Raw genomic sequence first — 127,175 nt, 5'->3', positions numbered from 1 at the left:
ACCAGAAGAAGAGCAGAGGAGCAACACAGCAGGCAACAGGGACAGGTACGTTAAAAAAAAATTAAATGTTTATTCCCCCCCCATCCCTCACCCCGCCCACCCCTCCCCTTGAGATTTGCGGCAGCCACCTTTCATATTCTATCACTTCAAATAACAACAACCACAAAGAGACTCAATCTATTATATACTCTTGATGATGGAACTCTTATCAGTCTATTCAGGACACTTATGGACAGTTTTACTGTCTATACTCCAGCTGACCACCGATCTGAAGCTCGTTGCCATGACAGGTCCCCGCAATGTGCAGTTTATCCTGGTTGTGGGTCTTCGCAGATCTGCCCTTTCTCGAGCTGGGCTTTGTTGGAGTGTTCAACAGTATGGTGTCGCTCTTGCCCTCCGTTGCTTGTACTTTGTATCAGTCCTAGTCCTTTGGTTTCACACTTTGTTGGTGTGTGGGGAGGCGGTTCATTTGGTGTCTCTGGTGTTGCCACAAGTTCCTGCACCTGCTGAATGAGGTAGTACCTGAATAGGCTCCATATGTCTCTGGGTCAAGATGCCCGGGGAAGTAGTTCTCCATATGTCTCAAGCTGCTCATTGCAAGAGGTCATGTGTTGTAGTCATTGTTTTGAGCTTTTAGCAGCATCTCTGTCTCTTTCGACAGGCTAACTGGCGCTTGGTGAAGACCAATGTTAATGCTAGAAGTTTCTTTCTTCTGGGTTGTGTTGATGCATTTAATCCAGCCTGGTAGCTTCACTTGGGGGTCAAGTGGGATTTTGCATGTTAACATTTGCTTTAAGGAGTTTATTATGTCATTCCAATAGGCCATTACCCGCGGACAAGACCATACTGGATGCAGGAATCCCACCTCAGGTGCTCTGCAGTGCACGCACTCAGTGTTGGCCCATAGTCTGAAGCAATGTAAAGAATTTTAGGGTGTAAAATGCTCTGGTCAGGAACATAAAATTTATAATTCTCAATTTGCTGCAAGCCGTTATGCTAATTTGGAGCACAATTTCTGTGTGCGCTGGGTAATTCTCGGACTGATTTTGGCTTCCCATCCTGTTCCAGACGTGTTCTGCCCTAGGCAGAGCCTGGAGCGCCGCTCGGTGGAGTCTCAAGACTAGATGATCAGTGACAGTGTTTGTGACTAAAGTATCTAGTGCTGCTATTGATATTGGCTCATCGGGCAACCAGTTGCTCAGCAGTTTGTAGGTCCTTCTTGGTCTATAATAAAGGAATGTGTCCCGGCGAACATGAGCCAGACATCCTTCAGAAGTCCTCCAGCATAGGAAATGTTCAGTTTTGATATGTCTCCCTGTCTCATGACACCTAGTGAGGCTAATTGCACTGTGCCTTAGGTTCTTGTATGGCTGGTAGCAGCAAGCAGTCATGCATCAGAAGTTCGGGGGAGTACACAACATTACACACTGTCTTCTTACAATGCCTTCCCATGCCCTGATAGTGCAAGCCACTGTGGAGGTTTTATCGCAAAACTGTGTATTCAGCTTGTCTACCAGAGAGGTGATGGGAATGGGGCACATGCTGTCTGAGTCTTTCGCCACATGTGCCATGTGTGGGTCAGGATAGTGCTAATAATGCACAAAGAGGGCCTGTGCACTGAGGTAAAATAAATCAGGATCTAGTACTTCAAAGCCCACCATATGATATGGCAATATAAGTATGTCCCATGCTACACTCGCCTCCTTACCTGCCCATACTAGGTAAGTGAATTGTGTCTTTATTGTGCAGGAGAATGTTTTGTTGAGGTTTAGTGGGACGTTGCAGAAAAGATACATCAAACGTGCATTGATTATTATGAGCACGCAGGTGCGAGATTTACAATCTCTTATGTGATGGATATTTTTAAGCTGACTGAGACACCAAGGGAGTTAGCAATAATAAACCAATTCAAGTTTCGTGAAGCCCATTTTGCTGCACAATAAGGACCAGGAATCATGGTCTGAAGTTAAGCCATTTTATTACCAATTAATAATCAGTCCAGTATATATGCATGTCAGGAGAATATTAAGATTACATCTGGCAAGCTAAAGTATCACAATAGGTTCATTCTGAGTACAATAAGATACAAAATAATCACAGCAATACAGAGGCTGAGAATTAGAAATAGGCGTTGCTTAAAGAAACTCAGATTCATTCGCCAAAATATAACTAAGTTCTAAAGTCATGTAATCAAGATTCCAAGTTTACGATAAGGATGGTTTATAGACTGGGATCTCAAGGAAATTCAGAAATGCGAGGAGGTGTTAGCATAGTCAAGACTCCAATAGAAGTCTTATAGAAATGGAATCAGTGTTTAGCATGAAGCTTCACACTTGCTAGAATAAATGAAGCAGATAAGTCTGTACCCCTCAAATTCTAAGAGAACTTGCTCTATCTTCTAACAAAGTGAACATTAGTTAAAACCAATAAAACTTCAACAACAATCATATCTCTTCCCACCCCACCAGGAACCAATCATTTCACTTCTTGTGGCAGGCATTTGCAACACCACCTGAATCTCCCATCCGATAAAAGTTGGTCAGTTACTGCAACCTTCAGCATCCCTCGTTCCTGATACACAATGAATAGGAGGCTTCATCTGCTCATTAGGTCTTCACGTTTCTTGCCAAGATTTCTCTTCTCAGGCCTTACTATCAATAAACTAATACATACAACAATTCTTCTTTCTCTCATGAATGAAATTATGAGGATGCACCTACAAAAGAAAGAGCACTCTAACCAAGCAAAATACATTTTAAAATTAAGGCTTTTAGTCAGGCTAACTTTAACTAAGTATTTAATGTGCATTTCAAATATATGATTATACATGCACATGTACATTTAAAAATAACTACAGAACACTTAAAGTGTAAATAAGAACATGAATAATTAATACATGAAAGCAATTTAACCCTTTAGCTGCTGGGCCTCCCCTCCCCCCACCCAGTGCTGAGCCCTTTTTTTGGCTATTTGGGATAGTTTGCGCTTAGGCCTTCATAACTTTTTTTCCACATAAGCTATCCACACCAAATTTGCATCCTTTTTTCCAACATCTTAGGCGTTCTAAAGGTACCCAGAGTCTGTGGGTTCCCCTGGAGGAGACCAAGATATTAGCTAAAATACAGCTAAAATTTTGTTTTTTTCAGAAAAATTGAAAAAGGGCTGCAGAAGAAAGCATGTGTTTCCCCGCCCTGAAAATGGCATCAACAAAAAGTTTGCAGTGTTAAAATTACCATCTTCACAGCTTCCAGGCACATACAGACTTGAATCAGAAAACCACACTTTTCAACACAATTTTGTCATTTTACTGGGACATACTCTATTTTTACAATTTTTTGTGCTTTCAGCCTCCTTCCACTTAGTGACAGAAATGGGTGTGCAATCAATACTGGATCCTGGACAGGTAAACATTTCTGAAAAGTAGACAAAATCCTAAATTCAGCAAGAGGTCATTTTTGTAGATCCTTCAAGGTTTTCCTACATAAAGTAACAGCTAAAATAAAATAAAATATTAAATTGAGGGCAAAAAAAGAGCCATTTCTGTCCACGTTTTCGTCTATAACTTTTTCCATCTTATGGCAGATTTTTGAAAGCAATATATCATTATGTCTACTGGACTCTTTTGGTTGCGGGAATATATAGGGCTTGTAGGTTCATCAAAAACCCTAGGTACCCAGAGCCAATAACTCTTCCCTCACAATGGGTTTTGAAGACCGGGTATGCAGCAATTAATTTGGTGAAATACAAAGAGTCAAAATAGGTATCAAGGAAACCTTTGTATTTCCAAAATGGGCACAAGATAAGGTGTTGAGAAGCAGTGGTTATTTGCACATCTCTGAATTCCGGGGTCCCCATACTAGCATGTGAATTACTGGGCATTTCTCAAATAGACTTCTTTTTTACACAGTGTCTTACATTTGGAAGGAAAACAGTGTAGAGAAAGACAAGGGGCAATAACACTTGTTCTTCTATTCTGTGTTCCCCCAAGTCTCCCGATAAAAATGGTACTTCACTTGTGTCGGTAGGCCTACTGCCAGTGACAGCAAACGCAACATGGACACATCACATTTTTACATTGAAATCTGACGTGTTTTTTGGAAAATGCATAGCTGTGGAATTTGGCCCCTAGCTCAGCTGGTACCTAGAGAAACCTACCAAATCTGTGCATCTTTGAAAACTAGAGACCTAGGGGAGTCCAGAATGGGGTGACTTGTGGGGCTCTCACCAGGTTATGCTACCCTGAATCCTTTGCAAACCTTAAAATCGGGCAAAAAACACTTTTCCACCTAATTTCGGTGCTGAAAAGTTCTGCAATCTGAGAGGAGCCACAAACGTCCTTCCACCCAGCATTCCCCCAAGTCTCCCGATAAAAATGGTACCTCACTTGTGTGGGTAGGCCTAGTGCCCGCAACAGGAAACACCCCAAAATGCAACATGGACCAAATTTGTGCCCTTTTTTCCAACACCCTAGGGATTCTGAAGGTACCCAGAGTTTGTGGGTTCCCCTTGAGGAGACCAATAAATTATCAAAAATACAGCAAAAAGTTTATTTTTTTCAGAGTAATGGGAAAAAGGGCTGCAGAAGAAAGCATGTGTTTTCCCCCCTGAAAATTACATCAACAAAGGGTTTGCGGTGCTAAAATCACCAATTTCCCAGCTTTCAGGAACAGGTAGACTTGAATCAGAAAACCACAAATTTCAACACACTTTTGGCATTTTACTGGGACATACCCTATTTTTTTTCTATTTTTTGTGCTTTCATTCTCCTTCCAGTTAGTGACAGAAATGGGCATTAAACCAATGCTGGATCACAGACAGCTTAACATTTCTGAAAAGTAGACAACATTCTGAATTCAGCAACGGGTCATTTGTGCAGATCCTTCAAGGTGTTCCTACAGAAAGTAACAGCTAAAATAAAAAAATATTGAAATTGGGGTGAAAACAAGAGCCATTTCTGTCCACGTTCTCTGGTATAACTTTTTCCATCTATGGCAGCTTTTTGAAAGCAATATATCGTTACGTCTGTTGGACTCTTTTTGTTGTAGGGATATATAGGGCTTGTAGGCTCATCAAATACCCTAGGTACCAAGAACTGATAAATGAGCTGTCCAGGAGTGAACATTTTAACAATGATTTTATTAATCAATAATGTACTGATCATTGATAAACTAATCTGTGAAAAACGGGTGACTTTTGTAAATGGTCAGCATAATTCATTTTGTTTTCTACTTAGACTAATTCTAGAAAATTCGCAGTTATTTTCCATTGCTCAATGCTTACTTTAAAAGAGTGTGATTAATAGCTTATGGACGTGTAAGCAGCTACCCCTAGTGTGTTCCTTGTGTTATGTCTTAGAAGGTCAGATTTATTAGGTCATTACTCAAGTTTTACTGTTTTATTGTTTAAAATTGTCACTAACGTGGTTTCTTCCTCGAGGATGGAAGTAGATGTTACTTTGTGAGACATTTTTTCCTGAGCTGTGAAGTTTTGATGAGATGGAACAATGGCGCTACAGACGAGACGGAAGAGAAGAAGAAATTGTTATAATTGTGTTTAGTAAATGATGTCGTCAAGGAACTTTTAGTTTTCTAACAGTAGTTTTATTGGCTGAATGTGCAACACCCGGTGTACTGACCAATCGTGAGCTTTGCAAAGATTAATATAATGTTCTGTCACCTATTCTTGGGGTTCTTCTTGTTCATATTCTTGGTTGGTTGGTTCGTGAGGATTGAGGGAGTTCTTAGTGGAGGTTCTTCTTGGGGAAGAGTTGTATTAGTGATGTGGGTTTAACTGTCGATTTAGACCAGACCCTATGAGACTTTCCTGATGGTGTCCCCTTGCTGAAGTAGACTGCATGTTGTTGTTCTATGGGTAATGTATGAAATTGTATTGTTATATGTGTCTTTAGTTTTACAGGTACCAGCTGCAACTCATAAATTAATGCATAATGATAATATTTTTACTTAACCCGAGCTAGTATGTGTTTTCTAAATTCTTTTTACATGAAGCCCAACATGTTAATGCTAATAAGGGGTTAGTGAGGAAATATGACTTCACATGCTCATGATATATATTGACATTCTTTGATATTTTGCTCAAACGTATACCATTTAATTGTTGCAAATTTTGATGTTATTAAGTTGTGTTATAATACTTGAGATAATTAGCTTTCTTGTCTTGATTAAACTCATATATATAGGATGTTCTAATCAGCCATTGATGATTCTATATGCTATTCATTTATGTTTAAGAGTTATTTGCGTGACCTTAGCATTGTTAATATAGGGAAATACATTTATAATCCTTCTTAATAAACTGGTGTGGTTATTGCTTAGTGATTAGATTATTGATTTCTTAGTTTTGGTGTTTATTAAGACATACGTCCTTGACGTCCCCTCAAATCAATGTTGTGTCGATCCATTGGCCTAAGGCATGAAATCCACTATTTAGTTTGAGGTAATAGCTAGGATTTCTTGGTGCTGAAGCAGCTGCACCTTGCAATGGGTTTTTATTGAGACCGGGTATACAGCAATTCCTTTGGTGAAATATAAAGAGTCAAAAATAGGTATCAAGGAAACCTTTGTATTTCCAAAATGGGCACAATATAAGGTGTTGAGAAGCAGTGGTTATTTGCACATCTCTGAGTCTCCATACTAGCATGTGAATTACAGGGCATTTCTCAAATAGACTACCTTTTTACACACTGTCTTAGAATTTGGAATGAAAACATGTAGAGAAAGACAAGGGCCAATAACACTTCTTCTATTCTGTGTTCCCCCAAGTTTCCAGATAAAAATGCTACCTCACTTGTGTGGGTAGGCCTACTGCCCGCGACAGGAGACGAAACATGGACATATCACATTTTTACATTGAAATCTGACGTGTTTTTTGGAAAGTGCCTAGCTGTGGACTTTGGCCTCTAGCTCAGCCGGCCCCTAGGGAAACCTACCAAACCTGTGCATGAAACCTACAGACCTAGGGGAGTCTAGGATGGGGTGACTTGTGGGGCTTTCACCAGGTTCTGTGTCACAGAATCCCTTGCAAACCTTTGGCAAACAAAACCCACTTTTCCCTCCGATTTGAGTGCTGAAAAGTTCTGGAATCTGAGAGGAGCCACAAATGTCCTTCCACCCAGCATTCCTCCAAGTCTTCTGATAAAAATGGTACCTCACTTGTGTGCGTAGGCCCTATGCCCGCAACAGGAAATGCCCCAAAATACAACGTGGACACATCACATTTTCTCAAAGAAAACTGAAAAAAAGTGCCTAGCTGTGGTCATTGGCCCCTAGCTCAGCGGACACCTAGGGAAACCTATACATTTTTAAAAACTAGACATCTAGGGGAATTCACAATGGGGCTCTCACCATGTTCTGTTACTCAGAATCCTTTGCAAACCTCAACATTTGGCAAAAAAAAACACTTTTTCCTCACATTTCGGTGAAAGTTCTGGAATCTGAGAGGAGCCAAACATTTCCTTCCACCCAGCATTCCCCCAAGTCTCCAGATAAAAATGGTACCTCACTTGTGTGGGTAGGCCTAGTCCCTGTGTCAGGGATAGATCACACAACGGTCAATGTTAGTCCTTACATGAGGGCAACTGTTGACCCTGGGGTGATCCATTCCTGACGCAGGCACTAGGTACAGGCACTCAAATGGGGCAGCGTTTTTATCAGGACAGGTGGGGAAACACTGGGTGGTAGGAATTTTGTGGATCCCAGCATATTCCTGTAGTTTGTGTGACAGAAATGAAAGAAAAAATGAGTTTTTATTCAACATTTCACCTTGCAGGGTAATTCCTGGTGGGAAAACTTTGGGGAATCCACACAAGTCAGTCTAGTTTCCAGAAATGTCTGGGTTTGGTAGGTTTCCCTATAAGACCGCCAAGCCCGGGACCAAAAACACAGGTGCCTGCATTACAAAACGAGGTTGTTTTGTGATAGATAATTTTGATGTCTCCACAATATGATTTGTGTGGTAGGATTTGGGCCTGAACTAAATTGGGGAGCTCCCAAGAGAGCACTCTCTTTGTGCTTGCTGCCACATGCACCTGCTCTCTGGGTAGGGCTAACCCGCTATTGTCCCGCTGCACAGACTGTGCTTGCAAAGGGACAGCAGGACTGTCCTCATCACCTCCCTCAGAATCACTGGAAGAGGAGTTCTCTGAAAAATAACTCCCAGAGTCTGCACCATTGTCCCATCCCTCAAATGCTATCTCAGTATCTGCTGTCTCTGATCCTACGTCAGAGCTGTCCCCTATAACCTGAGTTAGGGCTTGAGCAGCAGTCATCCAACGAGACGGCATCTCAGTCACAAAATTGCTGGTAGGTGTGTGTGTGATGCGTGCAACAGCAAAGGCCAGTCACCTTACCTTCCCTTCTTCCCTCTATCAGCATGTTCTCTCAAGACACTCAAAAACACAAAAAGACACACTATTACTTCACCTTGTCGCATACCAATTATCACAGTCTTTAGTGCCTCTGGTGCCCAGTCGAACCATCATTATTGGTGCTCCCACTCCCATAACCTCTGCCTCAAATTCCCTCACTACCACCCAGCAAAAGTGCCTTTCATCTCTCCATAGCCCCCCTCACACATACATTTCATTTGTATTATAGCGCAGGTAATGACTGGCTTTACTAATCCACCCAGTTATTTACATAAAAAAACAGATTTGATCTTTGCAGTAGGCAGATAAACCTTCTGCACTACTTTATTGCATCAAAACTGCCACTAGACAAAGTCAGATCCTATTGTAGCAGAAACATAATCACAAGAGTTATTTTACTTTTATATTGTTGCCTAAAAGCTACAGTTGAAATGTGTCAGTTGAATTATGTGCATTGCTTTGAAGATACAAGCTGAAACTGCAAGAGAACTGGTGGCAAATACACACACACACACACATACATATATATATTTATAAATATATATATATATACATATATATATACACACATAAATATGTATAAAAACAAGGGCCTTTCAGAGTTAGAGTGATGCATAAATTATGCAAAACACAAGAGAGAACTTTGGGTAGTTCCCAAATTTAGGTGGAGCACAGCTCCAGTAAGGAACACTCTGCAACACCAGTGACACTCTAGATTTGCTCATCTCAAATGTCTGTTTATCCTTTGCTAGATATGTGATCTGTACATTCTGTTCAAGGCTGTGAGTATAGAACAGGATATCCTAGTGCTTTCATTGTCCATTTGTAGATAGTTCCTGAATCCCATACATTTCATTGCATTAGTGCTGTGCCTCTAACACAGTGTGCTTTTGATTATATAAACGGTGCCCTGCCCTTTACAGGTTAGAGGAGCACTCTGTCCATGATCATCCTGGAACTAATACTGTGTTCGATATGCAGCTCTGCTGACATTGACCTTTCATCTAGCAGAGAAGGATTGCCAACTTCACTGTAGACTGGCTCCTTGGCCCAGGTATCCAGATATGGGGGACTCAAGATAGCCTTCAAGATATAGCAGAGGGTACACCCACAATGCTTTCAGAGTGTAGGTAGTGATTGGTAGGAATATATAGAAGTAGGATTGTCAAGGTTGGATTATTTATTTTGTTCAACATGTTGGTAATGGTGATTACAATGCTTTGTTTCATTTGACAAATAATTGCAGCTCATTCTTTCTACGCAAGAATATGATTATATCAATAAATATCTTTCTTGTGTTTACCCTGGGCATTCATAAGTACGAAAGGGTTAAGATCTGTTTTCACAACTTCCTTGGGAGTCAGAGTGGTCATGATCAAGGTTGCCAAAATCATCTGCTACCCTGGGAGGATTAGGGGTTCGGGTAAGGCACTGTGAGCTACCTAGGAATTGGGTCTACATTTCCTAATTGTGTAGATGGACTCAGTAACTACATCCTGAAGTTCTGTTGTCTTAATAGGCAGTCATGTTACTAGTGGGAACCATATAACATGGCACCACTAGGTCTAGGTCAGGTACTTATCTAAATGGTTCCTGAGTAGTTCTTGTGTTTGCCCAAGGTCCCCTATTCACCTTTAAAAGAAAGATGCCCGTGGTATTAGGGATTAATCCTCCTCAGAATTATAGGAAGTACCTATTTTTGACTGTAGGTTGTTCAAGCTTAAAATGACACCCCACCGTAGTATTTTCCTCTCTGAACTGTATTCATTAAAATGGTGTAAGTCATTGATATTACTGCTAATTGCAGACATGCTGTCACAAAACATTTAATATTACATGGACTACCTGTTGGGGGTGGAGATGTTACCTTTGTGGTTGAGTTTCACAAAGCATGTAAAACTAAAGTAATTCACTCATGGGTCACTTTTCCTGAAGTGGATGCTAATACACATACATTTCATAATTATACTGAAGCAGCCATACCGGGCCTATGCAGCCCTTATAATGATTTAGAAATAGCATTAACATATCAGGAACATCAAAATTGGTTCCAAGGTGCCCTTCCATATGTATTACAAAATATTAGACTGTGTCCCCTCAGCAATGATGGGACAACATGGACAGTCTTAGCCAGTTACACACCATACCCAATCTTAGCACTAAATGTAGATGATTTACGAACTCTATACATAGGTCTATTTAGACTATATAGATGTTTAACATAGTTTGTTATGGATACAATGACAACAGCCCCAGCAAGGGTTGTTTAAGCTATCTAGCCACAGTTAGCTGTGCCTGAGGTTAGTCCGGTAACTATTAATGCAATTATAGATAAAATACCCACCAGATGAGAGGAGGGTCCGTTCTTCATCGTACAACAAAATAAGCCAACTAGAAGCAGTGTTTCCGCATATGGGACCCCAAGACAAACAAAGAAGTCTCACCAAGTGCTTACCACTTGAAATGGTTCCATTTATCGATGACTGCACTACCTGGGGCACAGTCTTTCCTGCAATATATGCCATAAAACATGGTACACCATCACTTGCTGTTTTGCCTACAATGCTAAATTGGATTCAAAATGAATACAGAGCAGCCCCTGCCCTCTATTTTAAGATGAAATTCATTGGCACTGTTGCTACCATCTCCTTAATTATATTAAGTAATATTAAAGGGAAAGCAGCAGCGTTGGCGATATGGCAAAGCCTCATTCTATTGAGAACGCTCCTTGTGAACAAGACGTAGTCAGTAACACTGCTAGACAGCACAGCAGAGGTCACAATAGTTCAACAAAATCTTCAAGAGTTTCTGGATGCAAAAGCAACTAATGGCTTAATTGACGTTGAAACCCCAGATCTGTGAGATAGCTAAGTAGACAGATTGTACAAATTGAATATACAAATTGAGGGTGACATAGTGCATATTATTAAAGTAATATTCTGGGAAAATGTAACACTTCGCTATGACATTCTCTTGGCTGAGGTCGATTGGGTGCCGGAGTTTGTTGGAACAGTCCCATAAGAAGAAGATGTAATACTACCGTCTTTTTCTATTCTTGTCCCTGAAGAGGTTAAACAATCGTATGCCACAGAACGGGCTCCTGCACAAGCCCCACATTGTACCCAAATCATGTCAGCTGGGAGAAGGGTTTACTTAATACCATTATACCCATAACGTGCAGCCCGCAAGTACAACCACAATATACCATAAAACATGAAGCAAAAGCTTCAGTGAGGGAAATACTCTCACAAGTAGAGCACCAGGGAGTGATCTAACCCTGTGTATCTCCTATGAGCAGCCCTTTTTTCCAGGAGATAAACCAGATCATTCCTACACCACAGTATTATATTTCAGACATTTAAAGAGTCGTACACGCACATTTGCAACTCAAAACTCACACAATGCAGCTTTAATGAACAGTGATCTAAAAGCATTCTCCTTGCTAGGCTCATAGCATTGATTCTGTCGCCTCCCTCCAGTGTATGAGAATAGTCTTGGACTGTTTGTTGTCCGAGTAATGTCAATTCTACATGATATTGACCCAAAAGTGTTGTCCTATGTTGATGATATGTACATCTCATGGATGATGACTTAAATACACACTTAGCTAGAGTAGATCACATTGTCTTGGCATTTGTTGAGCATGGCTATACATTTAACATAAAAAAAGAAAAACTGCTTTTCTCAGTGCCCTATTTTTAGTATACAAATTATCAAATTAAAGCAAAAGCCTTGCACCACATTTCTTAGAGAAACATGCTCTCTTACAAGTTCCAAACAACATTAAAAAGTAATACCCTGTTTAATTTTCTCAACTTTGGTAGAACAGATATACCAGATTATGTACAACTCATAAAACCATTTTCTTCCCCCTGATTTCTCCAGCACACATTAGACATCAGAACTTACACAAATTCTTAGGTCACTACAGACTGACATGCTTGCATCTAGACACTTATTCATCTGTCAATAAAACAACTTGGTGATCCATTTAACCCCTTCGCTGCCAGGCCTTTCCCCCCTCCTGTGCCGAGCCTTTTTTTGGCTATTTGGGGCAGTTCGCGCTTAGGCCCTCATAACTTTTTGTTCACATAAGCTACCCACGCCAAATTTGCGTCCTTTTTTCCAACATCCTAGGGATTCTAGAGGTACCCAGACTTTGTGATTTCCCCAGAAGGAGGCCAAGAAATTAGCCAAAATACAGTGAAAAGTTCGTTTTTTTCAAACTAATTGGAAAAAGGGGCTGCAAATGAAGGCTTGTGCCTGAAAACGGCATCAACAAAGGGTTTGCGGTGCTAAAATCACCAGCTTCCCAGCTTTCAGGAACAGGCAGACTTGAATCAGAAAACCCAATTTTTCAACACAATTTTGGCATTTTACTGGGACGTACCCCATTTTTATGATTTTTTGTGCTTTCAGCCTCCTTCCAGTCAGTGACAGAAATGGGCATGAAACCAATGCTGGATCTCAGAAACCGCAACATTTCTGAAAAGTAGACAAAATTCTGAATCCAGCAAGGGGTGATTTGTGTAGATCCTACAAGGGTTTCCTACAGAAAATAACAACTGAAAAAACAAATGGAAATTGAGGTGAAAAAATCTGCAATTTTTCTCTACGTTTTACTCTGTAACTTTTTCCTGCAATGTCAGATTTTTTAAAGCAATATACCGTTGCGTCTGATGGATTCTTCTGGTTGTGGGGATATATTGGGCTTCCTTGGGGTTCATCAAGAACTCTAGGTACCCAGAGCCAATAAATGACCTGCACCCTGCAGTGGGTTTTCATTCTATACCGGGTATACAGCAATTAATTTGATGAAATATAAAGAGTAAAAAATAGCTATCAAGAAAACCTTTGTAATTCCAAAATGGGCACAGGATAAAGTGTTGAGGAGCAGTGGTTATTTGCACATCTCTGAATTCCGGGGTGCCCATACTAGCATGTGAATTACAGGGCATTTCTCAAATAGACGTCTTATTTACACACTCTCTTATATTTGGAAGGAAAAAATGTAGAGAAAGACTAGGGGCAATAACACTTGTTTTGCTATTCTATGTTCCCCCAAGTCTCCCGATAAAAATGATACCTCACTTGTGTGGGTAGGCCTAGCGCCCGCGACAGGAAATGGCCCAAAACACAACGTGGACACATCCCATTTTTTTACAGAAAACAGAGGTGTTTTTTGCCAAGTGCCTACCTGTAGATTTTGGCCCCTAGCACAGCCGGCACCTAGGGAAACCTACCAAACCTGTGCATTTTTGAAAACTAGAGACCTAGGGGAATCCAAGATGGGGTGACTTGTGGGGCTCTGACCAGGTTCTGTTACCCAGAATCCTTTGCAAACCTAAAAATTTGGTTAAAAAACACATTTTCCTCACATTTTGGTGACAGAAAGTTCTGGAATCAGAGAGGAGCCACAAATTTCCTTCCATCCAGTGTTCCCCCAAGTCTCCCGATAAAAATGATACCTCACTTGTGTGGGTAGACCTAGCGCCCGTGACAGGAAATGCCCCAAAACGCAACGTGGACACATCACATTTTTTGAAAGAAAACAGAGGTGTTTTTTGCAAAGTGCCTACCTGTAGATTTTGGCCTCTAGCTCAGCCGGCACCTAGGGAAACCTACCAAACCTGTGCATTTATGAAAACTAGAGACCTAGGGGAATCCAAGATGGGGTGACTTGTGGGGCTCTGACCAGGTTCTATTACCCAGAATCCTTTGCAAACCTCAAAATTTGGCTAAAAAAACAAATTTTCCTCACATTTCGGTGACAGAAAGTTCTGGAATCTGAGAGAAGCCACACATTTCCTTCCACCCAGCGTTCCCCCAAGTCTCCCGATAAAAATGATACCTCACTTCTGTGGGTAGGCCTAGAGCCCGCGACAGGAAATGCCCCAAAACGCAACGTGGACACATCACATTTTTTTACAGAAAACAGAGATGTTTTATGCCAAGTGCCTACCTGTAGATTTTGGCCCCTAGCTCAGCCGACACCTAGGGAAACCTACCAAACCTGCGCATTTTTGAAAACTAGAGACCTAGGGGAATCCAAGATGGGGTGACTTGTGGGGCTCTGACCAGGTTCTGTTTCCCAGAATCCTTTGCAAACCTCAAAATTTGGCTAAAAAAACACATTTTCCTCACATTTTCGGTGACAGAAAGTTCTGGAATCTGAGAGGAGCCACAAATCTCCTTCCACCCAGCGTTCCCCCAAGTCTCCCGATACAAATGGTACCTCACTTGTGCGGGTAGGCCTAGCGCCCACGAAAGAAAATGGCCCAAAACACAACTTGGACACATCCCATTTTTTTTACAGAAAACAGAGGTGTTTTTTGCAAAGTGCCTACCTGTAGATTTTGGCCCCTAGCTCAGCCGGCACCTAGGGACCCCTACCAGATCTGTGCATTTTTGAAAACTAGATACCTAGGGGAATCCAAGATGGGGTGACTTGTGGGTCTCTGACCAGGTTCTGCTACCCAGAATCCTTTGCAAACCTCAAAATTTGGCTAAAAACACAAATTTTCCTCACATTTCGGTGACAGAAAGTTCTGGAATCTGAGAGGAGCCACAAATTTCCTTCCACCCAGCGTTCCCCCAAGTCTCCCGATAAAAATGGTACCTCACTTGTGTGGGTAGGCCTAGCGCCCACGAAAGGAAATGGACCAAAACACAACGTGGACACATCCCATTTTTTTTACAGAAAACAGAGGTGTTTTTTGCCAAGTGCCTACCTGTAGATTTTGGCCCCAAGCTCAGCCGGTACCTAGGGAAACCTACCAAACCTGTGCATTTTTGAAAACTAGAGACCTAGGGGAATCCAAGATGGGGTGACTTGTGGGGCTCTGACCAGGTTCTGGTATGCCGAATCCTTTGCAAACCTCAAAATTTGGCTAAAAAACACATTTTCCTCACATTTAGGTGACAGAAAGTTCTGGAATCTGAGTGGAGCCACAAATTTGCTTTCACCCAGCGTTCCCCCAAGTCTCCCGATAAAAATGGTACCTCACTTGTGTGGGTGGGCATAGCCCACGAAAGGAAATGGCCCAAAACACAACATGGACACATCACTTTTTTCACAGAAAACAGTGCCTACCTGTGGATTTTGGCCTCTAGCTCAGCCGGCACCTAGGGAAACCTAGCAAACCAGCACATTTCTGAAAACTTGATACCTAGGGGAATCCAAGATGGGGTGACTTGTGAGGCTCTGACCAGGTTCTGTTACCCAGAATCCTTTGCAAACCTCAAAATTTGGCCAAAAAAACACTTTTTCCTCTCATTTCGGTGACAGAAAGTTCTGGAATCTGAGAGGAGCCCCAAATGTCCTTCCACCCAGCGTTCCCCCAAGTCTCCTGATAAAAATGGTACCTCACTTGTGTGGGTGGGCATAGCGCCCACGAAAGGAAAGGGCCCAAAACACAACGTGGACACATCACATTTTTTCACAGAAAACAGAGGTGTTTTTTGCTAAGTGTCTACCTGTGGATTTTGGCCTCTAGCTCAGCCGGCCCCAGGGGGGCAGAAATGGCCTAAAATAAATTTGCCCCCCCCCCCCCCCGGAGCGACCCTTGCCTACGGGGTCGCTCCACTTGCGTGATGGCGCAAAAAAAAAAAAAGATCCCCAGCGCCTAGAGGTTTCTGCACCCCGGGGGCAGATCGCCTAACAACAATAGGGGGGGCAGAAATGGCCTAAAATAAATTTGCCCCATCACCCCCTCCCCCCCCGGGAGCGGCCCTTGCCTACGGGGTCGCTCCCCTTGCGTGACGGCGCACAATAAAAGATCCCTGGTGCCTAGTGGTTTCTGCCCCCCTTGGGGGCAGATTGACTTAAAATCTGCCAATCTGCCCCCAAAGCGGGCAGAAACGGCCTAAATACAATTTGCCCCTCCAGGGGAGCGACCCTTGCCTAAGGGGTCGCTCCCCATCTCTAAAAAAACAAACAAAACAAAACAAAAAAAAAAACAATTGCCCTGGCGCCTAGAGGTTTCTGCCCCCCCCGGGGGCAGATCGGCTAATAACAATAGGCCGATCTGCCCCCAGGGGGGGCAGAAATGGCCTAAAATAAATTTGCCCCCCCACGCCCCCCAGGGAGCGACCCTTGCCTACAAGGTCGCTCCCCTTGCGTGACAGCGCAAAAAAAAGATCCCTGGTGCCTAGTGGTTTCTGCCCCCCTTGGGGGCAGATTGACCTAAAATCGGCCGATCTGCCCCCAAAGCAGGCAGAAATGGCCTAAATACAATTTGCCCCTTCAGGGGAGCGACCCTTGCCTAAGGAGACGCTCCCCATCTGTAAAACAACAGCAACAAAAAAAAACCCCGGCGCCTAGTGGTTTCTGCCGCCCTTTGGGGCAGATCGGCGTAATTAAAATAGGCTGATCTGCCCCCATGGGGGCCAGAAATGGCCTAAAATAAATTTGCCCCTCAGGGGAACTACCCTTGCCTAAGGGTTCGCTCCCCTTACGTGAAAAACGAACAAAACAAAAAAACTCCCTGGTGTCTAGTGGTTTCTGCCCCCCTTGGGGTCAGATTGGCCTCATAAAAATAGGCCAATCTCCCCCCAAAGGGGGCAGAAAGGGCCTAAATATAATTTGCCCCATAGGGGAGCGACCCTTGCCTAAGGGGTCGCTCCCTTATGCCAGTTTCATTTTGCAAAAAGACATCCCTGGTGTCTAGTGGGCGTTTTGACAGCCGGATTGCTTTACAATCCGGCTGCCAAAACGCAGAGAGAGACTTCAAAGGGAAGGAAAATACATTTCCTTCCCTTTGAAGCCTCTCTGCCTCCTCCACGTCTCTGCCTCCTCCGCGTTGCATTTCTCTTCCGATCATTGCGCTGCATAGCGATTCCTTTTGCTAGCATCCCCGGGATGGGTGATCGTGTCATACCCAGACAGGCCCGCAGGCTAGAATTAATAGTAGCTGCTCATGAGGGTGTAGCATCTGCTCATCTAAGTGTGGCAGCCACCGTTTCTCTACTGCAGAAGTGCTTTTGGTGGCAAGGTCTGTACAAAGAAGCAAATATATATATATGTCCTGAACTGTGCCATTTGTAAACAAATTAAAAGTTCCACCATTGCTCGCCTACCACAGACACCCCTCTAAGTTTCAATTAACCTGCTTAAATGTGTGTATCTTGATCATTGCGAACCTCTAAATTCAGATGGTGAATTGAAATTTGTTCTACTTGCTGTACAATCTTGCTCTAGATTTCTACGGGTGCGACCACAGCGATGGGCTGATGCTCAAATTGTTATTAGAGATTTGCATGTCTTAGTGGGGAAATATGCAGTAGCTGCATTCCACTCGGACCAGAGCCCTGCTTTTGCCCCTAAGGTTTACAAGGATAGTATGGGAACCCTGGGTGTTGCTGTGCACTATTCCCTCCCATTTCATCCTGTTGAAAATTTGATTGTAGAGTGGAAGAACAGTGACTTAAAACAAATTCTTAACAACTAGAATATTAGGTTCAGTTTGTAGTTGGATCCATCACTTGTGTGGAGTCCAGAGAGAATTAAATAATGTGCCAAGACAATCTTTTGATGGCCAGACGCCCTACGAGGTCCTCTTTGGCATCCAGATGTACGTTCCAGATCTCGACAATCCTGGTGCAGTATTGGCAGACATGCCTTTTGACATAAATGAACATTTTTCTTTCTTTACTACAGGAACTACAAGACTTATGAGATAAGCACACAAGTGAACTTTCCAAGCATTCTGCCACTGAAAGAATAAAGGAGAAAACAGCATCTTCAGGCTGGATTCCAAGCTGGAGATCTAGTTTAAGAGAAAACTGCAGTGAAGAAAAATTTGGCCCATCATACCGTGCACTGGTGCCATTCCTCGGGATTCAAGGTACCAGAACTGTGATTTTGCCACTGCTTCCTTGTTGTCAAGACAAAAGATTTGTCTCAGTTGATCAAGTAAAATTGCATCATGTGGCCCATTCTACACAGGAAGCTATAAGGACTCCTGGTCAGCTTGCTGACTCCTTTCACTACCCTACAGGAAATAACGCTACAAATATTGAAAAATACTAGTTTACCTTCAGTTGGGGAAGGCAGAGAATTAACTCTTGTTGATTACTGTTACCGCTGCAAACACTAGACGTACATTAGATGTTAGTCTACAGTTTTCTACTGATACTCCGAACAACAGAGTTGTTTATGATGAACCACTTCTGGCGGTGTCTAGCAGTTTTGTTTCACCGACTGAGGCCCCTGTATTTACACAGACTGCCTCTAGTTTTTCGTTGACCACTTTTTTTCTGATTCCTCGCATAGTTCACTACATGGTGAACATGATTGTCTTTGCTAGTTGAAAACACATTTATCTGATCCCTCCATGGTCCTATACTTAGATTACCATTTAATTGCTTTCTCTAATCATTTAAATTGGATTTGTGACTGTTTTATTCTTGCTTATAAATGGACACTATCTCCCAGAATGCTCTGCTGTAGAACTGGTAGCTGAGGTGTTGAAACCTCATTCATCTTCATCTAAAGTGCAAAGAGACCTGTCCGTTGTGAACATTTCTGCTTTTCCAGCCCCTGATGGAATTGTTTGGGATAAAGTCCCATATGATATTTTTGGTCCTGCAGCAACTTTGCAGATTCCTTATATATTTAAGGTGCCATGGATGATGTGATTACCCCAGGTTTTATTTCTGATGATAGGAACATTAAGACTGTCACATCTATGCTGTCTGAGCTTAAATATTATTCCCTATTTGAAAGTGAGGACTTGTTCATGAATCCTGCTAATTATGGTGAAATGTATTGTTACCATCACTATACCTCTCACTACTTACATAGAACTAGTACTCCAAGTAAAGTTTTCAATTGCACACAATGGGAATAATGCCCACCTTCATAACTGGGTAGCTTCAAAACACATATTTGGAATATTTCTCTGGTCATAATACCTTAGATCCAGTGCCTTACTTTTATAAACTAACCCCTTCACAAGCAAAGACATATATACTGACCTAGACAAAAGTAATCATTCAGACTCATTTTTTCCTATCTGGCAGTAAAAAGCTATGACTATTGAAAGGAAACCATTGATTTAAAATGAGTTTGTGGAAAATAAAATTGACAAGTGCAGGGCAGAGATACCTTATTTAGAGTTTGTTTGATTCCAATATGGATGATTTTCCTGCACAAAACAGTGCAGCAAAATACTTGATTGTGTCTAGCTAAAATTAAAGAAATGCATTTGCCTATCATTCCCTCTATTGCTTGTTTTGATAATTGGCAACAGTTTGTAAATTAACAGAACAGCTGAATAATACGGTACAGAATGATTCATACAACTCTACACTTTTAGGTCCAAATGGGTGGTTAATGTGGCCAGTAGACACAAATGGTTGCAATGCACATTTTTTAAACTCCTCAAAGGGTTTTCAAAGCTGCTTACATCCAGTACATCAAGCTGCTGCTCAAATAAGGAAAATTGATCCGGCCAATTTGGAAAAAGCATTGCCTGTTTTTGATAATGGAATGAATCCATTGTCAAATCCTTTTAAACTCTGAATAACATTGTATCATCTGCAATTGATAGCACACAAAATTACATGTCTTTCTTAGAATAAGCTTAGCTCGATTATGCAGTTGAGCTGGACACTACAGGTTTTAAAATCAAACTGCATGCCCTGGAAGCAACTGAACACAACAACATTGTTTTGCCTTTCAATTTAACACACAGACAACAACTAATGGTGAAGAAAGACACCACTTATACAATGTTAAATATCGAACAATTAGAAAAGCTGGCTATTACAGTACCTAAGATGCCATCAGCAGTGTGGTTAATTCATGGGGCAATCCCATTGCTGATTTCAACGTTTCAATTCACATCTTGTTTGAAACATTTTCAAGTAGGCAGATATGAAGCTCTGGGGGAGAGTTTCATCCACAAGTTGTGAAACTTGCCCTTCGATTACAAATGTGTGAGTGGGAAGAAAGAAGTGTTTCTTAGCAGAAACAAATATGAATCTTCTCTCATTGACTTGTATACAGGTGACAGTGCATTGGGACTGTAATGCATGAGTGGCCTATTTGGCATGTTACTTGATGGATTCATCCAGAGTTTTGATTACTTTCAAATGGAAGTTATTTGATGTTCAATGATCAAGGCTGTTGTTGAATGAGAGCAGGTTTCGTATGTGTGGTTTTGGTCTCTCAAATAGTGACATGTTGTAATAGTGTGCTCTTCCTATCCATGCACATGATTAGAGAAGTTAGCCTATGGCTTTCGTCTGACATTGGGTTTCTAGTTGGCAGAGGTATGCACCCTGTCCAAGCCGGAACCACAGTTGTAGTCAGGGTAACTTAGATACACACTATAATTAACCTGTGCTCACACTCTGGTAGCTTGGCACAAAGTTTTCATGATTAACTTAAGAGGCAATGAGTAAAGTATTTATGCAACACTTCAAACAGTAAAACAGTGAAAATATCGCACAAAAATATACCTCACCTGTTTAGGAAAATAGATTCTATTTTTATTAACAGAACAAGACCTAAATAACAAAATCAATAAGGTAGAAGTTGAGATACGTATTTTTAAAGATTAAAATGCAATATAGTGATTAGAAGTATAAATCGCCAACCAGAGGCTTATGGTAGAGGTAGACTGGGTTAAATCCAACAGTCCATGCCGGCCATGATGGATGACGGGTCAGACACAGTCCCAGGCCAGTCCCGCTGAAGATTTACCTTCTCAATTCTCAATTCAAGCTTTATTTCGGCACATGTATCATAGAAGCAACAAATACAGAAACAAGAACGTATGTAAAAAAGGGAATAATAAATAATCACAGTAAAAATGGTGGGATCTTCAAGCTAAAAAACATTTCACGTTTTCAATATCCAGAATGTAGAAATCCCACCCAAAAGTCTATAGCGGGAATAAGTATTGCTGGTTCACTTATCATTTTGAGAGTCTATACTAGGTGATGGACCAAAATTAGATTCTCAAACAAAGAACACAAGATAAGACTTGGGAAAATACATATAAAAGTTCTCAGAACCTATGAGTCTCCTCTCAATGTTAAAAGGTTTAATATAATAAAAGCATGTATTCAAATCTAGAAATTAAAATAATAGCAATCGAAAACGCATTCGCTAACCCTTAAGTACATATTATATCAATTTATGAAACCTGCTCTATGCTGCCAGATAGCTGCTAAAAACTTTGCCACAGCACACGCCACCAGCCCATGGGTATTTGTACTACAAATCCTAAGGGCTGAATGGTGGTCTCTGATTCCCAATGTCTTACAAAGGGGTCTTATCCAAGTAAAATAGAAGGTGACTAATAGTTTCTCTAGTGTTACATGCCATCGGGCAAGAATGTGACGAGCTAGTAGATTGCTTCCATCTAGTGGTAAGATCATGCACTGGTAAAGATCCCAGTCTAAGTCTTAGATAAAGTGCATGCACCACTGGGTGTGTAATAGTGTCTACAAAATGCTCAAACTCATAGTGACACTTGAAAGATAAGAAGCTGTCTGTCATACTACTCGACGGGACAGCTGCTAGAGTTAACATGTGTACATTTTCCCAGTATGCGTCTTTCAACATCTGGGACGCATTTTTTGGAAGGTGCAATGGGTCCGCCCAGTATGACCCCAGCCCGAGTTTTAAAAAACCCTTTTGACATACTTGCACCAAGGGATTTTATCAACCTGAGGATCTCGTAAAAGCGCTGTTAACCAGGTCCTATAAGGATCTAAAGCTACTGAGGACCAAATCCAAATCCAATATTGGAGCGGTCGCTAAGCTGAAAGATCCATTATTGAGTGCAGATTTAGGTCCATTGGGATGGGCAAGGTTGGAGAACTAGATGGAACCTTTAACAGGGCTTTAATAAAAAGATTTTCAGCTCTTCCTATATCATGGAGCTTAACATGCCCCCAGAGCTCGGCGCCATATAGAATGCTTGCTCTAGCTTGCAATTTATAAATATCCATTGCAGGTGTGATGGAAAAGGCGGACGTTTTAGCCGCAAATCTCAAAATGCCTCCTGTCTTTTGTTTCAGGGACATAACGAATTTTGACAGGTGTGATGTCCAGTTTTGGGAGTTGCCTAACCTGATTCCCAAATATTCAAAATCACTGACACATTCAAGGACCTCACCATCGAGGACTATTTTTTTCTTTAGCCTACATTTTGGGTCACCAAATATCATACATTTCGTTTTGGTGCAGTTTATTTGTAGGCTGTAGTCCTTGCAAAAATCTGAGAATTTTTCCAAAAGCCAAGATAATCCAGAGGCAGTTCGGGATAAGAGCAGGGTGTCATCAGCAAACAGAAGGCATGGTGTCTTGATACCACCCAATTTCGGACCATCATTTTGGGTATCAAGCAAATATGGAATACGTGAATTTATAAAAAGCCAGAAAAGGGTTGGAGCTAACACACATCCCTGTCTAATGCCTTTCTGAAGGGGAAACTCATCAAATAGCTCTCCATCCCTTCCCCACCTTACTCTGACAAAGCTATCTGTGTACTGTTCCCTAATCAACTGTAGCAATGAACCCAGAACTTCAATTTTGGCCAAAGTCTCCCACAACTTAGGATGGGAGACAAGGTCAAAAGCAGATCTAAGATCAACAAAGGCAACAAAGAGCCTGCCACTGTCCAGGTCCGCCGCCACATTCCATTTTATTGTGAGAAAGCGAAAGACCTAGTCCATCGTAGCCGTCCCCTGCCTAAAGCCCGCCTGAAAATGACTTTAAGGCCCCATTTTCTTCGATCCAAATTCTAAGCCTTCCGAACACCTGAAAAGAAAAGATTTTTTGGAGGTTGTCTAGGAGGCTCATCGGTCTATAATTCCCTGTGGCCGATTTGTCCCCTTTTTTATAAATGGGGACAATTATTGCACCCTTACACCAATGAGGAAGGATGTTGGTCTCCAAGATAGCATTTGAAACCTTATTAATATAAGGGCCCCAAAATATTAGGTCAGACTTGTATAAATCAGATGGAATCCCGTCTAATCCCAGAGCCTTCCCTAGTTTTAGGGCCCTAACAGGTGTCCCAGTTTCTTTCATAGTGAGTAGCATCTACCCAATCAATCCCCACCACAATTTCCTCCTCTGCACCCACTATAGAATTTAAATCCTGGCTATAGAGTTTGGTAAAATAGGAGACCCAGGTGTTTGGAGGAATATGGCAATCAGGCCTAGGGCTAGAGTTTCTTCCTTCATTAGAAACTAGGGTCCATAAACGCCTTGTGTTTGAATCCCTGGCAGCTGCCAACAGTTCTTGCCATATGTCCTCTGCCCACTGCGCCTTGCTAAACTTGATTACCTCTGCGTAATCACGCCTTCCCATTATTATAGCAGGTCTATCCCATAGTTTAAGTGCTTCCAGAAGGGCACTTTTGGCTCTCCTGCAAGCATTGTTGAACCATGGATTCGATTTAACTGGTCTGAGCCTCCCCTTACCTTATTTTCTCTAATAAAAAGAGCATTCAGAGAAGCAAAAAACTTGGTGTGTTTAGCCATTGTCCTATCGGCAGGATAAGTGTTCGTAACTGCGTACCTCAAAACCAGATAAGACAGTTGGGCTTGCAATGCACCTTTGTTCTTAAAGGTCTACCATCTTAATGCATGCTGGTTACTAGCTACCTCCAGGACAGACATAGCTCTCTCAGCTTGATTTGTTGGTTCGACCTCAACAAACGACCTGTCCCAGTCCAACAAAAGGGGGAAATGATCGCTGTAGTGATGATATCCCAATTTAGCATCCTCAATTTCATGCCATATCCTGATATCAATAAGGAAATATTCGATCAAGCTACTATAGGACCCTCTAGAGAACGTAGAACATGCTGGAATGTCTGAAGGAAAACACCCGTTTCTTAGCCGTAGACCATGTGACAGCATTAACTCGATAACCTTCCGCACCCTCAGATTAGATTTGAACTTTTTTGTCAGCGTATGAAAGGATGGAATTCACCTTATTTCATCCTCTTCCTGAGCTAGCTCTGCAAAAAGTAAATTGGGCTCTAATAAAGCATTAAAATCGGCAGCTATAATAAGGAAATGTGAAGGGAGTAACTCAACTACAAGAGTTTTTAGCAAGGATATAGTTTCTGAGGTTTTATTAGGGGGACCTGGCCTACTGTAAAGATTTAAACACAAAAGTGTGGGACCCGGCTTTAATTTGATTGAAACAGACAGAATGTCAGGAGAATTAATAGTGATTTCCTTCACTTCCCTTACCTTGGCTATCTTTATCCATGTAATAAGACCCCCTCCTGCCCTCCCTGCAGATGAGGGGATGGCCTCTTTGCAAAATGATGTAAACCCTTTCCTGTGTATGTTTGTAGTGGCCCAGGTTTCCTGGAAGAGGCAAATGCTACAAGAATCAATAAGGGAGCCCCAGTCTGGATCATCAATCTTGTTCCATAAACCAGCTATATTCCAGGAAATTACAGTAGGGTGGACAGGCCTAGGATCATTGGAGACCCCCCAAATAAGACACCAAAAGCGAGGATAATACATCATCCTGTATACCTGGATTCTGTTCCAGTGTGCCAACCCTCTGGCATGACCCCTGGAAACCGTGCTCCTTGTTCTTAAATGAGTTCCCACCCTCATACAATAAATCAGTATTCCACAGAGCTAGTTCTTCTTTGAGTCAATCAGTTTCTGATGGATTTGAACCTAGTCTTTTGAATGGAGTTTTAAACCGCTTAGCCAAGGTCTCACACTCCCTCTGAGGAATATCCAAAGAAAGGGCCAATGGGATGAGAGTAGGTAGCTCAGAAAATCCCATGCTGGCCACCCCATTTCCCGTATTGGCCACTGGTTCCTTAGCAGAGATATCCCCAGAAGGACAATTTTGTTGGAGAATGATATTCGATCTATTCCATAGTGGGTTTCGTGCATCTATAGATAACAGGCCATAAACCAAGTCAGGAGTTGCTAATACTAACTCAACTGTATCCACATGGCCTGTTTTGCCCATATGATGCTTTCCCAAGGATAACATCTGAATGAATAATAGAAGCACAATTCCTGACGTGTCTAATCCAATGGATAGCCATATTTGTTAATGAAAGGCTGTCTTCATATGAGTTTGATGGTAGTTTCTGAACATTGTACATATATATATAGAATACCATATTTATGGTTATGGATTTTCCCTGTACGTTGCCTGATGGTAGTATTCCGTAGATCTCCTGTATGAGGGCTAAACTGGGGGATACAGTTACTGTAGCTGGATGCTCTAGGGATTTCTATATGACCCACAAATGGGCCTTCACTAGATGATAATTTTCCAGCCCCCAAGTCAGATTCCTTACTTTCATCCTTGGCTCTTGGTAGAGGGGATTTAAAACTTCCCCTATCCGCCGACACCACAACCCTCTTTATGGCCTCCGGGTGAAGTAAAGTAAGAGCATCAGTCAACATCCGATTAAGGACCTTTATCTCTTGCTTTAGATCTACAATTAGATTGACCACTTCTGCCTGAAAATTTTCACCCATAGGCTGACTAGCAGACATTCGTAAGTTGAAATTGGGGGGATATTTTTCTATATTTGGATTGAGGTCTTCTAGGATAGAGAAACGATTTGAACAGGCTGTGTCATGGACTGTATTGCTTCCATCAGCAACACCCATAGCTGCAGTTTGGGGAAGGTCTTTACTTGGAGCCACTTGGTCGACTACACCACCCGGCCGGTTTTAAATACCAAGTTTGGGGCAGGGTCTATGGAGCCCACTGCAGTGGGTCTTTTTGGTACTCTAGGTACAAAAAAGATGAAGAGGGGACTCTGGATTGTTCTTTGGAAACTTGCCTCTCTTTCCCATTTAGCAGTGATTCCACTTCCTCGATTAAAGTATACATTTATTATTAGCGCAATTTGTTAGTCTTTTTGGAATTTTTCAAGACTTGGGAATTTAAGATGATGTAGCTGCCACCGCAGAACTGCCTTGCGATTTGTGCTTTCCCATCTTATAGAAGTTAACGAAGGAGCTGGTAAGTATATACAAAAACAGTTGAAGAATTAAACAAGAAAGCGGCTACCTCTGGCCCAAGAGATGTAGCCTGGCCCAGGCTCTTCCGGTTTCTGACGGGCTTCTCCCGGGCGCGGCCCACGCATGTCCTGTGTTGCAGTGGGGGCACGATGCGCTATGTAGCGCTCGCGCCTAGGCTCCGCTCTCTTTGGAGGTCCGATGTATTGTGGGACGCCGAGTCCCCAGCAGGCAGCACAGGTGTGGCAAGAAAGATACCTGTGTTGCGGGGGCATGATGCTCTATGCAGCGCTAGCGCCTAGGCTCTGCCCCCTTTGGAGGTCCGATGCGTTGTGGGATGCCGAGTCCCCAGCAGGCAGCACCAGTGTGGCAAGAAAGATCCCCGCGTTGCGGGGGAATGCAATGCGCTATGTAGCGCTCGCGCCTAGGCTCCGCCTCCTTTGGAGGTCCGATGCATTGTGGGACGCCGAGTCCCCAGCAGGCAGCACATGTGTGGCAAGAAAGATCCCCCTTTTCAATAATTGGGCCAAGAGCCTCGTTCGTGGGGAAGAAGTTCGCTGGGAGCAAGGAGAGCAGCGTTGGTGGTGGTCTGTGGGCACAAAGTGTCGGCTGGCCGTCTTGGGTCGGGGGGCTGGAGATTCGCATTGTGAGTGGCCATATTTGCTGTGGGAAGAGATGAACGCACAGAACTCACACTGGTTCTTCCTGTGCGCGGCACGATTCTAGTGCGAGCAGGCCTGTTTGCAGCATGAAAAGCCCATAAGCTTGATTTCAGCAGCCAAAAAGCACTTCTAAGGGCCCAGGACTGTATAGGGGCCTCTTGGGGCTCAGGAGTTGGTTGGTTGAGGGGTTGGCCCATGTGCTGTAGCAAGTGAGTTGGAAGTCTTTTGGGTCCCTAAGACCTCAGATAACAGAAGGCAAGCACTTGGAGTCACTTTGCTGCTGGGATTTAGAGATGCAGGTCCAGTCCTTCTCACTACCAGGCCAGAAGTCAGATGGTCAGCTCAGCAAAGCAGGAGTCCAGCAGAGTATCAGCTCAGCAGAGTGGCAGATTTTGTAGCAGCACAGCAATACTTATTCCTGGAAGAGTATCCACAGATCCAGAACTATCCTTAGTTTATGGTGTCAGAGGTCCAGTACGAATAGCTAGTTGTCATTTTAAGTGGGAGGCACCTCAAAGTAACATCTTTGAAGTGCACAGAAACCCTCCCTTCCTGCCCTCGCTCCAGACTTACTACAAGTTGGTATGCAGTCCTTTGTTTAGGGCAGGACCCTGTCCATTCAGGTGTGTCATTCCCTCCCTCCCATCCTGCCCAGGATGGCCCATCTGGAGGTGAATGGTCCATAAGTCACACCTAAGCTATACTTGTGTGTGGCCGTCTAGAGGAAATGCACAAGCCCATATGTCACCCCACCCCAGGTGACTATTGGAGGCAGGCAGTAGGCATCAAACGGCCAAAGTAAGAAAATGCCAGCTTTCTAAAAGTGGCATTTGCAGAACTGCACATTATAATCTGACTTCACCATAGGATGTGATTTTAAATCATGAGTACAGTGAAACTCCAAACTTGACAAACAAATCTCTTCTAGATTGTGAAGTACATGTATAAAATGTATTAAGATAATCCCAATATTATCCTATGAGAGAGATAAGCCTTTCAGAATTGAAAATTAATTTGGGAGTTTTTCACTACCAGGACATGTAAAACGTACAAGTACATGTCCTGTCTTTTAAATACACAATACTCTGCCACATGGGTCATATAGAGCTTACCTTAAGGGTGCCACATATGTATAAAAATGGATGGTTTAGGCTTGGCAAGAAGTTTATCTTGCATCTCATATTTAATGCTTCCACCACCATGGGGAAGGTACACTTTTGTTTCAAAGAAGTTGGATCTGACTCTGTTAGCATGCTACAGACTGTTGTTTGGAGTGATACCGCCCTTCATGCAGTCTTTGTTTACTAGTGTATTTTAAGGCATACCACTTGTGTTATTCCTGATCATTGGTATTTTGGTTCTATTTTTCCTGCTCCACATGGATGTCCCACCTCGACACCAAATAGTGATGGAACTATTGCACATTCAGCTGTGACGTGAATGCATGATACAGTACTTTGGAGTGTCTTTCCTTGAGGAACTGACAAAAACTGGTTCCTGTCCTTTAGTCTGGTGTGGTTACATTGTGTGCAGCCTCTCTTCCACTGTCATAGATGCCATTTTGAGTGTACACTCAACATTTATCTTGCAACGCCATTGGTACAATCTATGGCCAAGGGATCCTGTTTAGGGCACATAACCGGTGTTGTCCCATGAGACTGCCTTTACTACAGGATGATTTATGTGAGCCATTCTTCTCATTCAATATGGATGCTACAGCTCCTAGATCCTAGTTCTTCTAATGCGGACACAATACAGTATGCCACACCTTAGGCATCGGCTGAATGTGATGTCCTTGTCTGTTTCTCTGACTTAATTGCGGAGGCCATTGTGGCTCTGTCATCTGCAGATGCAGGTTCCATTCTGGATCCCATTGACACTGAGAATATGGAAAACAACTTGGAAGCCTCCTTTGATCTTTAATTTAGCCCCTATTGGTATGAAATTGTTATTAATTCATCATATTTTTATCCATACATTTTAATTGGCATTTGTTTGCTCTGACTGTTAGGGTAAATGTTTTATTAAATGTTGTGATTAGTACTTTATTATGAAGCTTTTTCTCCTACAATCAGTGGAGGGTTTTGTGAGGCCTTTTTGGACCGACTCTGGTTCTCCATTTTAGTTTTACATTTTACACGTTTTTAGGTGACAATGGCCCTCATTCTGACCTTGGCGGGCGGCGGAGGCCGCCCGCCAAAGTCCCGCCGTCAGGTTACCGTTCCGCGGTCGAAAGACCGCGGCGGTAATTCTGACTTTCCCGCTGGGCTGGCGGGCGGTCGCCTTCAGACCGCCCGCCAGCCCAGCGGGAAAGAGGCTTCCACGATGAAGCCGGCTCGGAATCGAGCCGGCGGAGTGGAAGCTGTGCGACGGGTGCAGTTGCACCCGTCGCGTATTTCACTGTCTGCGCAGCAGACAGTGAAATACATGTAGGGGCCCTCTTACGGGGGCCCCTGCAATGCCCATGCCAGTGGCATGGGCACTGCAGGGGCCCCCAGGGGCCCCGCGACCCCCCCTACCGCCATCCAGATCCCGGCGGTCGGACCGCCGGGATCTGGATGGCGGTAGGGGGGGTCGGAATCCCCGCGGCGGTGCAGCAAGCTGCGCCGCCGTGGAGGATTCAATGGGGCGGCGGTACACTGGCGGGAGCCCGCCAGTGGTGCCGGTCCGACCGCGGCTTTACCGCCGCGGTCGGAATCCCCATTGGAGCACCGCCGGCCTGTCGGCGGTGCTCCCGCGGTCCTCCGCCCTGGCGGTCTTTGACCGCCAGGGTCAGAATGAGGGCCTTTGTCTCTTAGTTTAGCAGATAGCAGAGCGCAGTGCTCCACTTAAATTTATGACCCATGTGGATCACAGAGGTTCAGAACTGAAGCACTGAGGTATTTTACTCTTAAGTGGTTCTCAACTCAATATTGGAGCATGAGAATAAAATTATATTGCTGAATGGTTTTAAATAAGAGAAATTTAAAATGAAGTGTTTACTTAATGATTAAGTTAACTCTTTATTTTAATTTTCTACCTTTTCAAAGTGCCACATTTACTAACAGCAGGCATCTTTCTCCCAGTGGCTGATAGACAGGCTGCCATATTTATAACTGAAAAATATAGCCATTTTATATTTAAAGGGATACATTTTAAGTGCAGAAAAATGTTCCAATAAAGAGCAGAAAAATGTTCCTTATTGTGAAAATTGTTGCAGAACATTTTTTGCAATTTAAATTTCTCCCATTTAAAAAAATGGTTTTATTCTTCTGTTCTACATGTAACGGTGCCACATATGTCAAAAGGTATGTCCTGTGCCACAAGTGCATACAACACCGGCTGTCAGTTGGGATAGACACATCACACATACACACATGTTCATACATCCCCATAGACCATGTGCTCACTGACGCACATAACAACCCTATTATAGCCCCCTATTCACAGTATTTTGTTCAAACCATAGTATTGGGTTTTATGGACAGTATGTGTAAAGTCTATGAAGCTGGGCATGGCGGTGGTAACAATGTGTGAGTTACTTGGCCTTCCCTAGCGCACAATGATTTTCACTGATCAGAAGTGGCTCTCATTACAGACAAGGTTGGAGACTCCTGGTGTAGATGCACTCAGTCCCCACATCCTGAAGTTCTGTCGTCCTAAAACACAATCGTACTTCTAGTGGGAACCGTATAACAGAATTTACTTTATTTATTTCATGTTAGGCTTGAGAATTACAGCTACAGCACGTAGGTTCCTCTAGGGCTCCATTCTCCCTTCAGATTCCTATCTCTTAGCTTCCCCTAGAATCCATACAAAAGCATTCAATTACTACACTTACTCTCAGCATTCCAAACACCAGCTCGGAGATATAGAGAATGGGAACTCATGGGATACTGCAATTAGTTTGTCCAATAAAGTCACAGGGCAGAAACAATGCATGTGATGAGGTGGAGTGAGATGGCCACTCCAGGAGTCCGATAGTACACAGGGCCTCAAGTCTTGCTCTGTTTGGAGGGATGTAAGCACTTGATTGAACTTTGAAAACGTGCAAGGTCAAGTGTGAGTAGGTCACTTAGTCCTGATTTTAGCCAAGATTACTGGTACTGTAAAGTTTCTTTTTCTTTATGACTGCTGGACAACAGATATCAAAATGCAAGTGAAAAAGAGGACTTGGTGAGCTTCTAGCACTTCACATTGGTTAACCTCAGAGTTCTGGCTGCATCCAGCAGTGCACTCTAATGAGATACAGATATCTGCCACTCTTTCTCGCATGAATTGTAAGTGTTATTTCATTCAGGCAAACCATCTACAATCTCTTTGTATTTAATTCTGTATATCATAAATCAATCTTCGATTTCACAATACAAATGATTCTATATTGCCATCATCCTGCATCTCATCTAGTCGGGTTCCAATAACGTATTTAAATTATGCAAATGTAAACACAATTGTTAGCCAGACGTGATGAAAGCCATCACTAGTTTTTCCCCATGACTTTTACATGTCCATGATTTCACAACACACATTAGTTATTATTATTTTGAGTAATACAGTGATGCAGTCCAAGCCCCCAAAATATAAAAATAGACACCTTTCCTTTAATAGTTATTTCTTTCACAAACTCGAAAAAAGAATAGTCTGTGATTGAAAATTGACACACGTCAATGACAACCACAGATAAGACTTTTGTTGAAAAGCCTTAATGCCAATATTTGAGTGCAAGTTAAAGGAGTGCACACATTAAAACAAAGTGAAAACAATGGAGGCACTGTCATTTCCCCCTTGGCTGAGGTAACGCAGAAGCTTCAGGGCGCATTGTGGGGTTGCTAAATGGCAAGACAAGTCCCAAAATTGTCTTTTAATAGGAGCCAGAGAATGTTCAATGGCAAAATGCTCTTTTGTCTCTTAACTAGAAGAATTCCAAGTGGTTACGAACTATTGTTTCAATAATTTTCTTCCGTCACTTTTGTATTGTCTCAGTCAGCATGTCCAGATCTGGACATGGGAATGCTGAATTTGGGCACTCAGGCTGTCTTCCTTGTAACTTTGCTCCTGTGCATAGAATGCAGTCACGCGCGGTAGCATCAATGGAATGGTGCCAGGAGGAATTCCTTATGATGAAGAAGCAATGATCCAAAGATGTCCAATAATCACTTTGTTTGTTGCCTGTGTGGCAGGACTCAGCTTTTCAGTGAGTTACAGAAAGGGCTTTCTGTAGGATGTTTATGCAAAAAAAGTGGGCCAACAAAGCAGATTAACATGGTGTAAGCAAAATACTGATGGAACCTATCATGGGCAGCAATATTTGCTAGTGTGAAAGGTTAAAACGTCTTGTCCTGTCTTAGTGTAACTGTAACATGCTGCAGCCTTGTTTACATGCTCATGCTGACTTTGCTACTGGCTGTGTCAGTCTCTAAGACTAAGATGCTATGTGTCTCAGCACCCAAGACATGAACTTTGCAAACCAAATTTGCAGAGCAGAAACTTAACATTATCTTTACTCATGAAGGTCATCTTCTAATTCTCACAAGGTTAGCTAGGCACCTGCTTATCCTGTTGGAGAAAAGTTAGTCATGTAACTGATACTTGTAACTGCATATACCTTAAAGTATATACTTGGCTCTTGCCTTCTCCTAGGGAGCTTAATTTCATTGCCTGTATATGGGGGATCCCCTTCTTGTTAATTTCTGTAAATCACAGACTAATCATTTTTGCAATCAACATTGTAGAGACAATCAAAATGGGCAAGTGAGTTTTCAATGACATTAGTAAAGAGTTGCATGAAGGAAGGGGATTGAGAGAAAAACAAAACTTCACACCTGCAGTGTGTCCCAGTGTACGGGATTGGTCACTATTTTGTGATTGAAACATTGACCTACAAAAATATAAAACCTACAATAGCTAGTGCTAGCGCGCCTGGTCCTTAGTAAGTAAACTTACAAGGGGGCGCGTATAAGCCGATGAACCTATGGATCGCATGAAGCATCCTAGCTATGTGGTAATCGATGAACATCAATTATCAATGTAATCAATCACCAACCGCTAAGAGAATCATTAAGCGAGACAATATATCAAAATTTCATGAATAACCACAACTCAATTATATGTTTTATCAATTTTATTTCCTTATTAGTTACAATACTAGGTCATCAGGTTAGATCAAACTTTATTTAATCAGCTCAGAACTAGTTCATTAATGACCGCCAATAAAATATTCTTATCAGAACTTGAGAAAACATATGCTCGAATGCTTCAGCATAAACCAACAAGGATAACAGCATTAATAGCAAAGTTCAGCAATCAGTCCGTCAATCATTTGTCACTGTCAACGTCTCCCAAAGAATCCTACCTAACCCAAATTAGCATTTAGCATGTTGGACTTCATGCGAAAACAATTTAGAAACATGAATTTGGAAATACATCTAGCTAGTACATAACCTATAAAAACAGCACAGTTGGTACCTAGAAAGAAAGGCACAAAAGCTAATCAGTCACATTGTCATAGCTACCTATCCACGGAAAGGATCAGCAACAAAGTCAGTCTTCGTCCTCAGGTCATTAATCGATCAGCAACGCATCAGGCTCTAAAGAGCATGAGCCCAAAGACAGAATCTCGAATCGCGTCTTCTGGCTTCATCAATTCACCCCTCGCATCTCTCCTCACGTCACCCGCATCTGCCCTCGCCTCTGAAGTTTTAGCCCCTTGTCATGATTTTTTATTAGAATTTTTCAGTCCATCCCCCTAATTCCTAATTGGTCAGTCAATCAGTAGATATGACTCTAACCTATAATATTAATTTTACAAATCTATGAGTTCTAATATTTCCCCAGCCCCAATTAGTTGATTGGTTCGCTATACGATGTCCTCATCATCCGGCTCATCAGGTATCGAAAATGTTGCATCTTCTTCTCCAGTCAGTGCTTCTATTGTTCGAGTCCTGGGAAAGTACATCTCGTCTACTCTACACATAATTGTTTCAATCTGATTCCATCATCTCCTGTCCGTCGGTACATTGCAGAAAATTCTAGCTAAGCAAACTTTAACATCAGGTGGTTCAAGGTCAGTTTAGCCTCTCAACTTCTCGCCAGCATGCTCTAATAATTCAGCTTCTGCATGAGGCCTGGCTAAACTAGGCCACAACTTCGGCTAAGTTAATTCTAAAATATAATGCAAAACATAGGTTATGCATCTTAATATGACATATTACTACATTATTATTATACATTTTCATGATTTCACACATTTTTAGTTCTTTTAATACAAGTTCGTATAAGTGGCTGACATACCCCATTGGCACATTTACAAACATGCACATTAATCTTTCTCTACGATTAATTTCTCTATGAACTTTTATAAACCATAACATATAAGCATTTATTAATAAGTTTTAATTAGCAAATATGCTTCAACAGTCCCTCCTCTGATGACTAAATATGTCATAACACCATTCCTTACCAACGTTTTACAAGTCGGTTTCTGCTGTATTTTGTCTCCTTCTCAAATCTTCCCTAGAAATTCCTTCCCTGTTTTCCTCCTCTGATTATTTTTAGAGCTTTTCAGTTTTATCTTTTGACATAATTTACATGAACCCCATAATCATAATATGCAAGCAATCACAATTAATATTCCCTGTATGATTTTTAATAACACCCCATTCCAAATTTGACTAAGCCAATTTCCCACTGAAGCAAATCCTTTTCCAACCTTTTCCCAAACACATGGTTCCTTTAATTCTTTTAAATCCTTCCTTGAGTTAGTCAGGTTAGTGAGTAAGTCTATTATCTCTTTACTATTGTTAGGGATATATGAACAAAATTAATCATCTTACAGACTCCGCCGTCTTTCGATAAAAGAATGTCTAAAGCAAGCCTATTTTGAAGCGCCATAGCTCTATCCGCGGCTAATTCAGTATCTATCAGGAGTATTGCCCCTGTATAATTTGTCAGCATGTTATCCACAATAGTAGACAACTTTCGTATCTTGTTCGAATTCAGAATGACTCCCACTGAAGGAATCACTGCACCAAAGATATCTCCCACAATTGCAGAAGAGGTTTCCCTCCTCTGTCTCTTATAATGTAATTCAGTCAATTTCGGAAACTTCTTTAAGTCATCTATTTGATAAATCTTTAGGAAAACTATCCCCAAATAACATGTCCCATACCATCCTCTTGGAAGACGGTAATAAGCATTAAGTCCACAAATATGATAGATCCCATGAATAGCAGGGTCCTGACCATTCAGCAAAAAAGTCCACTCACTCTGAAACACAAACACATGCCTACATTCACTCGTTCCCACAAATAAAGTGTCAGTGCGTGATTTTGGACTATATATACAAAGCTTCCCTATATATAGTGCATCTAAAGCTAATTTCCCTTGTGTTTGAAAAGCAGTGTAAGCATAATCATTTTTATAAGTCCTTTTCTCTCAACCTTTTTCTAGTTTTTCTCTTAATGCTTTTCTCCTAACATCAGTATGCCCTATAAAGCTCTTTTCTAAAGGTGTAAGCAAGCATGTAAGATTATTACGATGAGCATAGGCTGTCCCACTATATCATGCTCTTTAGCTACTCTACTCAGATATCTAGTAATAGGAACAATGAAAACACCATGTCATAGTTAGAATAAAAATACTGTATATACTCTTGGTTATAGAATCTTGTTAGTAGCAAGCTACAGCTTATTCCATGTTAGCAGAAGACTATGGTACGTAACCCCTTCTTCTACTGACAAAGGAATTTGCGAACACACAAAACAATTTCTCGCATCCATTGTCTCAACATACTCACTCAATAAGCGATAAAAAACGTTAGAAAAAAGCTCTCCTTGTACATTAGTATAATCATGCAAGTATTTCTCATCTAGCTTAAACCTCTTTAAAGCTGTTAGTGTAGTAGTTTCAGGAGCAGAATTAATAGTAGTTCATTTTATATCATTAACGGACATTCCCACAATCATTATTATAAACATTATTCCACACATAACTGCCAATCCAACACTCATAGGTCTACAGTGCCTAGCAACTCTATCTTGATTATTTAGCTCAGCCATGATCTGTAAAGAATCAGAAAGTAGAAGTAACTCCTATATAAAGTGCAGTAAAATCAAAAATCAAAAATTGTTTTCTTACGGTTCAGTTTCACATCCAGGAACCCTTTTCTTTTGTCAAAATCGATTAGCAGCTTGTCACATCCGGTTTTTAATGTCAAATCAGGTTATCAATGTCTCTTTCAGTTTATTTTCCACAGTCTCTTTTAAGTTTTTCAGATTGGCTCAACAATTCAACTTCTTGTTTCCCTTCAGGTTACATCAAAGTACCGACTCGGAACCTCTCTATCAAAACAAAAAGACATAAACTCGTGTTGCCATTCATTAGTAGTTGCATATGCCCATTCAGGACATGCGTACCATCGACTTGCTATTCTCTTTCTTTTCAACCTTCGATGACCACTTAATTCTCCTTCACTCAATTCTTCTTTTCTCGTAGTATCCACTTCTTCCTCTATTGTTTCATTTATGACCAGTTCCTTTTTCTTCCCTATCTGCGATTCAGGCCAATTATCTCCTTTTCTCAATCCTTCTGTTAATATTCTTCTAAAGATTGGACTCTTCTCCTTCTCTTTCTCTGTGGTGTTTTTTCTTGATGGACCTGCAACGGGCTCAGGAGGAGTCGAATCACTTTGACTTTGATCCGTCTTAACTCTTTCCCCCTCTTGGTCTGGCACTTGCTCTGTCTGCTTTTCAGCACCGTCTGCTTCTGGGAGAACCTCTGCTGAGCTAGGCTCTCCCGCTGTCTCTGTTGAGATTGGTTCTTGCGCATCCTCCTGTAATTCTTCACTTTCGTCTCTTACACCGGTAATAGAACCATCTTCCACGAGTTCTGGTTCAACTTCAGGCTCTATTGGCTCCTTTTCTGACTCAGGTGCGGCAACCTGATTTGCTGTTGTTGGTGCTTTCAATAACTCTTCTACATGATCAGGTGGACATACCACTCTCTTAGTGTGGCTTGTGTGTATCCAGTTTGGATGTCCTGCACACTTCACAGCTGTCGTAGTTGTTAACACCCCCTGATAAGGACCCCTCCAACGTGGTTCCAAATAGGTCTTGCGAACACGCTTTCTGACAACAACCCAGTCACCAGCTCTCAGGTTGTGCCCTGGATTGTGTATGGGTGGCAGGGTGGTGGCCTGCACCTGTTGAGAGAAAGAGAAAACCACATCAGCCAGACCCTTGCAGTAGTCTAACACCATATCATCTGTAATGTTTACAAGCACATTGGCTGGAACTGCTGTTAATCTCATTGCTCTGCCCATGAGAATTTAATGGGGTGACGGCCCTGTCTTCCTGTCAGGTGTGTTTCTCATTGACATCAACACCAAAAGCAATGCATCTGGCCATTTCAGATTCGTAGCTGCACACATCTTTGCAATTCTTGATTTCAATGTACCATTCATCTGTTCCACCAGTCCTGATGCTTCAGGGCGGTAACTACAATGCAACTTTTGCTTGATGTTTAATGCTGCACATAAGAGTTTAATAACCTCGTTATTGAAGTGAGTTCCCTTATATGATTCTTAAGATATCGGAAACCCGAAATGTGGTATCAATTCTCTAAGTAACAATTTTGCTACTGTGAGACTGTCATTCCTGCTTGTGGGGTATGCTTCAATCCAGTGACTAAAAACACACACTATCACCAGCATGTACTTCAAACCTCCACACGCAGGCATCTCAATGAAATCCAGTTGCATTCTGCTGAATGAACCTCCTGCTCTTCCAATGTGGCTCAAGTTCACCACTGTCCCTTTTCCCCCGTTTAGCTGCTGACAAATTATACAGCAATGACATACTGCCTCTGCTACCTGCCTGAACTTAGGGTTAAACTAGTCGATCTTGAACAATCTAACCATGGCATCTCTCCCAATATGTGCCTGTCTGTGGTAGTATCGGGCCATTTGCAACAACAAACTATTTGGCAGGACCATTTGACCCTCCTCAGAAACCAAAATCTCAATAGGTCGTTGAACACATTTCAATTTAGCCCAGAGATGTTTTTCTTCCTTGTTAACATTACTGTGCAATGTTTTCAACTCTTGCAGAGTATCAATCACTTTCAATGCAAAACTTATACATGTGTTGTCTTCTTCTGACATCAACTCCCATTTGTCTTTGAACGATATACAGTTCAATGCGCAAAACCTTGCTCCTTGATCTGCATATCCATTTCCCAGTGAGATGTAATCCTGTGCCTTTTGATGTGCACTACATTTCACCACAGCAATTTCTTCAGGTAACTGTATCGCATACAACAACTCTTTTATCTTGTAGTCATTTCTTACTGGTGTACCAGTAGAGGTCAGAAACCCTCTTTGCGACCACAATTGACCAAAATCATGAACAATTCCAAATCCATATTGGCTGTCAGGATAGATTGTGACTCTGTCTCGCAGAAACATGGCATGCTCTAGTAAGAGCTACCAATTCTGCTACTTGCGCAGAATATACACCTCGAAGCCAGGAAGCTTCTAATGTACCTGTGATTGTGCATACAGCATGTCCTGCTCTTAATGTCCCTGTACCATCTCTGAGACATGAGCCATCAACAAAGAGAATTTGGTCATTTTCTTCCAATCGAGTATCTCTGTTATCAGGCCTTGGTTTTGTACACAGTTCAGTTACCTCACGGTAATCATGCTCGATGTCTTCCTCCTTGAGAAAGGCTTTGGCCAACTGTGGCAACAGCACGCAGACAACCTGGTAAAGCTGCTGCGACTGGGTCCAAGGTAGCTGAAAAATAGGCTACTGGTCAATAAGCACCTCCAGGGACCTGTGTCAAAACAGAGAAAGAACAAGCATCATGTTCATGATAAAACAATGTGAATGGCTTCGTGTAGTCAGGAATTCCCAATGCTGGAGCTCTGCACAAACTCTCTCTCAACTCAGTAAACGCTTTCATCTGATCTTCATCTAAAAATGTGGGATCTGTAACATTTTTGTGTGTCAGCTGCTGCAATGGTTTGGCAATCTCAGCAAAATTTGGAATCCACTGTCGACACTAACCTACCATTCCCAGAAACATTCTGACATCTCTCTGTGAAGTCGGAGGACTTCTCTGCAATATCATTGTAATCCTCTCTCTGGAAATTCTCCTTGACCCTTTCTCAATCTGGTGTCCCAAGTATTTCACTGACTTCTGACAGTACTGCAATTTCAAAGGTGACACTTTATGTCCAAATTTTCCCAAGTGATTCAACAGGGCAATCGAGTCATATTTACACTCGTCCCTTGTCTTGGACGCAATCAGCAAATCATCAATGCACTGCACCAGAGTCGATTGGTATGGTAATTCCAATGACTCCAGATTATTTTTCAGGATCTGATTGACCAGAGACGGTGACTCCATATACCCTTGTGGATGTCTGCACCAGCTGTAGACTCTGTCTAGGAATTTGACACTAAAAAGAAACTGACTGTCCTCATGAAGAGGCACAGAAAAGAAAGCTTGTGACAAATCAACCACTGTGAACCACTTAGCATCGCAAGGAATCTGAAACAGAATCACTGCTGGGTTTGGCACTACAGGACAACACTTGACCACCAGGTCATTCACTTTTTGCAAGTCCTGCACAATGCGTACTTTCCCACACGGCTTCTTTAAGCCCATTGTAGCTGAATTACATGGACTGCTCAACACTTCTTTCAAAACTCCTTGTTTCAGAAAATATCCAATTATCTGCGTCACTTTCATCAGAACATCTTGTGCCATGATGTACTGTGGAAGCTGCGGAAACACTACATTCGGCTTCAAAGTGTTCTTAATTGGTTCTACTCCCTTGATCAAACCCACTTCTTTACCTGTCAGGTCCCACACGTTCTCCTGTACTGTTCCCTGCAAGTCTGCATGCAATTCTTTCACAGTAAACATCGGGAAAAACTCAATCAACGGGTACTCTTCGTTGACGTTTTCAGTCTCAGTTTCAGGTGCCTGTTCTTCTTCAACATCACTATTAGTCTGAACCTCTCTTCCTGCAGTCGACCAACTAATTGAACATTTGGTCTTGCACAACAAGCCCCTTCCCAGTCGAGATACTGGACTTGAGTCACATACTACAAACTTATGCAGTCCCTGGAAGTTGCCAATCTCAACCTGTACTGGGTCTGTGATCGGATGTGTCAATTGTCTGTTTGCTACCCCCACAACCTGAACTGTCCTACCTGAAAGAGGTAAAGTCTGAACTTCTGCACTTCACACTGTAGAGCGTGTAGCTCCTGTGTCCACTAAGAATGTGATTTGGTTACCCATCACCTTTCCTTTCACAAAAGGTCCTCTCTGATCTACCTCTAAGGAAGCTGCAAGCATACATGGCTCTTCATTCGAACTAAAACTCATCCATTCATCATTTATTTCATTCTCACTATGTAATGGGAATTGGTGCACTGTGTCATTACTTCTAGCTTGTCTCTGACCTGTGACCTGCGGAGTAAGCATCATCCTTTGCTGTTCCATCAGGACTTGAGGTATCTGCATTTGCTTTCTAGGTACCATAGGAACCTGCTGCTGCATTGGTGGCAACTGTGTCACTTGTGCACACAGCTCTTGTACCTGCTGCATGGGTATAAAATTCTGCACTTGATTCTGCAAATTCAAATTAAGTCCTCTCATTCTAGTTACTTTTACAGTTTGAAATGTATTGACATCACCACTTTGCTGAACAACACCATCCTGCACCATTAACGGACACTCCCACTTCCAGTGTCCCACGTTTCCACACAGATGACACGGTAACATCTTTTTCATCCTTTGCACATCATTTTGAACCACTACAGTACTCAAATCTGGACCGCAATTCATATTGATTCCTCGACCCTACCTCTCATCTGAGGTTGGAACATGACAGTTCCCTGCTGCTGTGGTATCTGTTGCACTAAAGCTCCCTGCACTACTGTCTGAGCTGCCTTGATTTGCATCACCATCACCTTCTCCGTCAGCTTTTTCTGCTTCAACTCAATCTCATCACTACAGTATTTTGCATACTACAATACCTCATCAATTGGCTTTGCTTGCCAGCAAATCAAATGACTTGTAATCATCTGCCCTATTTCAGGTCTCAATCCTTCGACGAACCTGAACACAAAGAACAACATGTCTTTTGGCTCAATTGCTTCTTTACCACTGTACTCCTTGAATGCCTTCAGTAATCTCTCATAAAGGTATGTATTGACTCTTTCGCCTCCTGCACTGTTCTGTCAGTCCTCTGCCAGTCATTATTCTTAGGCGAGATTCTCGTCTTCAGGAACTCAATCACCTTATAGTAATGTTTAATCACTTCAGGTGTTGGTGCACCTGTTACTCTATTCCTTTCCGGTTCACTCGTTGGCCAATCCACTGCTCTTTTGCACTCAACCCATAAGTCAGCTGGAACCACTATTTCCAACAAGGTATTCAAATCTTCCGCAGACATTTAGAAAGCTTCACAAATCTATCTGTCTGGTTTCTCTCTCAGTTTTGGATAATCATTTGTGAATGACAGAATATCACTCCTGTGCCATGGAACATGAACAAACTGCCCTCCTGGAATTTCCCTCATCGGCAAAAATTTAACTGGATCCTTTTCTTTCTGAGCACCTTCAGACCCTTCTTGTGAATCTCATTTTCATTTATCCTTCTTTGCCCATCTGCCTTCCCACTTCTCTAATGCTCCCCAAATCTGAGCACTCTGCAATAATTCTTTAAGGTGCGCCTTCATTCCTACTGACCTCATATGCTTAAAATCCTTTGCCTCAAAGTCTAACCTGCAGCTTTGTTTCAAGTGCTTTGTTTTCTCAATTTCTATGTCATGTTTATCTGCTAGGTCTGCCAATTTCTGATGTATCTTGCCCACTTTTCTCGTGATCCTCGGACACAAGTATCTCAGCTCTTCTTCCATATAGGATTCTAACTTATTCACTCCCATCGTTCCCTCAACTAAGCTCTGTTATTTCGGTAGGCAACCTTACACAGTTTATCTGCTCTTCACCCTTGGAAGTGTTTCGAGGAGTGTTCAAACTATCCAACCATTCATTCAGTTGCTGTGCTGTCAATCCCTGTAATGAGATGTTATTCGCATTCGGCAATGGTACCTGCTGTACTACTGCACCTAGAGTCTGCGGTGTCAAAAGCTTTAGGCTCTGACTTGCACTCAGGCCATTTACCACATCTGGAAGTGCAACAAGTGGACTAAGATCCATTAACGGTCTAGATCCATCAAAGGTCTGACCCATAGATGATATCACCTGCACATGATCACTCACTCCCCTCCTCATGAGGCTCTGTGACATTTCACCCTGTTCTCCTGTAATCGTTTTCTTTTGCACAAACAATGCCACTGCTTGACCAACAGTAATCGGCAGTGATATTGCATTTGGTGCTGCTCTGACACTCGTATTTTGTGGAAAGGCTACTCCCATAGTCTGATTCATCACCAGTGTCACATCTGACTGTGTCCCTGTCATTGGTGTGAACTTCGGCAAACCCTGTTTCTGTGCCTGAGGCAACAACATTGGAGTCGGCTCATTCTGAGCTAGCATTGGCTTCAGAACCACTTGCTCCGATGGCACCACTAAGACCGAAGTTGTCTCAAGAACTGGTACATCTGGATATATCCTCTGTATCAATGGTGGGTGCAACTGCGCTTGGACCACTGAAGTAGTCACTACATTAGGAGTACTATGCACTACCCCTTGCGTCTGTCTATTATCTGTCTGCACTGGTCCCATTGTTCCTGTCACTTGTGCTCTAGCAGTCAGAACAGAACTAGTACTTGGACCCCCTTCATGCGCCGGATATGACAGAGGTCGATCCCTCAATATCTGTGTGATAAGATCCTCATCTGAATCTTCTTCGTCTACATAAGTCTTTTTCTTCTTCTTATCTCTTGAACCCTTATGACTCTTGTCATTCATCTGACTTCTCTTCCTCTGCAATTGCAAGAAACAACCTAACACCCTGTAACGTTGTCATTCTCCACTTCTTCTGTTCCCAATCCCACCTTGCTTCTGCCAAGGACTTTTCTACCTTCCTTATTCTCCTTTGGAACTTCATCTCTTGCTGCTGTCTGGCTACGAGTTCCCAAACTGCTAAAGCCTTATACTGTGCTGGTCTCGGAAGTGGCTTTGTCTCATATAATATGTCATTCGCAACTAATACAAAATTCTCAAATTAAATGTTCCATGCTCTGGAAACGCTAAAGCTCCCTGTTTCTCTGTCAACTTACACCACTGCTTTAACCAAAGATATGGTGTGACACCTCGCTCCTCCATCATAATAAATGCTGGAGATTGTTCCGGTGGGGTAGGCTCCACAACTGTCGCCTTAATGTATGAATCACCTTTCATGGCACTTCTGAACGCTTTGAAAAACTTCATCTTGCTATCTAAATTACTTTTTACTCCTTGCTATAATTCGAAGGGGGCTTTTGACATTCTAACTAGAGGCACCATATTGAAGTTAATAAATGCGATTTTGCCCCTGGCTCACATTTCAACAACAGAATTGATGACTGTGGACTTCACTCCACATCCAAACAATAAAGACAAAGAGGCAACGCTGACCTCCTGGGCCATGTCCACCATTATTGATCAAATTCTAGTACATCAAGATACGTTTAGCGCATGGGGCATCGTCCTGCAAAAACTAGAACCGCCCAGATACCCTAAACTTTTGGTACCGCAACAAAAGAAGGGGGGCTCAATCTTAAAAGGGGCCGTGGGAGTAGAAACCTCCCCAAGCAGTTGGGACCACATAACAATTGTAAAGCACCAAAGCATGCTCCATCCTGGAATGCACCAACAGATCTTCGTTGATACTTCCTCAACAGTCAAACAGACTGGAAGGCAAAATCTAAAAAACAACAATCATAAATGGTCCTGATGAAAACCAAGAATATCTCCATATTTGCTCCTGGCGCATTCACGGTTTAAAAAAATTGGTCACCGACAGGGCGGCTCTGAGTTTCCTTCAGCAGTTTGAAATCGTCATGTTGCAGGAAACATGGTGCCTGGAGCCAATACAAATTTCGGGTTTTTCTGGGTTAGACATCTCTGCCAATCAACCTCAAAAACATGGACACACCATGGGGGGCCTCACAATGTATTGCTCCACAAAAATCAACTGGGTGATCAAACAGATTGACTTGGGAATCGACTGGCTGCTACCAATACAATTGGAACACCTGGCACCACTTGGCAACAACAGAACTTTGCTATTGATTAACACATACATACACCCTAACAAAACCCAAAACAGTGGAAACATTGAAACATTGACCAGTATTTTAAAAATGCTGCAGAAACAAAACAAGGATGCAATCCTCATTTTGTCTGGCGACTTAAATTTTGATTTGAGAAAAGGCAGCACAAAATACCCTAACAGAATATGCACATATACAAAGTTTGAAACCCTGGGCTTGCGTTGCCTGACGCCTCTCCCTGAGGATGCCTCATCCGCACAAGTAACCTTTTCAAGTGGCACAAAAAAATCCAATATTGATTTACATTAATAAATGAAATCGCATTGTCACTGGTCTCAGCATATAGGATCCAACAACGCACAGAGAGCGATCAGTTTCCACAACTTATTAAGATCCAGAATGAATGGAATCGGCTCCCCACCGCCAACATCATAATTTCATCCCCAGTGACTTATGATACAAAAAAACTGAAATGGAAGGGGCCGGGACTCGACAAAGTAATGGAAGAAGTGTACCGCAGGCACAACTAAAGAGCTCAAAGAGTCGCTAAGAGAGCAGGAACTAGAAGTCCTCCCCCAAGGAGAACGAGTGATCGCTTGGACGTACTTGTGTGACTCCTTAATAAATACATTTTCCATCAAAAAACGTCTCCCAATTTCGGTCATAGAGTCAACAAATAAAGTCAAGAGTCGCACAGAAGAAAAGCTATGGTTCAACAGGACATTGCGCAATCAGAAAAATCAAGTCGCTAGAGAATTAAAAAAAGTCCTAAAGGACGTACACTGGGAGAGGAAATCTGATGACACAAGGCTTTCTGAGCTAAGAACCAAATATAAGAAAAACTGCTGGATGGCAAAACAGAGTTATCACGAGGATCTGTGGACCAAGCTGCTTATGTCCAACAAACTGAAAAATAACAAAAAGTTCTGGGAAAGAATCGACACACGAATGCAGGTATTGATGCAGCCACATGGGAAGCCCACGTACAGACAATGTTCTCACTTCAGAGCACCATGTGAAGGAGGAGGCCACACAGATAGCCAACGACTTAAGTAAGATTAATTTTGGCTTCAGAGTAACAACGCAAACAGACTCATCACCAAACGGAAACGAAGGAAAGCACGCATTAATGACCATTGACATAGAAACGCTGATAAACCTTATCAAGAAATTAAAAATGGAAGGGGCAGCTGGTCAGAACGGTATTACGAATGCCTTGTTTAGAGGAGACCCTTCATTCTGGGCTCACTATTTGGCGTTGCTTTTTAACGAGCTCCGAGGCTCAACGGGTCTTCCAGATGCATGGAAAGGCAGCATTATCCACCCTATATACAAAGCAGGTAACCCCACAAATCCTTCAAACTACAGGCTAATTGCATTGATAGTTGTGGAAGCAAAACTCTACGCATCCTGTCTACTGCAACAACTAGCAGAACGGATTCCTGACAGACAACTAATTCCACAATGCCAGACAGGTTTCAAAGCTGGTATGGGTGCTTCCACCAACCTGGCAACCCTGGCTCTTCTGGGAAACAAAGCCAGGCTTCAGAAAAAAGGTTCCTTGCATGCTTTATTGATCTAAAGGCAGCTTTTGATTGCGTACCAAGAACCCGCCTATGGGAGAAATTGAAAGGTTGTGGCCTACCATGCAGCCTTCTTGGCGCAATGATGGACTTGTACACAGGTACTTGGGCGCAAGTAAAAATCAGAGAGGGCAGCCACCTCACCAACAGAACATTAACAGCAAAAGGACTTAAACAGGGGTGTGTATTGGCACCCACGCTGTTCAACTTATATCTTGCAGACCTAGCCAAGGCTCTAGCTCCCGTAAAAAGCCATCCGCCAGTGTTGGCCAAGAACGGAATCGCATGGCTGCAGTACGCAGACGACATAGTTCTACTCAGCCAAACACCTATTGGGCTACAGCATAGTACTGATGCATTTTATACTTACATAACAATATAAGGCCTAGAATTAAATTTGAGTAAAACTAAGGTTGTCTGCCTAGTTGACAGGAAGTTTACATCTGCTTCATGGTTCATAAATGGATCCCGGGTGGAGGTTGCACCCACATATAAGTACTTGGGATTCACTATGGACCATCTCTTGTCTTTCAAGCCGCAGCTTGCTGTCGCTCAAGCAAAAGCTCTCTCATTGACCTATGGCTTTAAAGTTCTAAAACAAAAACTGAGCTGCCCCTCATACACTCACCTGCTTTCTGTCATGGCAGAGCAGCTAATGCCCACCATCACTTATGGTGCCGAAATCATGCTGGGGAAGGAGGCAGTTTTTATCAATCGAGTCCAGACGAAGGCTTATAAAACAGTCACGAGCAGTATCTCCAGCTCAGGTTCGTTTAGAATTGGGTCTGAAAAACTATGAATTTCAGAGTAGATGTGCCTTCATTAAACTATGCTGGAGGATGCGTGCAGCTGAGACTGGTACACTAAACAACCTATGTTGGATGGAAATTGAGGAGCAACAGCGTCATAATGATAAAATCACCTGGGGTCATCACTTAAATAACCTCATTTTAGCACTAGGTTTGCTAGAAGCCTGGGACCTGAACTCGGACAAAAAGGAGTTTTTTCGAAAGGCAAACGCTGTCACTAAGAATAAATCTTTAAATTCTGACAAACAAAAACTGGCAAGTAGACAGCACGCCTGGACTATAATAACATCATACAAAACTTTACGGGCACAGGAATATCTAGCAGCAACCTTCAACCAGTCGCTGAAACATCGGTTCATGCTTTCCCGCTTTGGGTTGATGGAAACGAAGGATATGGTCCCTTCATGGAAACAGCAGGACCTGACACACTCCTGTCGACTGTGTGGGCACAGTAAAGAGTCATTAGAACATATTTTTTGTGTGTGCCCGGCTTTGCAAAACCACAGGACATTTTATCTGAAAAACATTTTTAAGACACTGAACTTACGCTCATGTAGACCGGCCATTATTAGCTGGCTCAGCGGACTTTCAATCCTGTTTTCTTGTTTAGGGACCAAATTCATGGTACAGGCCCAGAAAGAATTAGTGAACAAAGTTGAAGCCGAGTGTGCAAGGGCCATCATTTTATGATTAGTAAAGCTCCGAAAGCTTTGTTCTAGCCAGAAAACAGCCCTAGGTACTATTTAAGATGCTCGATCAGCTTCCCTCATCTACTATTATAGTGTTCGTAAGGGAGCAAGAAAGTTCTAAAGTTAAGTTTAAGACAAAGTTTTGGAATCAGTGGAGAACATTTTAGTTATGCACAACTCTTTATCATGCCATGTTTAAGTTTTAAGCTTTTATGTTTTTATGGGTCTCCATTGACATAATGAGAAGGCAAAGTTTTATGTCATTATGTATTTTGGAATTGCAATGGTTTTAATTAACTGTGTCAATAAAAATAAACTTTCACTTTCACATCTTGCTATCTTTTGTGAATTCAATTCTATAAGGAAATGACTTTTACTCCCAAGATTCCTTTCACCCTCTTACTCACCCAATTGCCTCTTACGGACGCTGCCAATTCGCTCGCAACTCTTCTCACTAACCAACCTATCCCAGCGCGGCTCACTCTGACGTCACACTCACATACTTCGTCTGACAAAGTCTTGCGGCTTGTCCTCTAATCTTCGATTCACACAAACTAATGCAAATTATTGCAAACACTAACCAAAAAAAAACCAATAACCAAAACAAACCTGCTGGTTTTCTACAGGGAAGGTACACAATTGCTTCAGAGACCTTATGGATTTTTGCTAATGGCCCTTTCACTCATGCAGCTATTCCTCTTTCTCAATCTCCCACATTCGCAAGCAAAATTCGACCTGCGAATTTCACTCTCAACTGATCAATGGGGCTGTCCTGGTGCACATAGGACTCGCCAAATCTCAGTCGAAAAATTTCCCTTACCCACTTAACTCACACACCGACTTGTCGACCACGCCCGATCAACCTACTAAACCAGACAGATTACAACATGTAACTAAGTGTCTCCTACACTTGTCAATATACTCCGGAATCTTAGACCACGCAGGGTCCGTACATCACCAACAACCACGTGGTCAATTTTTTAGCACAAAGCGCCACACACATCTGAAATTCGATGACATCCCTACTCTCATACTGCGGAGTATGCACACTCCTACTAAACCTCTACTGGAGTACGCAAACTCCCTACTTCCCTCACATACATCACAATTCACCTGCGATTTGCAGAAGCCTTTGCAAGCACAACCTACCACTTTCATACTATCACAAATACGTCAGGAACATACTCAACTTTACTAACAGGATGCAGGATCTGGGAAAGTCATTTCTGGGCTTAAGCGGACATCATCTTCGCTACAATTGCCATGTGAAAGGGTCACCATATCCCCACCTTCCGAAAGTCCTTCGGGCCGCCCAACCTATGCCCCAGGGGTACCGTGAAGTATATCAAACAGGAAATTGATCAACCGGATATCCGACCGGGAAGGACTGGAGGAGAGACGAGCAGAGAGGAGAGCGGAGAAGCGAGAGGAGAGACGAGCAGAGAGGAGAGCGGAGAAGCAGGAGGAGAGATGAGCAGAGAGGAGAGTGGAGGAGGGAGAAGAGAGGCGAGCAGAGAGGAGAGTGGAGGAGCGAGAGGAGAGACGAGCAGAGAGAAGAGTGGAGGAGCGAGAGGAGAGACGAGCAGAGAGGAGAGCGGAGGAGCAGGAGGAGAAACGAATGAAGTGGGACAGGAGCCGGAGTTATTGGCAGAGGAGCATGATGAGTTAACAGCCCTCGTTGAATACGCCAACAGATCCAGCCACGTACCCCGAGGGACGTGGCTATCCCAGGTGGGTACACGCATCTCCGGCACTTGGGGATACTGGTGGGCGTAGGAAGGTGGGAGAAGGGGCTAAGAGCACAAAAGGGTGAGACTTTTGATCACTCTGGAGTGCAGCAGGATATTGAGCACAAACCACGGCTCACTTTTTCGGGAGCTAATTTTGCTTGGTGTGTATAGTACGATTCTCCACAGGCATTATCCCTCACAGTCCCTGGTTCATCTTCCCTTCCTCCCTAGTCCTTAAGTATAAACGGTCACAGATAAAAGACAACAATCCACTTACCGTGTGGTTCCGATTCTTTTTCCCTCCTCCCCCGGCGGTGTAATCACAAGGGACGAAATCATGAAGGTCACTGACCTAGAAATTAAGAAGGGAAGACGCTGTTATAGAGAGACAGACTGGGAAACAAAGATCAACTAACAAGGAGAACATTAAAGAAATAATACAAAGAAGAGAAGAAAAAAATAGTGGACAAAAGTACAATAGAAGAATGTAAATAAAAATAAAATACTCCAGAGAAATTTCAATTTAACAAAGAGGTTTGGCATCTTTCTTTTCCCGGGAACCCACCACATGCCATTTCAGAAAAACGAAATTCAAACCTCATAAAAATGAACAACTAACCCTAACTTAAACTACCACCATAACCACCAATCACCACATAACTAGTTCTCCAAGGAAACTAACCATCAAGCTGCCACCAAAAACTGCTGGCGAGCCTGGTCCTTAGTAAATAAACTTACAAGGGGACGCGTACAGGCCGATGAACCTTTTGGATCGCATGGTGTATCCTAGCTATGTAGTAATCGATGAGCATCAATTATCAGTCACCAACCACTAAGAGAATCATTAAGCACAAGACGATATATCAACATTTCATGAATAACCACAACTCAATTATACGTTTTCTCAGTTTTATTTCCCTATTAGTTACAATACTAGGTCATTAGGTTAGATCAAACTTTATCAATCAGCTCAGAACTAGTTCATTAATGACCACCAATGACATGAACTTGAGAAAACATATGCTTGAATGCTTCAGCATAAACCAACAAGGATGAATATAACAGCATTAATTGCAGAGTTCAGCAATCAGTCCGTCAATCATTTGTCACTGTCAACGTCTCCCAGAGAATCCTATCTAACCCAAATTAGTATTTAGCATGTTCGACTTCATGCAAAAACAATTTAGAAACATGAATTTGGAAAAACATCTAGCTGGTAGACAACCTATAAAAACAGCGCAGTTGGTACCTAGAAAGAAAGGCACAAAAGTTAATCAGTCACATTGTCATAGCTACCTAAGTCAGTCTTCGTCCTCAGGTCATCAATCGATCAGCAACGCATCAGGCTCTAAAGAGCATGAGCCCAATGACAGAATCTTGAATCGTGTCTTGTGGCTTCATCAATTCACCCCTCGCATCTCTTCTCACATCACCCACATCTGCCCTCGCATCTAAAGTTTTAGCCCATTGTCATGACTTTTTATTAGAGTTTTTCAGTACATCCCCCTAATTCCTAATTGGTCAGTCAATCGGCAGATATGACTCTAACCTATAATATTAATTTTACAAATCTATGAGTTCTAATATTTCCCCATCCCCAATTAGTTGATTGGTTCACTGTAGGATGTCCTCATCAGCCGTCTCATCAGGTATCGAAAATGTTGCATCTTCTTTTCCAGTCAGTGCTTCTATTGTTCGAGTCCTGGGAAAGTACATCTCGTCTACTCTACACATAATTGTTTCAGTTTGATTCCATCATCTCCTGTCCGTCTGTACATTGCAGAAAATTCTAGCTAAGAAAACTTTAACATCGGGTAATTCAAGGTCAGTTTAGCCTCTCAACTTCTCTCCAGCATGCTCTTATAATTCAGCTTTTGCATGAGACCTGGCAAAACTAGGCCACAACTTCGGCTAAGTTAATTCTACAATATAATGCAAAACATAGGTTCTACATCTTAATATGACATATTACTACATTATAATTATACATTTTCATTAGTTCACACATTCTTAGTTCTTTAGTACAAGTTCGTATAAGTGGCTGACATGCCATGTGGGAACATTTACAAACATGCACTTTCATTTTTCTCTATGATTAATTTCTCTAAGAACTTTTATAAACCAGAACATATAAGCATTTATTAATAATTTCTAATTAGCATATCTGTGTCAACACTAGTATCAATATATTGTAAAGAAAAGTAGATGTGGAGTTGAGAATAGTAAATACATAGTTTCTTATACTTACATTGACAATACAGTTGTAGTAAGTGATGCATATGCATTATTTGTGGAGGTCGATATTTCAACCACAATATAATTATATACAACTGTGTGTCCCACCCCATTCACAAGAGGCTGATACTTTTCACTGAATTTATGCATGCCACATGTGTTTTGTAGTTCTAATTCAATGTGCCCAGAGGAGTAACAAGGGGAACACTGATGAATATAATCAAACATGCCAATAAAGTCCAACAAGCAATAGGAACTGGTGCCAAGATTATGGTCGAATCAACTCAATTTTTCTCGATAGCAATTGTGTAAATGCCCAAAATCCCTTATGCGAAAACAAAATGATAACTTTCTTAAGAATTGCAGCTGGTCAACTGGAATTATCTGCCTCGCCCCTTTCCTCCTCTTCCCAGTTGACAAGTAACCAAGGTTTATGGCTTGACTGCACTAATCCTACCCCCCTTAGGTCAATGCGGTTGACAGCTCATGCTTTAGTCACGTATGGATCCTAAACAAAGTCTATCTGTTCCTTAATGGAGAAATCTATTATGAAGAAGAAACTAGACTACTGATCTTTGACCTTGATGAAAAGTCTAAGTGCCAAAAAGAACACAAAAAAAGCTTACAAAAGTTTCTGAAATGATAGTAATCAAAACTGGAAAAGTAAAATAGATCATTAACAAAGAACACAGGTTGCAGTAGTCTGTTTATCATTTCCACTTTTATAGTGCTGAGAGTAGGAATATAGGACTGCGGCAAATAAATGAAAAGAGGAATAAGCAAAAGTTAGCAGTCAAGGCCAAATGTTAAAGAAGGTGCTGGATGGAAAGCACTTTTCATGAAACAAGATTAATAAAAAACATGAAAATACTTTGCAGCGTAGCAAGGTGTTTGGGAAAGGAAGGACATGGGAGGCAGTTGGGATATTGGATTACTAGGAGGCGATACAAAGAGGGGTTTAGGTCTGCTGCCAGTGAAAGAAAACAAGGACTGGATAAAGGAACTATAGGTCTAGAAGTGACATTGTGGATGGAAGGTCTAGGAAGAAAGACACCTAGTAGGGTGTTTGGAGGGGGGGTAAGTGGTGGATCATTCAACAGAAGAACAAACACAGGATTTTTAAATAGGGACGTTCTGATATCATAAGAGTTTTATGTGACATCATTATGATGTCTTCAGATTTTGTTTACTGCATGACTAGTGCGTGTCAGAGTCAGTTACTTACTGGCGCTCTGTGGGAATGTATTATTGACTTGTCTTCTTTGTCTTCTTCTTGATATCTATCAAAGTCCATCCAAAATCAAATAATCAATAGATTATGGCTACACAAATATCAGAGGTTCAGCCCTTACACAACAGTAGTATCCTATGCATGACAAAGATCCACAGACTCTGACATTATACTGCACTGCTATTCCACCAGTGACACAGTACTTCCAAGCTCTGGCATCACATAGTTCAGCCATTCCTATGAATACAGAGATCTTAAGTGCATTCTGTTTCCACAGAACAATATTTCAGAATTTACAAACTTACAGGTTCAGGCTTCACACAGCACAGATCCCCCTCAAGTGACTTGAAATTTACCCTTGGTATGAGAACTGTCTCACAGGCTACATAGAACTTAAAGTATTTGTAGACAGCAGAGTTATCTATTGACCTGTACTTAGTTTACAGGTGCAGGACGTAGATAGCAGAGGTATGGTTCAAATGTTACATAATGTGCAAGGTGCAATCTCAGATCTCTGCCAGCAAAGCGTTCTTATAGGCTCACACGTCTGGCAGCATAGAAATCTCTCAGGTTAGACAAACCGGGCAGTCTACGGCCTTAGATAGCAAGACTACATGACATGTTGCCTTGCCAAAAAAGCTCAGAACTTAGACAGGAGAACTATCTCTTGGAAGACATAGAAATCACAAGTGCTGGTCTGGAAAAGCAGATCTTTCTTTCAAGTTATACACATCTGACAATATCAGGTCTTTGCTAGCAGAGCTATCCCTCAGGTAACATCGACTCAATTACATACCTTACTGTCTAACAGGGATCAGTTGAGTTGCTCAACATCATACAGCATGAATGCAAGGATCTGTATCATTTGCAGCCCACCCATGTGTTGCCCGCCACTCTTAATACTACTCTTCCTTCCTCTGATGGCAGCTGCATCATGGAATTTCATTATTTACATTTCACTTTGGTTATTTAGGTTTTTTGTTTTAATTCCAATAATACTGCAAATCCGACTCTTGCACAGTACACGTACTCTAACTCAATGTACATTACCACATTTGCCAATCTTTCTTTTTAAATACCTTTCCACCCTATTTCCCCCTCTTTTTTATTATCTCTGTCTTTGTCTCTCTCTCATACATCTCACATATTGATTCAGCATCACTATTAAGTAGATTATGATGTCAAAAGAGGTTCATTTGCACCTTGAACTTACTGAAGCTCCTCCCAGTAACAGAGAGGGAGTTCATGGGGACTACCTCCAAAATAGGATCCAAGTGATTATGTTGTAAGATAGCCCAGAGTGCTCAGCTTTGTCAAGAAAGGCAATGTTACATACATCTACTTGGAAAATGCCAATCATTCATACAATTAGCCAACATGGATTAGTTAGGAAATAATTGTCAGCATGGAACTCATCATGGTTGTTTTATATCAAGTTCACATAGAACCACTGTCCACACCGCAATGGTCTAAAGAATGGCCCACAGAAACAGCTTCTATTTTGGATATACTGAACATCTTATCATAAGATCTCTGGGTAGCTGTGGCTTTGCACAGTAAGGCTTTGTCAAAAGAGCAAGTACAAAGCATTTAGAAATCCCAAAACTGTTGAAAGAGAAAGAAACATGAGACAAATAAACTCCTACACCAATTTATAAAAATAGCTCTTATTCTTAGGAATTGTTTAGACACCAAAATGAACAAAATCCACTGGAAGGTTCAGGAGATATGAATTATTATGCAAATAATTAATCACTGCTTTTCATTCAAATTGCAAAGAAGCAGTTATCGGTTACTTGGAAAACTTTTGAAAACTTTTGGAAAGTTGTGTTCGGTTACTCCGGGTCACTTTGGGCGACCAGTTCTGGCAGGGAGCAAGTCACAGTAGCCAATGATGCTTGGCAGGACAGATACCTTGCAGTCAAAGCAGTCTCCAATCCAGTTCCAGGATTGTGGGCGAACCGCAATAGATATCATTGGAATAGCCCTGATGCAAGAGATTCAGGATGCTGAAGGATGCTCAAGATGCTGATCTGGTGACTGGATCTTCCTGGGGCCACCCCTTGGTCTACAAACATGGTGGGCTACTTTGGGCACAAAGGTCGATGTCCCTCGAAGTACAGTTGAAGTTCAGCTAAAAAACAGTTGCCAGTGGTCTACTGGCCTCCAATTATGGCCAAATCAGCTGGTTCCTTTAACTGACACTAGTGTCCGCCCTGAGAAAAAAAGCTGTACTCCGACTGCTCTCACGGGTCCAACAGTCTCATGTGCAACTTTTTGGCATTGAGACTCAGGCCCTCATTCTGACCTTGGCGGGCGGCGGAGGCCGCCCGCCAAAGTCCCGCCGTCAGGTTACCGTTCCGCGGTCGAAAGACCGCGGTGGTAATTCTGACTTTCCCGCTGGGCTGGCGGGCGGTCGCCTTCAGACCGCCAGCCAGCCCAGCGGGAAAGAGGCTTCCACGATGAAGCCGGCTCGGAATCGAGCCGGCGGAGTGGAAGCTGTGCGACGGGTGCAGTTGCACCCGTCGCGTATTTCACTGTCTGCGCAGCAGACAGTGAAATACATGTAGGGGCCCTCTTACGGGGGCCCCTGCAATGCCCATGCCAGTGGCATGGTCACTGCAGGGGCCTCCAGGGGCCCCGCGACCCCCCCCTACCGCCATCCAGATCCCGGCGGTCCGACCGCCGGGATCTGGATGGCGGTAGGGGGGGGTCGGAATCCCCGCGGCGGTGCAGCAAGCTGCGCCGCCGCGGAGGATTAAATGGGGCGGCGGTACACTGGCGGGACCCCGCCAGTGGTGCCGGTCCGACCGCGGCTTTACCGCCGTGGTCGGAATCCCCATTGGAGCACCGCCGGCCTGTCGGCGGTGCTCCCGCGGTCCTCCGCCCTGGCGGTCAAAGACCGCCAGGGTCAGAATGACCACCTCAGTCTCTTAGTCTGTGCTTCAGTGCTCAATGGCAATCACGCAATTGTGGCTATCAATTTGCCAAGGCAAGCTTATTCAGTTTTTGTGGCCCAGCAGCTGTAACAGGAAATCAGCCAAATGACTCTTGCAGTCACTTCCTCTATCTGGGGCTCGCAATGACATTTCTTCAAGCAGGACATCACAAGCACAGTCCTCTCTTTCCTAACCCAAGGATTAGCAGGTGTTGGCCAGTCTTTAGAGCAGCCTCTCTTTGCCAGGTACAGGGAATAGCAGGACAGTCCTTTGGTACGCTACCCAGCACAAACGTGATCTTAGGTCTGGGTGGTGGGGGTCCCACTTTTATGCCCAGACCTTGCCCTTAAGGGATGTGGTGGCTACTAGCCAATGGGTTACCAGGTCCCCTCCTGCCTGATGAAAACTTCCCACGAAGTGTGGCATCTAGCTATTTGAGGGTGCACTATTTTGCTGACTTGCAACATGGCAGGACCCTTCTCTTGATTTCTGGAGCTTCCAAGCCAATTCCAAAGGTGTGGCTACTTGGAGGCTTTACCACCCATGAAAAAACGGTTAGATGACTTATTTTCCCTCGCTGCCAAATATGCCAGCCTGTTTGAAAAAACAAAAGAGCAGCCCTTCCTCTGCTGTGTGATCACTTTTTGCCCTTCAAAGACAGCTTCCCCTTTGAAACGCACCTTTTGGGCTCACACCTTGTTTGGCCTTCCCGCTGGGGGGAGGTCACACCTCCTGCCTTGACAGATCCTTTCCTTCCCGAGAGTCCCAGGAGGGCATCAGCCTGTCTCAAGGACAGTAGTTTCTGTGCAAATGTAGACAGTCATTGGAATACATCGGCAACAAAGCAGAAACTTTCTGAAGTTGCCATTTGTGCATATTTTACATTTGAATTAAATTCAACTTGAGCAACAGGTTGACTCTGATATCATGATTCTTTTGATACCTTGAAGTATCATATTTAGTAGTCCTATACGGTGGTTAGCGCTGCTGGGAAATGAGTAGGTAACCCTATACTCTCAAATGGGGCTCCTAGCCTTTCAACAGTAAAAACGACAATGTGGGTTTTTGCAGTCAGAACATGTTAAAACATATGTCCTACTTTTTAGTATATAGCACCCTGCCTTAAGGATTCATTTGGCCTACCTTGGGGGTTACTTATATATATTAAAAAAGAAGGTTTGGGCTTTGCCATTACTTTAAGTGACAAAGCAAGCTAGCAGTTTAAAACTGCTCTACCAGTCTGCAGTGTCAGGCTGGGAGACATGCTTCAATTTTGTCACACTTAGTGTAGCACAATAAGTGCTGCTGCCCAAGAGAGGCTCTTTAACATAACAGTCTTGGGTACTGGGCGCCACAGAATACAGACTGCTTGTGATTGTCTGTAGGGAGGGAGTATTCTTCTCAGGGTGGCTTGGGCACAATGCCTTAGAGCACTCAGCAGGTCTTAGTGTTGTCTGACTTACGCGAGACACTAATTGGAGGATATACACCACTCTACAGAATGACTGCTTTAAATACCCAAGGATAATAAATCAAATGGTGCTTTGCATACTATTGGGAGAATGTGCTCCTACTCAATAATCATAAATTGAGCTCACCAAAGACAACAAACTTAACCAACATAACTGGCTTAACAAGTAAACTTTTTAAAAGTTGAATGTGCTGAGAGATCCCAGAGGCACAGTCAATGAGATACTAGGTTGGCCCACCTCTCCTGAAGCATTGTTAGCTGAAGGTGTTGCTGTGGAGGAATCTAGATCTTCTCTGGAGGAGAACACCAGAACAGTCTTAGCATAAGTCAATTTTGTGAGGGCTGATTTGAGGGAAATGTTGGAAAGAGGTGGTGTTTGTTGAGCAATCAAAACTTGGTGAACAACTTCAGTTGAATCTAAGAAAGTGATTTCTGGAATGGAAGATTCAGAAAACAAAGCAAGAAAAAATAGGGTAGGATGTTTGGGAAATCCTAAATCATTGGAAGACCCAAGTGTTTATTTTTTTATAGAAGTATTGATAATGAAAGTGTTTAAACTCAAGGGCCTACCATCATTCTTCAGGTTTAAGAGGGTGCATAGGCCTCCAGTGTTACTTGTTGGGTCTCTCCTACTGGGCCAAGATTGAAAGTTGTGATAAAGCATGAAAACGTTAACACTTTACAGTTCCCTGAATTTCAAATGTATGTTCACAAACAGAGAAGAAGCTTCGAAGCAATGAACGAAGGGTTAAGAGAGAGAGACACGAAATACATGATGTTATTCCCTGCCCATCTCCGAGTTACTGCACAGGGGAAAACATGACAGAGAATGTGTGGGAATGGCTGGGTGGTTGGCATGAGGTGCTACCAAAGAGAGGTGGCATCCTTGTGGGAAATGAACAAAGATGGAGGTGGCAGCCAGCACAGGAACCACTTGGACCCACAGCGATTCGAACCTCACTGGAGCAGATTGTCCACACTCTGCAGTTGCCACTGTTGCTGCCATAGTGGAGGACAGAGGAGCCTGTGGATATGCACATTCAAACGTGTACTGCTTAATGTCGGGCAGTCAGCTGCGATGTTGGCAACAAAGAACGATTAATGGAGGATGTCTCACAATTATAGAGGTCGTGGCTGTACCCAGTAAGTCCTTAGTTTCTCATTTATTGTAATATGCTGAACTTATGAATACACTGCAGCTTATTAGTAAGTGTTAGATATATGGGTTGCAATAAAGCTGACGATTTAAAATAGTATTTTGGAATTTTAGACATATGATCATTACATATCTTATGAAACCGGGAGGGAGAGCGAATGCTGAATGCAGATCTTGAATACACTGATGTCTGCTGTCTTTAGAAATACAGATTTTAATAATTTCTTACGGGGATGGCGAGACAGACACGTTCAGCATTGCGGAGGTGAGAAATCCAGAACTCAAAAATATATAAATAAAATACATACCACGGTAAACGAACCCCGAAGAACACGCTAGTTTTCCACCTCGAATGTCTTTTCCAAATTAAGACAAATATTTGATTTCCTAACCAATACATACTACTTCCATTGAAATGTCACATTTAATTATCAAGAAACCACAGTTTATTTCAGTGAGAATTTTGACAACGTGGTCGTTTTGTACTTTAATTTTTTCAACTCTTAATGTTGTTATTGTTTCAAGCATGTCACAATTCTCGGCTTGGTAGAACCGCCTGGGGGTGAGAGTACATTTAATAATTCATTCTCCTCTATGCCGGAGGACAGATGAAGAGACTAGTTCAATTTTCAGGTTTCCTTTTGGGCTGTTCTGTAAATACTTTATACGCCCTCAACTTACCATAAATAAATGTAACGTGGCGGCTTTTACTCTAAGCATAAAGTGAGGAAATGAATCGTTAATATTAAATTAAAAGACTCCAAAGTCGATTGTAAATACATCACAATAAAATTCACAGGAACTCCTCTTTGTTTATTTGTCCCCTTTGTGTCAGGACTACCTTGACGTCCTCCACAGGGTTCAGGAAATGACAAAAGGTTTGCCAAACCCCCCTCGTTCTAAACAAAGAGGACTCTTCTGGTTCCAAGGAGGTTTTGCAACGTCAGCTAGTTTCGCTGCTGCAGATAACCAATGCTCCTGGTCACAATGACAGGCTCTGAAGTTTCAATATATTCACAAAGTCAAAAGATGTGGCTTTTAAATTGTTTATGCTTACAGAAAGACACAAGATCCAAGGATACACTGACAGGTTAAATACACAAATGCGGACCGAGCAACATACGAACAGATATTAATACACAGGCACAGAAAACATGGAGACATCTATATAAACAGATCCCGAGCCGTACATCATACAGGTGCCCTGGCACACATATGAGCAGACATGCAGCTACTCTTGCATACAAATCAATACATAGATAAACATATGTACCCTGAGTCAACAAAGCACTTGACTACAAAATATGAACATATTTGCAGGTAATGCTCACCATTCTCTAGCTCACAAAGACACAATGCTAAATTCTAGCAAATTAGCTTGCACACAGACCAATGCACATCTATCTATCTATCTATCTATCTATCTATCTGTCTGTCTGTCTGTCTGTCTGTCTGTCTGTCTGTCTGTCTGTCTGTCTATCTATCTATCTCTCTATCCAGCTTATGTAGTGGCGGTTGGCATAGGTAGTTATAGTTAGGACCATGTTTCCATAGAACAAACGTTTTTTGACTTGCCTATATCTTTGGCACCGTTTGACAAATCTTCACAAAATTTTCCAAAATTTGTATATCTCTGGCTGTGATGACTTCACAAATAATGACAAGCTCATGCAGGGAAATGTACAGCTCTGATTGGCTGCCAACACTTCAACCAGGAAGTGTAAGCAACCATCCTGGGACTCGAGTACCTCATAAAAAAGTGTAGAAAAAAGGGGACCAGAGTAGAGACACCCTAGCCACCCCCCAGTGCCTACTCATACTATGTCTCAGGTCGGCCACCCCCAGGACATAGCTGTTTGCTGTGGCTTGGCAGCAGCCATCCGTGATGTCCTTTGAGATGTCATCAGTGATGTCACTGACCCTGTCATGAGTGATGTAATATGAGAGGTCTAAGTAATGCATTCTGGGTGCGTAAGTTATAGTTAATTTAGATTAACATAACTACTGAATTTCTATGGTTTTGTACGAGTAAATTTTTAACCTAACTATAATGTCCGTGTAACGTTTGCATATATATATATATATATATATATAATAATGTCATCTATCTATCTATCTATCTATCTATCTATCTATCTATCTATCTATCTATCTATCTATCTATCTGGGTGTGTATCTGTTTGTGTGTATGTACAGTCCCACACAATTTACTTACATAGACAGATAAGGAGACTCTTGGGGCGGTGGATGCATACAGATTTCATGTCTTCTTCACCTTTAGCTCTTCTAACAAATCAAATCTGATGTAAAGAGTGAATTGACAGTGCCCAATAATGAATTTGCCCCACCTGAGAGGAAATACCTCTACTGTTGTGATAGAATATATCAATCTGTATATCCAGTGGCCTAAATCTACAAAGGTCTATATTGTGGTTGGTACGGTATTGAGGCTACCTCACAGTTACTGTGTCTGTTGCCAGATTACAGTCAGATCATGCCCATGAAAGACTTTCTCCTCCTCCTTTAGAGTCCAATGAGCGTAAATAGGGGCATGTGTTAGTAGTGGGTGGGAAATCTGTGAATCCCCTGTAGATTGCTAAATGATAGAAAGGGCTTAGAATGTATTTTAGATAATAAAAGTTATTTACATTTGGTTTTGCAATGAATCACAAGAACAATATTCCTGAAAAGATAAGGGGGAAGCTTATTACTGTGTCCCCAAAGCTGAGATGTGTAGAGCGGAATTCCCACGCGAAATTCCTCTCTACACAATTATAACTGGACCAATGTTCCCTGGAACCAGTTTTACTGGCTGAATAACACAGCTGGTAAATCACATTGAGAATGAACTGCACTGCAACCAAATTCCGATCCACGACCACCGCCTGACCCTCTTCCAAGTCACAGGACAAGGCAACTTTCTTCTCTTCGTCTGCCCACCTTTCCCACTCCACCTCCACCAGCCACCTTTGCAGACCTTTACCACCTGCTTAGAGCATTAAACCCCAAAGATGTGGGAATTTAGTGGGAAATCTGGGTCTACATAGTTATTCACCATTCTGTAAGATTTAACTTATAATCGGTGGCCTTATGTGTGGAGATTCTGGTCTGTAATGATAATTCCAGCAAACTGCAATTGCCACATATAATTCTTTCCCAGTAATAATCGTGCCCTAAATAGGACCTGTCTGTCATCATCAGACAGGAAATGGGCAGACTAGACGGGCAGTGAAGTAGTGAAAATTAAGGTCTCCAAAAGTACTGGTAGAGAAGCACTTGGGATCAACAGTACCCAGAAAAGGTAAAGGGTGCGCTGAAGAGCAAGCATGGTTCCGATGCAGGCAGGCGAGATGGGGCTAGATTCTGCTGTCATGTTCTTGTGTGACCTTAATATATGATTAGAAAATATATTTGCTTTGCATCAGAAAATGTAAAGTAATCCTTTAATGTATTCAGACAGCAGACAGGTTTCTAACCGTTCCTAAAAAAGAAATAATACCCCCTGGGCCTGATCACGAGTGCCCCAGTAAATTACGATTTCTGCACAATCACGTGTTTGTGTAGGGATCGCAATTATAAGAGGTGCGATGTTTACTGTACCTGGTAATTACCTAGTGCGGTAACGTCCTCAACCCCATTAAATTTCAGCAGGTTAAGTCTGTTGGATTTTAAGAGATGAAAACTACTTGGGAAATAGCAGGACATGTGAATGTTGGTGCATTGAGCACCGACACCTGCATGTATGTCCTGTGCTGAAGTGGGAATGAGGTGCCAAACACCTCGGTGTTGAATTGTATCCAGGGTGATAATTATTGTATTTGGCACCTGGGCACTCATTTTCATGCCCATAATATACATCTTCATGTTGATCCTTTAAGATGGATTTGAGAGGCCCAATATACTAATATCCATTCACAAACTAGGATGTGGAATTTGTACACTAACTGGTTTGGGGAAAGAATGCATTTTGCGATGAGACCTATGCTCTAGGAGATTGCAAGCATCACTCATTCTGTATTTGTAGGGAGTCGCAAAACCACCTGCCTAATGAACATTCATTAGGCAAGTCACAATTTGAGTCCAAGTGATGTTTGGTTGTGAATGCAGACATGCAGGCTGACAAAGCGTAGTATACCCCCATCTCTGCATTTTAATTCCCAACCCGGAAACTTTTTTCAAATCAGTTCTTTTCTATTAAAGGGAGAGATGTTTGTTTTAAAAAAAGTTTCCTATTTGGGAAAGCTTCAGGGAAGATGCTCCCATTAAGTCCCTTTACTCATTTTCTGACTGGCAAAAGGGCTATGATACATTTTAAACAAGGTACAGATATTTTTCAGGCACAACCCCTGTATTTTTTCAAATGTCAGGCTTTACGAAAGATTTTGTACTCGGGCCAAGTAAGACTCAAAATGTGCTCTGCAAGTTGGAAAAGTATTTCCGACTCGCAGTATAACTTTTGCAAGTCCTCCTAAATCACAGCTGGGAGGGAGGCACGAAAGGGGTGCCTGTTCCTGCTAGTGTTTCAGTATTCTATGTAACAATGGATTGCGACTTCAATGTAGTCGCAAACCATTGCTCAATTACTGACCCTTGACTTGGGCATGGTAACAGATTCGCAAAGGGTAAGCTGTACCCGTCGCACAGTCTTTTCTTTGATAGTTTGGGTGGCCTCCAGAGGGAGTACGAGACAGTGGTTCAGAGGACCTCTGCACGTGCTCCCAATTACGTTTATTCCTTTGAGAGACTAGTGATGCTTTAAAAAATGCTCCCCTGGAGTGAAATTGAATGCAATGACAGAGGCCCTCTGTCCCTTAAAGGTCTCCATCACTATGGTTGCAAGCATTTGCAAGAAGGGGTTGAAGAATGCCTAATTCATATTTGTTAGATAGGTGATTTGTGACATCCTGTGAGTCTACATTTTGTGATGCAACTGATTAGTATACCAGTTGTGTAGCAAAATGAAGCTCAGGTTGCAAACCAGTTGGAGTGAAATTTGCTCATGCTGGTTTGCCATTTGGTGGCTACCTCACTCGATCTCAGCACGAACAGTGTTTGTAGGTCTCACTTTCAGCCTTCAAGTGATTTCTATGAGGTGTATTACATAACTAGTTCAATGGAAACAGAACAAAACTGCAAATTCCAAGTTTCTTTAGCAAATCACATGAAAACTTAGTGGCTTTACATAATGACATGAAGTTAGGTGGTCTCCCTGCGAAGTATGTTACCGTCATACATCGTACCCTAGGTTTAGTCGTGCATGTGTGCTAGACGCTAGAAAGTTTGGGGCACGTTGAGTGTTCCGCTCAGGTGCAATAGGTTATTGCAGCCCTAAGACCTAAGCTCTTCCTTTTGAATGATTGCAGATTTGCTACCCTTAGAGTACTGCTCATTTGACAATCAAATATACAGGTCAAGCAACGTGGCTTGTGAATTGTGTTGTTAAATCACGTAGGTAGTACATAATACACATGCATTGAGACAACCACACACAGGCCCATCACACGCTGATACAAATACACATGGACACACACAGTAAGAGACACACTATCAGACACTATCTTTCACTCACACACATAGACACACAATTACATGTGCTCACTCTCAAATAAACAGAGACTAAAAGGACAGCCAACGAGAGAAGGTGACACAAAAGAGTGTCATTGGGGCATGGTGTGCAAAGACGGCGTGAATGGAAGAGAGGGCCAGAGAAAAATGGGTGCGCACTATTGAGAACGAACATCAGAGTCTAGAGGGGGAAAGAAAGCAGCTATCAGAAACTAGAGAAAGAGATAAAATACTAGACACGTGAAAGAAGGGTGGGGTGTAGCAGGAGAGATACTCATAGGAAATAGAGGAACTTGGGAATAGGTAAATGGAAGGAGAGAAAATGAGAGAGAGAAAGAAGTCGAAGTTGAAGCACGAGAACAAAAAGCAAGCTGTATGTTTGTATGTGTTGTCACAATACTGGGAGAGCACGATTGCTGCGGATTGGGAATTAGGTGCATTGGTAGAGCCACCTGCAATGCTTAATTTGTAAATAAAAATGTGCCGGTACCCAAAGCCCTCCTCTTAAACATGCAGCTGCTTCAATTAAATGTGTGAACACGGAATACTGAGGCAGCGTAATCCTGATGCCATCTCGGGCCTCTTCAATACATTTACAGACTCTTTCTGGCCCTTCAGATCACTCTTGCAGCTTTCAGCTTTCAGCTTTCTCCCATTGTGACACTTTTTTGTTTTTCTCTTCCTCCATCTTTCCCATATGTGGCTTTTGCTCTCAGTAAATGCTTGAGGCAGAAATATAATTGCCGGCCCTCAAAAATAAGTGCCGGTGCCACGCACCGGAAACAACAAGCACAAATTAAGCACTGGCCATCTGTCAATCAGACAGCTGGCATCATATTGATAGTCGTGTGTACTTCAAGAGCAATAATGATTCAATGCAGGATTGTGCTATACTGGCAGACAGGTGTGGCTCCTCCGCTAGGGTGGAGGAGCATTGCCCCCTGCAAGCAGCAGCAGCTGCCAAACTTCTACAATAAAACAATAATAAACTATGTTATTATCGTGTCATTGTAGAAGGGGCGGGGCCACTGTCAAGGCGACGAGCACAGAGCTTGGGCCGACCAAACATACATGCGCACTAAGGTCTGTCCATCCCGGCAATGCAGTGCTAGGTTGGAGCGAGCTGGCAGACTTCCCCAGTCTGCCTGGGAGCTCCCTGGGTGGGCACTTTGACCAATTCCAACGCTGCTGTCATGCCAGCAGTGCTCAGATTGGCCGCAGGGCAGGGTGGGATCCTGTGCCTGCAGGAAAGGAAAGAAGAGCTGTGAGGTGGCAGTGGTGGATTCAGGTAAGTTTTTTAAAATTATTATTATTTTTCTTCCCTCCCCCTACCAACCCCGGCGCTGCCCCGCCACACGTTGCAAGCCGCTCCTGCTGACAAAACTGTACTAAAATGCAGTCTGTACTTCATGCCAAGATTGCAAGAAGCTGACACATGTAAGGGTCACATGACCGCACAGACAGTCCAAGATATACTCATTTAACGTGGGTGTGGGTGCAAGGTTGTAAAACTTGAATCCCCTGCAGGAACTTTACTGCAGGGAAAACCCAGCCCCACCCCATGCTCTCTCATCTTGACCAGGGTTTGACTGAGGACACTTCTTTTGCAGTGCACCCGCCCATATATAGAGATGCAGAAAGGGTCTGAATTAAAAAATGTTAAGGGGCATATTTATACTCCGTTTGTGCCGAATTTGCGTCGTTTTGTTCGACGCAAATTCGACGCAAAACTAACTCCATATTTATACTTTGGCGTTAGACGCGTCTAGCGCCAAAGTTCCTGGAATTAGCATCATTTTTTTGCGTGAACACCTTCCTTGCGTTAATGATATGCAAGGTAGGCGTTCCCGTCTTAAAAAATGACTGCGATGCTATTGCGTCGGATTTATACTCCCGGGCAAAAATGACGCCCGGGAGTGGGCGGGTCTAAAAAACCCGCATTTGCGCTGGATTTTAGCGCCTGGGTCAGGGCAGGCGTTAAGGGACTTGTGGGCTCAGAATGAGCCCAGAGGTGCCCTCCTCTGCCCCCAGGGACACCCCCTGCCACCCTTGCCCACCCCAGGAGGACACCCAAGGATGGAGGGACCCACCCCAGGGACATTAAGGTAAGTCCAGGTAAGTATTTTTTTTATATTTTTTTTGTGGCATAGGGGGGCCTGATTTGTGACCCCCTACATGCCACTATGCCCAATGACCATGCCCAGGGGACAGAAGTCCCCTGGGCCTGGCCATTGGGCAAGGGGGCATGACTCCTGTCTTTGCTAAGACAGGAGTCATTTCAATGGGGGATGGGCGTCGTAAAACAATGGCGCAGATCGGGTTAAGACGTTTTTTTTGCCTCAGCCTGACTTGCCCCATTTTTAGACGCCCAAACAGCATTTTTCCCTACGCCGGCGCTGCCTGGTGTACGTGTTTTTTTTTCACGCACACCAGGCAGCGCCGGTCGGCTAACGCCGGCTAACGCCATTCAATAAATACGGCGCCCGCATGGCGCTTCAGAATGGCGTTAGCCGGCGCAAATTTTTTTGGCGCAAAACTGCGTTAGCGCAGTTTTGCATCAAAAAGTATAAATATGGGCCTAAGACACCAAAAAAAAGTTTAATGTGCGCTATAATCAGGGGCACTGAAATTATGGGATTCCACTGCAACCGCGTTTCCCACTTAATTTTGCATGTGTGGCATTTGCCACATAATCCATCATCTGCTTCATAATCTGCAGATTTTAACAAAACATTGTTTCTACTTCAAACGGATCAAACGTTATTTAAAATACAGCTACACATGACGCCAGACAGTGGAGAGTCCTTCCCAAAGTTTGATTAGTCACCTTTCAGTTGCTTATTTCTGTATTTGAATCTTAAACCGATGCTAATGAGTCGAAAACTTTGACCAGACAGTCTCAACATGCGTACAAATATCAAAATAATGAAGTAATACTAAAATAAGTGCCTCATTACCTCACACAATTTGTCATTTCTTGCCTCATAATTTAGTTCAGCCTGCCGCATACTTTGGATACCCCCTGCGGTATTATTTCAGTGGCCCTGGCTATGGTAAAAAAAACTGCCTAACATAAAACACCATAAGAGCAGCAGGCGCTACAAGGCAGATTTAATAGAGCTGTGAGTGGATCTCAATGTTGGAAAAGCAGGGGGCTCCAGGGACACTTGGTTCAGAAACGAGGCACATCTGTAGACTTTCCTAGTTCCTTCTAATGCGACACCAGTGGGGATGCAATCAGAAAGCAAGTGCTTTATCAGAAATCCCAAACCATTTTCACAGTGAGAAAATACTAAAAGTAGGAATGTGGCACACGAGAATGCAGCCTTTTGTGGCAGTGTGGTTAAGGCTTCCCAATGCCAACTATACATCTCCTTTCTTTTGCGCACACAAAAGTCACATCCCCGCTTCAGTCTTCAAAATTACACAGATCAGAAAATGAGACAGAATAGAATTAAACAGACATTTAAAATCAACACATTTCACAATTACGAATTACAAATGTAGATTTCTTAGGGGAGAAACCCGTTGTTGCCAACTTCAATCCGCGTTGCAGCTTCCATCATGGTATTTTTAACAATATAACAAAGAGTCACAAAAATAGTCATCTCTGATGTTCACTTGTACAATTATGTATTTTTCAACCACTTCTGTCATTTTTGATGTGCTATTGTATAACACGTCACAATGCTTATTCTTTAAGTACAAGGCTAATCGAATACAAATCTTACAATGCATTCTTTCAAATACTATTGTGTGAATACAATAGTTTTTTCGTGGCGCATGCTTTATTGTAGATTATAAATCATTTTAATAATTGTGAGCACCACTGGAATTATGTAGTCGCAGATGATATTTATTGGGCAAGGTTGAATAAAGATGCGGTAAATGAAAGGTGAATTTGGTGGCAGACAATGCAAATTGTGTATAGTTGTATGAAGTTAAAAGCAACTTATGTGCCATATTTTATGATATTATTAACATTATTATCCAACAATTTTGACCTTATTACCCCTCACTGATACAAATGATTTAGAAAATACATATTTTTCTTAAGAAAGGAACAAGACACGTTTAGTGCCTCCTACTCAAAATAGAAAAATAGTGTGACTGGAAGTAGGGAAACACCATTTGACCCTGGCAGAAAACGAGCCTATCTGTGCACATTTCTTGCAATACAAAATGGCTCCTCTAGTTCAATATGCATCCTAGTAATGTTTTAGAACTTTTCTTCAGAATTTGATCTATTCTGTGTTTAGCTTATAGAGCCCCATAAAGCATTTCCGTCCTTTAACAAACAGCCGTTTACAAAAGCATTACACGTTTAATATTCATCTAGTTCTTCACCTAGAGCCATCTCAGGATTCAAGACACCAGACATTAAAATATCATGTAACCTATGTGAGATTCTTCTAAACTCTGAAATAATCACTGCTTGGAGAATAGTGTATGGGAAATTAGTACTGCTTCGACAAAATTGTATGTAATATAAACATGAATTGCCACGAATAGTGAAACTAAACATTTTCATGATAAAGGCATTGGATCATTTTGTTTCAATTTGATTGAAATACTTTGGTGTATAGCAGCTTTGTACTACTGCAGACAAACTCTTCTCCTGGTCGATACATTGGAGCCACTAACAATAAATGGAGAAACTGTTGACTCCTTTAAATATCTCAATTCGACAATCAACAGCTAAAAGATGAACTTGAGGCAACTGTCTTGTGTGGTATTGTGTTCTTTATCCAGAGGTTTTAATGGCCTTAGATCTATTTCAGTTGAACAATAATTTTATTAAACCCCCATTTATGCAGAAACTGGTGGTTTATATGGCATCGTTAGAAATTACAAATCTATATTTAACCATAATTCACAGAGGATTAATGAACCAACATCAATAAAATAGCTGAACAAATTCGCCAAATATTACAGGTGATTGGCAAAAAATGGAACGAGGATGATTTTTTTATGTTTCACTTCCTTGTCATATTTTTTTACATTTAGAGGTGATCATCCTTACAGGCAAGGGCCCTTTAACACAGCTCTTGTGATATAACACAGCAACTATACCAAACCTATAGAGAGATGCTATTAAGGGGTCATTACTCAACCCATGACCTGTATATATCACTCCATTTGCTGCAGTTGGGGTGAAAGTCCAGACAGGGAGGGGGAGTGCCTTAAGGAATGGGATGAGGAAGAATCCCCCAGGAATAATGAGGATTACAGGAAATTAATCAAACCCACACATTCTGGGACCACTTCCACATCCCCGACAAGCCATAGCATTCATAATTTACGTGTGTAACCACATTATGATCATTTGGCTGTTACATGTTAGAATGTGCTATAAATATGACCATCTTAGTATCAGATACTACGAATGATGACTATCATGCATATGTATTCTGACTTATTGTCTGCTATATGCCTCACTTTTAGGTGTAGTTGATATATGTGACATCCACAGGGGTACCCAATCTGCAGCACAAAGTAGTTCTCTAAAGGTTGCCATGTATCTTTAAAATATGAGGAATTACAGAGCAAGTGATGAGTGATGACCCCAACGAACCTTTCAGCATTACTCATCAGCGAGCGCTATGATCAGTGACTTAACGAAATCTGAGGGGGTCTACCTGCAAGGTAAATGGTGGGGCCCTCTCCCCCCGCCACACTCAGTCAGAGATCTAGTGCCAGGGGTCGCTCCGCTCATGCACGAAGACAGTCAGTTCCAGGTGCGTGACTGTAAACTGCTGCGGGGTATCCTGGAGCTTACCCCCCCCCCCCCACCACCTGCACATCGGGGGCTGTGGGGGCTATTGTTATACCACTGGATATGATTGTTAATGATTTTCATTTGTACTCCAGTGTGGGTGTATTTCCAGTCTTTGTTTGAAGGAATAGTGTGTAATGTCCATCAGGCTCACGTGCTTTGTGCCATTGCTATGTGAAAGGCAGATAGGTTGAAGTTCTATGTGGTCCATTATTTGGTGCTACTCTCTTCTTATTGACATGTGAAAACGTGTTTTTTGTGTATAATTGTTTGACAAGTTATGAGACCGGGAATTGTTAATAAACATATGGGCCTGCAAATGACAGAAACACACCAACGAATAATTAGATGGTCTACACAGCTGTTGATCATCAATCCCTGCAGCAGTAATGATTGTATGTTTACTACACAAAATATTTGAAAATAAAATAAATACGAATTTGATGTTAATGACTCCTTTGATTGTGATTTTTTTATTGTTTTCTATTGACCTATGCTTCTGGGTGAATAAATAAGCAGCCCATGTTTTGATGTAGATTTTAGGGCCCTTGCATTAGTTTCAAAAGTGCTTGATGTGGAAGGTCTATAGACTATATCAAAGAACCACCTTTTTAAGGAAGAGGTTCAATACAGTCAAATAACAATGGTTGTAAAGAATTAGGTAAATGCAAAAAAAAAAAAAAAAAAAAAATTACTTCAGATCTTCATGCTAAATTTGTAACATACTATGAACAGTCTGCCCCAAGCCAATATACAACCAGTGACCCTACAGTTAAAAATACACCCATTATTTTTGTGGAAGATTCCATTTTTAAGGCACTCTATGAAATGCACTCTAATCACGTGTAGAGGTACAAACAGTTCCTTGGTTTGGTTTCCAGACTTCCCACTCGTTTGACAAGCTTGGCAGGCTCTACACAGCCTCTCTACATTTTGCACCATTCCTGACCAATAGAACATAGGCTATAACCTGGCACCTTGATGCCTAGGTGTTCTGCTAAAGGTACCTCATGGGGTAGTGACAACAGAAAATGTGAGTGTGCATGCGGAACCACATAGAGTTGCTGTTTCTGGGTTCAGCATTTACTGCTTTACTAAACAGCAGCACAACCTCCCAGACAATCATATTTCCCAACCATTCCCGTGGCAAATTGTTTTTGGGGCTCCTTACATAGGCCCATAAAAGTAGCAAACTCTTCCTGTGCCCGGTGAAACTATTCCAGGGATGGTCCTCCAGTACCTAACAAGTCTTATAGGTCTGGTAGTGACCCAGACTACAACACCCAGTCCATTTTGTGTAGGGGCTTCCCTTCCCCTCCATCAGGAGCCGGGCTGAAAGACACCAAGGCTGTTGTCTCCTCAGAGACTGCACTTATTTGCACATCTTTACTCTTTCCTGGCCCTTCCACTTTGTTAGGGATCAAAGCCCCCTCTTGAGGCTAATGTGTAGCTTGTGCACTGGGCAGCACAACTGATGGTATCCAGGTTATGTGGGCATCTTGCCCTTGCTCTAGTCTGGCACTGTCCAGACATTGTCAGCAGGCAACGACCCCCCTCCTCTTCTACACCTACAAAGCTGGCTCTCCATGTTGTCCCCAATGGTTCCAAGGCCATTGTCAATAGTACCAAGGATAATTTCCTCAGGATTGAGATACTTCAATTGAACCACAATAGGTGCTGTTATCCCTGAGGGCAGGGACCTTCCTCCTACTGATAACTACCTCACCAACAAACCCACAGTGTTTGGGTTAATGTGCATTGGGGCATATGGATCCCTTTTCCACATGTCCATTGAGGCTAGGTTGAGTCCCACTGAGCCCGCACTGATACCCATCCCTAATGGCATCATACTTCCTATCAGCTGGCAAAGCATCCTTACCTTGATAATACTTATTTTCATGTCCTTCCTTGTGGTACCTATATCAGACTAACACCTTTGGCAGGGAGGGTACCTCTTTCCCTCCCTTTTCTTCCTGGTTCTGACTAGGACCCCAGTTCCCTTTAGGCATCTTACCTGCCTGGAACCCTTGCGGCGTATTCTGTCACATCTCTTTCAGTCTGGAGCCATTCTACTGGGAGCTATGCTCCCCTTTTGACTTGAAGTCATGCTGCTTAAGCCCCTTGTTCATCCTGTTTACTAACCTCTTGTCTGCCTACACAACAACATTATCTGCTTCCTTCTCGCTAAGGTCACACTAGATAAGACGAGTAATTCCTGAGTAGGTTGCAGCACTGTCCCTCAGTAACTGCATTACCATTAACCCATTTAGGGTCTGGCAAACCTTTGGTTCCATCTTTACACCCTTCCACTCAAGCACTATATTGTGGATTACATTCTCAAACAGATCTCCAATTGTATTTTTGTTCGAGGACAATCTTTTCAAGTGCTAGGTTAGCTTCAATACCAATCCCCTAAATATAGTATTCTTCATGCAAACATGTCAGATTATTATTCTCAGACAATGATTCCAGTCCCTTAGAAAGTGAAACAACTAAGTAGAGTCACTGCCATGGACTTATTCAGTCTTTGTGTCTTTCATGCAATCTCAAAACTTCACTGGAATGAAAGTGCCTGGCACACACATGTATATTAAATCTTTAGATTCATTAGCGGTGTATTACTTGGACTTCAAGTGAGAATTGCTATAACCATAGATAACCCCCCTCTCTGCTGTTAATCTGAGCTCCTCACCTCCCAGGACTATTAGCACCTTCTCCACTTCTCCTGTTCCTTATCTCTTTTCCCATTCTCTTCTTTTTTCTCTTTCTCTCTTCAAACCCTCACTTATTTAGCCTATCATGTTGTTGCTCATCTTCTTCCTCGTGGGCTAACCTGAGTTTCTTCTTCTCAAAGTCCCTAGCTTTATCCTTCCTGTCGTCCTTAGCTTTCTGAACTGCTAGTTTATGTTTCAGGGTCCTAGCAAAATGTAACCCCCTAAAGGGAATACTTCATGGGACAGGGGACATGGACACCCTAGAGTTAGGTGAAGGAAACAGACTCATGTAAACTTTAGAGTACAATCTAGTGAATGCTGTGGAAGTCATTCTAGGGAACACCTGCACTCAGGGACTCTGCAAGCCAATATCAAGAATACTTTCCTCTTGGGTGTGTCTACTATTGAGTGTTGCACAATGTTTCTGGCAACCATTCCCTTCTTTGGAAGAGTTTATTTCTCTCATGTGCCCATCATGAAATCTATATTGATCTCCTTATCCTTGAGCATAGCAGCACTCCACCTCCTACTCCAACACCCCTCTTTCAACTCCTCTCCGGACACATTTTTCAAGCTTGCACCTTACCATTTCCCAAACTCCATTCTTAAGTGCAGGTTAAAACTGCAAAAACTGCACTTATTAGCTTCTACTAGTGCTTATTGGTCCCAAACTCAATTTTTAAGTGCAGGTTAAAACTGCAAAAACTGCACTTCTTAGCTTCTACTAGTGCTTATTGGTACTGGGATCAAGTGATCCACATTGCATGCCACAACTTGGGAGAGATTTTGCAGGGATCCCAGGTCAGGCAGGTGATACTGGGCACAGATAGTGTCAATCAGAATCTTTTACACTGATGTCCTGGGGCTTAACCTTACTATTGAGCTGAAAACTGAACACCAACTATACCCCTTTTAGCACTTGGCCACTAGGGTAGGGAACTGAAGCAAACAAAAGGCCTGGTGTAGTGTGGGTTAGAGACCATCAGCAATTCATGGGATGATAGCATAGGTTGTTCTCATATGATGTCCTGTTATGATACTCCTTGTGCAACAGTGCATGATTGAGTTCTGTTATTCTCCCCTGTAGGTGTATGGAATGTGATAAATCTTTAGGGAGGCCGACCTGAGCAAGTTGCAGCAGTGGCAATTATCTCTTTCACTTCTAAAGTCTCCTGGGTTGCACAGTTCTTTTTTCTGTTCATTTGAACATCAAGTAGAGTAGGAAGAATGTGCATTTTCTGGTGTTTCAGAAGGTCGGAGCCACTCTGTGGCGTGCACCAGATGGTTTATGAAGCAAAGAGCATGGGGTCTGCACCTAGCCCAGCCGACTGGGGTGGTTGTTGAGTTCATTATGCTGGGCGATGTTATAGGTAGTGGGGGGCAGTTTCAGCTTCTGCACCAGTTGAGAAGGTTACAGCAGAGCACCTGTGTTGGCAGCTTGGTGAATCTTTCTTGTGGCTTATGATCTTCTTCAGATCCAAACGCAATATTCACCATCCCAACAGGCTAGGTTTCCACCCCTAGTTGTAATGGTGAGTACTTATATTCTGATGTAGGCCTCTCTGCCGACGAGGTTCTCCTCTGGCCCGTTTGATTATTCTTTGTGGGGTTTGAGTAGTGTGGTCTGGTTTCTCTTAGTGCTTGATAACTTTTAGGCACTCATCTGTTGCAATGGAACTTGGACAAGACTTGAGTTCCTCAGTAACAACCATCCAGGGGGGCACTCTGTCTGCTTACAATGCGGAGACACTTCAGGAACTCATGGGCCTCACCATCTGAGAATGGTGCAGGTTCTTCCTTGGTGCTGCAGTGGAAGTTTTTGGCTCATCTAGTCCATCTCCTTCTGAGCAGCTTTAATGCCCATCCCGAGCAGTAGGCTGTCTCTGTCCATTATCCAGACAACACCTCCTGGCAGTATTAGTCAAAATATCCAGGTTTTTGCTCTCGAACATGGCAAGGGGATGTGGAGTTGAATAAGTCAACCCAGCAGCACACAGAGATTTTATAATGCTATGGATGTGGGCACCTCAGATTCTGGTAGAGAAATCATAGCACACTGGCTGGAATGTTTCTGTCCCATCTTTAAACTAAAGTTGCAGACACTACTTATGTTTTCCTGTATTATGATTTCAGACCAATTTTGAGCAGTTCTGCCTCCTTTGCTCATTTCATTCTGACTAGTGCAGTTAAGTTCTTTGTTAAAAACTTCCAGCAGGAAGATGAGGTGCAGCTGGAGTTTCCTAGCAGAAGAGACCCAAAATGAGGGTATAACACAAAGGGAGGCTGTTTCATGTAACTACCTGCTAATGTGTTGGGGACAGTGGGAGTTGAATGGGTAGGCCTCACAAAAGTCTTTTAGCTTCAAAGGCTTCCTCTGTCTCCCCTTCTCCACATCCAAAACTGACCCACTACAGAGGATCCATGAAGAATCCCGGGAATTTCTTTAAGGAAAACAGATTTCATGGAGAAATAGGGGATATCTTTGGCCTATTTCATTGCCTCTGCTCACCTGCAGGATGTCAAGAAAATGTCTTCCCTTGAAAACAGGAAAAAGAACTAAGGATCTATGCCCAATTAGGAAAGTGCATAATCATGTGTGCCGTGTACCACAGGCCCCTTAGTTACACCCACGGAGTGTATTAGCTAGGGATCATTATCCCCTTTTTTATCTATTTTTGTTCTGAGAAAAGCAATTTGACCCAAACAGGCTGGGAAAGATCCGGAACAATGCATCCGGAACCACGCCTGCGTTATTCACGCAAGTGGAACAACGCTTGCCTGAACAATGTAGGCCTTTTTCTCTGCCGTAACCACGCATGTGCTGAACAACGCACATGCATGGTTAAGGCAGAGAAAAAGGAAAGTCCATTTGGAGAGGATGCGGTCAGTTAAGTAGGGCTGGGGAAGGGCTGGCGGTAGTTTTTAGGGGTGGGGTGAATTGGTTTGGGAGTGTTAGATTTTTTTTTTTAAGGGGTGGGCGTGGCAGGGTTTGTACTACGGTTTTTCGGGTGGGTGGGTGGTTGGGGTTATTTTGTTTTTGGGGGCAGTGGTGGAGGGGTCAGGGTAATTTGTATTTTTGGGGGGTTGAGGTAGTTATGTTTTTAGGGCAGCTGGGGCAGGTTTTTAGGGGTGGGGGTAATTTTGTATTTTGAGCAGGTGGGGGGTCGGGTTTTTACGATCGGGGTGGAGGGTTGGGGTAATTTTGTATTTAGGGTGGGCAAGGGCAGGTTATTAGGGAAGGGAGTGCGTGGGGCGGGGTAATTTTGTATTTAGGGTGGGTGGGTGGTTGGGTTTTTAGGGTCGGGGCAGGGAGGTTGGTGTAATTTTGTATTCAGGACAGGTGGGGGATTGGGTTTTTAGGGGTGGGGGTGGGGGATCGGAGTAATTTTGTTTTTAGGGGTGAGGGTCAGGTTTAGGGCTCAGGGTGGGTGCGTGGTATCAGGGTAGTTTTTAAAGGTGGGGGATTGTGGTACTTCTGTTTTTAGGGGCAGGGGTGGGAGTTGGGGGTAATTTTGTTTTTAGGGGTTGGGTTGTTTTATTTTTGGGGTGAGGTCGGTTTTAGGGCTCAGGGTGGGTGGGAGTATCGGGGTAGTTTTTAACGGTGGGGGGGTCGGGTACTTCTGTTTTTAGGGTGGGGGTGTATAGGCTTGTGTGATAAAGGCATACGTGGAAACAATGCACCTTTGGTTGCAACACGTTGACACTAAAAATATTGATTTATGGATGTACCAGTAAATCTGTTATTTAATTTAGCCTCTCGTTAATTTTTAAAATACGTATGCTTATGATATGATTTGATTCCAGCGTATGCTATCAAGAACTCCCAAGGTTTTGTGAGCCCGTCCTAGGATAAATGTTGATGTATGCCATGATATGTGAATGAGGATTTTTATCTTAAAATCCTTGTTTGCTTTGGGTGATTTTCCTAGAGCCTAACATTAATTCAAATTAAACTAAAATGTATTCATTTGTGACTTGCTGGCTCACTTTGTGTGTCCAGATTGCAACGTTAGGAAGGATGGACCAGCGGTGTTTGCATTTCTTTCTCCCTGCTCTCTCCTTTTTGCACAGGTTGGGTTTGGAATCTTATCAAGACAGGTTATAAGGAGCCTCATCCATGGAAGTCAAGACTGGGTTGGCTAGGATATTCAGCTCCAATTTCAGGTTTGTTCCTACAATACTCTTGCAACAGCTGCACTGTTTTAGGGAGGGTGTGCCAAAGGAGAAAGGGGTGACTAAAATTATATGTGCCCATTGTATGTAAATGTGAGCAACATTTTTTTTGCACAATTGTCTACAATCAGGAGTGTATTTTTAAGGGGCATGTGGAGTGTCACACCCTTGAATAAATGTAATTCTCGCGTCAGTAGTCCGGTCTAAGGGCTCCGAGTTGGATGCTGCAGTTCCTATGCTGGGATTCATCAGCAGTTATGGCACAAGTTCTCGTGTGTTAATCTAAACCTTAAAAGTATTTGCTAAGACCAACCCATCCTCCTCCCTCTCAAATACAACAGACCCTAAGAGACTGGAGAGTCTATGCAAATGTCCTGCGGTTTCAAAGTTATCAAACGCAACCATACCAGCCACGAAATCTCTTTGCATTTGGACATGCCGCAATAAAGTACATAGAGGCTCCTGAACTGAGCATTAACTTTTTATTAGGATGCAAGACACATACACAGATTAGGGAGAAGACATGAGTGTATTGAATTCTACATTACATAATACGCTGTTACTCTCTGGTGGTTCCTCGTGCCCTTCTGGTACCTGGAATCCTGTATGCACTACAAGTCAGTGTGTTAATGTTTAGTTGTTTATGTTAAACAAACAATAAAACCATTGTTAAACCAAGCCTTGACAAACCTTATTAGTCTGGCAATTCACATAACTACAGTAACTCGGGTATTTTCTAGATTACTTTCATGAGTCAGAGTAACACCTTGAAACCTTTAACAAGGCTGTAGACCTTCAAAACCTTACTAGATGTCCATCCCAAGTCAAAAACATCTACTTAACAAATATAAAACAAAGTTAAAATAACTCAAGTTGGTACTAAATGTCCCTCTTGAATCAGAATCTGCTCCTTCAAATGTTCTTCACAAAACTGGTGGTGTGTGGCCTCAACATAAAAATGTACATATACACTTTTGCTACTCTAATGAATTGAGCTTACTTTGCAAAGAATGAACAAAAATGGCAATACTGGTATATGCTGAAGAATCAATATTACAACTTTCAATTCATGTTTTGATTTTTATGGAGCAATTGGGACCACAACCTATCGCATGTAGGTACTAGCAGTCACTGGTTAAGGTCTATTCTTAGCAAACTGTTTTTGATTGGCACTATAGTTGTATGCCAGTAAAATAGTTACTGCCTTCTGCTATGGGCTTTGGTAGGCAGAAGGAAAATGCAAACCAAGAGATAAAGGTATCTGGTCAAAGGAATGGAGGGGGAAAGATGATTGAATGAATGAAGGAATGGGGAGAAAAGAAGGGAAATCCATGAGGAAGAAATGAAGAGAATATGAAAAAGGAAATAAAGAAAGAATTAAATGAAGCAATGAGAAAAGGATGATGGGTAGAAGGAGGATGAATTGTCACAAATGTAGACACAAACGAAGAAAGAAACAAAGACTGACAGGACAAGGAGATGAAAGAAATCAAGAAGGAAATTATGAACGCATGCTAGAAACAAAGCATGGAAACAGGTAAAAATAGAAAAGGAATGATGAAATTAAAGTTTGAAGAAGCAAATAAACAAAAGAAGAGAGGATGAAAGGAAGTAAGAAAGGAAGAAAAAAGAAATAGAAAGGGGCAACATATAATAGGGCAGAGGAGGGGAAGGAAGAAGAAATATAAAATGAAAAGGAGACAAAAGAAAACGAGAAAATGAAAAAGCTAACAAGAAAATGAAAGTAAGGGATGCAAAATGAACAAGACTGAGAAACCAACAAAGATTAATTGAAAGAAAAAGAGAAAAGTTAAGAGTTTGAAGAAAAAAGTGTGAGAATCCAGAAAAAGAACAAAAGAAATAGCAGCAAGAAGAAAAAGAGAAAGAGAAAAGAAAGATATAGCGAGAGTAAGAAAGAAGAGAGGAAGAACAATTATACTGACCATCTCTCGTTTAACGGTGACTTCCTAGGCATTTCTTCAGGCTTCTTGGCATTATCTAGGTCAGCTCATGTCATCGATGCAATATGGTATCGAATGGCCTCTGATTCTGGCAATAGGTATGCGCCTGTTACATTTAGGGGACCGCTAGCATGTGGCGTGCAGCACCAGACTGTATTTGCAGTAAGTTGTCTTGTGAGACAGATTTTACCGATGTGGGCAATTAAACATTTGCGTGTTTGGTGTGAATGTCCATTTGGAGACTAAACCTGTGAGTTTTTTGAAACAGGAAATCTGCCAGTTGGGTGACTGGAAGTTATTTTTTTAAATATGTACTGGTTTTTCTCTGGAGGGGTTTACTTTCTGTTCCTATAGCTGACACTTGAAAACAAAACGTGTTTTTTTCAGAAAATATGACACTGAAGTTTGGGGACAGCATTTTCTGAACGATCGAAGTGAATATTCATGTTGAATTGCAGGCAATTAATACCTATGCTGTCCCTGATGTGAGAGGCCTTTTGCTGCTAACTTAATGTACACTTTAGGTGTAGACATTGCCTAATCTATATTGATAATTATTTTATGACATTATAATTTTCCCACTCCAAAATCATTCGCACTCACAGTATATCACGTGAAAGCCTAATTTCAAAGATAACACGTTGAAAGGAGGTGGAAGGGGGAAGGTTGTACTGAAAAAAATAAAGTATTCCGAATACTTTGGCCTGACTATCGGCTGACAAGAATATCATATCCCTATATAGTTTACAACATTATTGGCCCATTGGAGTAAATAATAGAAACTCTACCCCCAATGGAGAGATATTTTTTGTAAACGGTACTGAACCACAATGATTGCTTAAGATAATATTTTAGTTATTGGTGTTGAGACATACAACCGGCATATACAATGTTGCATACGTGTCACTCTACATACACAAGTTACTGAAACCAACTCTAAATTTTGTTGCTTTTGATAGAGCGTTCCGACCTAATAAATTACCTGTATCTGAACGCTCTTAGGCCGATGAATCTTTTGACCAAGTGGGGCTCTCCTCACCCGAGAGTAATCAATTCGATCAAATCAATAATCAATAACGAACATAAGCAATGCCCTGATCAACATAACACTTCACAATTAATCCAGAATACATTTCGACGAAACCATGACCTTTCGGTCATGAATAATCACACCAGTTTATTGCAAAGTTAGTGAATTTATTTCCCTATATTAACAAAGCTAGCACAATATAAACATGTCTCAACACCAAATGATATATGTAAATGAACATTAATAGCTGTCCATAACGACGAAACAGATTCAATCTATGCAGCATTTGAATAACAATGCATTCAATAATAGCAATGCAAATCACTAAAACTATAATCTGTAATGAGCTAATAGCATACATTGGTCAGCATAACAAGGTCTCAAATTGCATCGTGCGACAGATGAATCCTCATCTATCCTCAAATTAGCATCGGCATGTGGGACTTCATGCAAAAACAATTTAGCAACATTAATTTGGAAAACTCCTAACTAGGGCTCTTATCAAAAATCAGCAGTTAGTTACCTAAAAAGAACACAATGCAATTGTACAATTTCCTTTCATATTTACCAAATCCAATCAGCATTCAAGGAAGTCTTCGTCTCACAGGTACCAGTTTCGATCAGCATGGGACGGGGCAAAGGGGCAGGGTGGACGGGGCAATTGCCTCTCAGCGGCAAAAGGACAAAACTATTACTTCATGCAAAGGGACGAATCAAAGTTAAAGTCTCTAGGGCGAGAATTACTTAAAGTCTCTTTCTCTCGATTAGAGAAAGCATCAAAGTCTCTTTCAAAATGGCGTCGCAGCAAAGTGGGTCATAATGGCTGCAATGTCCTGCAAAATGGCGGGTATGGGCGATGTCCAATAATAGCCGCTTTCCTCTCGTGCACCTGGTTTAAATAGACAACAGTTCAAATCCAGTAGGGTCTTCCATTGGAGGGTTCATAGGTTGGCTTCAAATTGTCCAATCAAAAACTACAGTTCACAAGCTTCTACCTAAGCATACATTATCCTTGGAGTCGGGAACGTAAGTTGCAACATATTTTACCAATTAACTCACTTTCAGAGCGTCCATTGTCTGCACCTGCAGATTGACCTTGGAGCAAAGAAGAAGATGCCAGGCTGGCACGAAACCTTAAAGATAAGCATGTGAACGATCCCACTGGAAAAGTACAGCTTCAAGCAAGAATACACTTTTATTAGCACGTTGGAAAAATACGAGCATCTAAATCGTGAGACAGGCAACTAGGCCAAAGCCTCTACTAAAGTTATGCTAAGCTAAAACATTTCTAACAAGCAAATCATAGCACACGTTTACGATTATGTCAGATTCGGACAATTCTAATACATCACGTTATATAAAGCACGCTTATAAATGTTGGCAAACTACTCTGAGGGCACATTTGTCCCCGTACAATCTTTATTAGTTTGGTTAAAGTCACACTTGATTATTGCAATACTACGTTTAAGCGCTAATAAATGTAAAACCTTCATTTCTGCGTCATCAATCCCTCCTCTGATGACTACTTGTCATCACACAAAACTATTCCCACAAATTTTATTCCATTAAAATTCTGTCAGTTCTCTTTGCCTTTTAGTTCCCCTTGTTCTTGCTTTGTATTCTTCTGCCATTCTTTTCATCATTTTCTCTTCCTTCCTTCTTTTAATTCTTGCCATGATCATTATTATTCCTCTTTTTATTCCCCAAATTCCAAAAATACAAATCAGTACTATTAATATTCCCTGTATTATTTTTAGTAATATTCCATTCCAAATGCCACCAAGCCAATTTCCCACTGAAGCAATTCCCTTTCCAACCTTCTCCCACACTCCTGGTTCTTTCAATTCCTTCAAGTCTGCACTCTCTTTTGTTAGATTTGCAAGCATAGTTTTAATTTTCACTGTTGTCTGGAATATACGTACAACAGTGACGCGCACCAAGCATTTTGCAAACGCCGCCATCCTTTGCTAAAAGAATGTCTAAGGCAAGCCTGTTTTGAAGAGTCATAGCTCTTTCTGCTGCAAGTTCAGCATCTATCAGGATTATAGCACCTGAAAACTTTGTCAACATGTTATCCACTATAGTAGACAACTTTCTTATTTTGATGGAATTCAACACAACTCCCAATGAAGGAATCATGGCTCCAAATATATCTCCTACCACATCAGCTGCGGTCTCTCTTTTCTGGATACGATGAGATCCAGGCGTCTTTGGAATTACCGATAGGTCATCCAGTTGATAAACCTTTGGGAACACTATACCCAAATAACATCTCCCCCACCATCCCTTTGGAAGACGATAATAGGCATTATGCCCACAAATGGAATATACACCCGGTATGACAGGGTCAAGTCCGTTCAGCATGAATGTCCATTTGGCCTTAAAGATAAACGTATGTTTACATTCACTCGCTCCTACAAAAATGTTGTCATAGTAAGATTCACCTCGATATATACAAAACTTCCCTACATGCCAAGCATCTAAAGCTATTCTCCCTTGTGTTTTTATTGCGGCAAAATCATAATGATCTACTGAAGTCCTCTTACTTAGCTCTTTTTCTAATTTCGCATTCATTTGTGCCCTTCTATCATCTGTGCGATCTAAAAAGCTTATTTCTACTGCAGTGAGCGAGCAGGTAAGATTTTCCCTATGAGCGTGAGCTGTTTCAAAAGGTTGCATTGGCTCGAAAAATTCCCTCATTATTTTAGCATCCCAATCTTTAGCAATCTGGCTTAGCTGCGTGATTATAGGAACATATGCAAAAGTAACATCATAATTTGAGTAAAAATACTGTATGTTGGTTTGACCATAAAATCTAGAAGTTACTATACTACATGTAATCCCATATGTAAGAGGCATGTGATGATAAGTCACCCCTTCCTTTACCGATGTCGGTATCTGTGTACACACATAACAATCTTTCGCATCCATAGTCTCAACATATTCTGTTAGCAAGCGATAGAAAACATTATACGAAAGCTCCTTCTTATCATGCAAGTGTCTCTCATCTAATTCTAGTCTTTTCAATGCAGTTAGTTCAGTGACAGCAATAGGAACAGAAGTAGAAGCATCAATTTTCTCATTCTCACCCTTACCATGCATTCCAAGCACTATTGCCATTATTATTAGTACACATGCAGTTATCAAGCCTATACACACATATTTACAATATTTCATTCTACTGTTTTGTGTCATGATCTGTATAGAATCAGAGAGCTAGAAGCACCTATAAAAGAAACTATTTAGCAATCCAGTTACAAAGCTGAACGAGCGCAATGCAATGTTCACACAGTTTTCTTCAGGAGGCCAAGTCACTTATCGGTTAGCAGCATTTGTCCCAATTCGGCAATGACTCAGTCTTTTTTTTTTCTTTTCAAAGTTCAATAACTCACTCTCTCTTTTTTTTTTTTCAGTTAGCAACGTCGTCTCAAATCGGGTTTTAGAGTCAATCAGGTTTTCAAAGTCTTATCAAGTTAGCAAATGTCTCATCCGGTTTAGCAATGTCTCAGCTGGTTGTGTCACGTTATATTATATCAAGAAATGTCATTTACCAGTTTTTCAATCAACAGTGTCCATAAAACTTTTCTTTTCTATTGGTATCTCTTCTTCTTCGTTCTCGAGGCTAAGAGATACAAATTCATCAGTCCAATCGTCATTGACTACATATGCCCATTCTGGACCGGAATATCTCCTGTTTGGTATCCTTTTCCTTTTCAATTTCGCCTCTCTCTTTGATTCTGCCTCACTGGTACTTTCCTCTTTGGCAAAGTCTTTTTCTTCACTTGTTGTTGGTAACACGACAGACACTTCCTTTCTTTTCTCTTTCACTTTTGGCCCTTCACTGTCATTCAACTTTTCTCTAGTCTTTACTTTTACTGGTGATATACTTGGTCTTTTCTTTGCACTGTGTCCACTTGATGGACCTGCGATCTCCCCTGATGAAGTTTGAACAGTTTCGTTCTGTTCTGCCTTGTCCCCTCCTCCTGGGGAGTCAATCACGTTTTCCTTTTCTTTCTCTGTACCGTCTGCTTCTGGGAAAGCCCTCCTCTGATCAGGCTCTCCTGCTTCTTCACCTCTTTCGAGCCCTTTGTCACCGCTACTTTCGTCAGGCTCTTTGTCACTTTCAGCTGCTTCAGGCTCTTGGTTACCTTCAGCTGCTTCAGGCTCTTTGTTACCTTCAGCTGCTTCAGGCTCTTTGTTGCCTTCAGCTTCTTCGTCACTGTCTGAGGTTTCTCCTTGGTCTTCCCCAAGTGAATCAGTTGCTTCGTCCTCAGAGAATATCTCTCTCTCCTCTATTTCTGCCTGTTCGCTTCTAGTTCTGTTTTGCTCTGTCTCAGCGCTTTGCACTTTGTTATCAGGAACTGGCAGTTTCAGCGCTTCAACTTCCTCATCTGTGGGACACAACACTTTCTTTGTATGACTGGCGTGAATCCAGTTGGGAACTCCCGCACACTTCACAGCGGTAGTGGTCGTCAGGATCACTTGGAAAGGGCCTTTCCAACGGGGTTCCAGACACGACCTCCTCACGTGCTTCTTTACCACGACCCAGTCACCTGCTTTCAGTGTGTGTCCTGGACCTTGGATCGGTGGAAAGGTGGTTGCTTCCACCTGGTGAGAAAAAGAGCGAACCACGTCAGCCAGACCTTTGCAGTAGTCTAACACCATATCATCTGTAATATTCAAAAGCGCGTTTGCGGGAACTGCAGGAAGTCTCATGGCCCTGCCCATGAGAATTTCGTGCGGGGACAATCCAGTCTTTCTGTCAGGGGTGTTTCTCATTGACATTAACACCAAAGGCAATGCGTCAGGCCATTTCAAATTTGTCGATGCACATATTTTCGCCATTCTTGATTTCAGTGTACCATTCATTTGTTCCACCAGTCCTGATGCTTCAGGGCGATAGCTACAATGCAGTTTTTGCTCAATGTTCAGCGCTGCGCAAAGTAACTTTATCACATCGTTATTGAAGTGACTTCCCCTATCTGATTCTAAAGAGATCGGGAATCCGAAACGTGGTATCAACTCCCTCAACAATAGTTTTGCAACTGTAAGGCTGTCATTTCTACGTGTGGGGTATGCCTCAATCCAGTGACTAAAAATGCACACAATCACCAACACATACTTCAGACCTCCATGCACAGGCATCTCAATAAAGTCCATCTGCATTCGGCTGAACGGGCCACCGGCCCTGCCAATGTGGCTCACGTTCACAACTGTTCCCTTCCCTGGGTTCATCTGTTGACAAATGACACATCGGTGGCAGACTGCTTCTGCAACTTGACGAAATCTGGGGTTAAACCAATCAGTTTTGAACAATCTTATCATGGCATCTCTCCCTAGGTGAGCCTGCCCATGATAGAACCGCGCAAGCTGCGATAAGAGACAATTTGGTAAGACAAATTTTCCCTCACTAGAAACCCATATCTCATCTGGTCTCTTTGTGCATTGTGCCTTAATCCAGGAAACTCTTTCATCCTCCCTGACGCTATTCTGTAATGTTTTTAGTTCATCCATTGTATCCACGACCTTCAAGGCAAAAGCTTCAGCTGGTTCGAGCTCTGGCTCATTTATCGAATTCCATTCATCCCTGAGCAATATACAGTTCAAGGCACAAAATCTTGCGACTTGATCTGCATATGCATTTCCCAGGGAAACATAGTCCTGTCCTTTTGTATGAGCACTACACTTTACCACTGCAATTTCGGCTGGCATTTGAATGGCATGTAACAATTCCCTTATTCTCTCCCCGTTTTTCACTGGGGACCCTGAAGAAGTCAGGAAACCTCTCTGTGACCATAGTTGCCCAAAGTCGTGCACAATTCCAAACCCATACTGACTATCAGTGTAAATGGTAACCTTCATCAATGCAGACAGTTGACATGCTCTTGTAAGGGCTACAAGCTCTGCTACTTGTGCGGAATAGACTCCTTGAAGCCAGGACGCTTCCAAGACACCTGTGACAGTACATACAGCATATCCTGCTTTCAATATTCCCAATGCATCTCTTAAACATGACCCATCAACAAAAACAATTTGGTCATTTTCATCAAGCTTAGTATCCTTGATGTCAGGTCGAGGTTTTGTGCAAAATTCAGTCACCTGAAGGCAGTCATGCTCGACGTCTTCAGCGTTCTCAACTTCAGCATTTTCACCAGGAAGCAAGGTTGCTGGATTCAACGTAGTGCACCTTTTCAGCTGCACATTCGGTGAGCCCAGAATTATTGTTTCATACCTTGTGAGTCTTGCTCCAGTCATGTGTTGCGTTCGGGAGCGGGTCAAAAGTATCTCAACTGAGTGAGGGACCATGACTGTTACTGGATGTCCCATCACTATTCCTTCACTCTGAGTGAGGCTGATACCAACTGCTGCTACAGCGCGCAAACACCCAGGAAGTGCTGCTGCGACCGGATCCAAAGTAGCTGAAAAATACGCTACTGGTCTGTTTATGCCACCATGGGCTTGAGTCAAGACAGACAGAGAACATGCATCACGTTCATGACAAAACAATGTGAAAGGCTTTGTGTAATCAGGCATACCTAAAGCTGGAGCCCTGCACATGCATTCTTTTAATTCAATAAAAGCATCCATCTCATCTCCTTTCAGCTCAATTTCATCCAAAGCATCCTTCTGGGTCAGTTTCAGTAAAGGCTTTGCTAGAGTTGAGAAGTTGGGAATCCACTGGCGACAGTAGCTCACCATCCCCAAAAACTTCCTCACCTCCCTCCTCGTCTTTGGTGGACTCATTTGAAGTACACTTGTTATTCTTTCCTTCATTATTCTCCGTGACCCTTTCTCTATTTGGTGACCCAAGTAATTCACTTTCTTCTGACAGAACTGCAACTTTGAAGGAGACACCTTGTGTCCATTCCTTCCCAAATGGTTCAGTAGGGCAATGGTGTCGGCTGTGCAGCCACTTTCTGTCTTAGATGCAATCAGTAAGTCATCGATGTACTGTACTAGAGTAGACTCGAATGGCAATTCTAACGCTTCCAAGTCTTTCTTTAGAATCTGGTTGAAAATTGACGGTGAATCGGAAAACCCTTGAGGAATTCGACACCAACTGTAAACTCTGTCTAAGAATTTGAAACAAAAGAGAAATTGGCTGTCCTCGTGAAGAGGCACCGAAAAGAATGCTTGTGACAAGTCGATGACCGAGAACCACTCGGCATCGCAAGGGATTTGAAACATTATCACAGCTGGATTCGGTACTACGGGGCAGCATTTGATCACAATGTCATTTATTTTCCTCAAGTCCTGCACTATTCGGACCTTTCCACTCGGCTTTATTAGTCCCATGATTGGTAAATTACATGGACTGCTTAACACTTCTTTCAGTACTCCCTGTTTTACAAACTCGTCAATGAGTTGGGCGACTTTCATGAGGGTGTCTTGTGCCATGTGGTATTGTGGGGTCTGGGGAAAGGTTGCATTGGGTTTTACTGTCACTTTCACTGGTTCCACTCCTTTCACCAATCCCACCTCTTTTCCTGTCATATCCCACACTTCTTTTCCGACTGTTTCCCGTAATTCAGCTGGAATATCTTCTTCAGTTATCATCGGAAGAAGGTTAATCAGAGGATGTTTTTCATCGACAATTTCCATCTCATCCCCTTCTACACTGTCCTCTTCTTCCCCATCACTGCTCGTCTGAATTCTGATTCCATCGTACGAACACATAATCGAACATCCCAATTTGCACAATAGGTCTCTCCCTAACAGTGCTATTGGGCTTGAGTCACATACCACAAAATTATGTACCCCTTGATAGTTACCAATGCTGACTGGTACTGGATCTGTGATTGGGTTTGTCAGGTACCTGTTTGCTACTCCCACTACCTGAACTGTTCTCCCTGAGAGTGGCAAATTTGGTACTTCAATGCTCCTAACAGTTGAACGTGTGGCTCCTGTGTCAACCAAGAATGAAACTCGATGACCCATGACTCTTCCCTCTACATATGGACCCTTTTGATCAACTTCCAAGGATGCTGCAAGCACACAATTTCCTTCCTCATCTGAACTTTCACTCTCCCATGCATCGTTTATTCCATTCTCACTGTGTAATGGGAACTGTTGTACTGTGCCATTTGTACTCATCACCTGACTCGAGACCTGTGGAGGAAGCATCACTTGCTGCTGACCCATTGGTGCCAAAGGTATTTGCATTTGCTGATTAGGTATCATTGGTAACTGCTTTTGCATTGGCTGCATTTGCGTCATCTGCATACGGGGCATCTGCATCTGCTGCGGCTGCATAGGCTGTAATCCCTGCAGCTGATTTATGGTCTGAAAATTTGGGTTTGGACCTCTCATTTTCGGTCCCCTCATTGTCTGGAATGCATTGACATCATTGTTCTGCTGACCAACACCTGCACCTTCCTGCACCACCATCGGGCACTCGCGTTTCCAATGTCCGACGATTCCGCACACGTGACACGGCATCACCTTTTTCATTGCCTGCACACCATTCGGAACCACAACAGTGTTCAAATCCGGACCATTACTCCCAAAACCTCCTCTGCCTCTGCCTCTCGCCTGTGGCTGAAACACCATATTTCCCTGCGGTTGCGGCTGCGGTATCTGCTGTTGGAACCCTTGCAACCCTTGCAAACCTTGCAGACCTGTCTGAGCTGCTTTAAGTTGCATCACCATCACTTTCTCTTTCAACCTTTTCTGTTTCACCTCAATTTCGTCGCTACAGTATTTCGCATAATTCAACACCTCATCAATCGGTTTCGACTGCCAACAAATCAAATGCGACTTTATCATCTGACTTATCTCTGGTCTCAGCCCTTCCACAAATCTGAACACAAAATGTAGCATGTCCTTCGCCTCTATTGTTTCCGTGCCACTGTAGTTCTTAAACGCCTTCAACAACCTCTCGTAGTAACTATGAATCGACTCTTTAGCCTCTTGGGCAGTTCGATCAATCTTCTGCCAATCCACATTTTTCGCGGCAACCTTCGTCTTCAAATGCTCAATCACCTTATAGTACAAGCTCATCACCATAGGTGCTGGTGCACCCGTATCCCTGTCTCTCTCTGGTTCACTTGTCGGCCAACCTACAGCCCTTTTGCAGTCTTCCCACAAATCTGCCGGAACCACAATCTCAAAGAGGGTGTTCAGGTCTTCCCAAAGGCATTTTGCAAGCTTTACAAACCTATCAGTCTGTTGATACCATTCAATCGGCTTCTCTCTCAGTTTGGGAAAATCATCCGTAAAAGACTGAATGTCGCTTCTGTGCCACAGTACATGTATTAATTTTCCCCCTGCTGTCTCCCTCATTGGTAACATGGTTATTGCATCACTACTCTGTGGTCTTTTCTCGTTGTGCTCTGGGACACTGTCTTTCTTCTTTTCCTTTTTCTTTGTCCACCTGCTTTCCCATTTGTCTAAGCACCTCCACACTTGTGCACTCTGCAGCAATTCTCTAAGGAGCGTTTTCATGCCTGCTGACCTCATGTGTTCAAAGTCTGTGGACCTGAAATCCAATCTATAGCTCCTGCTCAAGTGTTTTGTCTTGTCTATCTCAATCCCGTTTTTGTCAGCTATTTCTTGCAAGCTTCCATGTACCTTGTTCACTTCTCTCGTAATCCTGGGACATAGATACCTCAGCTCTTCTTCCGAGTAGGACTCTAACCTATTCACACCCATAGTCCCTTCCACCAATTCTTCTGCTTCCATGTTCAACCTGATCCTATTCAGATAGTCCTCTTCTCCCTTCCCACTGGCTGAGCTTTGTGTGGAATTTAGACTGTTGAACCACTGTGTCAGCTGTTGCGCATTCAGCCCCATCAGTGTAGCATTCACATCGACTGCCATCGATGGTTGCGGCAACTTTTCAGTGTGCGATGATAGCGGTATCATCAATGGGGGACTCGACCTCACCACTGTTGACTGAGCACATATGGGACTAAACTCCATCAAGGACCCAGATCCAATTGGCTGAGCCGCTATCGGAGTTATCTCTGGAGTGTGTTCTATGCACCTCCTTTCCGTCCCATTCTGCACCATTGATCCTTGACCGCTCATACCTGAGTTAGGCTGAACGTACAAAGGTACCGGTGGACCTACAGTAATGGGTAGGGATATCGCATCTGGGTTCTGTCCATTCCCTATGTTCTGAGGCATGTTCATTCCTACACTATGGGTCATCATTGCCGGCATGCCCGTCTGACTCCCTGTCATCTGAGCATGTGCGGTTCCCCCCTGCATCTGCTTTTGAGGCATCAAAAACTGAGTTGATTCAGCTTGTGCCAATGTTGGGTTGCGACCATTCTGTACTCCCATCACGTTTGGATCTAGAATCATTCCCGTACCATTGTCACTGCTGTAGTACCTTGGGACCTGCGGCTGATAATTTTCTGCTGCTTTCAATGTAGGCACATCTGGATATATTCTCCTGACCTGCGGTATCTGCGGGGTGAACAGTAAACTCTGGTCCTTAGATCCCGATGGCGCTTCTGAACTCTGAGTTTCATTATTCTGTACCGGTGCCGGAGGGGCAGAACTGGTACTTGGACCTTGTCCATTCTCTGCATAAGGCGGTGGACGGTCGTTCAGCAATTGCATGATGAACTCCTCATCATCGGACTCGTCCTCCCTATCTTTGGAACACCTCCTGTTTGTCTTACAGGTAGCTTTCTTGCCTGTCGCCTCCTCTTCCTTAGTAATTGCGGGAAACAATTTTATCCCCTGCAATATATCTGACCTCCACACCTTCTGTGCATTGTCCCACCTAGCGTCCGCTAGTGTCTTTTCTGCCTTTCTTATCCTGGTCTCGAACTTCTTTTGCTGTTGCTGTCTAGCCATTAGTTCCCAAATCGCTAGAGCCTCAAACTGTGCTGGCCTTGGAGGTACCTTCATGTCGTACATCGCGAATTCTCTAGAATCCTTATATTGAATGTCCCATGGATCGGGAACGCTACGCTCCCATGTTTCTCTGTCAGCTTGTGCCATTGCTTTAACCAAAGGCACAGAGCTACCCCCCTTTCCTCCATTACAATGTAAGCTGGTGTACCTTCGGGTGGCGTCTCCTCTCCTACGCTCGCTTTAATGTAAGACTCCCCCTTCATCGCGCTCTTTAATGCTTTAAAAAATTTCATTTTCTCGTCTTTTATTTCCCAAAATTTGTAATCAGTAGGTGACTTTAATTCCCAGAATACTCTTCGCTTGCCTTTCCCCTTCCAATCGAGTCCCACGGACTGCGTCCAATCCGTGCGCGACCCTTCTCTGCAACCAACCTATCCCAGCGCGGCTCCTAGTGACGTCACACTCACACACACTGCGGCTGACAAAGCCTCGCGGCTTGTCCTCCTTCACTCAGCTCCTCTCGTAACAACTTCTAGCATGTATCGCGAGCAACCAAAATAATAATAAAACAGATCTGTCGGTTTACTACAGGAAGGGTAACACAATTGCTTCAGGACCTTAGGGATTTTTCGCTAGCCTCGGCAGTTATTCCATCTTTCTCGGTCCCCACTTTCGCAAGCAAATCTGACCCGCAGACCTACTCTCAACTTGTCAATGATCTATTCTAGTGCACTTAGAATTTGTCAAAGCCCGAAGTCGAAGTTTCTTTCACTCCCTTAACACACGTACCGACTAGTTGACCACGCCCGATCAACCTACTAAACCGCCCAGACCACAACATAAAACAAGTGTCTCATACACTTTTCATCATACTCCGGAGTCTCTTGACCTCGCAGGGCCCGTCTCAACAACAGCAACCACGTGGACCTTTTTCTGCACAAAGCGCCACACGCACATGAAGTTCGACGACTTCCCTACTCTCACACTCGGAGTCGCACCTCCGCTATTTTCTATGAAGTTCGACGACTTCTCTACTCCTACACCCGGAGTCGCACCTCCGCTATTCTCTAAAATCCTCGCAACCTTTTCACACAATCTGCGGCAATAAGCTATGCAAGCGCAAAATTCTAACTTCACTCATACCATCACTAGTACCGCCAACGCCGATTCCACACCTCCATTCTCTCCATTCGCAAGCTCCGAGATCCCGGGAAAGTCGCGGGGGACTTAGCCCATCATCATTCTCTCAATCTGTTTTACCCAAGAAAATCTAATTCAACTTCTCGAGTGGGGTCTCAAAGAGCGTAACCGTTAATTCAACACCATATACCTCTCGAATGGGGTCCCAAAGGGCGAAACCGTTAATTCAACACCATATACTTTAAGAGTGAGGGGTCCCAAAAGGGCGTAACCGTTAATTCAACACCATATACTTTAAGAGTGAGGGGTCCCAAAGGGCGTAACCGTCCTCTGCTACCATCTACTGATAGAGCGTTCCGACCTAATAAATTACCTGTATCTGAACGCTCTTAGGCCGATGAATCTTTTGACCAAGTGGGGCTCTCCTCACCCGAGAGTAATCAATTAGATCAAATCAATAATCAATAACGAACATAAGCAATGCCCTGATCAACATAACACTTCACAATGAATCCAGAATACATTTCGACGAAACCATGACCTTTCGGTCATGAATAATCACACCAGTTTATTGCAAAGTTAGTGAATTTATTTCCCTATATTAACAAAGCTAGCACAATATAAACATGTCTCAACACCAAATGATATATGTAAATGAACATTAATAGCTGTCCATAACGACGAAACAGATTCAATCTATGCAGCATTTGAATAACAATGCATTCAATAATAGCAATGCAAATCACTAAAACTATAATCTGTAATGAGCTAATAGCATACATTGGTCAGCATAACAAGGTCTCAAATTGCATCGTGCGACAGATGAATCCTCATCTATCCTCAAATTAGCATCGGCATGTGGGACTTCATGCAAAAACAATTTAGCAACATTAATTTGGGAAAACTCCTAACTAGGGCTCTTATCAAAAATCAGCAGTTGGTTACCTAAAAAGAACACAATGCAATTGTACAATTTCCTTTCATATTTACCAAATCCAATCAGCATTCAAGGAAGTCTTCGTCTCACAGGTACCAGTTTCGATCAGCATGGGACGGGGCAAAGGGGCAGGGTGGACGGGGCAATTGCCTCTCAGCGGCAAAAGGACAAAACTATTACTTCATGCAAAGGGACGAATCAAAGTTAAAGTCTTTAGGGCGAGAATTACTTAAAGTCTCTTTCTCTCGATTAGAGAAAGCATCAAAGTCTCTTTCAAAATGGCGTCGCAGCAAAGTGGGTCATAATGGCTGCAATGTCCTGCAAAATGGCGGGTATGGGCGATGTCCAATAATAGCCGCTTTCCTCTCGTGCACCTGGTTTAAATAGACAACAGTTCAAATCCAGTAGGGTCTTCCATTGGAGGGTTCATAGGTTGGCTTCAAATTGTCCAATCAAAAACTACAGTTCACAAGCTTCTACCTAAGCATACATTATCCTTGGAGTCGGGAATGTAAATTGCAACATATTTTACCAATTAACTCACTTTCAGAGCGTCCATTGTCTGCACCTGCAGATTGACCTTGGAGCAAAGAAGAAGATGCCAGGCTGGCACGAAACCTTAAAGATAAGCATGTGAACGATCCCACTGGAAAAGTACAGCTTCAAGCAAGAATACACTTTTATTAGCACGTTGGAAAAATACGAGCATCTAAATCGTGAGACAGGCAACTAGGCCAAAGCCTCCACTAAAGTTATGCTAAGCTAAAACATTTCTAACAAGCAAATCATAGCACACGTTTACGATTATGTCAGATTCGGACAATTCTAATACATCACGTTATATAAAGCACGCTTATAAATGTTGGCAAACTACTCTGAGGGCACATTTGTCCCCGTACAATCTTTATTAGTTTGGTTAAAGTCACACTTGATTATTGCAATACTACGTTTAAGCGCTAATAAATGTAAAACCTTCATTTCTGCGTCATCACTTTCTAACTACGTTTTAGGTAAAGTGGACCCAAGAATGCTTCGTTTTACCGCAAGGTTTTATCAACTTTTTCTTGGAAATGGGTGCCCTGCAGCATACCTTAGGAGAATCAGGCTTGTCTGGCTCATCAGGAGAGTATAGAAATGTTTCAAGATTGCCCCTTCACAACTTCGACTAAACCTGGTGTTTTATGACCTGTATATTCGAAAGTTGTCATGTAAGATATTATTTGTCAAGCACTCTACTATGGATTGTTATTGTGTTCAGGTGTTATAAAATACCCATCATACAAACCCATTGAGGTTCCACACACAGACACACAAAACCACCTTTGTACAGGAGTTGCGATCAACCACCATGGTATCTCATTTGCTTTTCAGACTGTAATCTGTGAGTTAAGTACTACACTTCAGCAAGCATTCAGCATCAACTGTTGTCTCTATAGGAATGGGCCCTGAGAAGGTTTCTGTGGAATAGGGTCAACACACTGGTCTGAGTAGTGTCAGTGACTCTCAAGATATTTTTATATAACACAAATGTCTGAAAGATTGGACAGATTTAAAGGCCATATAGATGTCATGTTAATTTAAGAAAATAATCCCCCCGCTAGGATTGCTAAAACAACTAATCCTTGACCCACTTCCTGAAACACCACCCCGTGTCCTAGCTCACTTTTTCCCACTAGCCCCTGCTCATTGCACTTTATATTTCTATATGGCCTAACGTGGGGATTATAGGGAAATCTCAGCCTCTCCTCTATACTGCCCCCCACCACCTCCAGTCCAAAGGACTATGGTGGTCATTCTAACCCTGGCGGTAAAAACCGCCAGGGCGAATGACCACGGGAGCACCGCCAACAGCCTGGCGGTGCCCCTTAGGGCATTCTGACCGCGGCGCTTTGGCCGCGGTCAGTGCAGGAAAACCGGCGGTCTCCCGCCGGTTTTCCGCTGCCCGTCAGAATCCTCCAAGGCGGCGCAGCATGCTGCGCCGCCTTGGGGATTCTGACACCCCCTACCGCCATCCTGTTCCTGGCGGTTCGCCCGCCAGGAACAGGATGGCGGTAGGGGGTGTCGCGGGGCCCCTGGGGGCCCCTGCAGTGCCCATGCCAATAGCATGGGCACTGCAGGGGCCCCCGTAAGAGGGCCCGCTAGTATTTCACTGTCTGCATAGCAGACAGTGAAATACGCGACGGGTGCAGTAGCACCCGTCGCACCTTCCCACTCCGCCGGCTCGATTACGAGCCGGCTTCATGGTGGGAAGGTCGTTTTCCCCTGGGCTGGCGGGCGGCCTTTCGGCGGCCGCCCGCCAGCCCAGGGGAAAACTCAAAATACCCGCCGCGGTTCTCCCGACCGCGGTACGGTATTTTGGCGGCTCCCGCCGGGCGCGCGGTGACCGCGTCCGGCGGGAGTCAGAATGACCCCCTATGATTTCTCCCTTCTGGATCCAATGGCATTGTGGTTATACTCCACTTCGGATGGTAAGCATATGACCTACTATTCATCTTACAACTCTTCTGCATTTCAGAAATGATTTGCTTGCTATGCAAATTATGTTAATAATTGTTTGGTGGCATTTGAAGACTGTAAACAATAATACAGAGCTGGCCACAACTAAATACATTTTACATTTCTCTAATTTTATTTCACACAGAGTGAAAACAGATAGCGAGTTATACACATATTGAGGTCTGAGCTAGCCTTCTGTAATTGAAAAATAATAAATACAAATTAAATTCACGAATATATACATAGGGGTTAGGGGGCTTTAGGTCATCCTTTTCATCTGTCTGTTCAGCTGTCATTCACATTTTGCTTCTGCCCGCCACAGCATGCAGCAATACATTAGCCACTCCATCCATTAGCTCTATTGCACTGCAACAGCATTTTATAAGTGTATAGTTACCTACAACATAGCATAGTTCAGTTGCACGGCTGGTGGGCCAATAATTTATTCAAACAATCCTTTTTTTACTTTCCTCTCTGCATCCTTTTTTAAATTATATTTGTATTCATGTTTGTCTTTAGTTTACAGTAATTTAAAGCTGATAGTCCCCTTTGTTTGCACCAGTAAGGATCATATTTTCTTGTGATATGCATTAAAAAAAGAATGTTTTCCTTATCTGTTCTAAGTACACCTGCTTTACAGAAAGCACAGGCAAAGGTAAATAAAAGTATATGTAATTGTTATTATTATTTTTAATTGATGTGTTCTATGACAAGCATATGGTCACCACATTTAGGAAGCAGCATATTTTCTTTTATGTCTCGCTTAGCTCTTAGATGTAGACCTATGGTTTCCAATACTATAGAATATATTTACAATGGGTTTTGGCCAGCCCCTTGCTCATGATTGGATAGTTTTGCTTTCTATCATAGGTCAAAGTTGGAAGTGTGATAGCTGAGTTCTTGAGGTGCAGCCTTCCACCACTGACATTAGATAACTATTTGGTACTGGTGAGTGATTAGCATTTGATTGACTGTTGTTTTGCCAGGTCTGCATTTTGCGACTCAGTAAACAGCTGACCCAAATCCACGATCTACAACTCAAAAGTAAGAAATCGTCACTATTACAAAGGTATAAAGATACACCTTTCTACATCCTTGTGCTTTCCCTTACTTGAGAATGTTAGTGTGACTTCTTCCAAAACATATAGAGATGCATTTAGAGCCATGAAAATGAAAATCACTAGTATTATCACAACCCAGAAGTAGAATATTTAGACGGTCATTCTGACCGCGGCGGGCGGCGGTAGCCGCCCGCCATGCGGTCACCGCCATTTGGCCGCTCCGCGGTCCAAAGGTCGCAGAGGCCATTCTGGCTTTACCGCTGGGCCGGCGGGCGCCCGCCAAAGGAGCCAAAGGAGCCAAAGGAGCGCCCGCCGGCCCAGCGGGAAAGGCCCTGCAACATAGAAGCCGGCTCCGAATGGAGCCGGCGGTGTTGCAGGGGTGCGATGGGTGCAGTTGCACCCGTCACGATTTTCACTGTCTGCTCAGCAGTGAAAATCATGCTGGGGCCCCCAGGGGCCCCACGACACCCGTTCCCGCCATCCTGTTCCTGGCAGTAAAAACCGCCAGAAACAGGATGGCGGGAAGGGGGTCGGAAACCGCCGGATCCCCTTTTCTGACCGCGGCTTTACCGCCGCGGTCAGAATGGGCAGGGAAGCACCGCCAGCCTGTTGGCGGTGCTTCCGTGGTCCTCCACCCTGGCGGTCGATGACTGCCAGGGTTGGAATGACCCCCTTAGTTTGTATATTGGACATGAGCAACATTTTTAGACATGTAAAAGTAAATATGCACATTTTCTTAGAAGCCACACCCCTGTCTTCTGGCCTGCTGAAAACAAAAGCACAGCCAAATATTTGCCATTGTTTCTACTTTCAACAAAAGACATTCAAGGGCACCTAGTCTAGTCATACCTTTTCTTGTATTTTTACAGATTGAAGGGATTGAGATGGACACCTGTGGGATCTTGGATCTTGGATAACTGCATAAAGCACTGGAGCCTGAATATTGAAAGACCTATGTTTGACTCCAGGGACCTCTAGTAACAGTTACAAATACTGCAGCTTGGAAAAGGTTTGCTACTGACTCCAGGAGACCCCAATAATAACCTAATGTACAGCAGCATCTTCTAATAAAGCACTGGTGTGCGTGTCCAGCGACAGTGTTTTGAGTAGACAAGTTATATCTTTCTACTGCTGAGAGCACAGAATATTCTTCTTTTCACAAATTACACCCTCATTTTATTTTTAGAAAATGGAAATGCATATAACTGTTTGTTCTATTATTAACACTAGAGAAATATTTGTTGGGGTATTTACAAGGAACTTTTGCCGCCGGTGCATACTTTTTTTTTGACACAGCAGTGGTGCTCTGTTAGCATCATACTTACAATGTGATGCATTTGGCCAAATGCATAATTTTTTCTCTGGGCCTTCATCAAAAAAACATGCACAGGATCCAGCTCCTTTACTCTGATATTAATTATGCAGATTGGGCGTTCCATTGGAAAAAGTCACTTACAACTGAGGCAGTGATATTTCCAAGATTTTGCTCATTCGACTCATCTGTCAGTTGTGCCTCGCAAACCCAGCAATGTGTCAAAATCCCTAACCTCCTAAAACCAGGATTATGACTTAAAATGGATTTGAGGTCACTTCACACACTGAATGATGTCTGTTTACCACCTCCTCACTAGTTGTGGTAGCTCTGCACATGTGACAGTCATGTTGTTGGACCCTCTGACTAACCTGGGGCCATGGCACCTATGATTTCATCATCCTCTGAAGCAAGGATCTGTGACATTGTGTATTGTTTGCTAGGGACATGCCAGAATTGTCACTTTTCCATGGAAGAAGGGGTCCCTAAGTCCATGTCTGCACACTCCAAAGGACAACAGATAAGTACACAATACTGTATGCGGTATATGTATTTCCACATTATATAACACCATATACTTGTATTCACTCACATAACAATGTCACTCACCATGTCGCACATACTCAGGTCTCAACCTACACATAAGTAAACCATGCCCACTGTTATATGACACATAGCCATACTTCTCACACTATATCCAGACCCAACGTGATATTGTACAAGGTGCCTAATTTTTCAGTCTTTCACATTGGTCCTGACACATTAGGCTACTTGTGTCAATTAAAACTGATGCAGCACCTCAAAATTTTGAAGCATTTTTTGAAGTTGTGTCATTTCTGAGGTCAACTTCAGCGATACACCACTGTTGGGGCTGATTCGTTTTCCGCAAAATTCCCACAGATGCATCAGAATTTCTGACTCATCCTGGGTCCTTGTGCCATGGTGCCTCATATTGTAAATATGCCACATCCATGGCGTCATAACATGCATCATAAGTATTTTTGACGCATTGCTGCTGCAATGCAGCAAAGTGTAATTTCTTGCAGAAAAGCCCCCTTGTTCTTAAAAAATTATTTCTTTAGAATTAGAACATAACATACATATTATTGCCCCTTTAAACCTCCACTGACTTTCTACAACTTTCTAGCTTGTTGGTGTCTACATCTAACACCCTGATAATTATTAGCTTAAAATATTAGGATGACGTTTTGAATAACATATAAGAATGCATTAAGACCTTTGCTCATGAAAATTACTACAACAACTCTATATTAGCATATTTAGTTAGCAAGGAAACCATGTATGAAAATCAATAGACCTGCAAAGCTAAATATGAAAATGTATTTTGAAGCTACGCCTCCCTTCTTGCCCCCAATTAGACCTGCGGAAAACAAAATAACAATCAACCTTTTGCCACTGTTTCTTTCAACAAAAGATGTTGAAGGACATTTTCTCCAATTATAATTCTCTGTTATCCGCAGATTAAAGTGACAACAGTTGATACCTGTGGAACCTCCAGAAATTGCATATGATACCGCAGCCAGATTACAGTTAAAGGAACAAGAATGACATATGCGTGAATCCAGGGGCCTCTAGTATCAACCCAAAGTACTGCAGGCTACTATGAAAAGATTTGTTTTGACTCCGTGGACCTATGCAAAATGGGAAATTATACTGCAGCCCTATAATAGGAAGGACCATGTCTGACTCCAGAGATCTCTAATAATGGCCACGGTACTGCACTCTGTACTGAAAAGATTATAGTGTGACTCCAGAGACTGTATTTTGATTGGATGAGTTATGTACTACTGCTGCTGACATCACAAATTATTTTTCTTTTTGTAAATCACTGTCTCATTTTACTTTTAGGAGATGGCAGTGCATCTAATTGTTCCGCTTCACTTCTTCACTCCCGCTGCTCTGCTCTCACTTTCTATCAATTGCTCACTTGCCCGTTGCTGCATACAAGGGCCTGATAGTAGGTAAGAATGTTAGGGGCAGAGTGAATATATTTTTGTGCAGCGCAGAGCAGCAACACAACCAAAGATCTGTGCAGAGCCATATTTACTAAAAATGTCCATCTTCTGCTCTCGATCCCTGCACTGGAACACAGACAGGCTGCCTGGGGTCACATATACATCTTTGTGTGATGTCTAGGACAGGTTTTGTACTGGAATTGTATAATTCCAGTACAACATTTTAGGCCTAGACAATTTTTAAAACAATCTACACATTGGATGTGTGCTGTACCATGCACACACATGACATATGTGAAACCTTAATGGAAAAAAAAAAAAACGTTTTTCCAACTTTGCACCTGCTTCTAGATGATATTTTATTTTGATGCAAAGCCTGCTGTGACAACCACAGTAGACTAGACAATGCATTAAAACCGTGAATACTTGCACTGTAATTTTAAGTGGCACCCGTGCTATGTCCTCTTCTTTGAAAGTGGCGCAAGTAGCGCAATGTGTAATTTGTATCAAAAAGGGTACTAGAAAGTAAATACACTTCCCAGATTTTGCATTAATGTGGCCCACTTTGCATGACTTTGTGGTGGTGAAAAGTCTTAGTAAAGCTGCCCCTTAGGTTGAGAAACAGCCTAAGATACTGCTCCTTTCTTCAGAAAAGAATGTGTTTCTGACTCCAGGGAACTCCAGTTATAAACTACGGTACTGAACAGGATTACTCAAGGACATATGTATAACTCCAGGGGCCTCAAGTAGCATGCCAAAGCACAGCATCATGCTTCAGAAACCATGTTTTTTTAACTCCACTAATCTAGTGACCTCTGATATCAATTGTTAGACCTGGCATTGTGGCTTGGTTTCCCCTGTCTTTTGCCTCTGCTTCCTGTATTTATGACTGTGTGCTAGACTTCGTTTTTGCTGGTTTTGGTACTCTGGGCACTTTATCTCTGCTGACCAGTGCTAAAGTGCAAGTGGTTCCTTTTTAAATTGTGATTATGATTGGTTATCCCTGATTGGCACATTTGATTTACTAGTAAGCTCCTACTAAAGTGCACTAGAGGTGCCCTGGGCCTGTAAATCAAATGCTACTAGTGGGCCCAGGCCCGGCGCTAACGTTGATGGCGCCCTGTGCGACAGTCTTTTTTGTCACCACCACCTCCTCGGATTCCCTCACTAATACCCGGCAAATGTTCCCCTCATCTCTCCATACTCTCCCTTTCACATACATTAATTTGTTTTAAAAGCGCTTGTAAAGCCTGGCCTTACTAATCCACTCAGCTACCCACATAAAATATAGTTCTGTTCTTTGCAGCTGGCATATTCATCCTCTACTGTGCTACTTTATGCCAAGTCAAAGACAAACTCCCATCTCTCCTCCTATCAGGAACATTAATCACAAGAGGTATCTTGACATTTTAATTTCTTCCTGAAGGCTGGACACACAAGGAACTTTTCAGAAGGTGCTTTTAAATCACAAGTTTCTAGGTTATTGCTAAACACAGTGCCCCCCAATCCAGGTCAGCACCCAGTGCAGCTGCACCAATCTCACCGCCCTAAAGCTGGCCCTGAGTGGGCCTGTAGCACTGATTGTCCCACCCAGATGAGTAGCCCTGTAAATATGTCTCAGACTGCAGTGTCTGTGTGTAGTTTTGCACTGCCAATGTGACCTGGCAAGTGTACACAGTTGCCAGGCCCTAACCTTCGCTTTTACTACATGTTCATCACCCCTAAGGTAGGCCCTAGGTAGACCCATGGGCAGGGTGCAGTGTATGTAAGAGGTAGGGCATGTATTTGTGTGATTTACATGTCCTAATAGTGGAATACTACCAAATTCGTTTTTCACTATTGCAAAGCCTATAATTCCCATAGGTTAACATGGGGACTGCCTTTATATAACTTTTATGTGCAGTTTCCCATTGAGAGCAGATAGAGAGTTTGAGTTTGGGGTCTTTGAACTTACAATTTAAAAAGACATCTTTTGGTATAGTTGGTTTTCAGATTGCCTGTTTGAAAATGCCACATTTAGAAAGTGGACATTTTCTTCCTTAACCATTCTGTGCCTCAACCTGCTTGTGGAATCCATGTCTGGGTCAGACTCAAGTGATCACAGGAGGGAGGGAGAGTGGGGGGGAGGCTCTGGCCAAAAGAAGCGTTACACATGTAACAGTGTTTTGTTTTAAGCAGAAACATGTTATTGCATTAAAAAGAAAGCAGTACCTAACTGCAATGTTTAAATACATCTAGACATATTTAAACATTGCCATCTTTATAAAATATTTGTGAAAAATCCTGAGGGGGGGGCCCAATGATTTTTATTTTTCAACTGGGTGGGCACAGCATTAAAACGTTTGGAGACCACTGCTCTAGAGAGTGACACAAAGGGAGCTGAGGTATGCCATGCACATCCTGATGAGTCTCCTGGGCTAGATTGGAGAAGGAGGAGCTGACACCTGCACCTGAAAGGGCTGTGCCAGTCCTTCCACAATGCAAGCTCCAATCCCCTGGAGTGTGTCTGGGGCCAGGCCTGGGCAAGGCAGGATCTGGTGAACAACAGAGACTATCCTTTAAAAGTTTAAAGTTTGCCTACTCATAGGAGTACTGCCCCTTTGTGTGCTTTGCTGGGTAAGCATGCAGTTGCTGCTTCTGCCTTAAAGAGGACAAAGACTGGACTTTCTCCAAGGGATTGAATGGAGCTTGCCCCCTGTTCTGAAGTCTCAGGGCCATCATCTGCCAGTACCTGGGCTCACTTGCTGCCAAATAGTGCCAAATCCAATCCCTGGGCACTTGAAAGGAAAAGCTGATGAACCCAAGGTGAAAATTCACGCACCGGAGCCGAGCAGCAGAAAAAATGATGCAGTGCCTGCACCACAGCTGAAAAATCGACACAACACTAGAAAAATCGACGCATCACCAGCTCAGCAAGGGTTCATCGCTGCTATGCGTCCATATTCTCCATGCATTGTCCCTAAGCGTCAAAACCTTAAACATCAGCACGCAGACCTTGGGCTGCTTGTCTGGAAATCAATGCATCTCTTCCCTGCAAGGAAAGAATCAACGCATTGCTTACTCGGTGGAGAAAGAATCAACATATCGCTTCACTTGTGAGTAAGGAATCAACGCATTGCTTGCTTTTCCGATGCACGCTTGCCCATGCGGCTTTATTTTCAACACATACCAGATACTTTGTGCTAAAACAGCACATCCATGGATTTCTATGGATTAAGGCTCTTTTTAGTTTAACAATTCATATCTTAGCTTGTGTATTTTAGATTTTTGTTGTTTAGGTCTTGTTTGAGTTAAATAAATATTGGCATGGAGTCCTTGTGTGGTGTTTTCACTGTGTTACTTTGTGTGTTGGTATAAATACTTTACACATTGCCTCTGAGATGAGCCTAAATGCTTGTGCCAAGCTAACAAGGGGGTGAGCAGGGGTTATCCTAGGTGTGTATCTCCCTTACCCTGACTAGAGTGAGGGTCCCTGCTTGGACAGAGTGCAGACTGACTGCCAACCAGAGACCCCATTTCTAACACCAATCTGAGCTACTGCAGCTGATTTTGAGATGATTATATGGGATTTCTATCTGAATGTCACAAAATGAGGGGGTTCTCAAAGAGCTCAAAGGAAGGTGCATTCACAGAGTGGAATAAGCATGATAACCCCAGAATATTAAAACATATATGTGTTTATATATTTTCTCTCCTCTTCACATCTCAGTCACATTGTTCTCTCTTTCTTTTTCTCTCATTTCTCCCTCCTTATTTTCTTATCTAATTCCTCTCTTCTCTGTCACTATTCTCTATCGCATCTCTATCACTCTTTTTTCACAATTTCTTTACTTGGCCCCTTCTCTCTCACTGTCATTCTCGCTCCTACTTTCTACTCCGGAATCCCAATCAGAGAGAGAGGCTATGTCAGATGCTAACCACTGCCACATAATAAGAGATGGTGATTGGTATTGAGTCCCCACAGACGTTCAGTGTTTACATTGCTGGAATAAATACTGCAAAAGCTCAACTCCACCTATAAACAGGCTCAACACAATCTATGAATTAACATGATTCCTTGTGTGAAGGGACTCAGCTATATGTAGACAGGCGCTCTGCTCTGGCTCAGTGCAAGAAATAAACTGTCTTCAAAGAAATTCAACATTATATCTGGAGGAGTTCAGCTCCATCTTTTGATAAACTCTGCTGTATCTGTGCAGTGGTTCAGCACTATGTATGCAGGCTTTGGAACTGAGGAACCAGGTTTGAGTCTCGGCACCAGCTCAACATCCTCTGGTGGTGCGTAAATCCCTTAATCTGCCCATGCCCAAAAAACTGAAAGTGACCTTGTGTAATTTCAATGGCTTTCCTGTAAAGCGCTGCATGACCTTCCAGTGGAGTTTGTGCTATATAGAACTGAGAAAAAAGGTCAACTGTATCTGTGAATGAGCTTCACTCTTCAAAACAATGGAGTCTGTTCATGGCTGAGTCCTACTTTATCTGCATGTGCAGGAACTAATTTAATCTGTGTTGGAGCTCACATACATCTTCTAGGTATTCCAGTTCATTTCTAGAAGCAACCAACTTTATGTTCCTTGGAGCAGGAAAAAAAGAAGGAGTATGTGGAGAACGTGACAACAGGTACAGAAAGTAATATGAAAGTATGAACAGTGCTGAAACCCAGGTGACTGCCTGGGGATGATGTGGTAGAAGTCAAAATATACTGGAATGCATGGGAAGGAAAAAGTGGACCTGGACAGAAAAGCAAAAGACCAAGACAAAGAAGTAATATGATCAAAGGGGGTTCCATGTTGGGGGCACCGGCATTCAGGCATCGACCAGTGGGAGGTGGTGCCCAGTGGCTGTTTTGGCTATTGTGTGTGAATATTCAGACTTTCAGCAGGAGCCAAAGAGCGGGCCACAGAGCTTGCAAAACAGTACCCCTATAAGGTCAAATTCTGGATTTGGCTCTAATTATTACCCTTTGAAAAGTAGTGTAGCAGCAGTCTGCAGGCTGCTGCAGTTTGTGAGCTACAGTAATTATTATGGCTGCCGATGGGTGCCTCTTTAGCAATGCCTGAGCGTGATTTAGGAGAAAGTCAAGCACCAGGGGACCAAGATATAGGCAGGTTACCCAGGTCCATCTTCCAAAGGGTGCCAGGGGTATCCAATTTTGGGTTGCTCTGAAATACGTTAGGGTCTAACTTACTGGTTGACCCATGGGAGCTCCTCTGGTATGAGGGATTGGCTGAGTTCACCTTGTTGAGTACTAAGTAGAAGTGACAGTTGAAATTCGAGGGTACCAAATTACATTTTCTTGGGAATGGTGCTTGAAGAGCCAGCAATGATTTTGAGAACTAATTTTCAGACAAACAGAAATTTTTATGTCTAGCCTTGTAGTGATATGGATGTTCATTATACATGAATATTTTGAAGTGTGTCAATAGAAAGATATTTTATTTATGTTCCTTTAGGAAAATAATTATAGTCCAAGAATGTTTAATTCTCAAAAACAAGCTTTGTGGCCTCAGGCTGCTTCATTCCTTTAATTGGGAATGGAGCTAGTTTAGTGTATTCTCCCAGATGCGGTGTTCATGGAACCTTGGAGAGTTCCTCTCTTGTGAACTGTTATTTGTGGAACCAAGATTGAGCTTTAAAATCCCCTCTTCAGGAAGACATTCAAATAAGGGCAGATATCTGTACAGTGTCTGGGGCAGGACAGGCAGCCAGGAGCATTTTACTTAGAGGCTGCCCACAGGACCATCCCTGACCCCACTAATAAGTGCTGTTGCTACCAACCAGTAACATTTAAAAAAATACTTTCTCCCCTTTTTTGCATGTATGTAGCACTTGCTATCTCTTGTCAAGAGTAGTAAGTGCTATATAAATTCAATTACATACAGTCAGGGCCATTGGAATTATGGGACAGGGGAAGGCCAAATTATGCAGCAGGAAAAGGCAAAATATGCAGCACAATGTGGCATGTGGCACATTGTGTGACACTATTACTTCATTATTTTGTCATTTTTACAGTTATTAACACTGTAGGCCATTAGTTGTATTTCATTAGTACCAGTATTACACCCATATAAAGCAATAAGCAACAGATACGTGGCCAGTCAAACTTTGTAAAGGGTCTTCCACTGCCCAGTAAACAGTATTGCTCCATATTTAGTAACTTTTGAACCTTTTGAGCTAGAAACAATTGTTTTGTTAAAATCTGCAGATTATACAGCAGAAGGTGGATTATGTGGCAAATGTGGTAAATGTATGGTTATCCAAATAACACCACAGCCTCACAATTGAATTATTTCAGTAGCCCTGCATACAATATAATTTGTCATTTGTACCTTCTTTGCTTGAAAGGACTCAGGTTAACAGTCAGGTTGGGAACAGGGCAGAGATTGCCATTTAAGTGCAAATGTTTCCTCTGTCATCACAGTGTTAATGGGCAATCATCGTCTCAATGAGGAATGCTAAAGCACTTGGATGTGCACAGTGAAAGCCCCCACCATGAGATCTGTGAACAAGCATTGTATAAATTACTGGAGCCCTTCACCCCTCCTTTGAAGGCACTATCCAGCAGGAGGAAAAGCTGAACTTTCCTCTCTTAAAAACAAAATATTTAATCCGACTCGGCTTCTCAAGCAGTGCCCTGACCAGGCATTCCCTGAGACAAGCACCCACGAAGCTGCCGGCCACGCTACGGCACATGACAGGGGAATGGTGGGGTGAGCTGTAGCCTTTTTAGCTCAATGGGCATTGCATGCCTGCACTCCAGAGAGACTGTTACAAAATGAGGTTGTGTCTGACTTCAGGGACCTCTGGTGACTAGCTAAGGTATTCAAGTCTGCTACTACAAGGACTTATGCCTGGTTGGAGGGCCCTTTAGTGACAAGCATCAGCAAAGCTGATAGTACAAGCCAGTCCTTTTGGATTTGGCAATACTTGTTTAGAAAAGTGAGACCCACTGGCTTTGTCAATGCTTGTTTTCTGTATTTTTTTTGTCGTACATGCATTAAATAAAACAAGAAGAAAAACTGATGTACTGGCTTGCCTAGTACAGACCAAATGGCTTTGTCAACGCTGTTTTCAATGAAGGACAACGACAACAATATAAAAATAGACCGGAAACTCCATGCTGAATTTAGAATTTAATCTAGTTTTGGGGAAGTTCAGTTGACTGTTACCACATTCACCCCCTAATTATTTTACCAACCAAGTGTAGGCTTGCACAAGCAATCAAAATGTTAGAACGTGATTTTTGGCTGCAGAGATAGTTCAGTTATAGCAGATACTCTATTTTACAGATATCCCTGATGTGGGTGTGCCCAGTAGACAGATTTTTGAAGTGTAAAGCCTGCTTGGCATTCATCACACAAGGAAACACGCACTCATGTTTTTTGTCCCACACTTACTGAGTGAAGCCCCTTTTAGTACCAAACTCGGACTTCTTTTATACACGGGTGAGCAGAAACCCTAAGACCATGTATTTGTTTAGTCACATCTAATGATGAGAGATGACGTACATTTTCCAGGTTTCAAAAACACGTCTTTGGGCTTGAAACTGGGGCTGAAGTTTTGGCGGATGAGGAGGGACTTGGAACTTCTACTGGGTCTGAACAGTGAAAAAAACGCAACCAAATCTGTTTTGTTTCTGCGCAAACATCTGTTTTCTTTGCTTTGTGCCTACTGTGGCGTGTTACTGGAAATGATCCATCTTTGTGACTTTGTAAATAAACAAAGGTGCCTCGTTACGGAAGTGGTTGTTTAATCTTACACAGCGTGTCCTTTGCATGAACTGATTCTTGTGGACGCAAGCAGTTTTCATTTTAATTTCTTTAATGGTATTTTATAGAGAGAACAGGACCCCTGGTTCTTGAGGGCCCTCCAGGTGCATGAGAACGGCTCTTTGAGGAACCTTCTGCTCTAAGGTTACATACCCATGGCCAGCTTTAGCGTTGGTTACGCCCGCTGCGACAATGTTTGTTGGTGGGCCACGCAATTACCACCTTTAACACAATTTCCCTCACTACCACCCTTTAACAGTGCCGGCAAGTCTACATAACCACTATTTCTCAGATGCACTTAATTAGTTTTATAGCGCCATCCATAATAATGTAGCGTTTCAGAGCACTTTACCTCACAAACACATTATAAGGAGGTAACTCAATCATACATGTGTAAATTAGTGTATAGGAAATGTTGTAGAAGACAGAAGACTACAAGGGGTAGGAGTCACATTATCCATACAGGTAGGCAGTATAATTTCAGTGCTTGATCTGGCGAAGCACAAACTCAGAATGTGAAAAGTACAGCCATAGTTGGGGGTTGTCTTTACTAATAAGAATTGATTTCTACCCAAATGAACCCTTTTTGCAACATTAGGATAATGAAGACTAGAGAAAAAATCAAAACGCTGTAACCTATATCTGTCACGTTTTGCACGCTTCTTACAGCTGTAGTCTGCCAGTCTCCGGGCACCACCTGGTTTTTTGCTTGTTCTGGATCGGCCAAAGTAAGTGTAACCTCTTCCAGTAGCCATGGTGTTGCTGAAAATACAACACCTAGCAGGCTGTAACCTCCAGAAGGAGTCCCAGAGGAAAAACCCAAATTTTGGGAAAAAACCTTAGATCACAGGAACTCCTGAGAAGAAGCAAAAAGAAAAGCTGAAAAGAATAAAACAATTTCTAGCTTTCGCGTCAAGAATTTTCAATTCTATTAAGGACATGGAGGCGAGGATTATGCTATCTCTTTCTTTACTGAGCTAAACACAGCAGCAAATTAAACATCAGTAAACAAAAAACTTCACATCCCAAGATGCTCTATACCCCAGTCACGTGCACCAATCACCTATCGTGACCTTAATCCATGTGAAACATGACCCCCAACGTAATATCCTCTTTCTTTGTCCAAACAGATAACCATAACATTTCTTTCCAAACTTCTCTGTAGATGCTGTTTCACCAAATCTTCTCATCCAACGCAAACGTCTGTCGACAACTCAACCGGAGTAGTAAGTCGAATCCAACATCTTGTGAGCTGAAACCAAAAGTCGTCCTCCATCAATATCCTTATGATCACAAGTCATGAATTCTTCTGATCGGATCCTAGGATAAACAATAATAGAAAATAATACATCATACTGCCAGGTTATTGAGTATAACGTTCTTTAAACAATTCTCTAAGGATAATACAGGGAGGGCATAAAAATTATCATGTTTGAAAACTGAATATATCAAAGTATAGCATCAATAAATAATATCTGGGTGGGATACTCCTCGCCTCCGTGTCCTTAATAGAATTGAAAATTCTTGACGCGAAAGCTAGACATTTTTTTATTTTATGGCAGGACCGAAGGCTCAGATTATGCTATTTCAAAGCTGATCAATAACAACAGAGGCAACATCAACAACAGGTTTAAAATAAAACTTACGAAAAGTACATTCAGAAGACCAGTCTGCTGTCTTCATAATATCTTCTAAACTTGAGCCTAGAGTATAAGATTTAGAGGCCATAGCTCCCCTAACAGAATGGGCTCCAAATTGACTGGTATCAATACCGGCTTCACTCATTAAACATTTAATCCATTTCGAAAGAGTGGCTGAGGAAACTGGCTTACATGGTTTCTTCAAAGTAATCAATAATTGACCATCCATGGTCTGTCTAAACTCCTCTATAACCATTTCATAATCTTTCAAACATTGTACCACACATAATTTCGAGTTGTCCGGGTACCAAGAGTAAGTTACTGACCTGCAATTGGTTTTAGTCCTTCTGGCAATATTAAAAGTAACATCATTAGGAGAGTAAACTCTACCAGATAAATCCAAAGCCTTGACATCTGAAACTCGCTTACAGGAAATTAAGCATAGCAACATAGTCAATTTTACTGAAATCTGTTTACGGGATAAAAACCTGTTACTCGGCCGTGAATCTAAAAATGTTAACACAACGTTCACATCCCATAACACCGAATATTTGGCTTGAGGAGGCTTGGAAAATCGAAAACCTCTCAGTAATTTACAAACAAGGGGATGTTCACCCACTGGTTCACCATCAATATGTTTATGTCCAGCTGAAATAGCCGATCTAAAATGATTAATAGTCCTATATGCCAGCACTGAGGAAGCTAATTCTGCCAGAAAATGAAGAATGAGTCAATATTTGACTCCAAGGGATTGATACTCCTTCCATTACACCAATCATCCCATCTACGCCATGCTGATGCATATCTCTTGTGAGTGCTAGAGGCCCAGGCTTGTTTGATAAAGTTCTCAGCTTGTTGCGAAAGGCCTGGGGTTTTCCATTTTGTCCTGAAACCATCCATGCCATCAACGTAAGAGTCCCTGATGTAATCAGTGGATGTTGAAGGCCCTCCGGACTCAATAATAGATTAGGTCGTGGAGGAATGAACAACAGACGAGCACAAGCTAACTGCAGTGCAACAGGGAACCAGGGTTGAGACCTCCAAACTGGAGTCACTAAGACTAGGTCCGATTTCTGTCTCCGGACCTGAGACAGGACCCTGGGAATCAATAGAAACAGAGGGAATGCATAACCCTGAAACTGGGACCAATTCTGTAGAAAGGCATCTGTCGCTAAGGCTAGAGGGTCCGGTCTCCAGCTGAAGAATTTTGGAATCTGAGTATTGAGGCAAGATGCAAAAAGATCTATCTTGCAAGGGCCCCATTCCTGGACTATCTGTTGGAAGATAATTGGATCCAGCCTCCAATCGCTGGTGTCTGTCAGATATCTGGAGTTCCAGTCTGCAATAGTGTTCTGAACTCCCAGGAGATATTCGGCCAGAATTACCAACCTGTGACTTAGGCAATAATGCCAAAACTCCTTGGCTATCTCTGCAAGAATCCTGGATTTCATTCCCTCCAGCTTTTTGACATAACATACTGCTGAGATGTTGTCCATTCTCAGAAGGATGCAGCAGTCTGTCTTGAGAGGGGACAAGCTCTTTATCGCAAAAGACCCCGCTAGGAGTTCCAAGCAATTTATGTGGAGATTTTGCTCCGTCATGGACCACCGACCCCCAGTCACTACAGACCCGCAGCGGGCTCCCCATCCCCATTGACTGGTGTCTGATTCTATCACTACCTCTGGATGGGACCCGAATAGGGCTCTGCCATTCCATGCCTCCATGTGATGGAGCCACCACTGGATTTCCTCCTTGACCTCTGTGGATAACGGAATCAAGGCAGAGTAACTCAGACCCTGTCTTAAGTACCTGATCTTCAATCTCTGCAGTGCTCGATAGTGCAGAGGGGCAGGAAAAATTGCCTGAATGGAGGATGCTAAAAGACCCACCAATCGGGCAATGCTCCTTAGGGAAATGGTTGGACTGGCCAAAGCTGAACGTAATTCCCTCTTGATATTGCGGATCTTTGATGAGGGGAGAATCAACTGTGCTTGAAAAGAGTCGATCTTGAAACCCAAAAACTCTATCACTTGGGTCGGATTCAACAATGACTTCTGCGCATTGATAAGGAAACCCAAATCCTGCAACAGACTGATTGCCCAGTTCAAATGTATCTCCAATGTCTGTGGATCCTGCACCATCAACAAAATGTCATCCAAATAAATGATTAGGCGTACTCCCTTCGATCTCAACCTTTCCATCACTGGTCTCAACAATTTTGTGAAACACCGGGGTGCTGAGGACAGGCCGAACGGGAGAGCTGTGAATTCCAAACAATGACCTTTCCACAGAAATTGGAGAAACCTCCTGTGAGGGGGAAAAATTGGAATCGAAAGGTATGCGTCCTTCAGATCCAATCTCGCCATCCAGTCGATTTGCAGCAGGAGATCTCTTAACATGTGAATCCCCTCCATCTTGAAGTGTCTGTACACAATCCAAGAATTGAAGTCTTTTAGATTCCGAACTAACTGATGACCCCCTCCTTTCTTGTCCACCACAAAAATGGGACTGCAAAATCCAGAGGGGTGAGGGGTTGAGAAAACTACCGCTCCTTTGTCTAATAACGCTTGCACTTCTGTATCTATAAACCTCTGACTTTCTTGGGAAAAAGTAATTTGTACCGGGGGAGCTAACTGAAATGGAGTGTTGATAAACTCCAGGTGAAAACCTGCCACCGTCTGAAGAATCCAAGGGTCTCCAGAAATCTTTCTCCAGTTTTCCATACACAAACCCACTCTTCCCCCAAGAATAACTTGAGAAGGTTGAAGGAGACTTACCAGAGTAGGAAGAGTCCTGAATCGCTCCTTGCTGACTTCTGCGATGCCCCCGTCGGAATCTAGGTCAACCACCTCTGGAACGAGTGGGATAGAAGGTGGCGTCGGATTGGTCTCCAGACCAATTACCTCGACCTCTGGGATAGTAGTTTTGGGGACTTCCAAAAGAGCCCCGGCCAGGCATTCATCCACCATAACACCTGACAAAAAGGCCTCGCTTAAAAACTATTTTAAGGGACATTTGCGCTTTGTAGAGTGTGGACAAAGTGGAGCAAAATTTTGCCAGTTCTTTAATAAATGATGATCCAAACAGAAGACATTCAGCGGCTGGACCCGCTTCTGAAGAGGCTAAGTCGACTAGTTTAGGATCCATACGCATTAGAATGGACTTTCTGTGTTCAGCAGAAATAGCACAGTTGGTGTTACCTAACTGGCAGACAGCTCTCTGCGCCCAACCTAAGATGATATTGGTATCCACAGGGGTGCCTGATTCCTTGGAGACGACAGCCAAGTCTAGAATCTTAGTCAGGGGGCCTGACATATCTAGCAGTTTGTCCTGGCACAAACGCCACAACCTATCTAATCCTTTTTTAGGATCCTTTGAATTTTTTTTCAGGAAGGTGACCATTGTAGGGTCAATCTCAGGAGTGTCAGCCATGCTATTATCTAGATCGGGTCTAGGGCATTCTGCTCTGAGATGAGAGCGGACCTCTTTATCAAAACTTCTCCTTAGATTAGCGTGCACATACTGTGCGACTTCTGAGGATGGAAGCCAATTAGAAGACCTAGGGTGTACAATCTCAGAAGGATCGAAATCTAACAAGTGGGGAGTGGAATGCTTCTTCGTCTTCTTACTAGGGTTAGAATTATTTAGATTGTCTGAATCCTGATCTGAAGAGTCACCTGAAGATGAGGAATTATCTAAAGTGCTGTAATTATGCTCTGAAATGCGTTTATATCACGATAGGTGCGTTATATCACGATAGGTGATTGGTGCATGTGAGTGGGGTATAGAGCATCTTGGGATGTGAAGTTTTTTGTTTACTGATGTTTAATTGGCTGCTGTGTTTGGCTCAGTAAAGAAAGAGATAGCATAATCTGAGCCTCCGGTCCTGCCATAGAATTAAGAATTAGGAACAACAAAACTGCAGGCAAAAAACTGGATAGGTCCATAAACACAGGAACCAGGAGCGAGGAGCACCACCAGGACGGAAGTGTTTGCAATGCAATAAAAAGAAGACCTTCTGTGCTTTTATACTGACAAATAGGAAGTGACATGCAGGAACAAGTAAAGATACAGGTGAATGGAAAAACTGCCATTGTAGAAAAGGTAGTAAGCAATGCATGCAGAGAAGGAAACACAGACACCTGGGAAGAAGAAAATATGGCCACAAGAAGAAAAAGGAAAAAGAAGAAAGAAAAAAGAAAAAGAAGTCCAGCAAGCAGGTAAGGAAAACTATGGGGCTGCAAGCGAACGCAGTGTGACCCAGAGCCCAAGAGAGGATTGCCGAGCCACGCTGCGGTCGAGAAAACAGGTTGCGGTCCAAAAAACGGCCCACAGCAGGATAGGCCACCTGAAACGCGGACCGCAGACATGAACGCCGCCAGAGGGGGGGACGCCACAGGTACCGGCAGCATCACAATACTTTGCAATTTCCACACAGCTCCTTGATGACAGTTTCTAGCTCACTGATCAATGTTAGGATATTAAGGTATAAACTTCAAATAACTAAAGGAAATCGCCAATAAAATTAGTAACCCACAGACCTTGTTACATTATATGCACTTTGTGATCTGCATGGTACACCTTCTTTGCAGCAAGCATTTTAACCCTCTGAGCTACCTTTTGATGAGTTAGAACTTCAACTAGACAACGCTCAGCCTCTCTCCAGAAAGTCCATTAATCACTGGAGTTATCTTGACATTTTAATTGTTGAAAATTGCTGTTGGCAAGGAACGTGGCAGCAGGTGCTTTTAAAACCATAACAGGCACCCCAACCTGAAGTCAATGCCTGGTGTGGTGGCGCTGGGGGCACCACCCTAGAGCCAGCCCTGTACATGCCCTTAAAGGTCAGCTGCCTACAGAGTTGGTAAGATCTGTGACCATTTGGCCCCACTAAGTACCCTGTGAATATTAGAAGAGGAAATACATAGCTACTATTTTTCCCTCTGAGTGTCATTGAAGGGGTCCCATTCACCATTCCCCTTTCCACGAAGGCTAAGATTCTAAAGCCCTCATTATAAGACAGCTCAGGTCATTCTGAGTAACCTGGCGTATCTGGGCACAGGATTACCAGGTCTGTACAGGGGCGTAGCTGGGCCAGTAAGACTACGGGTGTGAGATTCAGATTTTCCAGCAATCACGCTGGCATATGATATTAAAATACATTATGTCACAAGCAGGGTGCAGGAGGGGGCTAAAGGGGCAGTGGAAAGGGAGAGGATTGTGGACTGGTAAGAGTACTAAGTGAGAGAAAACAATATTTTGTAAAATAACTAACATTTTTTAGGACTTTCAAAACAGAAAGAGGGAGAGGGTGTATATGCATTTTTGTCTGTGTGTATGTAAAAATTCCTTTAGAAATCTGACAGAAACCTCAGTATACCTGAATGAAAACCATTTCATCCAACTATTTATCAGAAAATACAACTAGTAGAGGGGTGTAACACCTCACGCCCCTGGACCTGTAAATACCAGAGCTAGTAATCTTGGACCCAAAAACACCAGACTCTATGGATAACTGCTACATCTGCCATAAGTCACACTGCTCCTGCGCACAGGAGGGATTGTAGCTTTCCTTCCACCTGCTCTGGAGCAGTGGCATAACATTAACCCCTGCAGCCCATGTGGTGCAGGGGGGCCTGATCTCCAGAGATCCCCTCAGCAGAGTATGCTGAGTGGCAGGCCCCTGGCCTGAGAGCTCCTGACTGGGTCGGAGAGGAGGGGGCCTTCTCTATGTACTTTGCGTTGGGGTCTCCAAAAGTTTTGTTACGCCACTGCTCTGCAGTGATTCCAGCCCCTGTTTTTCCCACACTAAAGTAAGGGGAACTCCTGAGGTGACTCTAAGGATCATTATACAAAGCAGTTTCTGTTAAGGTGTGAAAGATAAACACTTTGTGAATAGAAATTCCCAGTCTTTATCCACCCAATAAATAATGGTGGAATTTTCCGTTTTAAAATATCGTCTACAAGACACAGGATGGAATGCCTGCAGAGACAAACAAACCTTTAGTCTCTCAGGTTTTGTCCTTTACATATGACCCTTTCGAATGTTGTTTTTTTGTTTTATGTATAATGTACTTTGTAAATGCACTTTTATTTTTGTTTCTTAAAATCGAATAACGGTTTTCAAGTTGAAACTGCAACTTAGGTGTCAATGCGATACATGGTCAGATTCTGCCTATCAGGTCCATATGTTACCAGCATCTCCTAGGAATTCATATCAAATTCCAAGGAATTACACCACTACTATCCAAGGAATTGGCAACATCAGACTGAGGTAGGTGAAATCCCTACGCGGAAAGCAAAATTTGAGAATTTCAAATGACATTTTTGCCCTTTGAACAAAATTGTGATTGATGTTGTTGGAGTGTTTTAAACTGTTGAAAAAACTTAATGCAGTTTTAAACTAATATTCAGAATTGATGCGTAGACCTTAATGAAAAATAAATGCTTTAAATGCAAAATTTACAGTAGGCAACCATATTTACTCATACTAGGCCTGAATAGCTGAAGTAGCATTTTCTGACAAACTGACCTGACTAAAAATGTTAACCTCATACAAAATATTTATTTCCTGACCTTTCTATTAACATATTTTTCATAATGAATAATAGCTACATAAAATGTTTTCATTTAACTCTGGAAGTGTTTCTACTTACACAAAGACTGCTGTTAACTAATGAATAAATATTAGTCATTTAGTGAAGTAATGAAGAGGTTCACACATGAAAATGCAGCATTTTAAAGGCAATGAATAGTGTTAACAGACTAAGATAACAACTTTGTATTTGATAAGAAATGTTTCACTCGACATTGCTATCTGTGGACTATTGTCTTCTTCATGAGATGACGGAAAGTGATCCTGTTCCTATGAAGACATTGAAAGCTGATTAGCTGACTGAAGAAAGAAGCAGCAGCAACATGTTGCAAAAGCTCAGAATGTGATGTCTTTAGGAGTGTGTGTTCCTAGAGTATGTCATCTCATCCCCCTTATGATCCTGCTAAAACATTTTCCTTCTCAGGATTATGCTTAAAAAAAAGGTCAATAAAACTTATCACCCAGCAGAAGGTTGTGGAGACACAGGCATCAAACTTCACAACCAATCATTTTAAAATGACAGTGTGACCAACATCGGCACAGAAGGAAAACTTCAGGCTCAAATAAGGTTAAGGGTTTTATTGCAAACTCAGACTCAAAGTCATGTAGGCAATTCTCAAGACAAAGTTATAAAGATACAGAATCGCCATTAGTTGTCAAGGGTGAAGGAAAAGGTTCAAACAAATTAACATTGAAAGGACTAAACATTCCACAAAAACAATGCCTTTTTTTTCCTTAGGGGAGCAGACAAAGATTGTTTATTTTGTGTTTGCTTAGAGTTGTACAATTGTGTGTCGGAGAACATTGTAAAGGAGGCTGAACCCCTGCAAGCAGTGAGTAGATGTGTCATATTGTGCCACCCTGAAATTGGTCAATTGGTGTGAAATGCCCCATAGTGATTGGATGGTCTGTCTGTAGAACAGTCCTGATATTGGAAGACCAGCTTTTTCAGAAACAAAAACATTTGAGAACTGAATTATGTTGTTTACCATTTGTTGAATAATCTGAAACATGAAATGTTTTTTGAAGCTTTTAAATGTATTGTAAGAAGTGATGTGACAATTCCAGTAAGGGAAGGTGAAGAGGCATCTCCTGAAAGGTACATCAGCGCACTATGTGGCAAAGAATGTAGGATTACATACATGTTTGTGGCTTCGTTAATGGTGAAAGATCACTGATAATGGGGGGCCATTGAATTTTCCAAAATATCGTACATTTGACTTAAGAAACATTGAAAGACTGATAGATACGCTGTATGATATGAAGCCACCTCCACAACACAAATCATTAAATGCTTGAGAGAGGATGGCTCATACTAGAGAAAGGTAGAAATATCAGAACAGGGCAAAGAGAGTAGTGCATAATTTTGCAGATTCTAGATGGGATGAGCAACAGTACAGGTGGAAGAAAGCCATAGTTGAAGGAGATAGAGTGTACCCAGCAATTACTACTGAAAAACATGAGAAGTCGAAAAAGAATAAAGCACATGGAAAATAAGATGAAAAAGATGGGAAGAAATCAGATGGCAATTTTATTTAGGGGTGATATTTTGGCTACATTAATAGCTGCACGTCCGCCACCTCATGTGACCACTGTAATAAAAACTGAAGGTGATTCAACTTCTAAAGCAACAATCACTACAGCCCGTGTTTACCTGTATAAAATTCAGATTGAGAGACCAGTACAGATAACACAGCCTTTTATGACATAGGTGGTCATTATGAACATGGCGGGAAAGACCGCTGACTGCTGTGTCGGCGGTGAACAGAATCCCGCCGGTGGCGGTGAATGGAAACCCGCCATGTAATGATAAAAAAAAAAAACAGCCAAAAAATCCCAGACCACCACTCCCTGCCAGGACACTGTCAGCAGGAAGCCTGGCCCCCCCACCCCACCTCCGCCAAGCACACCCACATCCCGCCCTCAAAATAATGATGCACAATTCACCTCGGCGGACAGTGGTGTCCGGACGAACATTGGCGGCTGCGACCGCCACGGGCGGCAAGTGGGCTCAACAGCAAGAAGTGCACACATTGGATAGGCCTAACACCCACACACCTGACACACATCCTGAACACCATAAAACACCCCCATACACACCCCACAATCCCTTGCAATGAAACCAGGACCAGAAGATGGAGAGAACCAGAGCCAGACAGCGAACGGCAGCATATAGGACACGCATATCGACCCACACAGGAGCACCCATACCCCGTCCCCAGTCCTGATGCCATCCACCACCCTCACCATGTCCCCCCCAAAAAATCCACGCTTCACCGAAAGGGAGCTAAGGACTATGGTGGATGAGATCCTGAAGGTGGAGCCACAAATATTTGGCTCTGAGGTGCAGCACACACCCATTGCACGGAAATTGGAGCTGTGGCAGACCATTGTCAACAGGGTGAATGTAGTGGGACACCATCCACGCACCAGGGACGACATCCGAAAGAGATGGAACGACCTGCGGGAGAAAGTCAGGGCCATGGCATCCAGGCACCACATCGCAGTGCAGAAGACTGGGGGAGGACCGCCAACCAACACCACCCGACTACATCGACTGGGAGGAGAAGGTACTCGCCATCCTGCACCCAGAGGGACTCATTGTACTCACTGGAGGCATGGACTCGGGTAAGTCATCTACAATTACCTCATATACAACACATCTGCAATGCATGCACCACCCCACCCCACCCACACCCACCAGGAACAACACCCCACCCAGGCATCAGCCACCACATCCACCACCCTGCATTACCCACAACTCACTACCAGGCCCACATCACTCCCGCTGTGCACAACCACCTAGCCCTGCACATACCCACAATGGAATAATACCCCCCACCACAATGTAAGCCCACCACTGCCACTAAATGCAATGTCCACCTCACAAAGGCACCCTGGAAGGCCAGTGAAAGTCACACCAGCACAAAATTGCACAGTTCTGTACACCTCAAACCCTCATGCATATGTAACAGACATGTCTATGTCCCCCAACAGGCACCACCACCCATGCAACCCTAATGGAGGGGACAAGGAGTGCCACAGCACTCCAGGGAGACAAAGGCACCTCACAGGACACTGGTGAAGGATCCCTGGACACTGATGGGCAGGCAGGCCCCTCACACAGCCATGGATGCTCACCATGCAGCAGCCCCACCCAGGAAACCAGTGTCACCCCTAACACCCAGTCAAGACCAGCAGGCCAGGGGAGGCGTACCCACACCAGTGGACCCAGGGCACAGACAGGTGGAACACAGCAACAGAGGCCACAGTCTCCCACTCCCAACATGCAGGAAGGCGAGGGCTCCAGTACAAGTGGCACGTCAAGACCTGCGCAGGGAACACAGGCACAGGGGGCTATGGCAAGGTCAAGTGCCCCAGTGGGTCAGGGGGTAGGGCACCAGATGGATGCAGCAGCCCAGGACGTCAGTGCAGAGGTATTGGGGGCCTACCAACATACCCAAGACAGGTTGGCACAGATTGTGTCCACCCTGAAACAAAGTCAGAGGATGCATCTGGAACAACACCAACAGGCCATGGAGCAGTGGAAAGAACACAATGCCACAATGGCCACCATTGCTGGAGCACTGCTTCAATTGGTCAACAAACAGTCTGACACCCACACTGGACAAGAGGCCCCCACACCAGCCCTGGACAACCAGCAACAGATGACCCAAGCAACAGAAACGGCACAGGAAAACCCCTCCCAGGAATCACAATGGCCAACCATGCCACCCCAAGAAGCTCCACAGCAGGCGCCCAAATGTAGTCTCAGGCCAGGATATGGCACTGGAAACCCAGCTAAAAACAATCCCCACTCCAACAATTGACACTGCTACTACTGCAAAGCAACCATCCCACCCATTCACCAACTACACTCAGCTGAGGGCAAAATGAAGTACTATACTACAAATAGGACCCACCTATGACATCCAACAGGGCTGCCCCCAAGTCGGTTTTGAGGACACCCAACCCTTACAACTTCCATCACTGTATGTAGCACAATTCACTGTATTCGACCAATACAACACAATTCTCACCTGTAACACTGTCCCCTCTCTTCAATGTTGAACAAATTGGAGTATGGATGCAACTGGCAGACAACAACTTTATTGTCAATTTGTGCTTGGTGGTGGTAATGTGTGTTTCAAATTAGGCAAGGAGGGAATGCATATATTGTCTGTCAGTACCATGCTTAAGAGGTCCATGTCCCACCTATCATGACCAATCCCTCCTATATGACATGGCCCACTGACAGCATCAGTCACTAACCACAATTACAGGCTTAAGTCCCAGACAGTTATTAGAAGTAGAGTTGTATCAGTTGGTTCCTGGAATTGACATCTTCCCCTTCCTCATCCTCACCATCACTCTCCTCACCTCTCTGAGGTAACTGATCAGGACCTATAGCACCCTCCACCTCCTAAAGGGGGATAGAATGTCTCACAGTCACGTTGTGCAGCATGCAGCAGGCCACCACTATTCTACACACCTTTTCAGGACCATAGGCCAGGGACCCCCCAGAGATATGTAGACACCGGAATCTAGCCTTCAGGAGACCTATAGTACGCTCTATCACCCTCCTAGTACGTCCATGGGCCTCATTGTATTTCCTCTCTGCATCCGTCCTGGGATTCCTCACTGGTGTCAGGAACCAACGCAAGTTTGGGTAGCCAGAATCACCTAGAAAAAGGGTCAGTACAGAGTTGTCATTGTAATGTCCCTTAGTCAGACAGGCAGGTTCTCTGCAATGTGTCAGTTAGTAACAGGCAAACTTACCTATGATCAACCCTCTGTCCTCTTGTAGTTGTTTCATTTTCTGTGGCACACTACTGTTCCTCAAAACAAATGAATCATGGACTGACACCAGGAACATGGCATTCAGATGGGAAATGTACTGGTCTGCAGAACATACCAATTGGATGTTCATGGAGTGAAAGTTCTTTCTGTTTCTGTACATCTGTTCACTGACTCTTGGGGGGATGATAGCTATGTGGGTGCCATCAATAGCACCTATGACATGGGGAATGTTTGCAAAGGCATAGAAGTCAGACTTGATGGCAGGGAGGTCAGCACTTTGGGGGAATCGCACATAGGATTGCAGATGTTGTACAAATGCATTCAGAAACCTTGTCAGTACCAGGCTGAACATTGGCTGTGAGAAACCAGCACCCATGCCCACTGTCACTTGAAATGAGCCTGTGGCCAGGAAATGGAGTGCGGAGAGCACCTGCACCTCACTTGGAATGGCATGCTGATTACGATTTCCGGGAGTCAGTGCAGGATCCAGTGATGCACATAGGTCCTGAATAGGTGCACATGTGAGTCTGTAAGTGATAATAATCTGACACCCCACCATCGTCCCCATATCCACAAGTGGTCTGTACACCCATGGTGCCCTTCCTCGCCACAAGGGTCGGTACCTATGAGGGGTTACAAAAAGGAGTGATGTGCACACATAAATTGGCTTATTTGATAAATACGTGCAGTGCATTGTTCATAGTAGTGTCTGTACAATTACAGCAACCTGACAGATGTACATGTACATCACTAGGAGTGAACATAGTAAATCATGTGTGCTAATATACACAATGGATAGAGGCCTAGGCGCTTCATATGGCTAGTAGGCCCTGCATTGTGAGTATTAAGAATTGTAAGATGCGTAGGTGATGGCAAAATGTCTGCCCACTGTAGTACTGCCCCTTCATTCTGAAAGTGACCTAATATCGCTAGCGGTTGACGTCACAACGTACAGCGGTGTTGACCGATGTTCACACCCTCATTGGCTAACATGGATGCCAATGGGGAATCCTGGCGTATCATGATCGCCACAGGTGGTGACGGTGCATACCGTCGGGGAACGTACGTGCGTTCGTTTGATCACTTGACTCCCTGATCTCGTGCGGACAGGTACTCCACTCTGTGTACTGCTGTCGCATGCCTCTGGCTATGAATGTTCCATGTGGTGCAGGGGAAAGGGCCTCGGCCTTCACCCAAGAAGAACTGGAGAAGCTAGTGGAAGGGGTCCTGCCCCTGTACGACACACTCTATCGCCGGCCAGAGGTGCAGGTGAGTCCGGGTTTGGGGGTCACTGTGTGAGTAATGGATGGAGTGAATTGCACATATGTGTGCTCCTGTGAGCCAGGATGGGCCATGGTGCATGGAATGCTGCATGCCACTGTCCTGCATGTCTGAGAGTACTGTCAGTCCTATGTTTGACAATCTGCCAGCTGTTGCCATAGTGCAGGTGCCTGACCTCTTTGTTCCATTTCTGTGTCACCCTACTAGGTCAGCGCCCACCAGAAGAGGGAACATTGGCATGCCATCACCAAGGAGGTACGGACCCTGGGGTTCTACAACCGGTGGATCACCCACTGTCGAAAGATCAGTGAGTCCCAGCTGGGGAAGTCCTCCCGATGTGGAAGGGGTGCCCGTTGGGCATTGACCCCCCTCATGCGAAGAATCCTGGCTGTGGCGTACCCAGACCTGGATGGGCACTTGAAGGCTGCACAGCAGTCACAAGGGGGTGAGTACTCACAGACCATACTTCAGCCTGGAAGGATGAGTGTGTGTGCGATAGGGCTCATGGTGCTTAGAGCAGGGATTTTGACTGGTGTCCATTTACTGTATGTTCCCCAAAGGGTGTAGGGGTGTCCCTGTCAGGTTTCACCTACCTCAGCTCCAATACTCTTTCAGGGGATGGGTGTAGGTCAATATTCTGCTCAGTAATCAGGTGCATGGCCATGGGCATAGTGTACGGTGCTAGCTGTTGGGTGTGTTTGCTGGGTGGGTGTATGTCTGGTAATTGTGTATCAGCATTCAGCTATTTACAAGTGTCTCTCCTGTTTTGTTTCCCCATCCCTGTTCTCTTGTGTTGGTTTGGTACAGCATCAAAATCAGGCGAGGGATCTGAGGCACCGGCCAGTGGGGAGGCATCGGCCCACGGATCCTCCGAGGCAGAGACAACGGACGCCCAGGGGACCAGTGGGGGCGAGGGCGAGGGCGAGGGGACTTCCACGGGGGAGGCTATTACCACAGGAGGTAGTGACTCTGAGATTTCCTCCGATGGGGGTCCTCCAGCGGTGGCGGACCCTAATGGACACACCACTACTGTAAGATCTTCCACCACCACCCATACCATCACTGCCCTCCCTTCAGCTCCCCACCGGGTTCCCCGTGCCCGCCCACCCAGAAAGGTGGGCGTCTCCTTCGCCCCAGGCACTCCCTCCCCTGCCCCAGTCAGCCCTGCTGCCCTCACAGAGGAGGCTATTGACCTCCTGAGAACCATCTCTGTAGGGCAGACAACCATCGTCAATGTCATCCAGGGTCTAGCATCAGAGGTGCAGCAGACCAATGCCTATCTGGATGGCATTCATGGTGCTGTGTCTGCCCAACAGAGATCTTTTCAGGCTCTGGCCTCCTCTTGGACGGCAGCCAGTTTCCCTGGCCATTCTGTCCCCCCTCCAACCTCCTCTACCCCTTCCAGCACCCCACTCCCTTTATCCGTCCAAAGCACACAACCAGACCCGTTTGCAGGCACATCAACACACAAGAAGCACACTTCCAAACACAAGCACCACACCTCCCACCACAAGCATTCACACAGCCAACAGACACCTGCACACACAACAACATCCACTTCCCCCAGTGTGCCCGCCTCTTCCACCTCCCTGTCTGTCCCCTCTACATGCACACCCTCATGCACCGCACCCTCATTCACTGTTACTGTTCCTCTTCCTGCAGTCACCACGATAGCAGACAGCCATACATGCACCCCATACACCACATCTGCACTCACCACCTCTACTGTAGTTGACACATGCAGCACACTCACCAGACTTGCAGACACCCACCCAACATACATCCACACTAGCTGTCTGTCTTCCCCCACTGTTTCCAACCCCCCACCTCCCAAAACACACAAACGCACCAAGACACCCACCCATCAGACATCCACCACACCACAGCATACTGAGCAGTCACCTGCACCCACTACACACACACCTACACCCCATACATCAACTCCCTCTGCCTCCACTCCCACGCCCTCATCCACACCCACCCCAATTGCTCCCCAAAAACTTTTCCTCTCCCGTGCAGACCTTTTCCAACCCACTGGCCCACCCCGTCTCGTCCCCAAACGTGCCCACCTCCTTGCCCTTTCCGCTCCTTCCACATCACAGCCCACCCCGGTCCCACCTTCGCATTCTCGTGCCCCTTCCCCGGTGAAGAAGAAGGCCCATATGAGCCAAGACCACCCAGCTCCACCCGAGACAAACAGCCGTCACCCCCTTCAAAGGAGAAGCCCAACCTCCTCAAGCAAGTCAAAGTCCCACGCCCATCAGAAATCCCCACCCCCCCTACCCCTTTCCATGAGGTGCCTGAATCCCCATATGGTGCCCCATTCAGTGGAGTACCCAGCACTTGTGGGAGTCAGGTGTGGCCAGTAGTGGCCAAGGACAATTTTCATTTTATGGACTGGCCATTGGCCCTGTTGGCACTGTTTTGCTCAGTGAGCTACAAATTAAAGTTTCTGTGTGGCCTGTGTTTGGGCTGCACGCAGTTCCACCCTGGTGTTTGTTTGAATTTTTAATGGATGTGGGGCTATTGTATGTACTATGGTCAAGTTGCTTTTGCCTTCGGTTGGGTACGTACCTCTTGGTGTGGGGTGTCTGACTTGTGCTGCTCGGAAGGGTTGGGGGCTTTGCAGAGTGGGTGGAGTGGGTGGGTATGTAACTGTGCCCTTTCCTCCCTTGTGTCGTAGGTTGCGGTACTTACCGTCATCGTCTTCGTCGGCGGCCTCGGTTGTGTAGGTATACGGCAAAGAGCTGGGCTGGCATGATCAGCAGCTCTCTGTCCATGGCTGCCGCTGCACGTTTTGTGGAACTCCGGTGAGTGTTTCCTTCTATTTGTTTCATTTCCGCCTGGCTTTGTGTAGCAGTGGTTCCCGCCCCGGAACTGGCGGCGGAATGGTGGTTCATAATTTGATGGGAGGGTTGGGCCTTGCCGACGGCCTGTGGGTGGACTCTGCCATCGTCAGCGGGACTCCTTTCCTGGTGGTGGGTGGTTTGGTTCATTATTTGGCAGTCCGGACCGCTCCTCTGTTGGCGGTTTCTACTGCCAACGCCGGTGGAGTGGAACGGACCGCCATGTTCATAATGAGGGCCATAGTCTGTTGTACAACCTGTTATATCAAATGCTGTGTCTACCCAAGTTGAGACTGCAATGGTAGTGTACTTTCCAGGTGTTACTTCTTCTATTGTGATGGTATCAGCACCTGCTACTATAGTTAAAACTGCACAGCCATTAGAGACTTGCACAGCAACTGCTCCAATTAATATTATCCCAAATGCTGCAGTTCAAGGAGCTGTTGGAGGAGCACCTGTGACAGGGTTCATTTCAACATCACAGAATTCACAAATTGTTGCTTGGACACCCCCACAAACTGTTCAGCCGTAGAGGGAGGGGAGAATAATTGTCTTTATGACACCAATAGCAAGGGGCGAGACTAATTTATTTGAAGATCCGGAAACATAGAAAATCAGGTGGTCATTACACAGGATACAGAGATGGAATGGCCATTAAATGTCCCAAGATTAAAAATAGGGCCGGGAGAAATAATTAGAGGATGTTTAAATCTTCAACATGTGAATCAATACCAAGAAAAAGAGCTGATTTATTTGTGCAAAGAAATTAGTAGTCGTGTAGCAGATACACATGATAAAATAACTGAATTTGCCCGAAAATATGAAGTCAATCTTTCACAAAGTGTTCCATTGCTGAAAGGTGTCAGGGCACAATGGAAGATGAAGCTACTGAGACAAAGCGTTATTCAAGAATGTGATTACACATTACTGAATTGGTAAAATGCATTCATAAATGGAGAAATTTTGAGACATTAGAGTGTAAATGGGCACACAGAAACATGAAAAAAGAAACAATCTGTTGCAGTTGAAGTAAATAGTAAGTCACTGTGAGGTCCCCTAGATGACGGAGAAACCTCCGCTTTTCCAATGAGAGAAATACTGAGTGGAGTGTATGTTCATGTATCGTGGAGTAGAGGAGAGCTTGCAGTATTTATGATTAATTTTCCAAAATGGAGAGAGAATCCTGTACAGTGGTAGATACAAGTTGATAGATATGCAAATAATTCAAAGGTGCTGTATACACAAGTTGATAGATATTCAAATAATTCAAAAGTGCAGACTATTCAAAGGTGTAGAAGTAGTCCGCATTACAGTAAAGTCCAATGCAGTCTTTCTGAGAACACCAACATACAATCTGGCCCCAGAGAAAGTGGAAAATAAAACACCAGTAAATTGAAAACCTGTTTAGGCAAGAAATTCTGAAAGAAATTGTTGGGGGCCCTTGCAACTATCCGATCATGGGCTTGCAGAAGCCTAATGGTAAATATCGGATTGTTCAAGATCTCCAAAAGGTTAATAATATTGTTGTTCTATGTTGTCCTGTGGTACCAAATCTGAATATGTTCTTTGATATTGTAGTGCCAAGTGCCATTGTGGTACCAAATCCAGCCATCACCCTTTTCCAAATTCCATGCACTACCGAATGTTTTACCGTTGTGGATTAGTGCCAAGGCTTCTTCTGTATTCCATTGCATGAGGACAGCCAGCTCTTTTGCTCTATTGCATTCCGAGAGAGAGTTTTGGCATAGTGCTAAGTTTCCCAAGGGTATACTGAGAGTCCTTCCATATTTATTCAAATCCTGAAAAAAAAATCTTGAGTCTCTGCAGATGCCTTGCGATTCAGTTTTTGGGCAGTATATTGATGACCCACTTGTGGCATCGAGCACAGAAGACGTTTACAGGCAGGATACGATTGCATTGTTGAATCATTTGGAGGAGAATGGACATAAAGCGTCTCAGAATAAACTGCAATACTATCAGAAGGAAGTCCATTTTGGGACATATCTTTGAGAAAGGAATAAAATTTACAAGGTAATCAAACCATTAAAACCTATTTCTGGATGAATAAAATCTTAAAGAAAGTTCTACTTTTTCTCCCCTAAGGATCTTAGGATTTCTGTTGTACTTGCTTTAGTTATGTCAAGACTCGATTATTGCAATGCATTATTGCTGAATATTAATCGCGGCTCTCTACACAAGCTACAGCTCATACAGAACACTGCAGCTTGCCTGGTGCTGGGTCTCCCAAGGGCGACATCTGCAAGTGAGAGCTTCAGACAGCTACACTGGTTTCCCATTGGAAAGCGTATATCTTTTATGGCTTTTGTAGTACATACAAGGCTCTGCATTCCCAGGGATCTGAACATCTTCGTTCCACGCTAAGGTGGTAAATGCCTAGCCGGCGTCTAAGCTCAGCCAGCCTTTACAATGCCCTTGTTCCCCGCTGTAGGAAAGCCAGTTGGGGAGACAAGGCATTTTCTGTTACTGCAGCTGAGTTGTGGTATTCTTTTCCTTTATATATTAGGAAGCTGGAAGCATTTCTGTCATTTCAGAAACAGCTTAAAACCTGGCTCTTTGTCCAATAACCTGCCCGTGTTCTATCTTATTGCATTGTTGTGCTTCTCTCACTGGCTAGAGCTTCGATGCTATGGCCTGAATGCACTTTACAAATCTGCAAATACAACTTTTAGCAGACGGAAGACCAGTTTTGCCAGGCAATTTATTGTTTCCCACACAACATTTGCATGGTCCAACACACCTAGGGAGAGACGCAATGGTGAGATTGTTTAAACAGAATTGGGTTAACCCCAGGTCCAGGATGCTTGCAGAGGAACTGTACCACCACTGTGTAACATGTCAACAGATGAATGTAGGGAAAAGTACACCAGTTACATTGAGCCACGTAGGACAATCAGGGGGTCCTTTCAACAAAATGCTGATGGACTTCATCAAGATGCCTTGTAACTGGGCGTCTATTGCCACGGTTACGAATCATAACCCCGAGCCGATACGCTCATACCCCAGGGGTACAGGAGAGCGAATCATCAAACCGGAAGTGACGTTGGAGGAGGAGTTCCGAGTCACAGAGACTGAAATAGAGAGAGACGTAGGACAACGTTGCTGGAGGTCCGACAATCCGGAAGGAGACTTGTGGACAGAGACTGGAGAGAAGGAGATGCCCGGAATCCCAGGAGAACAGCGAGACGGG

At 43.2% G+C, this 127,175-nt stretch overlaps 1 long non-coding RNA gene across 1 annotated transcript; it reads left to right on the top strand.

Annotated features, from left to right (window-relative positions):
- The first annotated feature begins 18,152 nt into the window (after nt 1–18,152).
- On the top strand, nt 18,153–96,733 carry LOC138269759 (uncharacterized). Its single transcript, XR_011200242.1, has 3 exons — nt 18,153–18,231; nt 76,213–76,305; nt 96,618–96,733. It is a non-coding gene; the product is annotated as an uncharacterized lncRNA (long non-coding RNA).
- Nucleotides 96,734–127,175: the final 30,442 nt, after the last annotated feature.

The sequence above is a fragment of the Pleurodeles waltl genome, chromosome 2_1 (genome assembly GCF_031143425.1).
Source record: "Pleurodeles waltl isolate 20211129_DDA chromosome 2_1, aPleWal1.hap1.20221129, whole genome shotgun sequence".
Classification (NCBI taxonomy): domain Eukaryota; kingdom Metazoa; phylum Chordata; class Amphibia; order Caudata; family Salamandridae; genus Pleurodeles; species Pleurodeles waltl.
The sequence above is the reverse complement of the archived record's forward strand: the minus strand, read 5'-3'. Positions and strand labels throughout refer to the sequence as shown.